This window comes from Gallinula chloropus (assembly GCF_964237585.1).
Source record: "Gallinula chloropus genome assembly, chromosome: 7".
NCBI lineage: Eukaryota > Metazoa > Chordata > Aves > Gruiformes > Rallidae > Gallinula > Gallinula chloropus.
This window is the reverse complement of record NC_140092.1, coordinates 21,795,248-21,899,451: the sequence shown is the minus strand read 5'-3', so window position 1 is coordinate 21,899,451 and position 104,204 is coordinate 21,795,248. Positions and strand designations below refer to the sequence as shown.

The following is a 104,204-nucleotide window of genomic DNA, read 5'->3' as shown; positions in this document are numbered from 1 at the left end:
TCCAGCTCAGGAGTCCCCAGACAAGGAGGACACAGAGCTGTTGGGAGCAAGTCCTGAAGAGCCACGGGGATGATGTGAGGGCTGGAGCCCCTCTGCTCTGGAGCCAGGCTGGGAGAGCTGGGCTGGCTCAGCCTGGGGATGAGAAGGCTGCTGCTGGGGAGAGCTCCCAGCCCCTTCCTGTCCCTGAAAGGTGCCTGTAGGAAAGCTGGGGAAGATCTTGGTCCCTTGGTGCCAGGAGCTGCTCTGCCCTAGGAGGAGGTGGCAATGGCCAAGGTTGGCACCAGGGACGGATCCAGCTCAGGTTTTCAAGGAGGGCCAGGCTGCTGGGGGTGAGAAGCTGTGCCGGGATCTACAGTTCTCGAAGCGCCTTCCCTGCCTGTATGGGCAGTACCACAGCCATAGGGACAACTGGAGCCCCCTCAGCCCTGTGAATCACAGCATTGAAGGGTTGCAAGGGACCTCAGGAGGTCACAGAATGTTTGGGGTTGGAAGGGACCTCTGGAGATCATCCAGTCCCACCCCCTGCCAGAGCAGGATCACCCAGACTAAATCCCACAGGGACACATCCAGGAGGGTTTGAATGTCTCCAGAGAAGGAGACTCTGGGCAGCCTGGCCCAGGGCTCCCTCACCCTCACAGGGAAAAAGTTCCTCCTTATGTTCCCATGGAACCTCCTCTGCTCCAGCTGCACCCACTGCCCCTGGTCCTGTCGCTGCCACCCCTGAGCAGAGCCTGGCTCCAGCCTCCTGACTCTCACCCTTCACATACTGATAGACAGTGATGGGGTCACCTCTCAGGCTCCTCTTCTCCAGGCTAAAGAGGCCCAGCTCCCTCAGCATCTCCTCACAAGGAAGGGGTTCCACTCCCTTAATCAAGTCCAACCCCCAATCTAGTGTCAGTTCCCCAAAGGAGATGTGACACCACCCACCTCACCTCCGAAACTGCCATCTCAATTCTGCTGCTGCCCTGGAGCAGCATCTCTTCTCCCAGGGCTGGGAATGCACCTTCATACCCATCTCCAAGCCCATCTTGGTGCCCTCCTGCCTCACCAGCCACAAACATACCAGTTGGTGTACTGGTTCCTCCAGTCTGCTCCAGCTTGAGGTACTGCTCCTGCCTTCCATTGCTCCTAAACAGCAGGAGAAGCAGAAGCTGCAGGTTCCTTAATAAAGTTTATTTAATCATAACTATGCTTAGGAAAATACACTTGGGGTTAATATAATGCAATTTAGTTTTACTTTATACTACATTTTGGACAAAAAAAAAAAAAAAAGACTCCTTATACATGGTTTAGGTAAAAACAGCACACAAAGGACCTGGCTCCTTTTCCATCTATCACCAAGGTAGGAAAGACCATCATGCACTACCCTAGAGAGAGCATGAGAGAGAGGGAATTGCCTTTGGTTTAACTCTGAGAATACAAGTATTGCACTGGAAAAGCATCAAACATGGTGCAACTAAACATCATAAACATGTTTCCATGCCAGCTTAACAAAAGGTTCGTTAGCTAGTGTGATTTAATTTGGAGGACGGGGATATATGTACACATAAACAATTCCATTAGCTACCTGGATCCTGGGAATAGCGTCCCTGGAGCTACACAAGTGACGGTCAAGGAAACTCCTGGATTGGATTTGATACCTTTGAGCTACATGGAATCTGCTGAAATCAAGTAAATCTGCTGAAAAATCAAGTAAATCTGTTGAAATCCATGACGTTGCCCTTCACTGGCCTGTCAGTCATCCATGATTCTTCTCTGAACACCCACAATTCCAGCCTAGACCATGTGAATCCAGACACAGTAATTAATTATACAGTAATTAATGCCTAGCTGCCCGCCGCTGGATTGCTCCTCGGGGCAGCTCCTTCCCAGCGCCGCGTCGCTTGAGGAGGGCTGGGGGTAGTAGGGTTGTACTACTCCTTCCATCCACACACACAGGAGGGCTGGGGGTAGTAGGGTTGTACCACTCCTTCCATCCACCCGTGGGAGGGTTGGGCGCTCCAATAGGTGTTCTTGCTCAAGAGAGGTAAATCCACTGGTGTTGGCAGAGCCAGAGCAGAATAATTTAAGGCTACTGGGAGGGGGGATTAATAAAAAGAAAGGAAAGAGCCTAAAAAAGGTGGTGTTGAAAAGGAGACCAACACATAGGGTGGGTTAAGGGCCCCACAACCCCTCTGGACACTCAGTATTAGCAACGCTGAATGTTTTAGGGACAGGTAATTCATTGCATCCTCGCTGCTTCACCCTGAGGAACTCCCAAACCTTGGTCTGAACTGAGCAGAGAGATCCCCCCCCCCCCCATGGTTCTGCACCAACAGTAGGTGTTTTGGGCCAGGGTGGGTGGCTCTCAGGTGGAACAAAGCAGCTTTTCTTCCTCTTCTTTGTAAGAATTGATTTTACTAATCCTGGGGTAAGAAAGACTGAACAGGAGCCGATCGGCGTCTTCAAAGAGTCCTTGTCCGATCGAGCCCTGAAACCCTGACCCCCTCCCCACAGCTGAGTATCTCAGGGAACCCCACCGTTGGCTTCAGCTCCCAGAGAGATGTCCAGTCAGCCAACACCCTTATTGTCATTTGAAAAACAAAGCAGGAAAATAAAGCCCCTCATCAGGCCAGCCCAGAGGTTATCTGAAGCAGCCCCAGGCCTTGGAGTCTCTCCCAAGAAAGGCTCTTGGATACGGTTTGAGTAGCTACAAACCTGCTACTCAGCGCTGGGAGCTCCCAGCACCCCTCACACCTTTGATGTAAAGGAAACACCGTTAGGAAAGGACCAAAAAAACCCCTTAAAAAATAAATCTAAGCCTATTCCGAGCGGTTGTTGAGGGAAACAACCCCAGCAGGGTTCTTCTCTTACTGTTCCATATATAAATAGAGTTGCAACTTGATCTTCAGTTGCCAATGATTGTCGCAGCCAAGGTATGGATTGAACACTATCTAAGCAAACAGAAACTTGCCCTACATCACACCAGGGATGGATCTGCCTTCCCTCTTGCATCTTTGGCCTCCTGTGGCAAACCTTTCCCAGAGCAACGTAGCATCGCTGCTCTCTATTCATTCCGGGGTTAGCTGGAGGGGAAGGATGGGGTTTATCCCAGAGCTTAAAGTGCTCTGACCAAAAATACTGCCTGGAGTCCTCAGCTCCACCCTCTGAATGATGTCTGACTCCAAATTTGCTCCTTTAGAGCTGGGAGCCAGAGACACCACTGCCCACAGCTGCTCCCACTGGCACGGAAGCTAACGGCAGGCGGGACTGGGGGGCTTTGCTTACTCCATGTGGGTTTGCACCCTGGTTACGTCTTGGGGGCAAGCATTCCTCATCTGTATGTGCCAGAAACCAAATCCATGAGGAATTCACTCCTCCTGGGAACCCTCTACCCTCCCAGACCTGAGAGAAGCACCTGATGGCTCCCCAGTCTCTCTCTCCCTGCGTGGATGATGATGTGAGATGCAGCCTGAATGAATCCAGAGCAGGGATTGCTACGGGGTTTAAGCCAGGATTGTTGCTTACCAGTTGATTTATCTTTAGGTGGAGTTTTGGTGTGTGAGACATTAGGATTTGGAAGAACCAGCCATGTTTTGCTCTGTTTGAGCTCAGTGTGTCTGACTGCTGTCTGCCACAGAAGTGGGAAGAGGAGGAAAGGTGGTGGTGGTGGGGGGAGACCAAATTGAAATCAGCACCTGGACTCTGCTTCTGTTTCCATTCAGAGGGAATATTTTCCTGCCTGGTGATCCCAAGTTACAAATGACAGTTGATTATTGCTCTGTTTTCAATACATCAGCAGTAGCTCCTTCCATGATCATATAAACCCTGCAAAACCCAGTTCTGAAACCGCCCCAACATCCTTGTGCTCAACAACTCCCTGATTCTAAAGCCAGGTAAAAACCCACAGCCAAGAGCTTCAAAATCTCAGCAGCTTCACACCCAGGAAACACATCCTGACTGAAAACCCTCAGGGAGAACCTGCCCCTGGTAAGCAACGAATCTGAATGCTTCCAAATAATAATAATTAAAAAAAAAACCAACAAAACAAAGCCCAAAACAAAGCCCAGCCTTACACAAAAGAAACCCAACATGCATATATAAAGTGTACAGGTACTGCACAAGCGCTATTCCTAGAGGATTAAACTGCATAGGTAACAAAATCAAAGACAATGTGCAATATTTCAAGCCCTTAAAGCACAATTAAAAAAAACCCAAGGGAAAAAACCCAAGGAAGAAAAAGAGAATCAGGGGAAGGAAAAAAAAAAAACAGGAGGAAAAAAAAGGGGGAAAGAAAAAGGGGGGGGGGGGGAAAGGAGGAAAGAAGGGGGAATAAAGGGGGGGAAAAGGAGGAAAGAAGGGGGAATAAAGGAGGGGGAAAGGAGGAAAGAAGGGGGAATAAAGGAGGGGGAAAGGAGGAAAGAAGGGGGTATAAAGGAGGGGGAAAGGAGGAAAGAAGGGGGAATAAAGGGGGGGGAAAGGAGGAAAGAAGGGGGAATAAAGGGGGGGGAAAGGAGGAAAGAAGGGGGAATAAAGGAGGGGGAAAGAAGGGGGAATAAAGGGGGGGGGGGAAAGGAGAAAGAAGGAGGAATAAAGGGGAGAAGGGAAAAGAAGGGGGGGGGAAAGAAAAAAGGACAAAACCAAAAGGGACACACCACCCCCCCAGAAGCTCAAAATACCAACCTTGCTCCCCCACAACAAAGCCAATTACGTATCACAGTCATTAAGATTATTAATCAAGACACAGAGGCTCTCCATCAGGAGCTGGAAGGGCTGCTCCCAGCTCTGGCTCCCCGGTGGCGCTCAGGGGTGTGAAGTGTCTGTTCCCCAGCAGAATGACCCTGCACACTTGTGTCCATCACTAGCCAACGGTGATTTCTTTTGCAAAGTGCTCTTGCCTGCAATCAAGCTACCTTCCTGGTAGGAAAACCATCAAGTAGTTTAACACTTTGAACATCAAGACACACTGAGAAGAAGTTAAAATAAAATAAAATAAAATATAAAATAAAAAAAAAGGGGGGGGGAAGGGAAGAGAGGGGAGAGAGGAGTTGGCTGCTGAAATGAAAAGCAACTCATGCCAGTGGCTCTGCGAGCACCCAGCTCGTGTGGTGTTGGCTACAAGTCTTGTTCTTAAAACTCCATCTGTAGAAGAACCACAGGAGCTGAGAGACTAGAAGCTTGATGGGACATCACCTCGTGCACCCTGCCTGCCCTCTCTAAGGGAAGAGAATCATTAACGAGTTCAGTGGGACAGGAAAACTTGTCCAAAAAAGAAAAAGTATTTTCAACTTCAAAAAAGGAAAAAAAACCACCCCAAAAAAAAACCAAAAAAAGGCCAAGGCTGACACAAACCAACCCTCTGCAGACACTGAAGCAAACCGTGCTCAGAAACAGCAAGGAAGAGAGGGAACTCTACAATATCTGTACAGAAGCTGTGTAAGCTCTTACAAAAGGTGTCCCCACGAGTAACCGCGTCTCCTACTCGCCCCCTACTCCTGCTCCTGGCCTTGCGCTGCCTTCTCAAGGTAGTAGACGTTGACGAGGTGGCGGTTGAGGTGCTTGCTGTACTCGCCCTCCTGCGCGAAGCAGCGGTCGCAGAAGATGCAGACGTAGGTGTGGGCAGGGCCGGGGGCTGCCCGCGGGGCCTTGGGGCCCGGCTCCTCCCGCAGCGAGCGGGCGCCGTTGAGCCCCGAGTCGTCGCTGCCCTCCGACAGGTTGTCGCTGATGTCACTGCCTTCGTGGCTGTGGATGCCCTCGTCCTCCTCCACCTCCTGGGCTTCGCTCGCTGGAGGCGGGAAGGTCAGGGGGGTGGGGAGGCTCGGCGGGCACCCTTCGGAGGGGGTAGGGGCTGGGGTGGTATCTCCCGTTGGCTCTGGTAAGCGTGCTTTACTCAGGTCCATGGGGTCTGAGCTACTCACAGTTTCCACCGCGGCGGGTTCCTCCTGCTCCTTCTCGGGTGCTGGAGCTGGAGGCGCATCCACGGGCACGGCTGAGCTTCCCTCTGTGCAGGGAGACTCCTCACAGCACGTGTCCTGCTCCTGGTCTGCCTTCCCCTCCTCTCTTTCCCCACTGCCCTCAGCTGCTGCCAGAGGCATTCCTTGGTCCTTTACCTTGGCTTCTGTGTTCTCAGCTGGCTGGTGAACCTGCCCCAGGTCTTGTACCGAGCTCCCTTTGGGATCTGTGCTCTCCCCATCATCATCATCATCGTCATCATCATTGGACGCCGCTGCCTCAGCGGGATCCTGCTCGCTCCGCTCGCTGCCCTCCATATCGGGCTTCACACAGTCATCCTCCTCAGTGGCAGGACACTCATCTGGCATCTCCTCATCCTCAGCCTTCTCCTGATCGAGCTTCCCACTCTTCTTCCCATGTTTATTTCTCAGAGCTTTCTTTTTCCTGTTCTTCTTGAGGCAGGAATGTGGCTTTTTAGGCTCCTCCTCCGGCGCAGCGCTGCTCTTCTGAGCTTCCTGGCACTCTGTGGCTTTAGCTTCCACTTTCTTTTTCTTCTTAGTCCCTGCCACGGAGGTATCACTCTCAGGCTCTTGCTTTGAGGAAGCTCCTTCAGACTCCACCTTCCTTTTGTTCTTCTTTGGTTTTGGAGTCTTCTCATCCATTTTCTCAACTTTAATATCCATCTCCTTGTTTTCAGTGGCTGTTTTACGACTCCTGGTCGTCACCTGGCCCACAGAGACGTTGTTCACTGGCTTCTTTTCCTTTGCTACAGGGTCTTTTTTCTCCACTTTCACCACCTTCTCGTTTTTCTTGGCAGCTGAGTCCCCTTTCCCTTGCTCCTTCTCTGCTTTGTCAGCCACCCCCTCAGCAAAGTCGGTTTCGCTCTTTTTAGTCCGTAGCTTGACCTTGGAAACATCCATGGTGATGTCAGAGCAGTCTGGGTGCCTGGATTTGATGTGATACTGCAGGTTGCACTTCTTGGAGGCAGCGTAATCGCAGACAGGGCAGAGGAACTGCCTGGGGTTGACGTGGAGCTCCACGTGCTTCTTGAAGTTGCTGCGGTCGGCCGTCTTGTAGTCGCAGTGGGGGCAGGTCAGGGGCTTGGGGCCGTTGTGGACCTGCCGCGCGTGGCGGGTGACTTCGTGCTGGTTCGAGGCCACGTAGCTGCACTGGTCACATTTGAAAGGCTTCTCACCTAGGGAAGGGTGGGAGGGAAGGGGGGGTGATTATTGAGCACGGTGGAGAAGGGGATGATGGTGATTATTCAGGTGGGCTGAGGGGTGGAGAGGGTGGGGGAGGGGGAGTCACTTCCCACTAATAGGACACTCAAAAAGGAGATGAAACAACTAAATAAGGAGGTTTGCCCATGCGCCTTTAAAACCAAGCAAAGTCAACAGAAGGGATCCACGAGCCACAGACACGTTCACAAGACACTGAGAACACAACACAGAAAGAAAAGGAGCAGGAGAGAAGGGGGGAGGGCTGGGAGGAGGGGGATCCAAACCAAAACGAGCAGTCACGACGTCACACGTTCTGGGCTACGCATACATACCGGCAGAGAGAGCTCTACAGTACTATTAGCAAAGGGAATCCATACCCAACTGGTCCATTGAATGCATTGTAGAGAAACGGAAACGGGACATTTCATCAATAGCAGTTCCACAGAAACCAGTCAAACAAGCCCCTTCTACACAGGTTTAGGTACTTCACAGACTCACAGGGGTGGGAAGGACCCTCCAGAGCCCATGGGCTCCAAGCCCCTACCAAAGCAGGGTCCCTAGGACAGGTCAGGGCTGGAATCTCTCCAGACAAGGAGACTCCACACCCCCTGGGCAGCCTGTCCCAGGGCTCCCTCACCCTCACCAGGAAGAAGTTCTTCCCCACATTGGGGCAGAACTTCCTGGGCTCCAACTTGAGGCCATCGGCCCTTGTCCTGTCCCCACAGACCCTGAGAAGAGGCTGCCCATGTCCCCCTGGGTGCCACCCTTCAGCTATTGATCCCCACTGATCAGATCCCCTCTCAGGCTGCTTCTCTCCAGGCTGAACAGCCCCAGCTCACTCAGCCTTTCCTCGCAGGGGAGATGCTCCAGGCCCTTCATCCCCTTCGCAGCCTCCGCTGGACTCTCTCCAGGAGACCCCTGGCTGTTTTGTCCCAGGGAGCCCAGCACTGGACACAACACTCCAGGTGGGGCCTGGCCAGGGCAGAGCAGAGTGGGAGGATCCCCTCCTTTGACCTGCTGGCCACGCTCCTCCTGATGTCCCCCAGGATCCCATTTGCCTTCCTACCCACCAGGGCACACCGCTGGCTCATGGCCAACCTGTCACCCACCAGGACCCCCAGGTCCTTCTCTGCAGAGCTCCTCTCCAGCAGCTCAGCCCAGCCTGTACTGATACAAGCAGTTATTCCTTCCCAGGTGCAAGACTCTACACTTGCTTTTATCAAACCCCATCTGGTTTCTCCCTGCCCAGCTCTCCAGCCTGTCCAGGCCTCACTGAATGGCAGCGCAGTGTTCCTGCACAACAGCCACTCCTCCCAGCTTTGGATCATCAGGTACTTGCTGAAGGTGGACACTGAGAAGCCACTGGGAAAACCCAAAGCTCACATGGGGGACACACTGCCCAGGCAGATCTTGACTTTGGGTAACTCAGCTCCCTGTTCCAGTGGCTCAAAACACATGATGTGACTCTTGGCAAACAGGAAAAGCATTTCCAGAGCAACAACTCCAGCCCTGAGATGCTGTGAGAACATCAGTGAGTGTGCAAATCCACCTGAGGAATTTGGGATGCTCCTGCATGTCTCCAAACTGACCTAGGGAGCAGGCCAGCTCCTAAGGACACTGGAGATCCAGGCCAGTACAGCAGCCCTTCTCCCGCCCGCTGCCTGGACACTGCTCCGAGGGAATCGGCTTCCCTTCCCTTCCCTTCACTTCCCTTCCCTCCCCTCGGCTCCCCTTCCCTCCCCTCCCCTCCCCTCGGCTCCCCTTCCCTCCCCTCCCCTCCCCTCGGCTCCCCTTCCCTCCCCTCCCCTCGGCTCCCCTTCCCTCCCCTCCCCTCGGCTCCCCTTCCCTCCCCTCCCCTCGGCTCCCCTTTCCTCCCTTCCCTTGACTCCCCAATGATGCTTTCCACAGGTTCAAGCTGTGCCCTGCTCCCCCTCCTCCCAAGCACAGAGCTCTGTTGCCCTCACCTGAAGGAACAGCTCTGTGTTACACAGCGCGCAGACCAGAGCAGCCTCTCCTACACACGTGCCAACAAGCTGTTGTAAACACACCTCAGTGCTCAGAGGCAGCTGCAACAGGGTAACTCCAGGGTTGTGTGTGAAGAGCTTGTGCCCAGCACCTCTGCTAAAGCCTTCCTGCCCACGTGCCAGGGTCAGAGCTGTGCAGCTGGCTCTCCAGCACTGCCCCACCATCCCAAGAAAGCTCTGGCACTGGTTTGCCCTGGAAGGCCAGTCTGTGAACAGCAGGAGCCTGGGAACTGCCTGGGAGTTGCCCTAGAAAAGGTCCAGCTGGCTGGGCAATGCAGCAAGATGTGTGGTGGGAGCTATCAGTAAAGCACCCTGATAGCAGGAGGCTGTTAGCACAGCTCCTGCCCTGCCCCCAGACTGCCAAGTCCAGGGCCAGGGCAGATCCCACCCCTCAGACACTCTGGATTTCAGACTCCCCCGCACAGAGCAGGATGCCCATGGAACAGCTTCCAGGCTCAGTACTGACTAAAACACCTGCAGATTCAGTTGGCAGGATGTTCAGCCAGAAGCTTTTTGGGTTTTTCCCCTGGAAGCAGACACCTCAGTCACAAAACCCTCAGACCAAAGACTATTTGAATATGGTGCTTTAACAGGGCTGATTTAAATGGGCCAGTTTAAAGCTGTTCTTTTTAATGGGCACAAACCCCCTCCCTGTCCACAGCCTAAAAGTGCCTGCCTTCTGATCTCAATTAACAGTCTCATCTATTGAAACTCAATTAGCACTCAGGAGCCCTTTGCTACCCTCTGCTAGCACTAGGGGCTCACCCGGGTCTGGTCAAAGGGGTGTTAGCAAGCCTAAGTGCACAGGCTGAGATAGATGTGCCCCAGCTCCTTAAAGGGCCCCAAAGGCCACAGGTACCTGTGCTGCTCCTCACAAAAATGCCATCATTTCCTTCAAAAGAAATTTGCAGGAGAAAGAGAGCAGATGTTTCTACCAGCCCTGTTCACACCAGTGGTGGGAAGGGGCCAAAGGCTAAGTTAACGTTGTTAATTTGGCTTTTAGTGCCACAAGACACTTGTGAACACCCTCTGAGTTGGCTCTTTCCTCCTGGCTTTCTCCTTGCTGTAAGCATCTTCCTGTGGAAGCTAAGGGTTCCCTTCCCAAACCAGGGGTGAGATGGGATCGTGGCCATCACAGGGGATGCTCTCAGCCCCCCCAAAACATCCCCAGCTTCCTTGATTTGAGTTGTGGCTGCAAACACAAGACAAGAATCTGCTCCTACATCATCCCACTGCTATGAGACTACTAGAGGACTACCAGGGCAAGCCTGCAGATATACACCCTGGAGTAAAAGGGAAGGAAAAGGAGATACTCTCCCAGTGGGTGCTGGTTTTGTTAATGCCACTTAGCGTGTCCTCAGCAGGTAACAACAACTATCCCTGTTAAAACAGAGTGAAAGGGAGCATCTCACACTGACCCAGGCACCCTGCTGGAGTAGGGGGGTGCTGAGCTGGGTGACCTCCACACATCCCTCCCAAATTGAAGCCACCCCTCTCGCTGAGCCACGCTGCCACCCCTTACCAACCTGAGTGGGTGCGCATGTGCCTGGTGAGGTGGGTCTTCTGCGAGCTGGAGTAAGGACACATAGCACATTGATAGGGTCGTTCTCCTGCAAGGACAAACAGGGGGTTAGCCACCAAAACACAGCCCCTTCCCAAACTCCAGCAGGGAGCCCAGACACCATCACAGATCCCCAGCTGAGGGCACATTCCCTCTCAGCAAAGGGCCAGAGCGGCCAGTGCCTGGCCAGTGAAGCCTTATGAAGGAGGGCAGGGAAGGGGCAGAGCTGGAGGCACATGCTCATGCCCACCCCAGGCAAAAGGTGGTGAGGATGGCCATCTTTAGGGTGCCCAAAACCATCTTCCCTACAGTGTTTTCTCCCAGCACTCAGAGGATGCTCAGAAGACACACACAGAGGTGCCCTGCAAGGAGCTGGGTACGTTCCTGCTCCATGTTCACATCTTACCTGAAACCTCCTTGTTTCAATTTGGATGGGGATGGGGAGCAGCCCCCCTTTCAGCACAGACCTGCCTTTGCCAGAACACAAGCCCAGAGAGAAACTGGGTCTCTACTTCCAAAGCAAGTGGGATGGGTGAAACGGGCTGGGACCCCACTCAGCCCAACCAAAAGCTCAAGTGCAGCAGCAAATCACCGAGTCCCCAGGTTGGAAAAGCCCTTTAAGCCCATGGAGTCCAACTGTCCTGTGCTGACCCAGATCTCTCAGTACCTGATCCTAAGCACCTCACTGCAGCCTTCCCATCCCTGAAGGGAGCAGAGAAACAGGAGGGGAATCAGCTTGTTCAAGGGCAGAGACTGGCAGGACAAGGGGGATGGAGTGAAGCTGGAGGAGGGAAGGGTTAGAGGAGATCTTAGGGGGAAGCTCTTTGCAGAGAGAGTGGTGAGGGGCTGGAAGGGGCTGCCCAGAGAGGGGGTGGGTGCCCTGAGTCTGGGGGTGTTCAAGGCCAGGTTGGCTGGGCCCTGGGCAGCCTTGTGTAGCTCCAGGCCTGGAGGTTGGTGTCCCTGGCTGTGGCAGGGGGTTGGAGCTCTGTGCTCCTTGGGGTCCCTCCCAACCCAGACCAGTCTGGGATTCTATGATCCCTTTTTTAAACACAGCAAGGCTGGTTCTGAAGACTCCAGCCCCTCTGCCCACAGAGCTACTGCTTCTGGAGGGCTCATGGAATCTAACCTGGCATCCACTGAGTCTCCAGGAGGGACAGCTGGTACAAAGGACACCTGGAAAGCCTTTTCAAATGAAGCCAAGCCCCGAATAAAGGCAGGTTTAGAATTAACATGCATTAGGCAGGCCCAAATAAGTACCTGGGCTGTGTTCCCTGAACTGCCTCACAAGTCACAAACCCCCTTTTTTAGTGCTTTCAGCCCAAGAGAAGATGAGAAGGGAAAAGCAAGTTACTCAGCTGTAACATTTGTTCAAGTCAGGGTCAGAATGACACCACAGCATTTTGCTACATCAGTTGGAGCACAGAACCAGCTCCCTCCCCAAACCAGTGAGAGCTGGGCAGTCAGCACAGCTATTCCTTCACTGCCAGAGGCACTAGAGATCTTCATCTGCCAGGGGAGGCTCAGACCTTGGCCAACAGAGCAGCAGAAGTGGTCTTTGTGATGCAGACTAACCCCACATTTCTTCCTCCTATCAAATACCGTCATTCTCGATTAGATCAGCAGTTTGAAGGTAAATTCCCCCTAACAACCAGCCCACTCCTCCCCCCTTTTCCCAGGAAAACAAGGTGGGAGATTGGTGCAATGCACAGGTTGAGACAGGGACAAGGGAGGGGTGAGGCCTTTTGTTATGTGGAAAGGATTTGGGTTTTTAAGGATTCCTTACAAACCAAGTATGTGCCAAAGGTCCTGGAATATTCAGTCTTCTTTCCATTACCTGAGATTTCATGTTTTTAAAGTTACCTGGACTGGCAGGAGAGGGAAAAGGCTTCCTTCCAGGTATCTTCTGTAAGGCACAGCAACAAAGCATGCCACATTCCAAGCATGAAGAATGCCAACTGATTTAAAACCTGTTGCTGTCACTTGAGAAGCAAACTCCAGACTACACTTTAAGGGTTTATAAAAAGCTACTTCCCAAAGGAGTTTTATTGCCATTTGACATGCAAATGAGCCACCAAAACCAACCCAAACCCCAACAACCCTCTCGAGGAGACAAAGAATAAGCCCTGACCTAGCAAAAGCTTAAGCAGGCACTTAACTCCATGCAAACATGGAGTTTAAGATGACCTCTTCCTAAAGCTTTTCTTCTTCTGGCTGCTCCAAGCTCAAACAGCTTCAATCAAACTTCCAGCAAGACAGAAGGGTGCTCTCTGAAACCCAAAATAATTATGGAATCATCGAATCATAGAATGGCATGGGTTGGAAGGGACCCAAGGAACACAGAGCTCCAACCCCCTGCCACAGGCAGGGACACCAACCTCCAGGCCTGGAGCTACACAAGGTTGCCCAGGGCCCCAGCCAACCTGGCCTTGAACACCCCCAGACACGGGGCACCCACCCCCCTTCTGGGCAGCCCCTTCCAGCCCCTCACCACTCTCTCATAAAGCAAACAATAAAGGAGGCAGCCCAAAGCCAGGCTCTGAACACCAGGACTGCCTGAAGGAGAGCTCTTATTTTTATAGCCCCACAGAGGATTTTTAATTGAGCTTTCTAGAAATTGCTTCTAACAAGTAGAGCTGGAGAGAAAAAAAAAAAACCCTGAGAACAATGCTGCGCTGTCTTGCACGTAGCACAGCTCCAGGATCAGCACTGTGGATCCCTCATGGCATAAATCAAGTCATGACTTGGCCTGACATGAATCATGAGCACGAACGGGCGCAGGTAGATCTGTGCCAGACACAAAGGGTCCGTCCTGCCCCATGAGGTGAGGAAGGGACAGCCCTGACCGTGTCCAGCCACCCCATCCTGACCAGCCAGGCTCCTCCAGGCCCAGCTTTCCCTGCTGACACACTCATGAGCATCTGCAGGGGGCTGAAACCAGCCCTCTGCCTTGTTTTTGTCAGCAACAAGGTGCCACACAAGCCCCATGGCCAGCTGCAAGGTATCTTCCAGCGCAGGAAGGGTTCATGGCCACCCACTTTCAGAGAATCACAAACTCACAGGGGTGGGAAGGGCCCTCCATAGCCCATGGGGTCCAACCCCCTGCCAAAGCAGGGTCCCTAGGACAGGTCAGGGCTGGAATCTCTCCAGACAAGGAGACTCCACATCCCCTGGGCAGCCTGGCCCAGGGCTCCCTCACCCTCACCGGGAAGAAGTTCTTCCCCACATTGGGGCGGAACTTCCTGGGCTCCAACTTGAGGCCATCGGCCCTTGTCCTGTCCCCACAGACCCTGAGAAGAGGCTGCCCATGTCCCCCTGTGTGCCACCCTTCAGCTATTGATCCCCATTGATCAGATCCCCTCTCAGGCTGCTTCTCTCCAGGCTGAACAGCCCCAGCTCACTCAGCCTTTCCTCGCAGGGCAGATGCTCCAGGCCCTTCATCCCCTTCGCAGCCTCCGCTGGACTCTCTCCAGGAGACCCCTGGCTGTTTTGTCCCAGGGAGCTCAGGACTTTGTACAATATTCCAGGTGGATACAATATCCCACAAGGATGGGAGCAGAGGACTTCTGCTCACTGTCCTGCGGTCCCCAGCCAGGCAGGTCTCTCACCCTGAGAGGCATAGGCACGAAACCCCCAGCCCCACTCCTGGCACTTCTAACATCCTTAGGAAGTCGATTGGGTTCACTAGGCAGCAGAAAACTGCTTAGGGCTGGAGCAGCTCCCCTACGGAGAGAGGCTGAGGGAGCTGGGCTGGTTCAGCCTGGAGAAGAGAAGGCTGTGGGGGGACCTCATTGCAGCCTTCCTATCCCTGAAGGGAGCAGAGGAACAGGAGGGGAATCAGCTTGTTCAAGGGCAGAGACTGGCAGGACAAGGGGGATGGAGTGAAGCTGGAGGAGGGAAGGGTTAGAGGAGATCTTAGGGGGAAGTTCTGTGCAGAGAGAGTGGTGAGGGGCTGGAAGGGGCTGCCCAGAGAGGGGGTGGGTGCCCCGTGTCTGGGGGTGTTGAAGGCCAGGTTGGCTGGGGCCCTGGGCAGCCTTGTGTAGCTCCAGGCCTGGAGGTTGGTGTCCCTGCCTGTGGCAGGGGGTTGGAGCTCTGTGCTCCTTGGGGTCCCTTCCAACCCAGACCAGTCTGGGATTCTATGAAAACCAACCTGGGGAAGAGGAAAGGGCTATTTTACTACTGGTTTTAGTGAGCTGAAGCAACCAGGCCAGGGATAAAGGGAGAACTGACACTGTGTTTCTCCAGCTGCACGTTTGACCCTGGGAACCTGGCTGTGTACAGCCGGTGCTCCACAAGACCCAGCCAAAGCCAGTTATTTGCAGACCAGCCTTCTTCCCACACAGAAAGGCAGGTGAAGAATGCCAAAACAGAGACAACAGCATCATTCCAGAGTTACTTAACCCATCCACAATCAGGAATCAGAAGGAATAAACAATCCCAACTCTCCTCATAATATTCTGAACCCCAGTAAAATAGGAAGAAAACAAAGTCTGTATGTATCCCTCACCCTTATTTTTCCCCCAACAAACGTTTTTCTCACTATAAACCAGAGGTTTGGTACATTCAGGTATATTCAGGCAGTTTCTGTTAAATTCAGTACCATTAACACAGTCTGGTGGCTGTAAGGTGCCTCTCTGTGTGTTTTCTATGATTTGAGGAGGTGAGGGGATTTGTCTGGGTTTTTTTGTGGTTCTGCTGGTGTTTTTTTTTAAACCAATTGATTACTCATTAATACCAGCAGAGACTTTTTGCCTGGTGTGTAAATCTACCTGCCAGTGTCACATACTCATGCTTCTAATACCCTTCCAGTACATCTTCATGCTTCTAATGCCCTTCCTTCAGCTTCAAGCTCTTCCTCCCCACCAAAAATCAGTGTTACTGGGAACAGGGCACATTCCTAAGGAAGCCCACTGACATTTGAAGGATTTTTATCAAGTGAGAGCTGGCTGGAAGCTCTCACACGTTTTTTTTAGGAACAACTACCAGGGTGGACCAGAAGAAACTCTGAAATCACACTCAGAATCCCTCATTTCAGCTAAATTAAAGTAATTAAAAGACGTGGCAAAGTGAAGAGCCAGGAACCCCGATTGCCCTGCTGCTTCTGAAGGAGGAAAGAGGAACCAGAGAGTGTCCTGCACAGTCTGACACGCTTGGGGTTGGCTTATTTCATACAGCTTGCTGGTGAATTGGTCAAAGGCAGAGCTGGCAGAGCTAGCAGAGCGCTTCCTCAGCATTCTTTCACCCTCTGCTCCTGTAAAACCCAACAAGGGCTTTCAGAGATCAGAGGGGGAACCTCATGTCATGTACAAACAGAAGTGGGGATGAATTTAAAGTTGAGGTGATGGGCACAGCACAGGCTCACATTTGGCCCCATGTCCCTGGGTGACTTATTTCTGTTTACTCTCAGAGTTCTCTCATTTTTACCTGGCAGCTTTCCTGTTACACACACAAAAAGAAAGCAAATAGGAGGATAAACCTCACCATCTCCCCCAAAATAATCTGATTACTTGTTTTGGGGGTGAAGAGAAACTAGACAGGACTGATTTTTAAACTGAAGGTATCCACTAAACAACATCCCACAGAGAAGAAAATGCCTTAACAGACCAGAAGTTCCAGCAGACCCTCCCAACGCTGTCAGAGCAGATGCCAAAGTGCACAGATGCTCGAGCCCCAGCCCAGCCCTCCCTGACAGCTGCAGACAGCTGAGCTGAAGCCCCTGATGTGGAGCATTCAGGGCAACCAGGCTGGGGAAGGGGCTGGAGGGCAAATCCTCTGAGGAGCAGCTGAGGGAGCTGGGGGAATTGAGCCTGGAGAAGAGGAGGCTGAGGGGAGACCTTCTCCCCACCTCCACTGCCCTGCCAGGAGGGTGCAGAGAGGTGGGCGATGGTCTCTTCAGCCAGGGGACAGGAGATGGGACGAGGGGGAATGGGCTCAAGCTGCCCCAGGGCAGGGTCAGCTCAGCTGGGAGGGAAAAGTTCTTCCCTGGCAGAGTTGTGGGGCTGTGGCACAGGCTGCCCAGGGAGGGGGCTGAGTCCCCAGCCCTGGGTGTGTTTAACAGCCGGGGAGATGAGGTACTGAGAGATCTGGGTCAGCACAGGACAGGGACGGTTGGACTCCATGGGCTTAAAGGGCTTTTCCAACCTGGTGGGTCTGGGATTCTGTCACCACTGTGGCAAAACACAACGTGCAAAGGAGAAGCTCCCCAGTGCTCTGCAGCCCTCCAGCAAAGGGGAGCCGAGTCACATCCACCTTCACTGGGAGACAGTGAGCAAGCCAGCCCGCTCTTCAGAAAGCCACGACAAGGTGGGAATAAAAGCTGCTGAGAAGCTTGCAAGGTCTCTGAGCTGCCCTCCTGCTGTCCACCAAAGCGGTCAGGAGGCAAAGCAGTGGGTAACAGAAGGTGGCTGCAAGGTCCCCTTGCTGGGTTTTTTTAGGCTGGAAAGGAACCTCAAGTTTGGACACAGGATTGCCCATGTGTAAGGCTCTTCCTAAGCCCCAACTCATGGGACAGCAGCAGCACTGAAGGTCATCTGATCCCACCGGGTATAAACCAGACTAGAAAGGGGCCTCACTCACGCTTTTCCTCCAGGTTACAAACAGGGAAAGACAGGGAATCAGGCCAAAGACTCTCTCGAGGGCTTCCTACAAGCCCACAGATGTTTGTGCCTACCCCTGGCTACTACAGTGAGCACACCTTCCAAAAAACATGAGCCCCCTGTCTGTTGAGAGGAACACAACTCTTGCTCTGGCTTTGCAGGTGCGGGAGGGCTCCTCCATGTGCGGGCTGGGGCTCTTTCTTTGCTGCAACCACCTGAGTTTCAGGCTGAAGATGCCATTTTCAAACCTACCAATGTGGCTGAGGCAGCTTTCATCAGTCATAGAATCCCAGACTGGTCTGGGTGGGAAGGGACCCCAAGGAGCACAGAGCTCCAACCCCCTGCCACAGGCAGGGACACCAACCTCCAGGCCTGGAGCTACACAAGGCTGCCCAGGGCCCCAGCCAACCTGGCCTTGGACACCCCCAGGGACTGGGGTGTCATCAACTGATGCCTCAAATCAAAACTCAATAGCCCTAGTGACTATATAGCAGGTACTCCTAATTGAATCAACCACTTCCCACTACTCCTACCACACTTAAACCAAGAGAGATGAAAGACTTACCCGTGTGAGTGCGGATGTGTTGGATGTAGTTGTTCTTCCTGTCCGAGAAGTAGGAGCACTGGGAGCAGGTGTACACTTTCCTGGGGAAATGGTTCCTCAGGTGTTTCTTCCAGTGGTACTCGCTGACGGTGGTGTAGGTGCAGATGGTGCACTTGTAGACTCTCTCGTTCTCCCCAGCTTTGTTGTGGTGCTTCAGATGAGCCAGGTAGTGATCGTATCTGTTAGTGTTATAGCCACAGCGATCGCAGCGGATCGGGCCCTTAGAGAAATCCACCTCTTCAGCAGTGCAGGACTCGGACTCCTTCACCTGGGCCTGCTTCTCAGCGTTTTCTTCCACAAAGAACTTCTTAGCACTGTGAACCCTGATGTGATGCACGAACTCCTCTTCGGACTCTGCCTCGTACTGGCAAGGCTTGCAACGAAACGGTTTGCTCTTCAAGCTCTTGCACTTGTCCTCTGTGCTTTCTGGAGTGGATGGTGCTTCTAACGAGGCGTCTTTGTCCGCATTGGGAGTCTTAGGAGGGGGGCCAGCAGCTGCGCGTTGGGTTTCCACACTGGGAACTTCAAGAGAGCCTAATTCCACGTTTTCAGGTGCCTCATGGTCACTCTCTGCAGCCTGAGTGTCTTCTATACCCTCCCCATCGCTGTCTGAGAAGTTGCTGTCCCCCACGGTTGTCAGTTCTGCCATCTGCCTCTCTTCCCCCACCAGGTAGTCGCAACAGTTGCCATTGACTTCTCCCGTCAAGGCCACGTTCGCCAACATGATGAGCTGAGGAGCCGCCAGCTCGGCTTTGGAAAGGTCGTGTAAGTCATACATGTCGTTGGACAGGGCCATGCCGATGTTGGCAGTGCCGGGGAAGAGGCTGCTCCCACCAGACTGTCCCAGCACTTGTGTTGCCATGGCTGTGGTTCTGCTGGGAGAGGAAAGGAAGAAGACCTGTAAGCACCCGGGGTGGGGGAAAGCTGTCCCTGCTCCAGACAGAGCCCCAGCAGCCAAGGCCCGGAGATCAAACCCCTTCTCCAGGGGGGAAGCGAGGCCTGCCCGGCGCCCACAGAGGGCAGGCGGGGGGTCTGTTTCCTCTCCTCAAGGGGCTGTTTGGGCCCTGCGTGGGGTGCGGGACCCCACCTCGGGCAGGGGATGACCCACAGCCGGGTCCTCGGTTGCCGGCTGGGCTACGGCCCGGCGTGTGGCGCCGCTGCCCCGGGCCCGCCATGTCACACACACCGGGGGAGGCGCAGGCGCCCGCGGGTGGGACAGCCGAGGCCGCCGGGCCCCACCGAGGGCCCCCGCCCGGCCTCCGGGGGACCCCGCCGGGACTAAGGCCGCCAACAAAAGGGGGCGGCCCGGCCGCCGGTGTCGTGTCTGTCCCCGTGTCGTGTGTGTCGTGTCCCCCCCCTTCTCCTTCTCCTCCCCCGCGGCCCGGCGCACATCCGCCGCGGGAGGCGGACGGGGGAGCCGGGCCGGGCCGTGCCCCCGCCGCCGTCCGCCCTCCCTCCCTGCCAGGCATGCGGCCATTTTCTGCCTGCCCACACAAAGCGGCCCTCCCCTCCCCGCGCCGCCCGCCGCCGCCCCCCGCCGCCACGGGGAAGAGGAGGGAGGGGGGGGGGGGGGGGGCCCTGGCCGGGCACGGCCGCCCCGCCGCTCCCCCTGCCGCCGGCCCGCGGGGACGGGAGGGGAGGCGAGGGCTCGGCTTCCTCCTCCTCCTCCTCCTCCTCCTCCCCCCCGCGGCGGGCAGGGCAAGGCAGGGCAGCGGCCCCGGTGCGGGGGCGCGGGGAAAGCGGCTCGCTACCGGCAAGGTCACGGCGGCCGCGCCCACCACTCAGTGCCCGCAGGCTGGACGGAGAGCGGCAGCGCCCCGGGGCCTCCACCCGGGCCCGCGGCCTGGGGTTGCGCCTGGCTCGGCCCGGCCCGGCTCGGCCAGCGGCGACATCGCCTTCCGGCGGCGAGGCCCGGCGAGCGCCCCCGCGGCCGGCTGGGCTGGGCTGGGCTGAGCGGGGAGCGGAGCGGAGCGGCGGCCGCGGCTCCTTAGCCGTGGTGCTGATCTCCCCCCCCCAACCCCCCCCGCGCCATCCTCCGCGGCCCGGCCCGCCCCGCCGCGCCCGGCCGCCCCCGCCCGCGGATCAGCCCTGGACAGCGCCTCTCGCTCGGGCCCAGCCCCGGCGCCGCTGCTCCTTCACCCCCACCCCCCTCCCGTCCCGCCGCCGCCTCCCTCCCTCCCTCCCGTCCCGCCGCGCTCACCGGCGGCGCAGGGCCGCGCGCGTGCGGCGGGGCGGCGCGGTGCGGGCGGGCGCTGCTGCGGCGGGAGGCTCCGCGCATTCCAGCACACGGCGCAGCGGCGGCGCCGCCCCGCGCCCCGCCCGCCCCCACCGGCGCCGCGCGAACCTGCCCCGCCCCCGGCGCCGTGCGGGGAAGGGGAAGGGGAAGGGGCCGGGCCGGGCCGGGCCGGGGAGGGGGGAAGGCTTCGGGCTCGGGGGCAGAACCGGGAGAGCGCCGCTGATGGGACCCCCCCTCCCAGTCGGGCTCGCCGGGGAGGTACCGGGCCGGGAAGAGCCCCGGGGCCAGAGCCCGCGGCGGTTCTGCCCCCCGCCCCCTTCCCCCCGGGAGCCCGGATCCGGCCGGCATCACCCCCCCCCCCCCCGAGCCCCGCCGTGGGACCGGGTGCTCGCCAGGCTCTGATGTCACCGATCTCTGATGTCACAGCTCTGACATCACTCGCTGGGGTGACAGCCTGGGCTCTGACATCGCCAAGCTGTGATGCCCCGGGGCTGATGTCACTCATTCAGATGTGATGTCACTGAGCTCTGATGCTACTAAGCACTCACAGCCCTGAGCTGACGTCATGTTCTGTTGCCACTGAACCAGCTCACATCACTGAGCTGATGTCACTTACTGAGCTGACATCACTTACTGAGCTCTGACATCACTGACTTCTGATATCACTTTCTGTGCTGATGTCAATCAGCAGATGTCATGGAGCTGACCACTTACTGAGCTGACATCACTCACTAAGCTGGCATCATTGAGCTGACACCACTTAGCTATGACATCACTAAGCTGACATCACTCACTGAGCTCTTACATCACTGAGCTGATGTCACTGAGCCGGTATCACTCACTGAGCTCTGATGTCACTGAGCTGATATCACTCACTGAGCTCTGATGTCACTGAGCCGATATCACTCACTGAGCTCTGATGTCACTGAGCCGATATCACTCACTGAGCTCTGATGTCACTGAGCTCTGACGTCACTGACCAAGGCCGCCAGGATGCTCCTGAGCACTGGAACGGTGATGGTTCTGCAGTGAACACGCACCCAAGGGAACCCGTCACGTCACCGAATTAAACCTCCCCCCAAACAAGGGACGCAGTGGGAGGGCCGGGAGGGCCGGTTCCCACCCAGGATGGGCCGGGGAGCTGGGCCGGGGCCGTGGCCCTGCACACCTCCGCGCCGGTGCCCAGCTGGCCCCGCGGCTGGAGCCAGCGGATCCCCGCAGAGGCTCCGGGGGGAGGCAGGTTCTGTCCCTCCTGCACAGCTCCCACTTGGATTTGACTCAAGGTTCATTCCCTGACAGCATTTCCTCGGGCTGGTTTTTCACTGTCTCATCTATTTTTTGGGCTTTGTGGGTGGTTCTGGTGGGGTTTTGGTGTTATTTTTGCAGAGGCTCCTCTGAAAGTGCCGCTTTACTGTGACCTCAGTGGCACTGCAGCGCTCAGCCCTTCGCAGGGACCTCTTCCCTCTCTGAACCAGTCTGACCAGATTGCTCTGCTCTCCTGCTGCTGCAGGCACCCCTCAGCAGCACCCAGCTGCAGGAGCGCTGTGGAAATCTGCTCAGGGCTCCAGTCCACCTCAGGATTTAAATACTAAAGCAAGGCAGCCCCTGTGAGGACATGGTTTAAAGGTGCTTTAGAGACACAACGTGAGCTCCTGCCAATGAACCTGGAAAAAGCTTTTTGGAGCATCACAGGGTATAGACCCCATGCAGCACTGTGCTCTGAGAGGACCTGGGGGGGACTCGTGGGGGAGAAGCTGGACATGAGCCACCAGTGTGGCCCAGAAGGCCAACCCCATCCTGGCTGCATCCCCAGGAGTGTGGCCAGCAGATCGGGAGAGGGAGCACAAGCTCCAGGCCAAGGACAGGCACAGGCCTTGCAGAATTTCAGGAAAATGTCCCAGGAAAACACACTTTTCAGCTAGCTTTGCCTTTCTGAGCCAGGAGCAGCCTAACAATGGGAAGATAAAGACACGAGGACCATCGTGCCACCTCAGAGAAGAGCTCTGTCCACCCCAGTACCCCAACTCCCAAAAGAACCCATTCACTCCTTCTGCTTATGGAATTCAAGGGCAGGGGATTTCCCAGCTCAATGACTCACTCAGCCCCTTGTCCATGTCGTCTTTGGCTTTTGCCTTTGAGGTGAGCTGCCTAAGGAGCTCTGGAAGCCGGAGGGTCTGTAGCTCGGGGTGAGCATGTCTCAGAGCTGGGGAGGCTGGGAGGATGTATGGTCAGGCCACCTGTTGGGAGGAGAGGGAGAGAACAGCCTGACTCCACAGTTCAGTGTGTATAGCATCCTCAAAAGCCACGTGCAGATGGGGGATGCAGCTCCTTCAGCATGCTGCAGCCACATCAGGCACCCTCCAGCGTGCCCCTTGGCTTCCCCAGAGCATCCTACACGGGTTTTTTCCAAGGATCTCCATCTCTGACCGCTCCTGGCCCTTGCTTCATTCATCATTCCAGGGCATGAAGCATTCCTGCAGCTCAGCTGTCTCTCCCAACACGCCGTCTAAAGGTCAGCAAACACAAGGCTCTCCTGCCCGCAGCCTCCTGGCTTGGATGTCGGCCAAGCTGAGCCTAAGTGGCAGCACTCGTGGCTTCACGAGGCCTCTCAGGTGCTTGAGCAAACAAAGACTGGAGAGGAGCAGATGCCTTGGTAGCACATTCAGGCTGGAAACGCTCTCCAGCTCCTGTCTGGGACTCCTCACTCCTCGGATGCTGATGGAGACGGCTCGTGCTGCGTTTCTCTCTCCACTGCTGCAGAACGTCCTGCTCTGGGCTATGCACAGCGGGGTGACAGTCAGGACCTGTCCAAACCCTGGGTTCTTTCTCTCCAGCTTGGCATCAGCTGAGCACCAGGGAACGTGTTGGTACCTGGATCACCTGATTGAGCTGTGGCCATCCCCTCATGGCTTTGTTTGCACCGCTCCAGCTCCTTACGCATCCGCTTCCTTGCAGCCTCCTCTCCAGCTCCCGTGAGAGAGGAGAGATCTTCCCACCTGCTGTGAGGAGCACATGGAATTAACCAGCTAATCTGGCCAGGAGAGAAGTGCACTGTGCTGTGCCCGGGGGGGCTGGTGGGGTGGGATTTGCCTACGCAGTGGCAAACAGCCTGTCACTACTGACAGTAGGTGTCAGCAGCAGATGACAATTCATCCGTGCTGAGCAGGATCACCCACACTCAAAGCAAAGACTGGAAAACCCTTCTGGAGCTGTTTGAAGCCTGTTTTGGAGCTCAACGTTGCTCTTGATGCCAGAAATGCACAGATCCATCTTGCAACCACACAGGTTTCTGCCCTGATCCAGCTTAGAACCATAGAACTGTTTTGGTTGGGAAAGACCTTCAAGATCATTGAGTCCACCCATCGGTCCAGCCCTACCAGGCCCAACACCAGAGCACATCCCCAAGTACAACATCTGCTCTTCTTTTAACCCCCACAGGGATGGAGCCTCACCCCCCTCCCTGGGCAGCCTGGGCCAGGATCTGACAGCCCTTTCATACAGACATTTCTCCTGATGTCCAACCCAACCTTCCCCTGACGCAGCTTTGGGCCGTTTCCCCTTGTCCTGTCACTGACTGCCAGGGAGAGGAGACCAACCCCACCTCACTGCACCCCCCTTTTAGGGAGCTGTAGAGAGTGAAGGGAGCTGTAAGAGAGACATAGAGTGACTTTGCTGAGTGCTGCTCCCAGTTTGATGCAAACTGCATCGAACCACAAAGAGCCCCAAGCAGCTCAGGTGTCTCCAGGCCCAGACCCATTGACTGGGAGATTAATAACTCATCAGCAGCCAAAGGTAGTTTGGATTGCTGTAGTTCCAGAGGATGGTCTGTGTTTAACAGCCGGGGAGATGAGGTACTGAGAGATCTGGGTCAGCACAGGTTGGACTCCATGGGCTTAAAGGGCTTTTCCACCCTGAGGAGTCTGATCCTGTCTCTTCCCGTGATTTTGTTCCTTTAGTTGGAGGCAGCCGGGTGACTCCTGTCCCAGGATCGGTGGATCTCAGGTGCTCTGGAAAGCACAAGCTGTTAGCACCGCTTTGCTTCACAAAGGAGGGAGGAATCCAGCACTCAGGACAGGGGCTGTTGTCCACTCAGCACCAATCCTGCACCTCCAGCTCTCCGGGGCTGCGCAGGCCGGCGCTGCTGCTACTCTGCGCACACCAACTCCTAGAGCTGCAAATCGTGTTCACCCTCATCATAGGGAGACTTTTCTGTGTGTTATTAAAATAAAACATCCAACATACCCTCTCACCAGCAGCTCCAACACCCACCTCACACCCCGACTCGCAGGCCAGCCCGCAGAGCCAGCCAAGCTCTGACCCAGGACCCGAGTCACAAGACGCTGTGGCACACACAAAGCTGATCTCCCTGCTTTTCTCCCCCTCCTTTCATCACATGCTTCAGAGGAAGTCAGCTGTGAAACCGGTTTTGTTCCCCTAACGAGCTTTAGCTTTGCAGGGGGATGGACAGAGGGTCTGACCAGGTGCCAAGCAGCACAGGGTCTAACAGCTCAGGAGCTCGCACATGCCCTGAGACTGTGAAGCTGCCGTGGAGATGCTGCCAAAACCCCTGTCCAGGAGGAGAGGGCAGAACCTCCCCATCAGATGTTTAGGAAGCTCGAGGGCTCTTACAAGTCTGAGCAATAAGCCCCTGTGCAGGAGCCTCTCCAACATCCTTGATCATGTGAAGCTCAGTATCAGAACTTCCAGGCATCAGTTTAACTCCACTTTACCACTGCCAAGCTGCTGAACCACCTCTCTCCACAGGCCTTGCCTTTGCTCAGCAGCAACATGATCCCAGTATAAGTGGCACATCCAGCTTGCACTATCCCAGAGTTCTGCAGCACTCACCACCAGGCACAGCAGCAGGGATCCCAGCTGAAAGGTTCAGCTCAGCACCCTGTAAAACCAAACCAGAGCTTTCCTGCAGATTGGGGTGTGAAAGCCTGATCTGTGAGCAGCCCTTTGGGTCCTTCCATGGTTCAGTAATACCAGGAACAGAGTGATTTTATTTCCTTGGAACAAAATCCAGCTGAGCTGTTCCACATCTGGGGGTAAAGGATGTGGTTACATCACCCAGGAAGCTGAGGATGGAAGAGCCAGGCCTGAAAAGCAGCTGGTGCTGTCCCTACAGACTCCAGCCAGAGCTTTAAAGACAACAGTGCTCCTTCTTCCCCTGTTTCTGTACTTTAAGGGGGACAGAACCACCTACAGAGATTCAGAAAAGATGGATACTCATCAGCTCTGTGCCCCATGTCTGGGGGTGTCCAAGGCCAGGTTGGCTGGGGCCCTGGGCAGCCTTGTGTAGCTCCAGGCCTGGAGGTTGGTGTCCCTGCCTGTGGCAGGGGGTTGGAGCTCTGTGCTCCTTGGGGTCCCTCCCAACCCAGACCAGTCTGGGATTCTGTGATCAAATCAGAAGCTATAAATAGAAATGTAAACACCATCTAAGCCACACCCTAACACTTCAGGACTTGGGAGCGAACTTCAGCCCCCAGCTACCCCACTTGTTAGTAAAACAAGGTTCATTGTCACATAACGAGCTGGCAAAGAGAATGTTGCCCAAACAAATGCTGCTGATGGCACCAAGCTGGGTGTGAGCTTGATGTGTCAGAGGAACAGGATGCCATCCAGAGGGACCTGGGCAGGCTGGAGAAGTGGGCCCAGCAGAACCTCTTGAGGTTCAACAAAGCCAAGGGCAGGGTCCTGCCCCTGGGTTGGGACAATCCCTGTTATGCATACAGGTCAGGAGATGATGGGCTGGAGAGCAGCCCTAAGGAAAAAGACCTGGGGGGACTCGTGGGTGAGAAGCTGTGTCACACAATGAACAGTAACACACTCCTCAGAGCCCCAAAACATCATTAGACAACAAGCAAGGTCTCTCTGCTCCCACTCTCTGGCAGCAGTTCCTTTGTAAGAAGCACATTTGGGAAGCTTACATCCCGTTCCACATCCAATTTCCTTCCTTTGCTCAGTCTGGATGCCACCAGCTTTGCATTAAGGATGCTCCCTTCCTTTCTGCATGAGCACCCGTGCTTTATGGTGTCCTGGACAGGTCATCCAGCAGGACAGATGGACAGGCTGAAACAGAAGCCAGTTGACACCAGGAATTTTCAGAGCATTGCTAATATCTGCTGTGAAAAAGGACAGTGTGGAGCCTTGATGTTGGCAAACCACCTGTAGTGACCCACATTTAGGTGACCTCAGCCTTCCAGAAGAAAGGACCAGATCAGAGAAGGACCATCTCACCCCATTCCAGGTCATTTATTACTTTTTCATCATTTACACACAAAAGCCCCTAGGTTTGCAGTCACCAGGAGAAGCCCCAAAACACAGAGAGTCCTTGAATCTGCAGAGGTTGGCTCCAGTAGTCACACAGCACAGACACAAACATCACAGTGGTGTTAGTTTTTCTCTCTACTCCTTCAGTTTTCCACTAAGGATACACCAACACTCATCCAGCAGCTGACAGCACTTACAGCAGCGTTCACATAGACTCAACTACACCAAAAGCAGCTTCAAGAGACAGCACACCCCTTTGAGAGCAGGTGGGTCACACACCTTGGAGATGTTGGATCACTAAAAAAATCCTCAGAAACTCTGGATTAACTAGAATTAAGTCCAGAATATGAACAAGCTACTTGATTTGGAAATGCAGAAAGGCTACTGCTGCCACACCCTAAACATACAGGCACTATAACATCTTCCTAATCTGGGTGAGTTTATTTTATACCTTAGGAGAAGCTGCTGCTGTTGTTCCAGCACCTGTAATGCCCTAAGAAGAGAGTCTGCATTCTCACATCCACTTCCAGTTAAAACGTGCAGGGGAAAGACTGAGTTCAGTCACTCAGATGCAGGAAAGTTGATGATTTCATCGTCGTTTTGTGCCCCCAAAGCCTGCAAAGGGGAAGATAAAAGAAAAGAGGCGTCAGCTGCACCACAGCCCATCCACTGGGCTCTCCACAGGTATGGGAAGGGCAAAGGTAGGAACTGAGAGGAGTTAAATGTAGTCACATCAAGCAGAACAGCAACCAACTGCTGACTGGACTGGCCTAGGAAACACTCTACTTGCAGAGTCACATCCTGTTTTGAAGAGAAATCAGGTCTGTAGAGGGAGTGTTGTGTCCAGTGCTGGGCTCCCTGGGACAAAACAGCCAGGGGTCTCCTGGAGAGAGTCCAGCGGAGGCTACAAAGGGGATGAAGGGCCTGGAGCATCTCCCCTGCCAGGAAAGGCTGAGTGAGCTGGGGCTGTTCAGCCTGGAGAGAAGCAGCCTGAGAGAGGATCTGATCAATGGGGATCAATAGCTGAAGGGTGGCACACAGGGGGACATGGGCAGCCTCTTCTCAGGGTCTGTGGGGACAGGACAAGGGCCGATGGCCTCAAGTTGGAGCCCGGGAAGTTCCACCCCAATCTGGGGAAGAACTTCTTCCCGGTGAGGGAGCCCTGGGACAGGCTGCCCAGGGAGGTGTAGAGTCTCCTTGTCTGGAGAGATTCCAGCCCTGACCTGTCCTAGGGACCCTGCTTTGGCAGGGGCTTGGAGCCCATGGGCTCTGGAGGGCCCTTCCCACCCCTACAGCTCTGTGATTCTGTTTGCTAGAGAAGGGCACACATAGCACACAACAAAGCTGAACGCCTTGAAGGACTGCACCCAGCAGATGAAGACAAACCCCATACTGGGGGTACCATGCCCACTGCAGGGCTATGGGGAGCTTCCAACCCCACAATGCTGCCCTACTTCCATGAGAAACAGGAATAAAGGACCTTGTTACACAACCACCTGGAGCAAGCGGGAAAAGAAAGCCAAGGATGCTTGCTGAACCTCAGCTAGCATGGATTTTTTGGGATAAGTCACCATCATTGGAGCACAAGGAGGTTAAAAGGTGCTTTGCCTTACCTGAAGCAGTTCTTGTTCCTGAGCCCTGGGTGGAATTGCTGGACTGGCCGCTCACTGGAGCTGTGGCTGCGGGGTCTGTCCACATACCGTGATACGGGGAACGTGGCTGTGCTCTGAGGAGAAAGAGGGGAAGGGCAAGGCTTCATCAGCACCCTTAAGAAAAATTAAGGAATCACCACCCCAAACAACAAGAGGATTCCATCTCTGAGGGAAACTGTAAGCAGGCAGCTCTTTTGAAGGTGGAAGTCTCCTTATTTATTGCAATTAACATTGAGAGCAGTGTTGTCAGAGAAATAACTGGGGGCTTCCAAAAGGAATCACAGAGTTGTAGGGGTTGGAAGGACCCTCCAGAGCCCATGGGGTCCAACCCCCTGCCAAAGCAGGGTCCCTAGGACAGGGCAGGGCTGGAATCTCTCCAGACAAGGAGACTCCACACCCCCTGGGCAGCCTGTCCCAGGGCTCCCTCACCCTCACCGGGAAGAAGTTCTTCCCCAGATTGGGGCGGAACTTCCCGGGCTCCAACTTGAGGCCATCGGCCCTTGTCCTGTCCCCACAGACCCTGAGAAGAGGCTGCCCATGTCCCCCTGGGTGCCACCCTTCAGCTATTGATGCCCATTGATCAGATCCCCTCTCAGGCTGCTTCTCTCCAGGCTGAACAGCCCCAGCTCACTCAGCCTTTCCTCGCAGGGGAGATGCTCCAGGCCCTTCATCCCCTTCGTAGCCTCCGCTGGACTCTCTCCAGGAGACCCCTGGCTGTTTTGTCCCAGGGAGCCCAGACCTGGACACAACATTCCAGGTGGGGCCTGGCCAGGGCAGAGCAGAGGGGGAAAACTAAACCTCCTTCTTCAGGATAAGCCACTCAGTTGCCAAGGAGGAAGGAGTTTTTCCTCTCTGAAAGTCTGACCTTTGATTCTGCTAAGCAACAAAGTAGCTTTGACACCTGAGGCTTAAATGCATTTGGCAACACCCAAGTCCCACCATAGGAGACAGAAGAAAACATCCCTCTGTTGCATTAACTCTTCTGAAAGGGTTGTACCAGCAGGAGTAACTTACCAGGAGCTCTGACTCCTGAATTTAAGTTACTTGTTTCTATGGATATGGCTTCCTGCCCTTCAAGTTTACAGACAGTGCTCTCACTTGCTGCCACCAGTGGCTGCAGGCACAGCATTTCAAATCACTAATAAGAAACAGCAGACCAAAGGCTGTTTTAAAAGAAAAGAAGCCCCAGGTGGGACACTTGTGCATGTATTCAGACTTAAGCACTCAGTCAGGCCTCTAACCTTGAGCAGTAGGAGGGGGCTACTGAATCAGGAGGGGTGTGGAAATCATGGCACCAGCCTATGCATCGCTTATACCATGCTTGAACACGTGGGTCATGGGTCTAGGGCTTGGAAAATAGCAACTCAGCAAAACCTTTAACACAAGATACCATTCAGGACCCCTTAGCAGGGTTAATATAATAAAACAAGAGTGCAGAAGCACTTTGGAGAAGACCTTTAAGATTTATCAAGCCCAAGATAGGACTGAGGTTGGACTCGATCTCTTAATGTCCCTTCCAACCCTCCCCCCCAAATTCTGTGACTTTTCAACATCTGAAGCTCTACTCAAAGTGAATTTACAAAAATCACCATCCCAGTCTCATCCTACTTGGCTCTGGGGGATCAAAACTGCACGTTGGATGCTTCAGGAATCCTCTCACACCCCAAGCTTTTCCTTCCTTAACAAACAGGCAGACCTGACAGAGCTGCTGTCAGGAAAACAGCCCCAACAAACAGCTCTACGATGGAGGAAGGTGCTTTTACACACTTCTGGCCACATGACCTTGCTCCCAAACTTTAAATACAGCAGATTATATTCAATATAACAGACTCTGTGTGGTTATGTTTCATTTGTTTTATATCAGACTCACCAGGGTGGAAAAGCCCTTTAAGCCCCTGGAGTCCAACCGTCCCTGTCCTGACCCAGATCTCTCAGGACCTCATCTCCCCGGCTGTTAAACACACCCAGGGCTGGAGACTCAGCCCCCTCCCTGGGCAGCCTGTGCCATGTAACTGTGTTTCTACAGGATCAGGTTCCATACACATGTTGTTTAAGAAATAAACTGCTGGGGCTCTAACAATTCCCTGCAGGAGCCTCATATTTTCTCTACTGAGGCCCAAGACAGCAGCAATTTCTCCCTTTCAACTGTTTATCTGAAAATGATGCGTTTTAAATGCTAAGAAGTGTTTATTAGATCTGACCAGCAGATGTTTACTCCAGCTTCTGAATGTTGTTTGTGTTGTTTCACCAAAACACAACGCAAAGACAACAAGTCCCCTGGGAAGCCCCCTCTCCTGGGTTTCCTTCCACGGGCTGTTTGGAGACTGCAGATGAAAACTCTGCTGTCTGAGCAGGCTGAGTAACAGAGAGGAGCAGCTGCCATCCAGAGCCTGACCTCAGGAGACACGACACCAATGGGAGAGCCCTGTCTTCCTGGGCTTTAGTCTGCAGGTGGATTGGTTAAATGCTCAGTTTAAATTTGGAGGCTGTTGTGCCAGGTCTGAGTAGCCAGCTAGAGCAGAATGAAGCACCTCAGTCCTCCCAGTTCTTCTTCCCCAAACATGTGTGAATCATCTCTGCTGCTGGAGCTAGAGATTGCTCCTCAAAATGGTTCTAAAAGGTAAGATTTTATAGCGTAAACAATACAGGCCTGGAAGCTGAGGAACAGTGTAGAGGGTATACGGCCTTCCCACTGCAAGTCTGAAGTCTGAGCACACACACACCTACCTGTGACTGCCAGCCAAGTAGCCCAGCAAGCCTCCTGCTCCCAATCCTGTCCAAAATCCTGGTCCTGAGCTGGCTCCATGATCAGAGTGAGTCCCAAAGCTGTTGCCTTCTTAAAAGGAAACAGAACACAGTGAGTTAGTGGCACCTAATCCTCGAGCAGCTGTTGCAACAAGACTCCCCTGGTGAAGGCAAGAGGAAATTAGAAGGTGTTTCTTTTCTAATCTCAGGAGATCCTTGATCAAGCTCAGCATGCAGGGCCTCACAGTTCCAGAAACAAGGAAAACCAAAGAAAGGAACAGCAGTATAAAGAGTTTTACTTTAAAAATGAGTTTCCCCTCATTCTCACACCCCTGGTGTTTGTAAAACACTTCAGAGAGTCTCTGCCTGGGGAGCTATAAACAGATGAGTTTGACTAAAGATAGAAAAGGGAGCAAAGAAAGAACAGTCTGCTCAAGGTCAGACACAGGGACAGACAGCAAGACCCAGGAGGGAAGTAAGCAGAGGGACAGGGTGCTTCTAGCCCCTCCCAGAGCAGCTGCACGCCGGGGTGACCGTGGCTCATCCCAATGGGTGACACTGCTTCCAACTGGTTCTGGTAACTCCAGTCCTGTAGCTGTTCCCAAAAACCCCACTGCCATTCACAACCACACTGGGCACTCAAAAACACTGTAAAGTTCTTACTACATGTGAGTCACCAACCCTGACAAGTATCTCCATGGAACTGGGAGAGCACCAAGTGGGCTGTGGAGGGAGGGGAGTCAGATTTGGGTTTTTTTGAGGCTCTGGCTCAGAACCAAACATCTTCAGTTCAGAAATCAAATGAGAAGATGCCAAACCAGAACCACTTTCTAGTCTGGAGGAAAACAGGGGTGAAAGAATAAGCTCAAGCCAACCCCATCCTGGGCTGCATCCCCAGGAGTCTGGGCAGCAGATGCAGAGAGGGGATTCTGCCCCTCTGCTCTGCTCTGGGGAGACCTCACCTGCAGTGCTGGGTCCAGCTCTGGAGCCCTCAGCACAAGGACAGGGACCTCTTGGAGTGGGACCAGAGGAGGCCATGGAGATGATCCAAGGGCTGGAGCAGCTCTGCTGTGAAGCCAGGCTGGGAGAGCTGGGCTGGTTCAGCCTGGAGAAGAGAAGGCTCCAGGGGAACCTTATAGCCCTTTCCAGTTCCTGAGGGCATGGAGTGATGGGACGAGGGGGGATGGTTTGAACTGGAAAAGGGGAGATTTAGGTTGGGCATTAGGAAGAAGTTCTTCCCTCTGAGGGTGCTGAGACACTGGCCCAGGGTGCCCAGAGAGGTGGTGGAGGCCCCATCCCTGGAGACATTCAGGGTCAGGCTGGATGTGGCTCTGAGCACCCTGCTCTAGTGAAGATGTCCCTGCTCACTGCAGGGTGGGACTGGGTGGCCTCACAAGGTCCCTTCCCACCTAACATGATCCTATGACCCAAGGTTTAACAGTGTAAAAGGCAAGGACTGAAGAGACATTGACAGTCTCACCGAAATACTCCAACCCCACAAGCAGAGCAGAGCTTTTCCATGCAGAACTTATACTGGTTTCTCTTCAAACTCAGTGTGGGTTGTCAGGAGTCACAGAAGCAAAAAACCCCCAACAATTTCAGTAATCACTTTACCGCTACATCAGATTTGAGGTCAAATTTCATTTCAAATGTGTTGGGAAAGATAAACCCTGGTTGGGACAATAAACCCATTAAACTACACTGATCTGGAACAAAAAAAAAAGTACTTAATTTCCTGTAAAACCTGATGTTAACTGGGGAGGTGAACCAACTCCTTTGTTCAAACACACCGTGGCTGAGCACAGACCCAAAGCTGAGGCATGTTTGGGTGCCATATCTAAAGTAAACATTGAGGATGTCAAGCCACCAACAGAGAAAAAGTGGGATTTAATTAAGACAAACTAGCTAAGCAGGGCTCAGGGAACGCATGCTGAGGGGATTTAAAATGAGGTAATTCAAATATTAACAGCAATGAGTAAAAGGCAATGACAATCTCAGTGGTAACAAAGACTAACACATCCCTGAGACATGGACATCACTCATGGGTGCACTTCTGCTCCACTGACAGAATTTCAGGCTGTTACTGAATGCACAGAGCAGCAGAACAATATTCTTGCATCTGCAAAGCCACCAGTGACACAAAGAAGAACCCCTATGCACGGCTGCTGCAGGTGCCAGAGCTCTACTGGGCAAGGATCTTGCCCAAACCTGGAAGAAAACATTACCAGGCAGACAAAAGCTTGTATTTTAGTAATAAACTTAATCCTTGCTAGTTAATTGACTTGATTGAGCCCCTTCTCTAGCTCAGAAATTTAAAAACAAGAGACAAGTGGAGACTATGAGCTCGTCAGAGTATAATCAGAGTTCACGTGCTGTGAGCATCACGTGTTCCCAGGGTGAAATGGGTTGGTTGGTCACCAGGTGAGTGTTTGTTCCCCTCAGACACCATGGCCACCTCAGGCAGTGCTCTGATTAAGTGAGAAGCAACCCTTTTTCTGGGGGAAGGAAAACTGCATCTTTTCCTAGCAGCTCCCCTATCACTGCTTACACAATTCCCACATGAGATTCGGGTGCTGGACCTGTAACCATCGCTCACAGACACTGTTCTGGGCTCCAGGATCCAAAGCCTTCAGCCCCTGGGACTACACTGAAGCACCAGTGAGACAGAACTGTTCCACAACACAACCCCAGCTGTGGTGTGAATGAAATCAGGGGTGAGGCAGCCCAACAGCCACAACGCCCTTCTGTGAGGTTCCAAAAGGCGCCTCTGGCATGAATTTGTTTCTGCCTCCACGAGGCTGTTCTCCCTTCCAGATCACATCAGAAAAATCAACCCTTCCCCACCATAACCCTCACGTTTCAGGACCACATGCAGAGCAGGGGGAGATGGATTTTCAGAGGTTCCAAGGGCAGCTTACTGCCCTGCCTATGAGAAACCAAGGGCTTAGTTTGAAAGTGAAACAAAGAACAGGACGTGGCGGTGGCCACGGGCTCTGCAGCCCATTTGGATTCCAATAGGGGTGGGAAGGGCCCTCCAGAGCCCATGGGGTCCAAGTCCCTGCCAAAGCAGGGTCACTAGGACAGGTCAGGGCTGGAATCTCTCCAGACAAGGAGACTCCACACCCCCTGGGCAGCCTGGCCCAGGGCTCCCTCACTCTCACCAGGAAGAAGTTCTTCCCCACATTGGGGTGGAACTTCCCGGGCTCCAACTTGAGGCCATCGGCCCTTGTCCTGTCCCCACAGACCCTGAGAAGAGGCTGCCCATGTCCCCCTGTGTGCCACCCTTCAGCTATTGATCCCCATTGATCAGATCCCCTCTCAGGCTGCTTCTCTCCAGGCTGAACAGCCCCAGCTCCCTCAGCCTTTCCTGGCAGGGGAGATAAGCCTATCCCACCTGCACCCCCTGCTCACTCTTTCGGGTGCTAGAGGAGGCTCAGTGCCCTTACCTGTGAAGCTGGACTTAAAACCAGGAGGAGGAGGAGGCGCTTGATGACTCCACCAGGAAGGTCTTTGAAACCCACCACCATCACCAGAACTCTGCTGAGGCTGCTGGTTACCCACGAAGAGCTTGTACACCCCAAAAGCAAGAGCCAGGAGAACAATTACAACAATTGCTCCAGAACCAGCATCAGAAGAATCCTTCTGTGACCGGTAATAGCCAGAGCCAAAGCTTCCAGAGCTCTTCACTTTCCTTTCACCTTCCTCAGTCAGCTCCAGCCTGAACAGCAAGCTACAGGAGCCTCTTAGGATGTAAGGATCATCTGGATAATCGTAGCCTTCGCAGCTGACTTCCATCTGTCCAAACCTGTAGGCACTGTCCAGGTCTGCTTTACACTGCCACTGAGGAGACAAACACAAACCACGTCACACCCGCTGCTCCAGTGAGGAAACTGCCTCCCACCTTCCCCAGCCACGCTCTGAAATCCAGCTGAAACTCCCAACTCCTCACCCAAACCCACCACAGGGTTAAGATATTTCTGAGTGCTCTTCTTGTGAGGAGGAGGAGTAGGGACTCAAAACTGAGGATGAATTATAAATCCTAAAGCTTAAAAACATCCCTGGTCTCTCAGCACACAGAAGAGCTGCAGCTGGTCCTCTTGGACCCTGCTTTGGCAGGGGGGTTGATCTCTTGAGCTCCCTTCCAACCCCTACGACTCTGTGATGTTGAATTTCTTCACCCAACCGGTTTTTCAGACATCCTTTCTTTAGGTACTGGGATGCTTCTAAAAACAACCTGTCCCCTGTGCTACAGTTGCCTATTAAATACCTGTTCCATGTGACCTGGATCTCAGCTACATAAAAACACTGTGGGGGTCTCAAATCCAGTGCCCCCAATTCCATTTGCCTCCACAGAGAGATCAAAGGAAACTGGGGGAGACACCATTAGCCATCCAGATCCTAATTTAACAGCATTTAACATCCAGATTATGATTCTGCAGCTGAATATACGCTGACTCCTCAGTCCCAAGGTTCCCTGAAGCATCTGAAGCTAGATATCAGCTCTGAGCACGACACATACTTTGAATAATAAAGAAATAAAGCCATTTCTGAATTAATAATTCAGGTACTAATGGCCAATCTAGGTCCAGCTGGGCTTTTACAGCACCACAGTGGTTTTAGCAGTTGTTCCCAGTTAATCTACCAGCAGAAGCCTAGGGGACAGCTGACACAACAGAACTACGTGACTGTTTACTGCCCAGCACTGACAGGCTAACATGCAAGAGGAAGCCATGTAAGCCTGGAATGGTTTTTAAACAGCAGATGCAAACATTTCCAGCCCCTTCTGGGGTATTTAGGTTAAGCTTCAGCTGTCAAAGATCCTGAAACTGAACAGAAGCCCTGGCTCCTTCAAAAGTTCCCAAGTGAGGAGGAAGAGAATTGCACTGGAAGCCTGGTGAGCTGCAAGGAGTTACCTGTACGTCAGAGCCATCCCAGCCTTTGTTGTAACACTGAACAACCTCCGGGACACGGGCGCATCCTGCAGAGCCTCCTGTGCACTGCAACTGTGGCACGGCGGCTGTCCGCCGGGCTGCCGTGTACCGACCTCTGTGGAGGGTGAGCGCCTGGATGTCCCTCAGCAGCACCCTGCCTGGAAGAGGGAGCGCGGAGCTCAGCGCTGGCCAGACACGTTCCCCTTCCCCCGAGTACCTGCTGTGGGGAACAGGCCAACGAGGCCACACGCAGACGCAATGGCCTGTTTGGCCCGGGCAGGCGGGGAGCGAGGGGCCTCGGGGGGGGGTTTGCGGGGCGGGGGGGAATGGGGGGGGGGGGGGCCTTTCGGGGCCTTGAAGCGGGGAGGGGGTGGGATATTAGCGGGGCCTCTGAGAGGAAATTGTCAGGGCTCAGGGGCGCTGCTACCGGGACCCCCCGAGGGACGCTGCTACCGGGGGCCCCGAGGGACGCTGCTACCGGGGGCCCCGAGGGACGCTGCTACCGGGGGCCCCGAGGGACGCTGCTACCGGGGGCCCCGAGGGACGCTGCTACCGGGGCCGCTGGGGCGGGGGGAAGCTCCCGGGGCCCACACCAAGCCCGCCCCACAGCGCAGGCCCGGCGCCCCTCTCCCCTTGACTAGGCCGCGCTAACGCCGCAGGGAGTTCGGGCGGGCAGGGGCCGCCCCCGCCCAGCACAGAGCGCCGAGGAGCAGACGCGGGCTCACCCGGCTGGTCCCAGCCCCGCGCGGGGCCCGCGGCAGCAGCCAGGAGGAGCAGGACAAGCGCCGGCGGGGCCGCGGCGGCCGCCATGACAGCCCTACGCTGACTCCGGCCTCTTTCCTCAACGCGGCGCCTCCCATTGGCTGACACCGCCGGAACGGGCGGGACCCACCAATGAGCACGGGCATCGCACCAAGCCCCGCCCCCGAAGCCGGTGGGGCCAATGGGCGGCGGGGAAAGCGCGGCGAGAGGGCGGGGCTGAGCGGCGGCGGGGCGGCTTCCCGCGCTTGACGTGGGGGCGGGGCTAAGCCCGGCGTCACGTACGCGGAGCGGGGGGCGGGCGGCGCTTCCGCCTTTGCCTCGCGGAAGTGGCGTGCGGCTGCGCCATTTCCGCCTCCCGGCGGGCGCGCCTCCGCCGTGCGGGACGGGCGGCGCCATGGCCGGCATCAAAGGTGCGGGGCGAGGGGGCGGTGGCGGGGCCTGCGCCTGGTCTCGGCCTCTTCCCGCTCCTCTGGAGCCTCGGGCCCGGCCCCTTCGCTCTTCCCGGGGGCCCGGCCGCGGCGGGGCGGCCCTGCGGCCTCCGCGGTGGGGCCGCGGCCGGTTGGAGGCGGCGGTGGGAGGGGAGAGGCCTGGCGTGAGGCGGCGGAGGGGGGGAGAGGCCTGGCGTGAGGCAGCGGAGGGGGGGAGAGGCCTGGCGTGAGGCGGCGGCGGCGGGGAGAGGCCTGGCGTGAGGCGGCGGCGGCGGGGAGAGGCCTGGCGTGAGGCGGCGGCGGCGGGGAGAGGCCTGGCGTGAGGCGGCGGCGGCGGGGAGAGGCCTGGCGTGAGGCGGCAGCGGGGGGGAGAGGCCTGGCGTGAGGCGGCAGCGGGGGGGAGAGGCCTGGCGTGAGGCGGCAGCGGGGGGGAGAGGCCTGGCGTGAGGCGGCGGTGGGAGGGGGAGAGGGGCAGCCGGAGGGCGGCGCGGGGAGCGGCGGGAGCGGAGAGGCCCCGCCGTGCCGGGCGCCTGGCTGCGGCCCTGCCCGCCACCCGCAGCGTCGGGCCTCGGTCCCTGGGCGGCGCGGAGTCCCTCACCGCTGCGTGTTGTCGTTGTAGCGCTGATCAGCCTGTCCTTCGGGGGAGCCGTCGGACTCATGTTCCTGATGCTTGGATGCGCCTTGCCCCAGTACAAGTAACGTGCTCCCTTCTTCTCTCTCTCTCTCCTCCCGCGGGTCTGTGGTTCTGTGCTAGCTCGGCCTCGGTGGTGGTGGGCTGGGGGCGTGTGTGGAGGCACTTTGGGGCTTTTTGGGCTGCTTGTGTTCCAAAAGGTTGGGGTGGAGGAAAAAAATGCTCCTCTGGGAACTAATTCTTGGTAGCAGGGATACTAACTGCCCAGGCAGGCTGCCTGCTGCCACACAGCTTGTACTGGTCTGAAGGATGGGGCATCAGGGCAGCGGTTGCATCTTTGGTGACTCCGTGGTTGCTGGGCTGTCGGTGCTGGTCAGTGGCCCCTTGGCTGCAGACGCAGAATCGTGGAATCACAGAGTGCTTTGGGGTGGAAGGGACCTTAAAGCCTATCTAGTTCCAACCCCCTGCCATGGGCAGGGACACCCCCCCACCCCCCCACCCCCCCAGCCCAGGGTGCCCAAAGCCCCATCCAACCTGGCCTTGAGCCCTGCCAGGGATCCAGGGACAGCCACAGCCTCTCTGGGCACCCTGTGCCAGGGCCTCCCCACCCTCAGAGTGAAGAATTCCTTCCTAACATCTAACCTACCCCTGCCCTGGTTCAGCTTGCAGCCATCACCCTGTGTCATGTCCCTGCGCTCCCTGGTGACCAGCCCCTCTCTCACATTCCTCTGGGAATTGAAGGCTTGGAATAACTCCAGCTGCTGCCTGTGCTTTTGGCCTGTTGGTTCCTGTCTGTTTCTTTCTAGGACAGAGGAAGCAGCAGAGCAAAAGGGCAGAAGATGAGGCCTGTGGCTTTGCTCTCTATAAGTGAATGCTGACTTGACAGAAAAGCTTTAAATCAGCTTATTTAATGCCAGATAAATTTCACATATCGCTGAGGACACAACCCTGGGAGGGGGGTGGTCTCCACACCAATGGGCTGTACTGCCATTCAACAAGGCTTGGACAGGCTGGAGAACCAGGCAAGGAGAAGTGTAACGAGATTTAATGAGGTCAAGTGGAGGGTCTGGCATCTAGGGAAGAACCCAGGTACCAATATAGGTTGGGGACTGGGCTGTTGGGGAGCAGCGTATGGGAGAGGGACCTGGGGGTCCTCGGGGTGAGGGGGGGGCGGGGCAACAGGATGACTGTGACCAGCAATGTGGCCTAGTGGCTAAGTGTGTTAGAAGGGGGGTGGTGAGGAGGCCAAGAGAGGTCCTTCTGCCCCTCTGCTCTGCACTGGTGAGACCCCACCTGGAATACTGGGTCCAGTTCTGGGCCCCTCAGCCCCAGAAGGACACAGAACTCCTTGAAAGAGCCCAGCACAGGGACACCAAGGTGATGGAGGGCGTGGAACCCCTTCCTTGTGAGGAGAGGCTGAGGGGACTGGGCCTCTTTAGCCTGGAGGAGCCTGAGGGGTGACCCCATCACTGTCTATCAGTATGTGGAGGGTGAGAGTCAGGAGGCTGGAGCCAGGCTCTGCTCAGGGGTGGCAGCGACAGGACCAGGGGCAGCGGGTGCAGCTGGAGCAGAGGAGGTTCCATGGGAACATAAGGAGGAACTTTTTCCTTGTGAGGGTGAGGGAGCCCTGGGACAGGCTGCCCAGAGAGGTTGGGGAGTCTCCTTCTCTGGAGACATTCAAACCCTCCTGGCTGTGTCCCTGTGGGATTTAGTCTGGGTGATCCTGCTCTGGCAGGGGGTGGGACTTGGATGATCTTTTGAGGTCCCTTCCAGCTCCTGATGCTCTGTGATCCTGTGACTCTGCTGTTAGTCCTGCTGTGGTTGCAGTTTGCTATATAAATCACTGGCTTTTGTGTGCCAGCCCCATTTTTTTAGTTGTAAAACCAGGGCTGGTGCCACAGACCCTTCAGAAGGAGCTCCTTAGGCTGTCACCCCTCAAGGAACACCATCAAGTTTTTGGGAAACACTGTACAGCTGCATCACTGTGTCTGAGAAATCTACTCTAGTGGGCTGCAGGTGATGCAAGAAAACATTGCTGGGCAGAATGGTGCCATTTCTGTGGGGTTTTGTTGCCTTCAGGTTGGGGGGGGGGGGGTCTGTGTGGAAGGTCTTGGTGCTCCATGGGGGCTGAGAACAGTGTGCAGATGGCGCGAGGGCTCTACAGGGAGCAGATGTAAAGCACCCAGGTTAAAGAGTTAAGCTCATCTGGTGAGGTGGAGTTGGACTTGGGCTTGCTTAGTGAAACCTTCATCCTGCTGATGAGCTCACTGCTGCTGGTGAGGTCAGCTGAAGCCACTGGGATTAATGTCAGCTTGTTCCTAAGCAAAGGATCTGCCTGCTCTGGGCTCGTGTCTGTCTGTCCTGGGTAGGGAATACACCTCACATTGATCTTGGGAGGAGAAGGAGGTAAATCCAGTTAACTTTTCCCTTTTCTCCTCTCCTTTCCAGCCAGTACTGGCCACTGTTTGTGCTGTTCTTCTACATCCTCTCCCCCATCCCCTACTACATTGCCCGGCGCCTGGTGGATGACACGGACGCTACGAGTAACGCCTGCAAGGAGCTGGCCATCTTCCTCACCACAGGCATCGTGGTCTCAGCCTTCGGGCTGCCCATCGTCTTTGCAAGAGCAGAACTGGTCAGTGAGATTTGCAACCTGTGGTTTGGCTGGAAAGCTCTGTTCTTTAGGTTTTCTTTCTACTCTCATGTGCTGAGCAACCCTTCCCTCCGTGAAGGGATCAAGTGCTTCCTCAGTGGGTTTGCAGGTGACACTGAGCTGGGAGGAAGCGTGGATCTGCCTGAGGGCAGGGAGGCTCTTCAGAGGGATCTGAACAGACTGGAAGGATGGGCTGAGAGCAATGGGATGAGGTTCAGCAAGGCCAAGGGCAGAGTGCTGCACATGGGACGCAACAACCCCAAGCAGGGCTACAGGCTGGGGCAGAGCGGCTGGAGAGCTGCTGGGGAGAAGGACCTGGGGGTGCTGGGTGACTGAACAGGAGCCAGCAGTGTGCCTGGGTGGCCAAGAAGGCCAAGGGCATCCTGGCTTGTATCAGAGCCAGCGTGGCCAGCAGGTGTGGGGAGGGGATTGTGCCCCTGGGCTGGGCACTGGGGAGGCTGCACCTCGAGTGCTGGGTCCAGTTCTGGGCCCCTGACTCCAAGAAGGACCTGGAGGTGCTGGAGCGTGTCCAGAGAAGGGCAACCAGGCTGGGGAAGGGGCTGGAGGGCAAATCCTCTGAGGAGCAGCTGAGGGAGCTGGGGGTGTTGAGCCTGGAGAAGAGGAGGCTGAGGGGAGACCTTCTCCCCACCTCCACTGCCCTGCCAGGAGGGTGCAGAGAGGTGGGCGATGGTCTCTTCAGCCAGGGGACAGGAGATGGGACGAGGGGGAATGGGCTCAAGCTGCCCCAGGGCAGGGGCAGGGTAGAAATGAGGAGTGGCCGGGCATTGGAACCGGCTGCCCAGGGAGGGGGCTGAGTCACTGTCCCTCAGGGGGCTGGGTGAGGTGGTGGGTTAATGAGTGATAGAGGTGGTGGTGGGGGGGATGGTTGGACTGGATGATCTTGGAGGTGTTTTCCAACCTTAATGTTTCCGTAGCCAGGCTGCACATGTGTGCTGCAGGTACTGAGCCTTGCTTTACTATTTTGGGATGTTACAGCAAGACAGCTGTGCCTGTCTGCCAGCCAGCGCTTGGAACATGGCTGGAAGGAACTGGGCGGACTGGGAATCAGTTGAGTTATTTAGGCTGACCCCGGCCTTGGCCATGGATAGTGAGATCCCACCTTGTGTGTCACAGACCTGTTGCTGATCTGTGTCTGTCACAAACGAACACCTTTTGTCCTGCTGGTGTTTTGTTTGAACCCTGGGCCAGGCTGCCCAGGGGGTGTGGAGTCTCCTTGTCTGGAGAGATTCCAGCCCTGACCTGTCCTAGGGACCCTGCTTTGGCAGGGGCTTGGACCCCATGGGCTCTGGAGGGCCCTTCCCACCCCTACAGCTCTGTGCTGCTGTCTAACTGATCTCCCCTTGTTCACAGATCTACTGGGGCGCGTGTGCACTGGTCCTTACTGGGAACACCGTCATCTTTGCCACCATCCTAGGATTTTTCTTGGTCTTTGGCAGCAACGACGACTTCAGCTGGCAGCAGTGGTGAGAGGGAGGTCAGAGAACTCTCCACAGGCACCTTGTCATGCAGTGGCCACCCTCCCCAGCCAGAGAATGGGCAATAACGAGAAGCAGCCTCGCGAGCTTCTCGGGCGTTCTAGATGCTCCTTTTCACCTTGTTCCTCCTGAGTGTGCTGCTGTTGCTGGCAGGGTCTCTCCATCTGTATCAAGTGGTGAGATGATTGGTTTCATTGTTACCCACAGTATGTTTTTAGGTGCACTCTGGGTTTCAGATTATCATCCTGCTGTCCGGTGTCGATGTGAAGCTTTAAATCTGGGATGAGAACATTTAAACTTGGTTTCAAAGGAGGTGTAAAATTGGGGGGTTTATTTTAGTTTTGGGTTTTTCTTAAGTGTTTAATACTGTGCTCCAAAACAGCTTCTTTCCTTTTAACCACCTAACCTGGTGGTTAAAGGACATGGAGGGAAGAGGTTGGGTGCCACCACTGGCAACGATCAGCTCAATAGATTGTATTTCACCAGAGGTGAGGCAGGGAGGTACCAGCTGCAGGTTTTTCCTCTGTCCATACCTCAGACTGGGTGATGAATGTCTATAGCCTTCGTTTCAGGAGAAGGCTGAGGGGCAGCTAGAATTATTTGGGAGAACTCCAACACTTTACCCCCACTAGCACGTTCCCCTGTTTCGTTACCCTGTGTGGATGTGACCTTTGAGTACCCTGCATCGATCCTATGATGTACAAAACTAAATTGTCTTGCAGGGGAAGGGAAAATGATGTTCAAATTCCATTCTTTTTTTAAAAAAAAACCCTACCTTTTGACCTCTTTATGTAAGTATTTTATGGCTTTGAGCCTGTGTTGGTTTTTTACCATGCTCATTAATGGAACTACTGGTCTGTTTTAGTTTAAAGCTATTTCCTCCTTCCCCTTTCTTAATTTATTTTATACATAGTATATATATATATAAAATATAACAGCTTTTAAAATGTAGATTACAACTTTGTGTTACACTTGCCTAAGGATATTCCCCTCCCCTTCACACGGTGCAGGGCTTTTTTTTTTTCAGAAGTCACTGGCTGAAACTGGTTTCACTGGGGTTTTTGTAAGTTCTTCCATGCTATTGTTTCATTAAGATTTAATGTTGGTCTGTATCTCTGCCTTGTGTTCTGTAATCAACTATTTAAGAGGAGTTTTCTGCACGTGTCTCAACTGTCACCTGGATTTTTGTCACCTGCAGCAGTCTGCCACTGGACATTCCATCCTGAGATGGCTGGTGAGGGCTGGTTGCTGGGGTTGATAGTGCCATGTACAGTGAAAAGCTCAACCAAATGTAGTTGTAAATGATGTTTTTTCTTCAGCTCTTTAAAAAACAAAACCCCAAAGTCTAGGAAAGCTACTGTGTGGGATTCAAAGCTGATGGTTACAGAGGTTCTTGGGGTGTGAAGGCAGAGAAGTGCTGGTCTTGGCTGTCGTGTGGCAGACTGGAAGTCGGGTGGTAATGGTGGTGTGACCTGCTCCAGGAGCGTGGGGTGTAGCAGCAGGGTGTAGTTACCTACGTGTGCTGCTTCCTTAGCGTCCTCCTGGGTGTAAAGCATGAGCTCAGCTTGATCTGTGCTGGTAGAGGAACAAATAGGAGCCCAGACCGGGGCGCAGAAGCAGGGGCTCCTTCAGCCATGAGTCCCTTTGCTGGTGACGCAGGGGGGTGTGGGGGCTGTGAGAATCACTGCTTACCACCTCTTCCAAGTGACTTCCACGTCCCTGCCCCTGCTTTGAGAGGTGCTTCAGACAACTCTTCCAAACCAGTGGCTAAACTTGAGAGCCTTGCACAGGAGGAACACTTGGGACTCGTGCAAACCTTCAGAATCTCATACCAACACCTCTTCTTTGTCTTTTTTTCTTACTTATTTTGGTCAGGAGCTGTGTTTTCTTTTCCCTTCCTGTGCTGCTAAGCCTACTTTTCAATGTGATGCTCCTCTGGATCTCTGGGCTGCCCAGTGTGGTTTTGGGCTGTTAATTGTGTCACAGCATCAGCCTTCTTGTGCTTGCACACCGAGTACATGCAGTACCACTCCGATGTCAGAGCTAGCCACTTGAGAGGTAGGACCCTTCCCTGCACTGAGGTAGCATTACTGTCCTTCTAGAGGGAGAGATTTTGAACAATAAAGGTTTTAAATAGCAATCTGAGTTCTGTATGTTGAATCAAAAATACTCTAATAAAGGAGTATTTTGTTTAAAGTACTGCTTTGTTTTCTTTTCTTTCCTTAGTGTGGTTGTCACAGAGTGGTGGAGGTTGGAGGGACCTCTGGAGATCCCCCAGTCCCACCCCTGCTAGAGCAGGGTCCCCTCCAGCTGGCTGCACAGGACAGTGCCCAGGATCATGGGGTTGGGATGTCTCCAGAGATGGAGACTACCCAACCTCTCTGGGCAGCCTGGCCCAATGCTCTGCCACCCTCCAGCAAAGAAGTTCCTCCTCTGGGTTGGGTGGGACTTCCTCTGCTCCAGTTTGTGCCCATGTCATCCCGTTGAGGAGTGCTGCTTGTGCTGAGCTGACTTTGCTGGTGGCATCTTGAATCTGTGGTTGATCTTGTGTTTCCTGTCTGAACTCTGGCAACGTGTTGGGAAGGTTTGGGCTGGTGATGGAGGACAATGCTGTCACTGTAAGGGTTATGGGACACTAGAACAGGGAGGGGGCTGAGTCCCCAGCCCTGGGTGTGTTTAACAGCCGGGGAGATGAGGTGCTGAGAGATCTGGGTCAGCACAGGACAGGGACGGTTGGACTCCATGGGCTTAAAGGGCTTTTCCAACATGGTGAGGACGTGATTCTGTGAATTTCTCTTCTGTCTACAGAGTCTCCTCCTCACACCTCTGTGTATCTACAGAGTTTCCTCCTCAAGGCCTTTTTTCTGCTGAACCAAAGAGCCATATCCATGGTGTTCTCAGTGTCTGAGCTGTCTGTCAAGGCTGCGTGGTTTGCTCAGGGCTCTTGTTGCATTCTGGTTTTACAAGGGGCTTGTTCCTCCCCTCTGCATCCTGCCAGAGAGTGCCCAGAGGAGGCAGTGAGGATGGGGAAGGTCTGGAGGGGAAGGCTCCCCAGGAGAGGCTGAAGGCCCTGGGGTTGCCCAGGCTGGAGAAGAGGAGGCTGAGGGGAGACCTCACCCCGGTCTGTGGCTTCCTGCCGAGGGCAGCGAAGGGGCAGCGCCGATCTCTCTCCTCTCTCTGGGGCCCAGGGCTGGAACCCGAGGGGACGGCGTGAAGCTGCCAGGGGAGGGTCAGGCTGGGTGTCAGGAAGAGGTTCTGTGCTGAGAGGGGGGTCGGGCGCTGGCACAGGCTCCCCAGGGAAGGGGCTGCAGCGCCGCCGCTCTGACGTCACCACCCCTCGCCGCGCAGCCCGCTGACCTCACCGGCCACGCCCACCCCCCACCCCCCCGTCACGGTTGGGTGACGTGGCCGGCCGGAGCGCGCGGCGCTTCCGCTTCCGGCGGCGGCGCCGCTGCCCCCGACGCGCTTCTCTCCCCGGTTCCAAGATGGCGGCGGCGGGCGGCGCGGGGGCGGCGGCGGCGCTGTGGAGCGAGGTGAACCGCTGCGGCCAGAACGGGGACTTCGCCCGCGCCCTCAAGTCCGTTAACAAGAGTGAGTGAGCCAGCGCCCCCCCCCCCCCCCCCGCCGCGCCGGGGGCCCGGTACCGCCCCCCCCCGCCCCCTCCCCTCCGCCCCGGCTCGGCCTTGTGCGGGGGAGAGGCCGCGCTCAGGCCCCGCTCCCACGGTGGGGCCGCCGGTCGCCTCCGGCAGCTGTCGGGGCCGGGCCGAGGCCGCGGAGCCGCTCCCGGGCTCGTCGTCGTGCCGAGGCCGCGGTGTCGGGAGGCGGCGGCAGCGCTGTCGCCGCGCACTGCCGGGCCTGGTCGGGCCGTGCGTTCCGGGGGGGCTGCGCATCCCGCCCGTGTCGGCTGGGCGGCTCCCGCAGCCCCGGCGGGCCGGGAGCTGAGCCGCAGGACCGCGGGGGTCGGAGGGGAGCCCCTAGAGCACCCAGCCCCACCGCAGCCCACCCTGCCCGGCACACCGCTAGTTGTGTCCCCAGGTGCTCTCACCACTCGCCCCTGAAATCCCCCCCAGGGATGGTGACTCCACCACCTCCCTGGGCAGCACTTCCAATGCCTGACAGCCCTTTCAGTACAGAAATGCTTCCTGAGCTCTGACCTAAATCTCCCCTGGGGCAGTTGTAAGCCATTGCCTCTTGTCCTGTCGCTTGTCACCAGAGAAGAGACCAACCCCGACATCTCTGCGGCCACCTTGCAGGTAGTTGTAGAGGATGATGAGGTCTCCCCTCAGCCTCCTCCAGGCTGAACACCCCCAGCTCCCTCAGCTGCTCCTCACAGGATTTGCCCTCCAGCCCCTTCCCCAGCCTGGTTGCCCTTCTCTGGACACACTCCAGCACCTCCAGGTCCTTCTTGGAGTCAGGGGCCCAGAACTGGACCCAGCACTCGAGGTGCAGCCTCCCCATTGCCCAGCCCAGGGGCACAATCCCCTCCCCAGACCTGCTGGCCACGCTGGCTCTGACACAAGCCAGGATGCCCTTGGCCTTCTTGGCCACCCAGGCACACTGCTGGCTCCTGTTCAGTCACCCAGCACCCCCAGGTCCTTCTCCCCAGCAGCTCTCCAGCCGCTCTGCCCCAGCCTGTAGCCCTGCTTGGGGTTGTTGTGTCCCATGTGCAGCACTCTGCCCTTGGCCTTGCTGAACCCCATAAAGTGAAGGCACCAAACCTACTTCCTCTTGCCCCTCTCCCCCACTCTGTTCTGCCAGCAGGAAGCACTGGCCATGGAGTCCTGTCTGGGCTGTGCTGCCCGGCTGCCCCAGGCTTGGTGGCTCTGGACACCCCTTACTCTCCACTCTGGGCACCACGTGGAGTGCTGAAAGCTCTGGCCTGCTGTGTGCACTCCCTTGGGCCGGCCCTGTGCCAGGCAGGCTGGCGCAGCAGCGCTCGCTCCGGGTGAGTGCAGTGTTTATACTGGATTCTTTGGCACTGGCAGGGGTTTGTTTCAGGACCTGAGCCAAAGCAAGCCGTGCCAGGACCCTTCTAAACTGACATCACCACTCTCTGGCATGGGTTTTTGCAGCCATACCAACACACAGCTCTCAGCTCTCTCACCCTTTCTCCTCCAGTACTGCAGATCAGCAAAGACGATGTGACTGCACTCCAGTGTAAAGTCGTGTGTCTTATCCAGAATGGGAACTTCAAGGAGGCCCTCAGTGTCATCAACACCCACACTAAAGTGTTAACCAGGTGAGTTCTGTCTTGCTGTGCTCTATAAAACGACACCCCACGTCCTCCTGAAGCTGCTGAGGTGAAAGGAGGAGGAGGAGGTGCTCAGAGCCCTTGGGATTGGGCTTCTTGGTGAAACACGGGTTTATTCCTGGTGTGAGGGGTGGTCTGGCTGAGTTTGGGACTAACAGCTTGTGAATACTGTTGAGGACAATAGTTTTGGGCTGCCTTCATGAGCTGATTCTGCTTGTTGGCATGGCTGGTGCAAGGGAAGAGGACAGGTCCCACAGGGGAGTAAGGGAGAAGCCCTTCCCAGCAGGCTCTTAGCTTTGCTTGGCTGTCTCCTCACGCTGCTCCTTGGGGGCCCATTCCCTGCCAGCCTGAGGTGCTACTTCAAGCTTTTGGGGTGGCACAAGCCCTTCGTGTGCATTCTCAAAGCCAGGACCTCGGAGACAACTTGTGCTTGAGGACAAGTCCAGCTTCCCATTTGTGTCATTAAGCAGAGTCCAATTTTCCTCCTGCAAAGATGCTCCTTGCAGCGACCAGGAAGAGAACTGCTCCCCTGGCAGCAAAAGTTCTATGTGTCTGCTTTTGTCACAGAGCTTCCCAGAAACGTATGTTGTGGTGTCCATGTGCTGTAACATACAGCATCACAGACTCACAGGGGTGGGAAGGAACCTCCAGAGCCCATAGGGTCCCAGCCCCTGCCAAAGCAGGGTCCCTAGGACAGGTCAGGGCTGGAATCTCTCCAGACAAGGAGACTCCACACCCCCTGGGCAGCCTGTCCCAGGGCTCCCTCACCCTCACCAGGAAGAAGTTCTTCCCCAGATTGGGGCAGAACTTCCCGGGCTCCAACTTGAGGCCATCGGCCCTTGTCCTGTCCCCACAGACCCTGAGAAGAGGCTGCCCATGTCCCCCTGTGTGCCACCCTTCAGCTGTTGATCCCCATTGATCAGATCCCCTCTCAGGCTGCTTCTCTCCAGGCTGAACAGCCCCAGCTCACTCAGCCTTTCCTCACAGGGGAGATGCTCCAGGCCCTTCATCCCCTTCGCAGCCTCCGCTGGACTCTCTCCAGGAGACCCCTGGCTGTTTTGTCCCAGGGAGCCCAGACCTGGACACAACACTCCAGGTGGGGCCTGGCCAGGGCAGAGTAGCTTAATTACTTTACTCACAAATCCCTTCTTTCCTGGGACAGAAGGAGTTTAAGAGGTTTTTTAGCTATTTTTTTGAGTGTATGGTGTGGAGTGCCGCGACGAGAGGGAAGAATGCTGCCAATCAATGTGATTGATAAAGCACTTCAACTTTATTGCAGGCACACACTTCCTTTTATATTATTCCTACCATGTGTTATACTTACTGTATTTTAATTGGCTCTTAACTAAAGGTTACATTTACATACTCCACCCACCTGGTAGCCTGGGAATCATGTCTCGTTCCCAGCCCCAGGAGCTCTGAATCCTTATCACACCTCCTACTCCCACATCTTGTGGCCTTGCTGCATGATAGGCAAGAATACACTGACCCATTGTTGGCCCTTCTGTTCTCACCAAGACAGCGTGGAGCCCAGTCTTACTGAACTACACAGGCGACTGCTTGGGCAGCTGCTCCATAGGCTCATGGCCTTGCTTCTCAAGCCATTCTGCAACAGTGGAGTGATTTCTCTCAATTACCTGCCTTCCAAGTTCTCCCTGTAGTTTCTTTAGCTTGGCTTTGCTGTGTGTCTGTGCCCCATGGAGCAGGCAGGGTGGTGGCTCTCTCCCTACCTTGAGATTGTCCTGTCCCGTGGCTGGCCCAGCACTTCGCTTCCATTCCTAATGCTGTTTGTTTGTCTCCAGACTCCCCCAGTCCTCAGCCAGACACAACCCCAAGCAGGGCTACAGGCTGGGGCAGAGCGGCTGGAGAGCTGCTGGGGAGAAGGACCTGGGGGTGCTGGGTGACTGAACAGGAGCCAGCAGTGTGCCTGGGTGGCCAAGAAGGCCAAGGACATCCTGGCTTGTGTCAGAGCCAGCGTGGCCAGCAGGTCTGGGGAGGGGATTGTGCCCCTGGGCTGGGCACTGGGGAGGCTGCACCTCGAGTGCTGGGTCCAGTTCTGGGCCCCTGACTCCAAGAAGGACCTGGAGGTGCTGGAGCGTGTCCAGAGAAGGGCAACCAGGCTGGGGAAGGAGCTGGAGGGCAAATCCTCTGAGGAGCAGCTGAGGGAGCTGGGGGTGTTGAGCCTGGAGAAGAGGAGGCTGAGGGGAGACCTTCTCTGCACCTCCACTGCCCTGCCAGGAGGGTGCAGAGAGGTGGGCAATGGTCTCTTCAGCCAGGGGACAGGAGATGGGAGGAGGGGGAATGGGCTCAAGCTGCCCCAGGGCAGGGTCAGCTCAGCTGGGAGGGAAAAGTAGGTTTAAGATATTTTGAGGGCTAAACAGATAGAAAATTCAGGACTCTGGGATCACGTGCTCACCTCTGGCTCTTTGGGGACGTAGCAATCTGTGACTAATTAGGGCTGCTTCAACAGGAGTGTTCAAGTGGGTGAATGCTGTTGAATGAAGACTGTGTCTTGTCCTTGCAGTGACACCATTGCCTTTGAGAAGGCCTACTGTGAGTACAGGTTGAACCGCATTGAAAACGCTCTCAAGACCATCCAGAGTGCCAGCCAGCAGACAGACAAACTGAAGGAGCTTTATGGACAAGTGGTAATTACAACCTTTTTTTCCTGGGGGCATTTTTCACCTGCTTGGGTGCCTTGTCCCTCCTCTCACATGGGGGAAGTGTGGGGACAGAATTTCCTTCTCTGTCTTGAAGGTGAGTAGAGGTTCCAGCTTCTGTGGAGCCTCAGTGGCCTGTTGCAGTGGGGTAGAGTCATCACCTCGTGCCTTTGGTTCAGTGGCAGCATGTTCACGACTCCCTCTCCCTTCTGGGTCTTGCCTGGCACCACCTACATGGTGGTTTCTGGTGTGGTTTCTGTGTGGTTGAGCCACCTGTTTGTGTTAGATGCCTGTCCAGGAGGGAACCTGGCATCTCAGGTCTCAGAAACAAAGCAGAAAAAAGGTTGTGTTTCTTCTCTGGTTCCTCCCAGGGGGATCAGAGCAGTTTTGTGAAGGAACAGCGTTCTTCTCTCAACCATATGAAAGCCCCTCAGTTTCATCTCTCATTCAGAGAAGGGATTTAACCCAGGAAAAGGCTGTTTGGGGACAAAACTGAGTAAACTGCTGCTTTCAAAGAAGCTGGTTTAGGTGTAAGAACTCTGCTGTGAGCATGCAGGTATCTGGTGTCATTGCTCAAGCCCTTGCACACATAATCTCTGGTTTGTCCTTAGAGGCAGATGCAAATGTTGGTGACATCCAGCTTAAAACATGTGATGTTCTGCTCCTGCCAGCCCACAGCAGGGGAGGAAGGAGCCTGTAGTTACTACTATTCTGAGGAAATACTGGGAGGAAGGACCCTGTAGTTGCTACTATTCTGAGAGAATACGGGGAGGAAGGAGTCTGTAGTTACTACCATGCACAAGGCAGTGTGTTAGTAAGGAGCCTGTAGTTACTGCCCCTACTCAGAGCTCATCCCTTCCCCTTCTCAGCTGTACAGGTTGGAGCGGTACGACGACTGCCTGGCTGCGTACAGAGACCTGATCCGCAACTCCCAGGATGAGTATGAGGAAGAGAGGAAAACCAACCTCTCTGCTGTGGTGGCAGCACAAAGCACCTGGGAGAAGGTGATGCCAGTAAGTGTGTGTGCCTAAGGGTGAGCCACAGGGGAGAGGGTCAAGCTAAGTGCCTGCACCACCCAGCATGCTGGGAAATGTTTCTGTGAATCATAGAATCACAGAATCCCAGACTGGTCTGGGTTGGGAGGGACCCCAAGGAGCACAGAGCTCCAACCCCCTGCCACAGCCAGGGACAACAACCTCCAGGCCTGGAGCTACACAAGGCTGCCCAGGGCCCCAGCCAACCTGACCTTGAACACCCCCAGGGACTGGGCACCCACCCCCTCTCTGGGCAGCCCCTTCCAGCCCCTCACCACTCTCTGCAAAGAGCTTCCCCCTAAGATCTCCTCTAACCCTTCCCTCCTCCAGCTTCACCCCATCCCCCTTGTCCTGCCAGTCTCTGCCCTTGAACAAGCTGATTCCCCTCCTGTTCCTCTGCTCCCTTCAGGGATGGGAAGGCTGCAATGAGGTCTCCCCACAGCCTTCTCTTCTCCAGGCTGAACCAGCCCAGCTCCCTCAGCCTCTCTTCATAGGCAGCTGCTTCAGACCTCTGATCATCTCTGTGGCTTCTCTGACCCCTCTCCAACGGGCAGTGCAACCTGTAATGTTTGCATTCTTCCCAGGAAAGTTTGTGCTTGGAGGCCTGTGCAGCTCTGCTTTCTGTCTGGGGCTGCGTGCCCACTTCCCAGGTCTCCAGAGCAGTGATCTGGAGCTGCCTGTTGTGTGTTTGCCCCAGCTGGGAGCTGAGCACCACACAGCCACTCTCTTGAAAAGGATGTGAGGGGAATTAGGGGGGAAAGAGGAGGGAAAAGGAAACCAAAAAAGACCCAAACCTTGCAAGTTGGGATAAGGATAGTTCCTGGGTCAGTTGAGAGAGAGAGGCCCCACCTGGAGTGTTGTGTCCAGTGCTGGGCTCCCTGGGACAAAACAGCCAGGGGTCTCCTGGAGAGAGTCCAGAGGGGCTACGAAGGGGATGAAGGGCCTGGAGCATCTCCCCTGCGAGGAAAGGCTGAGTGAGCTGGGGCTGTTCAGCCTGGAGAGAAGCAGCCTGAGGGGATCAATGGGTTGGTGGTCATGAGGTCATGTCAGCTTTGCTCTCCACCCTAGGAGGATTTGGGCCTTCGAGAAGCCACCTATGAGCTGTGTTATAACAGTGCCTGTGCATTGATTGGGCAAGGAAAGCTGAGTGAAGCCATGAAGAAACTACAGAAGGCAGAAGGTAAGAATGTGGTGAGGGGAGAGGGGAGCTTTGTGTGACAAAGCTTTAGGGCTGCAAGGCTGGTGAAGGGTCTGGGAGACAGATCTTAAGAGGAGCAGCTGAGGGAGATGAGGTTGTTTAGGTGCAACAACCCCAAGCAGGGCTACAGGCTGGGGCAGAGTGGCTGGAGAGCTGCTGGGGAGAAGGACCTGGGGGTGCTGGGTGACTGAGCAGGAGCCAGCAGTGTGCCTGGGTGGTCAAGAAGGCCAAGGGCATCCTGGCTTGTGTCAGAGCCAGCGTGGCCAGCAGGTCCTCTCTAGAGACACACCAGATTCAGGGGAAAGAGGTTTTGAAAGTGGAAGGATTTATTGCATGATTTATTGTAAGATTCTAGAAGGTTCCTGGCAGAATTGGTGTTCTGTTGAAGTGTTCCTCTGCAGCTCTTCTCCAGAGCATGTACCATCTCCTGGCTCTCCTACAGCCCCCTGATTGGCATTCAGTGCCTTTCAGCAGAGTTTTGAAGTAGGAAGTAGACATGGGTGTAATCTCTTCTCCTAAGCATGACGTTTTTCATCTAACTCCCTGTTTATTAGTATATAGAAACATATTAAAAACCATGGTCTGATTGATTCAGGTAGGAAATTAGTGTAAGCCAATAAATCAGGTCTTTTGCAAAGATGCTTTTTTTCCTATGGGGTGGAAGAGGAGTTTTGGGTGTCTTTATTAAAAAGAAAGTCAAGTCTGGAGGGGGAGAATTGGAAACAATTAGTTTCCTTCTGATCTAATTGGTTTTGCTGATAAATAGGTAAATTCTGTCCTGGTTTTGGTGATCAAACAGCAGCTCTCCCATAGAACTGATTTATCCAGCATGTGGAATTTGGGCTTTATGTGCTGTGAGTGTGGTTCTTTGGAGAGCAGAACGAGAGATGCTCTGGTGAGGGACAGAAGGTTAAGGAGAGGCTGGTATGTGCCCTGTGAGCTGAGGGGATCGCTGCCCAGCGAAGGGTGCTGTAAGCTGAGTACTTACAGCAGCTCCTGAGATGGTGAGCACTTGTATCCAAGTGATCCCTGTGGAAAAGGTCAGGAGCTAGGTTTAAGGAAGTTTGCTTGGGAGAGACAATGAGTGTGTGACTGTGCTCTCAGAGGGCAGCTCTGGGATGGATGGTATCTCTGTGGTATTTGATATTTCTTTTGCATCATCCAGCCTTCTCCCTCATGCTCAGGCCCTTTCATCACCATCCTGTCTGATGTGCCCTTGCAGTGCTGGAGAAGCTTCAGGGATACACTCAGAAAGTCATGTTCCCTGGTGCTTCTAAGCTTTTATTCCCCCCACCCCTCCCTAAACCCTTCTAAATCATGGTCTTTGGTTTGTTTTCCCTTGCAGAGCTGTGTCGCCAGTCGCTCTCAGAAGACTCTGTAAGTTCCCAGTGCTCTGGAAGGTGTTTGCTTTGCACCAGGGAGCAGAGAAACAGGAGGGGATTCAACTTTTTACAAGGGCAGAGACTGGCAGGACAAGGGGGGGGGAGTGAAGCTGGAGGAGGGAAGGGTTAGAGGAGATCTTAGGGGGAAGTTCTTTGCAGAGAGAGTGGTGAGGGGCTGGAAGGGGCTGCCCAGAGAGGGGGTGGGTGCCCCGTGTCTGGGGGTGTTCAAGGCCAGGTTGGCTGGGGCCCTGGGCAACCTTGTGTAGCTCCAGGCCTGGAGGTTGGTGTCCCTGCCTGTGGCAGGGGGTTGAAGCTCTGTGCTCCTTGGGGTACCTTCCAACCCAGACCAGTCTGGGATTCTGTGATTCTATGATTCAGGGTGCTGTTCCTGTGGATATCCAGCCAACAGCCAAAGCTGCTGTGCCCTGTTACCCAGCAAGTGTAGCTGATGTTCCAGACTCTTCACTGCTGAGCTCCTGGCTCTTCTGCTTTGGGGCAAACAGGATGGGGGCAGGTTGTCTGCAACCACCCTCTGACCAGCTTGTGCTGTGGGTGAACATGCTGAGTGGGTGGTGTGGAGCACAGGAGGTTAAACACTGTTAGAAGGGCAGATTCAGTGCACAAGCACGTGAGTGAAGCTTGCTTTGCTGCTTTAAGCCAGGTACACTTGTATTTCTGCCGTGGCTACGGCCTGTAGTGTCTGGGGAACTTCACTACTAATACTGTCCAAGAGAGCTCACAGATGTTTGCCTGCAGAATGCTAAGGAGAGGTGAGGTAGCAGCTATTTTCCTTGATTTCTCTTTTTTTCCCCTTCAGGATGTAACAGAGGAAGACATTGAGGCTGAACTGGCCATTATTCATGGTCAGATGGCTTATATCATGCAACTGCAGGGTCGTACAGAGGATGCTCTACAGCTCTACAATCAAATAATCAAGCTGAAGTAAGAGTGTCCCTAAAACAAACGTTCAGTCTTCCACCTATAGAGATGCCACTCTTCAGTAACAACATGCTTTCTGCTGTTCTTCTCTGTAGGCCAACAGATGTAGGGCTGCTTGCTGTCATTGCAAACAACATCATCACAATTAATAAGGTACAGAGCTGCCTCACTCCTCTCAGGGTGGCCCTTCCTGGTGGGTTACTCTGCCCACTTCTCTGTGTCTGTGGAGAGAGTATGCTGACTGAACAGGAGCCAGCAGTGTGCCCGGGTGGCCAAGAAGGCTAAGGGCATCCTGGCTTGTGTCAGAGCCAACGTGGCCAGCAGGTCTGGGGAGGGGATTGTGCCCCTGGGCTGGGCACTGGGGAGGCTGCACCTCGAGTGCTGGGTCCAGTTCTGGGCCCCTCACTCCAAGAAGGACCTGGAGGTGCTGGAGCGTGTCCAGAGAAGGGCAACCAGGCTGGGGAAGGGGCTGGAGGGCAAATCCTCTGAGGAGCTGCTGAGGGAGCTGGGGGTGTTGAGCCTGGAGAAGAGGAGGCTGAGGGGAGACCTTCTCCCCACCTCCACTGCCCTGCCAGGAGGGTGCAGAGAGGTGGGCGATGGTCTCTTCAGCCAGGGGACAGGAGATGGGAGGAGGGGGAATGGGCTCAAGCTGCCCCAGGGCAGGGTCAGCTCAGCTGGGAGGGAAAAGTTCTCCCCTGGCAGAGTTGTGGGGCTGTGGCACAGGCTGCCCAGGGAGGGGGCTGAGTCCCCAGCCCTGGGTGTGTTTAACAGCCGGGGAGATGAGGTACTGAGAGACCTGGGTCAGCACAGGACAGGGACGGTTGGACTCCATGGGCTTAAAGGGCTTTTCCAACCTGGGGATTCTGTGAGAAGGGGATAATCAGGAAAGACTTTTCCCTCAGCAACAGTTAAGTCACAAACCCAGAGACCTTTTCCTCTTCAAGGAACATAATGGAATTTTCTGATTGTGTGTGATTTTCTCCAGGACCAAAATGTCTTTGACTCAAAGAAGAAGGTGAAGCTGACCAATGCTGAAGGTGTTGAGCATAAACTCTCCAAGAAACAGCTCCAGGCCATTGAATTCAACAAAGCTCTGCTGGCAATGTACACTAACCAGGTAGGGAAAACTCCTCTGCACTGAGTAGTTAGTAGTAGTAGTTAGATTTAACACTCTGCACTGGAGTTTGGCTCAGCAGAAATGAATACAAGGCAGTTTGGTGTCAGAAGGTAAGGACACTTGGTTTAGGCACCTAAGTGAGGATTAAAAAAACCCCATCCCTAAAAATACAGCCAGCCAATTGTGTAGAGATTTGAGAGGGGAAGGGAGGATGATGTGGAAATGGCTGGGAGACGGGAGTGTGTGGGGTTCCTACATGCATCTGAGGGGGATTTGTTCTTGGCTCTGTATAACCCATGTCAGGGAAGTCATCACTGTCCTCTCAGGTACAAGTGGTGCGTGAGCTCTGCCTTAGGAGCTTGCACACCTTCTGAAGGGTGTGTTCTCTCCCCTCCCCTCAGGCCGACCAGTGCCGCAAGCTGTCAGCCAGCCTGCAGTCGCAGAGCCCTGAGCATCTCCTGCCCGTGCTGATCCAGGCAGCCCAGCTGTGTCGCGAGAAGCAGCACGCGAAGGCCATTGGGCTTCTGCAGGTGGGTTAAGACAAGGTCCTCCTTCAGCCAAGCTCTGCCTGTCCTGGTGCTCTGTGTTCTTGGGGGCTCTTTGCCTCGGCTCGTTCTGTCTGGCTTAGATCACAGAACCATAGAATGTCTGGAGTTGGAAGGATCCCATGAGGATCATCAAGTGCGACTTAGGGCAACAAAGATGATCAAAGAACTGGAGCATCTCCCCTGTGAGGAAAGGCTGAGTGAGCTGGGGCTGTTCAGCCTGGAGAGAAGCAGCCTGAGAGGGGATCTGATCAATGGGGATCAATAGCTGAAGGGTGGCACACAGGGGGACATGGGCAGCCTCTTCTCAGGGTCTGTGGGGACAGGACAAGGGCCGATGGCCTCAAGTTGGAGCCCGGGAAGTTCCACCCCAATCTGGGGAAGAACTTCTTGCCGGTGAGGGTGAGGGAGCCCTGGGACAGGCTGCCCAGGGGGTGTGGAGTCTCCTTCTCTGGAGAGATTCCAGCCCTGACCTGTCCTTTGGCAGGGGCTTGGACCCCATGGGCTCTGGAGGTTCCTTCCCACCCCTGTGAGTCTGTGGTTCTGTGACTTCTGGATTTCCAGGGGTACCTGGCTGTGCTTATTTTGCTTTGGTTGAATGCTGCTGGAAAGCGTTTACACACAACCCAGCAATGCTGCTTGTAAAGGGAAGTAATTCCCTGCACCTCTGACTGTTGTGCTTGGGAAGCTGAGGCAGACTGCGGGGGTGAGTAGTGGGCACTGCTGCTCTGCTTGCAAGCAGTTCACAGCAGCTCCTTCTGGGAGGGAGGGAGTGGCCTGGGAGGGAAATTTGGAAGGACAATGGGCCGGTGGCACAGTTTGGGGCCACTTCTGCTGCATGCTGAAGCCTTCTGGGAAGCTTCCTTGGATCTTAGCAGCTTACTGTGACCAAGTGTGAGAGATGATTCACCCATGTGAGATTGTTCTTCCCTCTGACTCTCAGGACTTTGCAGACCAGCACCCTGCCAATGCTGCTGAGATCAAGCTGACGATGGCCCAGCTAAAAATTGCTCAAGGTATCCAGTGTCCTCCTTTGCTGGGAAGTGTCTGCACGTGGTCATGGTACAAGGGGTGAGGGAAACAGGCTTTAGGGCAGTCCTTGCTGCAGTCCCTGTTGTGACAGGGGTGCAGAGCAGAGCCGCTTTCCCTTGAGTATTTTATCTGTGGCTGTGGCAGCGCAGAGCTCTGCAGATCCCCAGCAGAGATGCCCACAGTCTTGGTGCATAGAAGGGCTGCATCTCTTCTGGGACAGGAGGGTTTTGGGAGCAGTGTAGGGCTCCCTGATGGGGCTGTTCCTGCAGACATTTGAGCTGCGCAGAGTTGTTCCTGGAAGAGAAGAACCTGCTTCCAAAAGGGGTCCCTTGCAGGATGTGGCAAGGGCAGAAGGGGACCTTTGTGTGGAGACCTACTCTTTATTCCTGGGAATGAGGGAGTTACTCTGAGAAGGGGATCATTATGTCCCCAGTGTTGGACTTTTGGAAGCTCCCAGGTGAGGTGAAGCCTTACTGTGCCACTCAGAGCATGTCTCTCTCCTAGGCAGCGTCACCAAAGCCTGCATGATCCTGAGGAGCATAGAAGAACTGCAGCACAAGCCTGGTATGGTAAGCAAAACTCAGCCTGCGCCCTGTGAGGTTTTTCCCTTGTAGCACAGCTTTGTACTGCCTGCTCTTTGTTTCTTCTTCCTGGGGTTTTCACTTGACCTGAATGTCTGCAGGGAATTTGAGCCCATGTTCCTTGGCTTGGACAAAGGTGGGATTATAACTTGCATCAGGCAGCCTGAATTCAGCCACACAAGCACTCTGCCTGTCAGTAGAGATGCTCTCTGCCCAGGTTCCCACTCTTGTAATCCCTCAGTCCTGTGAATTGCCCGTGGATCTGTCCCTCAGACCTGTGTGTGTCCAGTGCTGGGCTCCCTGGGACAGGAAAGCCAGGGATCTCCTGGAGAGAGTCCAGCGGAGGCTGCGAAGGGGATGAAGGGCCTGGAGCATCTCCCCTGCGAGGAAAGGCTGAGTGAGCTGGGGCTGTTCAGCCTGGAGAGAAGCAGCCTGAGAGGCGATCTGATCAATGGGGATCAATAGCTGAAGGGTGGCACACAGGGGGACATGGGCAGCCTCTTCTCAGGGTGTGTGGGGACAGGACAAGGGCCGATGGCCTCAAGTTGGAGCCTGGGAAGTTCCGCCCCAATGTGGGGAAGAACTTCTTCCCGGTGAGGGTGAGGGAGCCCTGGGCCAGGCTGCCCAGGGGGTGTGGAGTCTCCTTGTCTGGAGAGATTCCAGCCCTGACCTGTCCTAGGGACCCTGCTTTGGGAGGGGGTTGGACCCCATGGGCTCTGGGGGTCCTTCACAACCCCTGCGATTCAATGATTCAGTTACTTCCATAGCGTGGCTGGTGCAGCCGCTTCCCTGGTGTGTGTGGTTGGGAAGGTTTTGAAGCAGCTTTAGGACAGGTTTTAGTGTGACGGTGCCCTGTGCTCCATCCCTAGTGTCACCCTGGTCTGCATCAGGTCCATGTGTGGTTGTTTGACCTTAGAAATGCTTGAATGTACACCCTGAGCAGTGGCTGATGGCGGTGTCTCTGTTCTGACTGTAAGCATGGATGATCAAAGTCATTTTCAGGGGCAGTCAGCGATACCAGCTCCTTGCCCTGGGTCACTTCTTGTTGTGGCTGGAGTGCAGCCAAGCTGGTGGTGTCTCTTCAGGGCCACCTTTTATTTTATGGCTCTTGGTATAGTGAACAGGGGAGGAAAAGGGGTTTATAATGAAACTGTCTTCAGTGGCAGGCAAAGCAAGCACCAAGACAAGAGGTTCTTCCTGTGAATGCAGCCTTAAGCTTGTCACTGCAGGAGAAGGGTTGGTGGTGGGTGATTTCTTTGGGAAGGAGGCAGGTAGGAAGGTTGTCCTGCCTCTTACCACAGCTGTTTTTTAGGGACAGCTCAGGAGGTTCTCACTGAGTCTGCTTCCCTTTGTTTATCTGCTGACTCTGGCAACCTGCAGCTTCTGTGGGGATGGATACAAGCTGCTTTTCCATGTTTGCAGGTGTCTGCGTTGGTGACAATGTACAGCCATGAAGAGGACATCGACAGTGCCATCGAGGTCTTCACACAGGCTATCCAGTGGTACCAGCAGTTCCAGGCAAGTCAGGAGACACTGCTAAAGGCCTGTCCCAGTCTTTCCTAGCTAGTCCAACTTGGCTTTTCCACTTGGTGCTCAAGCCTGGCAGCTCATCCTCATCCAGTTGGGGATTTGGAGACCTCTGAGCTCCTGTTTCCTGAGCATTCATTATATCACTGCATCATTACTTTAGACGTCTTGCAAAGGGGGAGGAGCAGCAGCTCCTGTCAGGTGAGGTGAATGGGGTTAGTAAGTCCCCACATGCAGCCATCAGGCCTTCCCCCCGATCAGAAAGTACTTTGGAACCATGAGCTGCAGCTCTGTCTCGTGTGCTGGGGTGCAAAGGTGGGCTGTTCTCTGCCTGACAGGGTGCCAGGTCCCAGAATCCCAGGTCTCAGAACCTCACAATCCCAGGTCCCACAGTCCCAGAATCCCAGGTCCCACAATCCCAGGTTCCACCATCTCAGAATCCCAGAATCCCATGTCCCAGGGCATTAAAGCCAGCTAGAACTGGGCTCCTCTCTGTGCCAGTGAGGAGCTAATGAAGGGTTGCTGTGTCTTTCAGCCAAAGTCTCCTGTCCACCTGTCGCTGATAAGGGAAGCTGCCAACTTCAAGCTGAAGCACGGCAGGAAGAAGGAAGCGATCAGCGACCTGGAGGAGCTCTGGAAGTGAGTTGGGTGGTTGTTAACAGGAGGAGGTCTCCACCCAGACACCTCACCAGGAGCCTTGGCTGGCTGGTGGCCATCCTTTGGAGCTGCTCATGCACAGCAGCCCCAGTGCAGAGTTGTATTTTGGCTTGCTTTGATCTGTGGGGATGTCAAAAACCTGGCAGACGTGTCCCAGGGCCTCCATGTCTGCCATGAAGGTTGCTTTGGGGACAGGGTGGCCCTGCCTGTGGCAGGGGGTTGGAGCTCTGTGCTCTTTGGGGTTCCTTCCAACCTAGACCAGTCTGGGATTCTATGATTCTGCACTTGATGGGATTTGGCAGGGGAGGGGGGGCTGTTCACCTGCCTTTGCTTCTGTGACCTGAGGGATCTTCATCTCTCACTGCTGCTTCATTGCCCACACCAGTAACGTTTGGTGATGTGCACTGGAGGTAGCTGCAGGCTGAGATGACAGCAGCTGTGCTGCCACAGCAGGCACTGTGTGGTGATTCCAGCCCTTGGGATGAGCATGTACCTCAGTAACTGGGTCCTTTCCTTGTTTTTTCCCTCTGTGAAGGCAAAACCCAAAAGATGTGCACACACTGGCACAGCTCATCTCTGCCTACTCCCTCGTGGACCCTGAAAAAGCGAAAGTGTATCCTTTTGGTGGTGGTGGTGGAACACAGGAAGAGGCTTTTGGGCATTGCTTCCTTGGATTTCATCTCTCTGAGCAATCTGAGCCCACTCTCACCTGAAGAAAGGCAAGGAGTATCTCCAGAGCAGCTACGTATCTGGGGCAAGTTGTCTGGAGCTACAGGATTTCACTAGCTGGTTGCATACGGTGGGATCCTGGGACCTGTTTGTCTTTGGCTGCCTTTGCTCTGAGGATTTGGTAGCTTAAGACTAGGTGGAACCAAAAATAGGAGACCCTCCAGCTTTTCTGATGGAGTCTTGATGTTATATCCCTGCACATGGGACACAACAACCCCAAGCAGGGCTACAGGCTGGAGAGCTGCTGGGGAGAAGGACCTGGGGGTGCTGGGTGACTGAACAGGAGCCAGCAGTGTGCCCGGGTGGCCAAGAAGGCCAAGGGCATCCTGGCTTGTGTCAGAGCCAGCGTGGCCAGCAGGTCTGGGGAGGGGATTGTGCCCCTGGGCACTGATGAGGCTGCACCTTGAGTGCTGAGTCCAGTTCAGGGTCAGCTCAGCTGGGAGGGAAAAGTTCTTCCCTGGCAGAGTTGTGGGGCTGTGGCACAGGCTGCCCAGGGAGGGGGCTGAGTCCCCACCCCTGGGTGTGTTTAACAGCCGGGGAGATGAGGTACTGAGAGATCTGGGTCAGCACAGGACAGGGACGGTTGGACTCCATGGGCTTAAAGGGCTTTTCCACCCTGGTGATTCTGTAATGCTGTGGCAGTAATGCAGGACTGTGCCTGATAAAACACAGCTGAGCTTTTCCTGACCCAGAATTTCGGGTTCTCTTTTCCCCTGACATGCTGTGATAGCTGCTTTTGCCACCCTGAGCAGTTTTCAGGGGAACCTGAAAGCTCCTGTGCTTCTGTCCCTGTATTAAGGAAGTGGAAGATGAGGGAGGTGGTGGTTGAGCATTGCCAACAAGCTCACGTTGGGCAAGCTGAAGTTACCCCTTGCTGTTAGGACAAACCTGGGTGGTTTATCCTTTTGCTTGCTGGTTTGCATCCCTGAACTCTTCCCTTGCAGTCTTAGCAAACACTTGCCTTCCTCAGACACCATGTCGCTCAAAGTTGATGTTGATGCTCTGGAGAACTCCCATGGAGCCACCTACGTTCGGAAGAAAGCTGGGAAGCTCACTGGAGACAACCAGCAGAAGGAGCAAGGGTAAATTGGGAAAGGGAGCCTGTTGTTTAACTGCAAGGAGCATCAGGTAGCACCAGACCAAGTTCTGAGGGAGCAGGGAATGGTTTATGCTCTTCCAGAGCTGGGTTTTACTTGACGTGGCTGCTGTGTCGGTGCTGTGTCTCAGCAGATGTTTTCCTTCTTGCTTTTCAGACAGGGGGATGTGAAGAAGAAGAAGAAGAAAAAGAAGGGTAAGTTGTGTTTCCTCACTGCCCACATGTCCCAGCTCCAGAGAGCTCAGCAGTGATACAATCAGACATAGGGGTCAGCACAGGACAGGAACTGGACTCGATGATCTTAAGGGGCTTTTCCAGCCTGGTGATCCTGTGATTGCTTCTTGGAGTAGCCAGCCCTCCCCAGGAGCTGGAGGCCTGTGCTGGGACTGGGTCCCTGTGAGCCCAGATCTCTGTGACAGCTTGTTTGGGTGGGTGCTTTTCCCAGGGAAGTGAGAGCAACACCCTTGGTGGGATGATGTGGGTTGCTGGGGCTCTTATAGCTGCTGACACCCCACGTGTTTTCCTTGGTGATGCCTCTCTAGCTTGCTGACCCTGATCTCATTTCCTGGTCCTGGGTGTTCTGCAGGGAAGCTCCCTAAGAACTACGACCCCAAGGTGACTCCCGACCCTGAGCGGTGGCTTCCGATGCGCGAGCGCTCCTACTACCGTGGCCGTAAGAAGGGCAAGAAGAAGGACCAGGTTGGCAAGGGGACTCAGGGTTCCACCACAGCTGGCTCCTCCGAACTGTGAGTACCTGTTTCACAGGGCTTGGTGTGGGAATGGCTCCTGTGTTGCCTTTTCTGGGGCTCTGCCCCCATACCAGTGTTTAACAGCTGGGGAGATGAGGTCCTGAGAGATCTGGGTCAGCACAGGACAGGGACGGTTGGACTCCATGGGCTTAAAGGGCTTTTCCAACCTGGTGGCTCTGTGAAATCCTTTGCCTGAGCTGCTTTCTGTTGGGAGGTCAGCCTGGCTTTTCCAGTTGGAGATGGATGGTACTGGAAAGGGCAGTAATAGACCGACTTTGGTGGGCACCTGCCCTCCAGCTAAACCACCACAGCTGCCTAGCAAACCCCAGCTTGCAGGCTATCCCCTGCCCATTGAGACGTGCTCCCATAATTCACCAGCCCTTCTTTAAGCCCTGTTTTAAAAGCTCCTTGCATGAGTTAGGGCTGGAGCAGCTCCCCTACGGAGAGAGGCTGAGGGAGCTGGGCTGGTTCAGCCTGGAGAAGAGAAGGCTGTGGGGGGACCTCATTGCAGCCTTCCCATCCCTGAAGGGAGCAGAGGAACAGGAGGGGAATCAGCTTGTTCAAGGGCAGAGACTGGCAGGACAAGGGGGCTGGAGTGAAGCTGGAGGAGGGAAGGGTTAGAGGAGATATTAGGGGGAAGTTCTTTGCAGAGAGAGTGGTGAGGGGCTGGAAGGGGCTGCCCAGAGAGGGGGTGGGTGCCCCATGTCTGGGGGTGTTGAAGGCCAGGTTGGCTGGGGCCCTGGGCAGCCTTGTGTAGCTCCAGGCCTGGAGGTTGGTGTCCCTGGCTGTGGCAGGGGGTTGGAGCTCTGTGCTCCTTGGGGTCCCTCCCAACCCAGACCAGTCTGGGACTCTGTGATTCTATGAGTTCAATAACGCTATCCAATGCCCTGCTTTTCACTGTCAGCTTCCTGCAGCTCTGCCACCTCTCACAGGTTGTGATCCCACCTGGTTTCTCTTCTCTCTTCTCCCCCAGAGATGCCAGCAGGACGGCCAGCAGCCCACCTACCTCCCCTCGGCCCGGCAGCGCTGCAGCCGTGGCGGTCACAAGTAACGTCCTCCCTCCCCGGCACCAGAAACCCGCTGGGGCTCCGGCCACCAAGAAGAAACAACAGCAGAAGAAGAAGAAAGGGGCTAAAGGAGGGTGGTAAAAAGCAGGACGTGTAACCTCTCTCCTGCCACAGGGAGGCGGTTGCAGAGTAGGGGCTGGTTGCTGAATAAAGGTCAGAAGCAAGTGCTGTGGCACTCTGGGTGTGTGGATGTCTGTCCTGGCTGTCGGGGGTGTATGCCCCCCCAGCTGCCTTCATCCCCTTTGCACAGGGCGGGGGGAAGTGGGGCACTCAGGCTGGGGGGAGGTGGGAGTGTGTCCCAGCATGGCAGGAGATGTGTGCCCAGGGTGATGGGAGGGGGAAACACATCCCACCATGGCAGGAGGTGGGTGTCCAGGCTGGTGGGAAGGGGGAACACATCCCACCATGGCAGGGGATGGGTGCCCAGGGTGATGGGAGGGGGAAAACACATCCCACCATGGCAGGGGATGGGTGCCCAGGGTGATGGGAGAGGGGAACACATCCCACCATGGCAGGGAATGGGTGCCCAGGGTGGGGAGAGGTGGGTGTCCAGGGTGATGGGAGGGGGGAAACATCCCACCATGGCAGGGGATGGGTGTCCAGGGTGATGGGAGGGGGGAAACACATCCCACCATGGCAGGGGATGGGTGTCCAGGGTGATGGGAGGGGGGAAACACATCCCACCATGGCAGGAGATGGGTGCCGAGGCTGGTGGGTGGGGGGAACACATCCCCCACAATGGCAGGAGGTGGGTGCCCAGGCTGGTGGGAGGAGGGAACACATCCCAGCATGGCAGGAGGTGGGTGCCCAGGGTGGGGAGAGGCGGGTGCCGGGGCTGGCGGGAGGGGGCGGGGCTGCCCCAGCCTCCCGCAGCTCCCCGGGTGGGCCGGACGCGCCCGGCGCGTGGCTGTAGGGGGCGCGCGCGCCGCTCCGTGGCGCGAGGCGCGCTGCGCGAGCCGTGTCGGCCATGGGCTCCCACCCGCGGCCCCGCGCGCTGGGGCTGGGCCTGGGCCTGGGCCTGGGCCTGGCGGGCGGCGCGGCCCTGGCGGCCTGGGCCTGGGCCCGCCTCGGGAGCCGCGCTGCGCCGCCCGCCCGCCCCGCCGCTGCCCCGCAGGTACCGGGGGAGAGAGGGAGGGAGGGAGAGGGGGGTGGCGGGACCGGGGCCGCGCTCCCTGCTTCCCTCCCCGCTTCCCTCCTTCCCTCCCCGCTTCCCTCCCCCCGCCTGCCCCGCCGCGGCCCGGCGCTGGCCCCCGCCTGCCGCTGAGCTGCCGCCCCTCGCCTGGCAGGAGGAAGGGCGCCGCCGCCTGATCCTGGTGCTGGGCCTGGACGGCGCCGGGAAGACCAGCGTGCTCCGCTCCCTGGCAGAGAACCGCGGCCGGCGGAGCGCGGAGCCCACCCAGGGCTCCAGCGCCATCTGCGCCAGCACCGAGGAGGCTCGGATGGAGTTCCTGGAGGGTGAGTGGAGCTGCCCCGGCCCTGAGTCCTCCCCGCGCCCCGCCTGAGGTACCCGGCGCCGGTGAGGCCGCGCCGCGGGTGCTGTGCCCGGCTTCGGGCCCCTCGCTGCAGGAAGGACGCTGAGGTGCAGGAGCGAGTCCAGAGGAGGGTGATGGGGCTGGGGAAGGAGCTGGAGGGCAAATCCTCTGAGGAGCGGCTGAGGGAGCTGGGGGTGTTCAGCCTGGAGAAGAGGAGGCTGAGGGGAGACCTCAGCGCCTCCACTGCCCTGCCAGGAGGGTGCAGAGTTGTCGGGGTCGGTCTCTTCTCTGGTGACAAGCGATAGGACAAGGGGCAGTGGCTTATATTTGCCCCAGAGGAGATTTAGGTCACATATGAGGAAGAATTTCTGTACTGAAAGGGCTGTCATGCATTGGAACAGGCTGCCCAGGGGGGTGGTGGAGTCACCATCCCTGGAGGTGTTTAAAAGGGGTGTGGATGAAGCACTTGAGGACAGTATACAGAGGTTGGCCGGGCAGGGGTGAGGCTTGGACTCAATGATCTTAAAGGTCTCTTCCAACCCAAGTGATTCTCTGGTTCTTTGGTTCAGAGCCTCCTCGGGTTCTGCTTTGGTGGGTGAGACAGCAACACCAGTGTTGGATGGGGTTTGTGTTCGCTCAGCCCTGTCCTCCCAGGAGTTCCGCTCCCAGGGGAACTTGCCTGATGGATTGTGTGAAGCCAGCCCAGAGCAGCCGTGTCCCCAGTAAGGCTGTGTGATCCAGAGCTGTTGTGTCACACGGCTTCTCCTCAGTGCTCCTGCCTAGCAAAGGGCAGGAGCAGCAGAAGAGTAAATAACTAGGTGGGGGAAGAGAGGAGAAAGGGAAAAAGCTTTGTGTGGTGTTTGGAAGCCTCCTAGGTGGTGTTTTCTAGTCTTCAGGGGCTTTTGCATGGCTGTAGGGCTTCACTTTCCTTTCAGTTTACCCATAGTATTGTTTTTTGGGCATTGTTGGTGCTTGCAGAGAGCATCTCCCGTGCTGCTGTTGGGCTGAGGCAGCTAGGTGATGGGAAGGTAGAGACCCCAGGAGTCAGGCCAGTCCCAGACATCCCATCCTCAGCAGTGCCTGCCTTCTGTGGAGGCACAAGCTGCCCTTTGCTCCCTGCTGTTTCTGCACTGGGCCAGCCCGTAGGTGCCTTTGTCAGCAGGCCTAAAGGAGTTGTGCCCTTCCCAGGTAAGTCTTCTGGGGTGTGAGGATGAGGCTGCTAAGGGGGAGTTTTATTTCCAGTCCCACTACCATAGGAGTCTCCCCAGAGATGCTCACAGGCCGTGCCTGTGCCCTGGTAGGTACGAGACCCCTGGCTCTCCTTCCAGGAGGTTGCTGGGCATAGCTGAGCCCAGAGAATCCCACAGTCCCTCTGCTCCTGCCTGGGCCCAGTGCTGCGCTCCCCACACCTAGAACCTGTTGTTTCTGAGTCGTCCTTCCCTTTCTGGTCCAGGTTGGTAGTGACTGGGATGTGATGGCTGCCACCTGACCCGTGGGGAGTGTCTCAGGCCAGGCTCAGCCAGGTAAATCCGTGCATGGCTCTTAATCCGGTTGCTCACCCGGTCTGTGTTGTTGCCTAGGCCAGGGGTTAGCAGCCTCTGCTGTCCTCACAGGGCTCCAGGTGATGGACAGAGGTCTTTATTTTGCCACTTTAGGCAGAACACTGCTCAGGGTTTTAATTTGTCCCATGTTTTGGGTGTCAGTGGGTGGTATCTCCCCTCTGCAAGGTGCAGGATCAGGCTTCTGCTGTGTCCCTGCTGGTTTTGATTCAGTGAAATTTAATAATGCTGAATAGATTGATGTAGATGTAGCTTAAGAGACAATTAATATAACTTCAATATAATAATTTTAATGGTTTTAAGAATAGATTTGTTTGGGATTTTAGTAGAATATGGCTGTAACTGTGTGAGCAGCTACAAAACTGAGCCACAACAGTGCAACAGCCTTGGAGGTAAAGAAAGTGAAGATGGGGAGTCATCAATAATGAGACCCAACAACCAATTAATTTCAGCTAAAGGGGTTCCTAACTAGTTTGTGCAGGAATGTGTTTTTGAGCTCAGGTAACTGTGGAGAAAACTGTAAAGATCATGCACTGAGAGGGAGACGTCCAGCCTTCATCCCTGAAGCCCACCAGAAGAGCCCTGAGTGTCCCTGAGCATGCTCTATCTGGGAGGAATCAATGTAAATGACTCCCTGGAAAAAATTTACATAACCCTGCCTTTTCTTAGAAATGATAATGAATATGTAGAGTTAATCTGTATAAACATGAGAGATTTGGCTTTAATTGGGGCATGCACTGGGAGGAGCGATCCCCTGTGTGCCCAGCGCTGTGATAAAGGATACCTGCTTCAGAGTCACCAAGGCTGGGGAGTTTTGAGCCCAGCTTTGCAAGGCTTCAGTTTGGGAACCAAGCCCCACGTTCTCTGGGAGGTTGCTGACCCCTGGGTTAGGCTGTGCATGGATGTGCTTGCCAAAGGCAGCAGCAGTGAGCCCCCCACCCCACGGTGTCGTGGGGTCGCTCACGGCGCTCAGGCTCCTTTCCCCAGCCTGTGGATAGGTGCAGCTCATGGAGACAATGCAGGCATGTCCCAGCACCAAGTGCTGCTTCCCTTTCTCTGTTCTGGAATCTCCTGAATCACTTTAAGTGAAAGGGAAATTGCTTTGAAACAGGATGCAGGTGCTGAGGGCAGTGAAAGGGGGCTGGCTGGGGAGTCAGCTCTGAAGAGACCACCTGTACAGGGCAGCAGGTGGTTCAGTGATGGAGCTTAAGAGACACTTAAGCCTATTGAGTTTTGATTATGGCTTTTTGGGGATTCAGGGGACCCCTGAGTTCCTGCTCTGAAACCTGGGGATAGTTGGGACAATCACTCAATGCCTCAGTGCTCTTGAGTTCTGCAGAGCACCCAGGAGAAGACCTGGAGATTTGGCATCACACCTGGAGAGCTGACCTGAAGTACTTGATGTACTGTTAGCTACTCCTGTTAAACCCTGAAAACTGCCAAACTCCTCCTGCCCCCCAGATGGGAATAACAGCCCTGGGCAGGTTGCTGCCTGTGGTTTCACCACAGAACTCTGACAGGACACAGTTTTGAAGGTGGACAGCTCTCCTCCATCCCCCAGAGGAGGGGAAAGGTCTCCAAGGGCACCACTCTTACCTACCTTCCCATGGGCAGGGGTCAGGGATATCTCCCCTCACCTAAGCCATCAGGATCTGCGGGGACTTGGCTTTTCCCTCTTCCTAACCCCCCCTGGCTGTTGGCAGGGTGAAAGCTGAGGGAGTTCTGGAGGAGATAGGTGCTATGGGGTGGCTGGGGACACTCAACCTCTTTCTACTCCCTCTGTGACCTTGAGAGCAAGCACTGACAAAGCAAAAAGCAACCATAAAGAACCTGAACCCAGAATTCTCTCAAAGCAGGAGCCCCCCCATCCTGCATGGGACTGGACTGGGGGAAATAAAGCCACTTCCAGTCTCTCATGCAGCACCCCGAGTGCTCTGAGGTTTTGGTAGCCCAAATACTTTGGGGTTTCATCCCAGGGCCAGCTGTTGGCACCTCTGGGAGCCATCCTGCTTGGATCCTTGGTGAGTCCTGTGCTGCTGTTGTCTTTTCCAGTTGGAGGCAGCGAGTCTCTGCGTTCCTACTGGAAGATGTACTTGCCCAAGGTGCTGCTGCTGATCTATGTGGTGGACTCTGCTGATCACACCCGGCTGCCTGTGGCAAAGCAGCTGCTTCATCAGCTGCTCCACAACAACTCCACCCTGCCTGTGGTGGTTCTGGCCAACAAGCAGGTAAGAGGTCCCTGTGCTGGCTGAGCTGGGGCTGGCAGCAGCCTGGAAAACAGCAACAGAGCCTCTCAGAGGAGGCTTCTTGCCTTTGAGGAGGCTGCACACCTGGGACTGGTTCTGGAAATACTCTGAGGGGGGAGTTTTGGGTCTGCAAAGTGCAGGTCCTGTGCTCCCAAGCGGTGTGGTCAGAGCTGTGGGTGGGAATGATGGTGAGAACTGCTGAGGAGTTGGGAGGGAGACCACAGGAGTGAGGTTCCTGCTCTGGATGCCTCTCTGGATGTTTCTCTAGCAGCAGCCGCAAAGCAAAGCACCACTGTGTGCTTTCAGAGCATCCAACTGGCTGCTCCTCTTCCTCCTGAGATCTCTGTGAAGGCCCCAGGGACTGGTGCTGAGGCTGGAACCCAGTTGTGCCTGTGCTGTGGCCAGGGCACGAACAGCCCAGGGTTTATAAGCCAGGATTGTATTTTATGCTCTCTGTTGTTACTCCATAAACTTCCAGTCACTTCAGACACATTACTGGTCGTCATAGAATCATCGAATCCCAGACTGGTCTGGGTTGGAAGGGACCCCAAGGAGCACAGAGCTCCAACCCCCTGCCACAGGCAGGGACACCAACCTCCAGGCCTGGAGCTACACAAGGTTGCCCAGGGCCCCAGCCAACCTGGCCTTGGACACCCCCAGACACGGGGCACCCACCCCCTCTCTGGGCAGCCCCTTCCAGCCCCTCACTACTCTCTCTGCACAGAACTTCCCCCTAAGATCTCCTCTAACCCTAGTCCTTTGTGTAACTCTTGAACATGAGCATCTTTAGTTCTTTAGGAAGAAGTCAGAGTAAGGATAAACATTTTTTCCCCCCCCCAAAAAAAGCATTTTAGGGTGTGGGAACTTGATCTTGTGGGAGGTAGGTAAGTGTGGTGACCCCAGAGCCTTGGAGACCCTTCCCCTCCCCTGGTGACTCAAGGCAGGAATGCTGCCACCACCTCTTGCAACAACCAGCCTTGTTTTGCTTCCCTTTGCCTCTCAGGACCTCCAAGGTGCTTATTGCATCACCGACATCCACGATGCTCTGGCCCTGTCTGACCTTGGGGATGAGAGGAAGGTGTTCCTGATCGGTACCCACGTGGCAGAGGATGGCTCTGAGATCTCCTCCAGCATGAAGGATGCCAAGGAGCTGATTGCTCAGCTGGTTTTGGACACACAGTGACAGCTCTTTCCCTCTGATGAGATACTTGCTGCTGGGGGTGATGGGGTGTTAGTGGGCAGCCAGTTGGCTGTGTGGTGACTGGGATGTACAGATACCTTTCCCTTGTGGGGGGGGAATTCCTCCCAAAAACGGTGTCTAGTTGGTAAGCAAATCTAATTTATAGTTGTTTGAGAACACATTTGAGAAGTAGTCTGCTTTGTAGCATATCTCTAGGGGAAAATGAGCCTCTTGGATAGCAGAGTTGAAGGAGTACGTAGCTGAGATGGGCCAAGGTGGCTTCTTGCCAGATGGGAATCAAGCACTGACTCCAGAGCAGTGAGTTTCTGGTGTCTTGGGCTTTAATTGGACCACGTTTACCTCACAGGTTGTGCAGGACACTGTTAGTAGCCTTGTTCAAAGTGAGACCTGGATTTTGAGGGTGTCAGGAGTTTAAGGTTCGGTGAGTCTTTACGGTGACGACGTGTTTCGGCGCTGCGTCCGAGCTGGCTTCTGAGGGAGCAGCAGGTCGGTGGTCTCTGGAAGTGAGGACAGGAACACAGTAGGGCATTGTTTCTTTGCTTTCAGGGAAGAAAAAAACACACTGTTGTAATTAAGAGATGGTGACTGAAAGCTTAAATTGATCCCCAAGGTGGGAGACCCCTCGGTTCAGCCCAGGTTGTCCCTGAGTGAACGCTCTGAGGTGTGGAAAACCTCGTGGTCTCTTTGGAAGGGGTTTCTGCCGTGCAGAGGGTGAGGGACAGGAGCCACTGACCAGTGTCACGCTCCCTGGACATGAGCTGGTGCCCTGGCTGTCCTGTGCAAGACCTGCTCTGCAGCCCCAGCTCCCGAGGGAGGGGAAGGAGGGCTTTTCAGTGTCATCGTGCTTTGGAAGGTGTTCATAAAGCAGGAGCTTTTACCCCAAAATGTGGTCTGGGCTTCATTTCCTCATGGGGACTGGGGTGGGCGCTCCAGAAACCCTTGGGGCCTTTGGTTGGTCTTTTCCCCCTGAGTCTGGGCCTCTGCTGACGTCTCCCTGCCAGGGCACCCAATGTCACCTCAGCCAAGGGACCAGTGTGGCCGGTGGGTGGGGATGGGGTGCACGGGGGCAGCAGGGCCGTTGGCAGCAGCAACTCCTCTCCACCCAGGGTCCCCTGTGGGGCTTGGGGGCTCAGGGTGCCACTGGTGGGAGGGCTCTGGGTATGTCCAGGCCCAGTTTGGTATAGCCCAGGCCGGTTGCTGGGCTCAGCAGGCCCCTGACACCGCAGCAGAGAGCCTCAGCCGGGCGTTGCCATGGTGCAGCCGTTAACACTCCCTGAGATGGGGCTGTGGTTTCTCCTCGCACCAGTACCCCCACATCCCTGGGTCTCCCCTCCCCTTCCCTCCCCTTTACAACACTGCTGGGTCCGTGCAGCGCCGGGAGGTATCCCGAGGGATGCGCAAGCTTCACCGGTCTCATGATGCTGCACGTGGAAGAACAGGCAGCCTGGGCCAGGGGGGTTGCCAGGCTGTGAAATCCACCTCTTCTAGTCATCGTGGGTCCTTGTCCCTGCGTTCCCATGGCAGGTAAGAAGCCTGGAGCCCTGGCTGGGTGTCCAGGTTGTGCTCTGTGCCCCTTGGCAGGGCTCGGGTGGGGATTTCTGCCCAGCAACCAGCGGATCTGTGGGATGGTGCTGTGATAGATGCCTGGGTTTGCTTTTCCCACTGCTTCTCCCCACTGAAGGGGTCTGACTGTCCTACTTCCACCCACGAGCTGCCATCCTTTGCTGTACAAGGGATGGGGGGCAAAGGGGGTCGAGTCTAGCCCTGTGTCAGGGTTTGGCCTCAGCTGAGAGCCAGGCACCATGCAGCCCCTTTAATTGAATTGAGGGAGGGGGAAAGGGAGGGAGAAGAAACCCCAAGGAACCAAAACGTGGCAGGTTGGGATAAGGAGAGTTACTGGGACAGCAGGGAGAGAGAGAGAATGGTAACAGGATTTTATAGCAAGATACATGAGGCTGGTGATGGACAAAGTGGTTTCTCACTGAACTGCACAGCTCAGAGCTGTCCCAGCACCAGACTGTCCCCAAACCCACTCATCCTGGAGCTGCCCCTCCTCCCCGCACCAGCCCCCTTTATGCTGAACATCATGTAATTGGCATGGGATACCCTCAGTTCGGGTCACCTCTCAGGGCTGTGTCCTCTCCCAGCTCCCTGGGTGCCCCCCCCTTCTCGTTAGCAGGGCAATATGAACAACTGAACAGTCCCTGACTGCTGGGCAGCAACTGAACCATCCCTGTGTTATCAGCACTGCTCCCATCCCAGCTCCCCAACACGGCACTGCTAGGAAGGAATTAACTCCATCCTGGCCAAACCCAGGACACCCCATTAAGCAACAAGTCCATGTGAGCTCCAGCTCACACTGTGGGGTTTCTGCCTGCCTGCTGGGAACTGTAAGCAGGACCAAAGGGCACAGGGTGTCCCCTGGCCAGCAGGGCGACTTAGTGCCTTCATGCTGCAGAGCTGCTGCAGGTGGGGATGCCTGTCCGTCCATCCATCGCTTTTGGTAGGATGAAAGAGTCAAAACTCATCTTTGCTTGTAATTTGGGGGGGAAGAAAAAAAAGCAAAGCCAAAAACTTAATGGTTGTCAAGCAAGGGGCATGATAGGGATGGACTTGTGGTGGGGCCACGTGCCCTTTGTGCTGGGTCTGTGCCAGTGGGGCAGGAGAAGGGAGGAGCTCACCAGCAGAGCTAGTGCCAGGGCTGAGGCTGGGGGGAGCTCTGCTTGTTCCTCTGCAAGGAAAAGCCCCAGGGGAGCTGCTTGGGAATGAGCAGCTGAAAGGGGTTTTGGCTCCCAAAATGCCATCTGCCTTCCCAAGCGTGTCTTGACAGGGAGCCAGAGTCCTACGGGCCATTCCCTCTGCAGGACTGCGGTGGGACCTGTGTTGCTGGCGCTGTGACCAGGGATTAGATGAGGTGCAATACACAGGGAGTGTGTGGTGAGGATGCTGTCACAGCTGCCTGGCATTGTGAGGGATGTCCTTTAAGAAGGAAATTTTGGTTCTGGAGCGTGTCCAGAGAAGGGCAACCAGGCTGGGGAAGGGGCTGGAGGGCAAATCCTCTGAGGAGCAGCTGAGGGAGCTGGGGGTGTTGAGCCTGGAGAAGAGGAGGCTGAGGGGGGACCTTCTCCCCACCTCCAGTGCCCTGCCAGGAGGGTGCAGAGAGGTGGACGATGGTCTCTTCAGCCAGGGGACAGGAGATGGGAGGAGGGGGAATGGGCTCAAGCTGCCCCAGGGCAGGGTCAGCTCAGCTGGGAGGGAAAAGTTCTTCCCTGGCAGAGTTGTGGGGCTGTGGCACAGGCTGGCCAGGGAGGGGGCTGAGTCCCCAGCCCTGGCTGTGTTTAACAGCTGGGGAGATGAGGTCCTGAGAGATCTGGGTCAGCACAGGACAGGGACGGTTGGACTCCATGGGCTTAAAGGGCTTTTCCAACCTGGTGAGTCTGGGTGTTGGTGGGTGCTGAGCCCTCTGGCAGGCGTTTGGCTGGGGAGCAGCATCTCCCCTGTGGCAGCGTCCCCATTGCCGAAGCACAGGCTGTTTTCTATCTGCAGGCTGTTGGTGTCTCCACATCCCCCCCAAGCTTGTCCTGCCTCATTGCCAGGTGACACGAGCAGGGACACAACACCCCAGGCATTCCCCTTCTGCGCTTCTTCTGTGGTGGGGCACTTCATGACATCATCACATCGCATCATCATGCCGCGTGGTTGCTCCCCAGCTGGCTGGGGGCAGGTCAGGCACCGACAGCCGCACCGGGTGGGCGTTTGGGCTTGGCCCATGGTGCCAGGGATCTCCTGGCATCGCCTCCTCCTCCCAAAGCTCAGCTTCCCACCCCTGGGGTTTCAGGATGCTGGATCAGCAGGAGGGGGCAGTGATATCTGATCTCCAGGGAAGGTTTTGCTCTCAGCGCCACTGCTGGTGTGCACACTGTGTGTCTCTGTAGCATCCAACACTGAGCTGACTGACATAGAACTATAGAGCACATTCCCTGTGCTCCTAATGCCACGTGGGAGCCATGCTGTCACCATGGTGCCTTTTAGGACACCCCAGGAGTGTTGGGAACAGGTATCATCATTCACCCAGGCTCCCATAGGCCGGGACATCATCCATCTCTGACCTGCTGGCATTGTGTGGCATGTTGGTAGCCAGGAAAAAACCTTTCCCCCTCTCCCTGCTGCATCCCAAAGGGCAGAACTGTGAATTCCTGTCTCTGGAATCCAAGCAGGAGCCCAAAAATCCACGGAGTGGTGACTGATCCCATCCACATGCTGTCACAAGGGATGGAGGCAGAGGAACAGGGGTTCAGGAGTGCCCTTTGGCTTGGGGTACAGCAGTAGCTTCTCTGCGCTTTGTTGGTTTAACTGTGAGGGTAACGGCACGTTTCTCCTCTGCCTCTTGGACAGGGTGCAAGGACCTGCAGAACCCAAGGAAACAGCTTGTGCCAGTGATCCCAGGTGAGGAGGCATGCAGGCAGCCCTGGCCTGAGAGCTGGGGACTGCCTTGTCTTGCTGCTGCTTCCCTCTCCAGCAGAATCACAGATTCACAGACTCACAGGGGTTGGAAGGGATCTCCAGAGCCCATGGGGTCCAAGCCCCTGGTCCCTAGGACAGGTCAGGGCTGGAATCTCTCCAGAGAAGGAGACTCCACACCCCCTGGGCAGCCTGGCCCAGGGCTCCCTCACCCTCACTGGGAAGAAGTTCTTCCCCACATTGGGGTGGAACTTCCCGGGCTCCAACTTGAGGCCATCGGCCCTTGTCCTGTCCCCACAGACCCTGAGAAGAGGCTGCCCATGTCCCCCTGTGTGCCACCCTTCAGCTATTGATCCCCATTGATCAGATCCCCTCTCAGGCTGCTTCTCTCCAGGCTGAACAGCCCCAGCTCACTCAGCCTTTCCTCGCAGGGGAGATGCTCCAGGCCCTTCATCCCCTTCGCAGCCTCCGCTGGACTCTCTCCAGGAGACCCCTGGCTGTTTTGTCCCAGGGAGCCCAGCACTGGACACAACACTCCAGGTGGGGCCTGGCCAGAACCAGGCTGGGATGTTGAGCCTGTGAGATTAGTGATATGAGCCTGTGACTTCTCCTCTATTTGCTCCTCCTTGTTTTCAATCCAAAAACCAGTCTTGGGCCACATCTTCCCTTTGCTGCCCTGGCTGAGCTGCCCCACCAAGGTGCTGCAGGGTGGGGGGGTGCTGAGATTCAAGGGGCCTGGAGCTCGCTGGAGCCAAAGGCTGCTGATTCCCGGAGGACACAGATGGGCTTTGGGAACAGCCATCCTGCCTGTGTTACAGAGTCAAGCTGTGGCTTGTCACAGTCTCTTGACTGTGTCTCTCACCTGCTGTCTGGGTGGCTGTCACTCAGCTCCCCAAACCCATCACCCTGCCGTTCCCTGCCCTGATTCCCTTGGTACCCTCTCCCTCCCATGGCCTCTCCCACTGGAGAATGAGCAACTCCAAATTTGCCCTGGGCACAGGACAGTAACCACTAAGGTGCAGCAAAACCTCACCCACTTTCCATGGCACACCCTGGCCCTAACCTTGTTATTATTAATTACTTTCACTGTCATGCCTGTGGTATGGTTAGGTGAGAATAGGGAGGTGAGGGGAACGCAGCCCTGAAACTCCCCTGGGGATTTTGGAGAGGGAATGAAACGACCCTTGGTCCCCCAGGAACTGTAAGAGCCGCCTCATGGCTTCTTCCTGAGGTGGCAACAGCCACCAGCACAGCGTGGGGAAATTCAGCACCAGGGTGGCTGGTGTGTGTCCCATCCTAGGCAGGGACCTACAGCCTGGTTTGGGTTGGAAGGGACCCATCTAGTCCACCCCTGCCATGGGCAGGAACACCCCTCACCAGCCCAGGGTGCCCAAAGCCCCATCCGACCCGGCCTTGAGCCCTGCCAGGGATCCAGGGGCAGCCCCAGCAGCACCTTTCACGCTTGTGCATGTTCCTAAAAATTCACACCCTTGTTTGTACCCCCAGGCTCGAGAGGGGAAACCAGGAGACCACCCAGTCCATCTCACAGGATGCTGTGACAGCTCACCCATCCCCAAGGACATCAGCACCCAAGCACAGTTCTGGCAAGCACCAGTGCAGGTCAGAGACGTGGCAGCACATCCAGGGGAAGGGGCCAGCTCTCTGATCCGGGGATGTGCCAGCTCTCAGGGGGAGAGGGGATGGCACGTCCTCTCCTGCCACCTCTGTCCCCAGGGAGCTCCGTGCCTGAGAGCCCCCAGGCTGTGCTGGTGCTTGGGATGGAGCCAGTTGTAGCAAGGAAAAGGAAGCTATGGAAGCATCATCACCACGAGTGCTTGACTTCCAAAATGAGGAGATACTGGGGGTGCTAGGTTGGGGTGCCCTTTTGTGCCCTCATGCCTGCTTCCTGCCTTTGGGAAGGGCTTTTGCAGCACGTGGATGCTGGTCTGATAGAGCTCTGGGTGGGATCGATTGGCTGCCATGGGACCCAGCCTGGAGCTCGCTGTGGGGGCTCGTGGGGGCTTGTTCCTCTGCCCTAACAAAGCAATACCCCAAGAAGGCCAAGGACCTTCCAAGCGGCCCTGGCAGCTGCCCTGAGGGGGTTTGAACAGGGACTCAGGGAATCCCAAGTGTAAATCCCCACTTGCTCATGGCTTTTCCACGTGTGTTGCTGCAAAATCTGGTGCCCACAGCAGGCACCAGGATGTTAAACCAGGCTTGGGATGGCATCTCCCAGGGTCACGTTCTCTGTCAGCTGCCTCTTCTGAACTCTTCCATGCTGTTCCTCTTCTTTCCCAGCTCTGGGCAGGATTCAAGAGCCTCGGGGCGTCCCCCTCTAGTGAATTCTGGCTTCATTTCTGAGCGGCTGCTGAAGTTGTCCCAACCTAAAGGATACCAGGCTGAGTACCTGCAGCAAAGGTGAGAGGCTCGTGGGGTGTGAGAGGTTTTGCAGCGTCAAAACAATGAACACAGGGACAGAGGATGGGGACAATGGAGTGCAGGGCACAGAGCAGGGGCTCTGCTGGGATTGGGACCTTGGGTGTGGAAACAGCCCCAGAACAAGCTGCCTTCTGCTGCAGCAGACATGAGGCTTAAGCATCCCAGCTGCAGCCTGGTTGTAGCAGTGATGGGGAATCCCTGTGAGTGGTGGTGCTGTGACTCTCTGCTTCCAGACCTCGGGAGTCCCCGGAGTGGCCCGTGTCACGAGCTGCCCTGAGCTATAAGGCTTCCCCACGGATCCTGGAGCTGGCCCGCCCAAAGACTCTGCACCCAGACTTCCAGCATGCCAGAGAGGTGAGGGGGTGCTGGTGGGAGGTTTGGAGGGGATGGGGATGGGGCAAAATGTCCCGAGCTTTTATGATGCGTCCTGCATGTGCCCAAGTGTGTGGTCTGGAGGTGAGAAGCTCTCTGGGTCTGCTGGGGTTTGAGATACTGAGAGAAGCTGCTTTTTTGGGGTGACACCCTGTCTTTGAAATGATCTCCCTGCTGAGAGGCAGAAAGCACCGTAAAATAGCAGGAGAGCTGATGGAGAAACCCCGTCTGCATCCCCTGATGGAGCAGCCTAGGAGAGTGGAGAGACCTGATGGGAGCATGGGAACCTGATGGCTGGAGAGCTGCTGGCAGAGAAGGACCTGGGGATCCTGGGTGAGCCAGCAGTGTGCCTGGGTGGCCAGGAAGGCCAAGGGCATCCTGGCTCGATCCAGAGCCAGCGTGGCCAGCAGTTTCTGGGGAGGGGATTGTGCCCCTGGACTGGATACTGGGGAGGCTGCACCTCGAGTGCTGGGTCCAGTTCTGGGCCCCTGACTCCAAGAAGGACCTGGAGGTGCTGGAGCGTGTCCAGAGAAGGGCAACCAGGCTGGGGAAGGGGCTGGAGGGCAAATCCTCTGAGGAGCAGCTGAGGGATCTGGGGGTGTTGAGCCTGGAGAAGAGGAGGCTGAGGGGAGACCTTCTCCCCACCTCCAGTGCCCTGCCAGGAGGGTGCAGAGAGGTGGGTGATGGTCTCTTCAGCCAGGGGACAGGAGATGGGACGAGGGGGAATGGGCTCAAGCTGCCCCAGGGCAGGGTCAGCTCAGCTGGGAGAGAAAAGTTCTTCCCTGGCAGAGTTGTGGGGCTGTGGCACAGGTTGCCCAGGGAGGGGGCTGAGTCCCCAGCCCTGGGTGTGTTTAACAGCCGGGGAGATGAGGTACTGAGAGTTCTGGGTCAGCACAGGACAGGGACAGTTGGACTCCATGGGCTCAAAGGGCTTTTCCAACCTGGTGATGATGTGAATGGCCTGTTTAGCCCCTGAGGAGCACAGTCACACTGGGCAGTTCTGCTCCTGTCTGTGTATGCAGGGTGATGAGCCTGCAAACACCATGTGTGTTCTAACAGTGCTTTACCAGAAGCCTTATTTAGAGATTCATTTCTGAACTTGCCCCTTTTAGGCGGGTCCTGGCTCTGGCAGGGGTGAAAGGGCTCGGGGCAATCTCAGTTGCAGTCATTTCCATGGCAAAGGCACAATTTCCTGGCTGCAGTCTCTGGACTGGGAAGTGAGGGAGGCAGTGCTGAAGCCTTGGCATCAGTAACCCCTGGAGAAAAAGGGGGAGAGGTTTGGAGCTGGAGCGGCAGTCGCTTGGCTGTGGGAAACTACTGACCTTGTAGTTTGTGTGAAAGAAAAGTGATGTGTGCTGGGAAAGTGAGAGTGCTCCTTCTTGGGTGCTCGTCCCTTTGGAGAGGGAGTGTGTCCCCAGGGCTGCTGGGGATGAGCTCTGTGTCACAGAATCACTGGGGTGGGAAGGGACCTCCAGAACCCATGGGGTCCAAGCCCCTGCCAAAGCAGGGTCCCTAGGACAGGTCAGGGCTGGAATCTCTCCAGACAAGGAGGCTCCACACCCCCTGGGCAGCCTGGCCCAGGGCTCCCTCAACCTCACCGGGAAGAAGTTCTTCCCCACATTGGGGTGGAACTTCCCGGGCTCCAACTTGAGGCCATCGGCCCTTGTCCTGTCCCCACAGACCCTGAGAAGAGGCTGCCCATGTCCCCCTGTGTGCCACCCTTCAGCTATTGATCCCCATTGATCAGATCCCCTCTCAGGCTGCTTCTCTCCAGGCTGAACAGCCCCAGCTCACTCCCACTCTGTGTCCCACTGCTTCTGATCCTGTGCAGCTGCCAACACGGGTTACAAACGCTGCTGCCTTGGCCACAGCATCCTCACGGACCCAGCGTCTCGCAGAGCCCCGGATCAAGAGGGAGAACTGCTGCTACGAGCTGGGCTTTCCTGAGGCTGTCATCCGCCCGGTAAGGCACGTCCCAGCCCCCAGCTGTGGGGATGGAATGAGACAGACAAGTGTCTCACCAGGACCCCCAGTGCTGGGTTGGACAAGGAAGGTTTAAATGAGATCTTAGGGGGAAATTCTTTGCAGAGAGAGTGGAGAGGGGCTGGAAGGGGCTGCCCAGAGAGGGGGTGGGTGCCCCGTGTCTGGGGGTGTTCAAGGCCAGGTTGGCTGGGGCCCTGGGCAGCCTTGTGTAGCTCCAGGCCTGGAGGTTGGTGTCCCTGCCTGTGGCAGGGGGTTGGAGCTCTGTGCTCCTTGGGGTCCCTCCCAACCCAGACCAGTCTGGGATTCTATGACAAAAGGCTGTGTATATGAGGAGGCTGAGGTACAGGTTGTGGGGCTGGCAGGTTCCTCCTTCCATGGCTGGTCTGGGGACAGGATCACGTCCCACGTCTGTGTGGCCAGTGTCTGTGAAAGAGGTACAGGCTGGTCAGCCTGGACGTTAGGATTAGATGTGAGGGAAAAGTTCTTCCCTGGCAGAGTTGTGGGGCTGTGGCACAGGCTGCCCAGGGAGGGGGCTGAGTCCCCAGCCCTGGGTGTGTTTAACAGCTGGGGAGATGAGGTACTGAGAGATCTGGGTCAGCACAGGACAGGGACGGTTGGACTCCATGGGCTTAAAGGGCTTTTCCAACCCGGGGATTCTGTGATTCCACGATCCTGTGAATGCCAGGCCCTGTGAGAACCTCCCTCCTTGTTCCTCCCCAGGTTTCCAAGTTCGCTCTGGAGGCGGTTGCCAGCCCCCGGACCGTGGAGCTGGCCAAGGCTAAGAGCTTGCACCCCGACTACATGTTCCCGCGGGATCCGGAGTGGCCGGTGACGAGGGCTGCGATGCACGCAGAGCTCACACCAAGGCTGGCAGAGCTGGCCCAGCCTCGCACCAGGTAGGTGCTGCTTCCCTGCCCTGGGCAGAAGATCCACTCCCAGCTTTTAGTACCTTGTTGGTTTGGACTGATGCTGCAGGGACTGTGGTTTGACCAGCACTTTTGGGGTGGGAGGATAATTGGAAGAGAAGTAGTAAGGAACTTTGTTATTCCAGTAGGAGTTACTGCTTGGGACCTCTTATTTATTAATTGCCATTTATTAATTGCAATGTATTAATTGCAAGAAGCAGCCAGCTGACACACAGCATGGTGTAGCACACCCGTGTTGCCCAGCACGATGCAGCTGAGCAGGACGTTTCACAGAACAGGAGGGGATGCCTTGAATGCGAGATGGGGTGTCCCCTCTCCCCAGTGTCCCCTGAAGCCCCTCTGGACAGGGAATGCCAGCTCAGAGAACTGTCCCTGCTGCAGGTCTCTGATGGCCTCTGTCCTTGCCCCCCAGGGCTCCGATGGCCTGGGTTCAGTGCGACTCAGAGGCGTTCACAGTGAAGGAATCTGCTAAGAAGGCAACTTGCTCCGCTCGCATCCAAGAGCTGGCTTGTCCTGTGAAGCGCTGAGCTGTCCCAGCAGTGCCACCTGTCCCCATCACCCCCTGGACACGACACAGGGGCGGCACCCAGCAGCAACACTCTCTGTGTTAAATAAAACAGCCCCTCCTTAGGAAGAGGAGAGGCTCCAGGGGAGGTGAGCACAATCCATTTCACATCGTCATCAGTCACATTGAGGGGGAGGTTGAGAGCACCCTCAGCAAGCTTGCTGATGGCACCAAGCTGGGTGTGAGGTTAATGTACCAGAGGGATGGGTTGTTAGCCAGAGGGACCTGGGCAGGCTGGAGAAGTGGGCCCAGGGGAACCTCATGAGGTTCAACAAAGCCAAGTGCAGGGACCTTCCCCTGGGCTGGGACAATCCCTGTTATCCATACAGGTCAGGAGATGATGGGCTGGAGAGCAGCCCTGAGGAAAAGGGCTTGGGGGACTCGTGGGTGAGAAGCTGGACAGGAGACACCAATGTGCCTCTGCAGCCCAGAAGCCCAACCCCATCCTGGGCTGCATCCCCAGGAGTGTGGGCAGCAGATGGAGAGTGGGGATTCTGCCCCTCTGCTCTGCTCTGCTCTGCTCTGCTCTGCTCTGCTCTGGGGAGACCTCACCTGCAGTGCTGGGTCCAGCTCTGGAGCCCTCAGCACAAGGACAGGGACTTTTGGAGCAGGTTCAGAGGATGCCACAGAAATGACCCAAGGGCTGGAGCAGCTCTGCTGTGAAGCCAGGCTGGGAGAGCTGGGCTGGTTCAGCCTGGGGAAGAGAAGGCTCCAGGGGGACCTTATAGCCCCTTCCAGTCCCTGATGGTGCCTGTAGGAAGCTGGGGAGGGACTTTTTAGAAGGGCCTGGAGTGACAGGACGAGGGGGAATGGGTTTAAATTGGAGGGGGGAAGATTTAGATTGGATATTAGGAGGAAATTCTTCCCTATGAGGGCGGTGAGGCCCTGGCACAGGGTGCCCAGGGAGGTGGTGGCTGCCCCCTCCCTGGAGGTGTCTAAGGCCGGGTTGGATGGGGCCTTGAGCAGCCTGGGCTGGTGAGAGGTGTCCCTGCCATGGCAGGGGGTGGGACTGGATGGGCTTTGAGGTCCCTTCCAGCCCTGACCAGTCTGTGGTTCTGTGATCTGGGAATGTGACCTGATGTGGGAAGCCTCTCACCCCAGGATGGGTTATCTGGGGTTTATCTCTCTTCCTACTGTGATAGTTAAAGAAGCAGCTAAACAGCTGCTGGGGGAAACCAGCACAGGAGCTGCTCTGTCACAGGCTCATAGGGGTGGGAAGGTCCCTCCAGAGCCCACGGGGTCCAACCCCCTGCCAAAGCAGGGTCCCTAGGACAGGTCAGGGCTGGAATCTCTCCCAGAGAAGGAGACTCCACACCCCCTGGGCAGCCTGTCCCAGGGCTCCCTCACCCTTACTCTTTCTCCACAGCCTGGCAACCAAAGCTGACTGTTTGTGGGGGACTGATGCAACACCACTCCTGACCTTGGGTTTCAAAATCTGTTGCTAAAGTTTAGAGCCTTTTGTGACACTCAAAGTCTTGTGCTCCTGGCAGAAGGGGAAACACAAAAGGCTGCAAAATTCAGGGCTGGATTTGATAAGGAGCAAAGCTTTGGTACAGGCTTTGGAAATGCTGGGATGGATCAGAGATCAGATCCCCTCTCAAGCTTCTCTTCTCCAGGCTGAGCAGCCCCAGCTCACTCAGCCTTTCCTTGCAGGGGAGATGCTCTCCAGCAAGGGACAAACACTGCAAAGGGAAGTGCTGATAAAGGGGAACAACAACTGAAAAGGATTCCCCAAGCTTGTGGCTGTTTCAGTGCTGATGTGTCTTAATCTTTCCTGTGTTAAGCTGATTGTCCATCTGAAGGAGCAGAGGCAGGTTACCACAAACCTGAAGAAGATTAATCAGAGGAACCACTAATTGATTTGGTAATCCACTAAGCAGAAGGTTTGGGACCCTTTTCACAGCATCACAGAAGGTTAGGACTTGGAAGGGACCTGAAAAGCTCATCCAGTCCCACCCCCTGCCACAGCAGGATCACCCAGACTAAATCCCACAGGAACACATTCAGGTGGGTGTGAATGTCTCCAGGGAAGGAGACTCCCCAGCCTCTCTGGGCAGCCTGGCCCAGGGCTCCCTCACCCTCACAGGGAAAAAGTTCCTCCTTATGTTCCCATGGAACCTCCTCTGCTCCAGCTGCACCCGCTGCCCCTGGTCCTGTCGCTGCCACCCCTGAGCAGAGCCTGGCTCCAGCCTCCTGACTCTCACCCTTCACATACTGATAGACAGTGATGGGGTCACCCCTCAGGCTCCTCCAGGCTAAAGAGGCCCAGCTCCCTCAGCCTCTCCTCACAAGGAAAGGGTTCCTCTCCCTCCATCACCTTGGTGTCCCTGTGCTGGGCTCTTCCAAGGAGTTCTATGTCCTTCTGGAGCTGAGGGGCCCAGAACTGGACACAACATTCCAGGTGGGGTCTCACCAGGGCAGAGCAGAGGGGCAGAAGGACCTCTCTTGGCCTCCTCACCACCCCCCTTCTCATACCCACCAGGATGCCATTGGCTTTTGTGGCCATGAGGGCACATTGCTGGCTTCTGTTCATCCTGCTGATCCCCAGGACCTCCAGGTCCCTCTCCCATGCGCTGCTCCCCAGCAGGCCAGCCCCCATCCCATACTGGTACCTCCTGAGCAAGGGAAGGTCCCTGTGTGATGATGCTGGCTATATTTTAGCCCATGCCCTGTCCTCTACCAGGGTGGGGGGAGTTTGAGCTTTGTGCAAGAGCCCTGGTGCAGCTGCATCCCTCCTGCTTGGGAAGGGCCAGGATACAGCTGGGATCTGCCCCCCACCACTGCAGCACCACCAGCCTCCATCACCTCGGGGCTTGGGGTGAGTGTGGGGCTCTGGGCTGCCAGGGGTGGACCTCTGGGTGCCCTGGGTGCCCATGTCTGCAAGGGGCAAGAGGGAAAAGCCACAGTGCCTTGGAGACGTGTTGCCCTCCCAGAGGAACCTGGGAAGGGGCAAGGAAGCACAAGCAAGGACACCACACAGCTCCCCTCACCAAAAACCTGGCGTTTTATTAAAGCATCTTGGGGGGGACACACCCAACAAACCAGTTTTTTCCCTTTAGTGGCCTTTAACAGAAGTGGGGGACCCACATTTGAGGGTGCTTATCCACCATTTCCAGAGCTGGCCCGGGCATCTCCACCTAACTGGGACCACCCAACCACCACATTTGGCTTGTCCCCTCTCTGCTGGGACAGGTAATTTGTCTCTGGGTAGGGAGGGGACACACACAGGAGGGAAAGGAATCTGTTCCCCAGCTTCTATCTTTGAACTTTCAGGGCAGTTTTTTGGGCAAGCCTGAGACAAGGGCACAAGGTTGCCCTGCCCAGTGCTGGCACTGGTGCTGGGTGGGGACCGCTAGGCTGGTTCCACAGCCCTCCCAAGCTGCATGCACACACATAGATATCTCTGTATAATCTTTTCTCCCTGGTTATGTACACTTTAAATAGAACATATTAAATAGCAGGGTACAGCTTTGCATCTCAGAAGGCATCACAAGAGAAGAACCCCAAAGGAACCCGCTCTGAAGAGCTTCCCCATCACTTCCAGTGGGCACAGGGATGGGGGCAGCGTCCACCCTCTAATCCCTGACGGAGCCGCTCTCGGAGGGCAGCCCCTCTGCCTTCCTCCATTCTGCCAGGCGCTGCTTGAACCATTTCTGGAAGGGAAAGAACAGGAAAGGGCGGGGGGGGGAAAGAGAGACACTGAGTGTGATGGGCTGAGCAGACCCTTGGCTGCAGGACGGATCCGGACAGCACGTGGGACCAGCGAGGTGCTGCCGGGTTCCTGGGGCTGTGGGCAGCAGGACAGCCCTTCCCGCTCGGAAAGGCGTTGCTCCTGCTCACGTCAGAGCCTGACAGCGTGGGTGAGTCACTGCTCCCTTGCTGCCAGCACAGGTTTTTCTTGCAAACAGAGCTAGGAGCTTGGCTATGGAGCAGGGAAACCATCCCCACCATCCCCACAGGTCCCAAAATAAGGGGAGCCAGAAGCTGACCAGAGGGTGACCAGAGCAGAGAAACAGGAGGGGAATCAGCTTGTTAAGAGGGTAGACACAAAGGGTGGACAAGGGGGATGGATTAAAGCTAAAGGAAGGAAGGTTTAAATTAGATCTTAGGGGGAAGTTCTTTGCAGAGAGAGTGGTGAGGGGCTGGCAGGGGCTGCCCAGAGAGGGGGTGGGTGCCCCGTGTCTGGGGTTGTTGAAGGCCAGGTTGGCTGGGGCCCTGGGCAGCCTTGTGTAGCTCCAGGCCTGGAGGTTGTTGTCCCTGCCTGTGGCAGGGGGTTGGAGCTCTGTGCTCCTTGGGGTCCCTCCCAACCCAGACCACTCTGGGGTTCTGTGATTCTAGGATTCAGAGAGGGTGAGAGGGGTGGCCAGGCCGTGGTCTTGAGGACAAATAGTTTTATAAAAGCAGGTTAAAAACTCCCTCAGCCCATGGAGTGATAGGCAGCTCTGCAGCGATTCAGCATCCCTGAGCTGCCCCAGCTGCTGGTGCCCCTTCAAGGCAGCTGTGGATTCGGGATGGGGCCGGACAGCGTAAGGGGAGAGATGGAACTCGCGTGCTGGAAGCGCAGCTCAGGCTTTTGTTTGGGAAGGAGCCTTTGATTCGCCCTGTCCCTGCTCACTCTGTTGCTATATTTGTTCAGGGCTATTTTTGAAGCTATTGTGGTCTGTAAGGAGACACCCCAGTGCTCTCACTCTCGTTCAGCGCTGCCTCGGATCACGTCCTTGGACAGCCTCTTCACCCCCCACAAATTTGACTTCCTATCATAGAATCCCAGACTGGTCTGGGTTGGGAGGGACCCCAAGGAGCACAGAGCTCCAACCCCCTGCCACAGGCAGGGACACCAACCTCCAGGTCCCATCCAACCTGGCCTTCAACACCCCCCCCTCTCTGGGCAGCCCCTTCCAGCCCCTCACCACTCTCTCTGTATCCCCATCTCAGCCCACCACCTCCTGCTGACCCCTCACATCTCTCAGCTCCTGAATTATTCATGACCAGCCGGTAGCACGTTCCGGAAGGCGGCTGCGATGCCTCCCCGCATCCTACGCAATGCAGGCTCCTTTGCAGCTCACCACCCCCAGCTCCGTCCTGTCCCTAATGTGACCTTCAGCTCCAGATCTCTAGGAGCACCCTGGATTTGTGGGGCTGTCAGGGGAGACTGTAAGACATCTCCAGAGGTGTCCTGGGTGCATACAGCCTGTGCTCACAGCTGATTTAGGAAAGCCAATGGGAGCAATGCTGTTTCTAAGGAGGAGGAGGTGTTTCAGGGGTGCTGAAATCATAGAATCACAGAATCCCAGCCTGGTCTGGGTTGGGAGGGACCCCAAGGAGCACAGAGCTCCAACCCCCTGCCACAGGCAGGGACACCAACCTCCAGGCCTGGAGCTACACAAGGTTACCTATGGGGTACCTGCTGCACTCCAAGGCACAGCAGAGCAGGGGTCTCCTTGTCCCCTCCAGCCCAAGGATGTTCCACCAGCTCTCTGCCCTGGGACCGGCTTCCCACTCAGCTCCCAGCTCCCTTTGGCTTTTCCCAGAGGGAACCAGGCTTGGCAGCTTCCCAGGAGTGGGGTGTCTTCCGGTGCCCATCAGCACAGTGCCAGGGCTGGTAGCTCATAAAGCTGCAAAACTGGGAAGAACTGGGATTTTTGGAGCCCAACTCCAAGCTTCCAAAGCCTAGGGTAGCCTGATGGGTCAGAGGTCTTGGTGGAAGCACCAGGCAGAGTCAGTGTGTCCCTATGAGGGGTATTTGGAGGGGTGGGGGTGGGGGGCTTTAAGTCTGACAGGCTGGCTGGACACCTGGGTTCGGGGATGCTGATTGTGGTGAGGGGGACAGTGCTCAGCCTCACAGTGCATCTGTGGGGTCACATCTACCCCACACCTGTTTCAGGAGGATCTCAGCCCCTTTGGGGCACCGGAGCCTGTGGGAAGTGGGTGGGGAGGAGCGGGCAGTGCACATCAGGGTGTGTGCAGGATGCACGGGGTGCACACAGGGGTGTGTTCAGGATGCACGGGGTGTCTGTGTGTTTGGGGCTCCCCAGGCAGCTGGGACCCTCAGCATGTGTGTCCCCTCCCCGGGTGGGGATGGGGCTGGCAGGGAGGGGGTGAATGAGGGTCGCAGTGGGACACTGTGCAGAGGGACACAGCTGGGGGGTACAGGGGCATGGAAGGAGCTTGGGCACATGGGGCAGGAGTATCTGGGGTGTAGGGTGCAGGGAGGGCTGTAGGGCTCTGTGGGTGCAGCATGGGGTTGGGGGTGCAGAGAACATTTGGGGGGAGTGTGGTAAGGAGTATGCAGGGTACAGAGAGAGTGTGGGGCATGGGGGTGCAGGAAGAAGCAAGGGGGGGACACAGAAGGGTGCAGGGGTACGACAGAGACAGGAAAGGCAGGAGGTGCTGGGGGGGTATGGAGGCATGTGGGGGGAGCAGGGCTGACGGGGGGCCGAGGGGCTCAGCTCACCAGGGTCTGCTCCTCGGAGAGCCCGGTCTCCGCCGCGATGAGGCACAGCGTGGTGGGGTCGGGGTGCTTGTTCACCTTGCAGAAGTTGTACTCCAGGATCTCCAGCTGCTCCTCGGTGGGAGTCACCGGCTTCTCCATGGCCATCTCCTCCGGGGACAGGGCTACGATGGGGCCAGGCACTGTGGAGAGCCACTGGCTGTCACCGTCCAAGCCGTTCGCTTTGATTTGCCATCCCCATCCTTGCCACCCCCCACGGCAGAACACACCTCCTTTCCCAAAGGGAGCTCAGCCGGGAGCCCCTCCCCTGAAACTCCTGCCTCAGTTTCCCCGCCGCAGCGCCCTGCTGAGCTGCCTCACCATCCTCAGCCAGCAGGAAACTGCAGCTTGTCCCTGCTCAGCACGCCCCAGGGCTGTATTTATAGCCCTCTGACTCCCAGGGGGACGAGTCCTGTTTACAGCTGTGTTTTGGCACAGGCATCACTTGGGAGTGATGTCACAGCAGCGGGCATGTTGGGGGGGGGGGAGTTAATTTAAAGCCATTAATTAAAGAACATTATTTATCCTCTGGGTGAGGGGGCAGCTACTTGGCATCCAGCTGAGTGCTTGGGGGTTTTATTCCCTTCTCTCCAGTCACCAGGGAAGCTTGTGCAGGGGAATCACAGTCCAGAGGGTGTGGATCTTTGGGACCAGGGACCACCCATTCTTCCTCCTGCTCCCTGCTCTGGTCCTCATGCTCGTAGCAGCATGGGCAGACACCACAGAGCTGGGGATGAGGGGGTTGAGGTAGATGAGGTACTGAGAGATCTGGGTCAGCACAGGACAGGGACGGTTGGACTCCATGGGCTTAAAGGGCTTTTCCACCCTGGGGATCCTGGGATTGTGTGAGTCTCTTGGTCCTTACTGGTGTTTAATGCCATCAATCACAGCCACGCTGCTCCTCAGTCAGTCCTTGGAGAGTGGTACCCACCTGCATCCGATGCTCAGTGCCCCTGATTAGCCCACCTTCCCCCTCACCCCCCAGAGTAACCTTCATCCCTCTTGTGCCCTGCGCCACTCGGCACAAAACCCCACATGAAACCAAGTGAGAAAACCTTGTGTAAGTCCCACACCCCTCTCCCACAGGGCTGCGAGGTCTCTCCCACGTGGCAGAGGGTGAAACCTGCCAGTTTGGTCAACTGAAACACAAGGTGTTACCCCCCCACCCAAAGCCCACAGAGGTCCCTGGGTGCTGAATCATCTCTGTGTGTCTGCAGCCTGGGGTGCTGGTGTGGGAGGGAGGAGCTGGGTGCAAATATGTGGCTGTTCTTGATCCGCTCTCCTCCTGTCCAAGATGCCTGGCACACCTCTGTTGGGAGGCCTGGTTGGTGTTGCTGGTTCTCTGGTGCTGCCAGGAGCCCTTGGTTGGCCGTGGGGCTCTTTGGGGTGCCCTGCTCCCCTCCCCAGCCCAGCCTCTGACTCACAATCTGGCTTCCCCTTGACTCTGGGATGCAACCCAGGCAGCATCCTGACTAGCTGTAATCCCAGCTGCTTCCCTGGTTGATGGATAAATCATCCCACTGGGTACTGTGGGTTGTACTGATGGCCCTGGGGCTCTCTCTTGCTGACAGCACTGCTGGCATGGGGCTGGGCTCCAAAAGCTGCCTTGCAGCTTGCAGAGCCAGCTCCCCGGCTGACAGGACTCTCCAGAGGTCCTCTCCTTGGAGCAAAGGTCCCGTGGCCGCAGGAGGTTGCACCACCCCACCATCCTGTGGTGTTTGAGCAAGGGCTTAAAATAGAGCGGGGCTGGTTGTGAAAGGGCCCCTCTGCTCGAGTCACCCAGTGAGGACTGAGAGTAACTCAGAGCTTGCGTAAGGCTGGGGCACCTCTGAGTGGGCTGCAGGCATCCCCCACCGCCCCGGGTGGGCTGGGAGGAGACCACCCCTAGCCCCAAATGGGCCTTGTCCATGCAGCACTGCAGGTACAGCTCTCCCTGGGCCTTCCCAGCATCAGCTCTGCTCCAGGGTATCCACATGGGAAGGGAGCGAAGTTCAACCCCTTGGGTGTGTGAGCTGGTGGGGGGGGCAGGTGAAGGCTGTTTAGCTGGCTGGAGGCCCTTGGGGGCTGCCTTGGGTATTTGGAGACCCATGGAAACAAGGCAGGGGGAGAAGGAGATCCCTGGGACTTGGGGGGCAGCACAGTGGCTGCTGGGGTCTCCAGGAGGTCTGAGTGTGGGTGAAGCCAGGCTCTGGCCACAGAGTCCTTCCTCCCACCTCGGTCAGCATCCCACATCAACTCAAAGAGCCACCAGATCTTTAAGGTTGGAAAAGACCCCCAGGATCATCAAGTCCAACTGTCTGTCCAACAACACCACGTCAGCTCACCCGTTGTCCCGCAGTGCCACGTGGTGTAGAACCCCTCCAGGGATGGTGGCTCCACCACCTCCCTGGGCAGCCCAGTCCTGGCCAATCTTTTGGTGGAGAAATCTTTCCCAACCTCCAATCTGCACCCCGAGCCACCCGCCCTTCTCACCAGGGAGCTCCTCACCCATCACCTCTGCATCAGGCACCAGCAGCAACAGGCCCTGTGGTTTATACCTCCTGGTTGGCAGCCTGCTTCATTAACATATGCTAATGAGTGTGCGCTGATTTGCATAGCGAGCGCGTGCCTCAGCTTCCTCCTCTCACCTGCACAGCAGTGTCTGTGCCTGATAACCCTCCAGCTTCCCGAGGTGTTTTCCCCTGGGATACGGTATTCCCAAACTGCTGGCAGCTCCAGGAGCCCCAGCACGCAGGATGTGGTGCCTGCTGGTTCCTCCCTGCCTCCTCTCCGCCCCAGCTCTGGAAGGAGAACAGTTCTACCTCTCAAGGCTGTGGGATGGCTTTTTGGGAAGAGGTCCAAGCCCTGAGGGTCCTGGAGGTGTGTGTCATCCATCCCCCCCACCCTGAGCTCCCTGAGCCCTGGGTGCTTTGCAGCATGTGGCACCCAGCTCTTGGGTGCTGGAAACAGTGGAGGGGGGAGTGATGGGGTTTGGGGGGTGGGGGAGGGGGGAGCTGGGGGCTGCAGCCATTGAGCCCCAGGGAGCTCACACTCCTGGCTCTGACTGGCTGTCTTGGTTTTAGGTGGTGTGATGTGGGAGCAGCCACTGGATGAAGCTTCCAAGAGGTTTGGGGGTCACCTGGGCTGCTGGCAGCTCCAGCCAGCATGGCTGTGTGGGGACAGCACCCAGCCCGCTCTCTGTGGCTGGCAGGGCAGTTCATGCAGCTCCAGGGCTGTTCTGGAGGGAGGAGACCCAGGGAATGGCTGGTGGACACGAGTTGCAGCAAGAGAAAGTCTTATCAGATGTTTTGGGGTGTCCAACATGGGGACAGGGACCGGAGAGGTGGGGGCACCTCTGTCCTTGGTGATCACAGAATCACTGAATCCCAGGCTGGGTTAGGTAGGAAGGGACCTTCAGAGCCCACCCAGTCCCACCCTGCAGTGAGCAGGGACATCTTCACTAGAGCAGGGTGCTCAGAGCCCCCATCCAGCCTGACCTTGAATGTCTCCAGGGATGGGGCCTCCACCACCTCTCTGGGCACCCTGAGCCAGGGTCTCACCACCCTCAGAGGGAAGAACTTCTTCCTTAAGTCCTAAAAAAACCATGTCCTGGGCATTCTATGGGGAAATGATGTCAGGTGCTGTGGAAAACAGCCTGAGCTGACTCAGCTCACCTGGGCTGGCTGCTTGGGGAGGTGACCTCTGGCCTGGCCAGAGCCAGGACACCTGCCCTGCTTTAGTTAAAAGCCATCACCCCTCCTCTTATCGCTCCATGCCCTTACAAACTGTCCTGCCCAGCTTTCCTGGAGGTCCCTTCAGGAATGGGAAGCAGCTTGGAGCACTCCCCAGAAGCAGCCTTCTCTTCACCAGGCTGAACCAGCCCAGCTCTCCCAGCCTGGCTCCAGAGCATCCAACCCTGGCTCCAACCCTCACATCATCTCCTTGGGACCCACTCCAAGAGGTCCCTGTCCTCGTGCTGAGGGCTCCAGAGCTGGACCCAGCACTGCAGGTGAGGCCTCCCCAGAGCAGAGCAGAGGGGCAGAATCCCCTCTCTGCATCTGCTGCCCACACTCCTGGGGATGCAGCCAGGATGGGGTTGGGCTCCTGGGCTTTGAGGGCACATTGGTGGCTCAGGATGCCTGAGAATCAATTGGACCTGACCTGTCTGTGAGCTGGGAGCTATGGGGTGGAGACATCTCCCTCCCATGTCCTGAGGTTGCATCCTGCTCCCCAGAGACGCCCTGGGGTTACTATCAGGGCTCCCAGCTCTGTCCTGCAGCAGGAACAGACACCCTTCTGTCCCTGCCCAGTCAGCCTTCACTCCCCTGGCAAAACCCATCTGCTTTTCCAGAAAGGACCCAGGCTCTGCTTGCTCAGCATCGCTGTTCTGAGTGATGGACGCACAAATAGCTGTCTGACAGCTTCCTAACCATTCCCTGCCCCCAACCCCCCCTGGGAAAACTCTCAGCACCGTTGGGCTTCACCCCTTTCCCAGTGCTCCCCCAGTGCCAGGACTGGGATGAGACCAGAGGCAGCTGGGTCTGGTTGTAGCTCTTATTTCCTACAGCCACAGAGACTCAACCAGCAGTTCCCAAGGGTGAGGAGCCCTCCTGCCCTCCCTCTCCCTGCTCCAGAGCCCTGTCCCTTCCCCGGCTCCCAGCTGCGGGGTGGCTGCAGATAACATCGGGATGGGAAGCACAGGATGAGGTGGGACTTGGGCTTTCAAAACAAACCCAGCCCCGCTGTAAACAAGGAAAAACCACCTGCCAAGCATCCTGTACCCTGCCTGCTCTGCCTCATCCCCTGTGATCTGATGGGAATGAAGCCAATGTGAGCGCGGTGGTACCGTAGGACCCCCATGGTGGGGGCTCTGCCTGCCCAGTGCCCTTCTCCCCATCCCAGGAGTGAGGGTTTTTCCCACCCATCCTGATCCGGGTGCTGCTCCAACCTCTCCAGCACCGAGTCAGCTCCTGGGTCCACATCCACCTATCCCCAAGCACAACCCTTCCCCACCACCTCTCACCACTCCATCACCCCCACCACCCCGACCACCCCTCATTACCCTCATCACCATCACCACTCCTCATCACCTCCCACCATCCCCCCATCACCCTCACCAACCCCCATCACCTTCTCCACCCTCTCCATTCCTCCCCACCACCTCCATCACCCCCACTACTCCTCATCACCTCCCACCAAGCCCCATCAATCTCACCACCCCCCCATCCTCCTCATCGCCCCTCACCACCCCCCACCCCCACCCCCACCTCCATCACCCTCATCACCCCCCGCTTACCTGGAGCTGGCGGGGAGCTGCGTAGAAGCCGGAGCCCGTCCAGTTCCCCCTCCCTCTCCGGTGACTGCTTAAATATCTGCTGCGTGTGACAGGCGGGGACCTGAAAAACCTGCCGGGAACCGCGGGAGCTCCCGGGAGCCGCTCTCGGGGCCGGTAATTCAGGTTTCGCCCCGCTCGGAGCCTTGGCAGGGCTCCCCGCACGGCTCCGCGGGCGGCTGCACCGGGAGCCGCCGGGGCTCGTCCCGCCGCGCTGCGGGATGCGGGCCCCGGGCAGAGGAGAGGGGCGGGGGGCGGGGGGATGCTCGCTGCGGGATGCGGGCCCCGGGGAGAGGAGAGGGGCGGGGGGATGCTCGCCGCGGGGGATGGGGGGGTGTGAAGGTAGGGGAGGTGGAAACCAAGCTCAGCCCTCCATCTGTGCGGCCCCCACGGGGGTCCCGGGGTGTCCGTCTGTCCCTATTCATCCCTTCCCCCCGCTCCCTTCTCCTCCCCCCCTCCCCTCCCAGCCCCACTGCTGGCGTTGCTGATGGAGTGTCCTGCAAATCCAGTGTCCAGGCTGAAGGTTCCCGACTCTGCTGTGGGGTTTAGTCATCCCTGAATCGCTGCGGGGTGGGTATAGGGCAGGATGGCTCCTGGGGCTTGCCTGGGGTGCAGCCCCTCCACCCCCTGGAGAAACAGGGCAGGAGCAGGGCTGGGGCTGGGGCAGAGCATCCTCTGCCAGAGACCTGTGATCCCCTTGCTCAAAGGGCCTGTGGGTCCCAATGGGGTGGGATGAAAGCATTTTTAGGCAAAAAAAATTTTAAAAGCCTCCCAAATTTTAAAAAAAGCCCCCAAAAACCCAAGGAAGAGGCACCTTGCAGAGTGGGGTGCGGTGGGGAGGAGGAGATCTCCCCTCAGCTCGCAGCTTGGAAGGGGATGCTGGAAAATCAGAGAGATTTCTGGAGAAAGGGCTTGTGAGGAGCCGGGTTTGGGTCACAGTGTCCTGCCAGAGCAGAAGGAAAACTGGCACTGGATCCAAGACGCCTGGAGAAGCAGCTGGATGAATCCAGGTAAGAACTCTGCCAGATGTTCAGCACTGAGCCAGAACCATCCAGGAGCTTGGCAGGACAAGGGGGATGGAGTGAAGCTGGAGGAGGGAAGGGTTAGAGGAGATCTTAGGGGGAAGCTCTTTGCAGAGAGAGTGGTGAGGGGCTGGAAGGGGCTGCCCAGAGAGGGGGTGGGTGCCCCGTCCCTGGGGGTGTTGAAGGCCAGTTTGACTGGGGCCCTGGGCAGCCTTGTGTAGCTCCAGGCCTGGAGGTTGGTGTCCCTGCCTGTGGCAGGGGGTTGGAGCTCCGTGCTCCTTGGGGTCCCTCCCAACCCAGCCCAGTCTGGGATTCTATGACTGAGTGGTTTTGCAGCATGGGGAGAGACGTGGGCCAAGGTGAGGGGATTGGGAATAGCTCTGTGCTGGAGGACAGGCAGACCCGGGCCAGGGCTCCCAGTGGGATGCCATGGATCAGGGAAGAGGTGCTTTCTGCTACAGGGATGGCTTCACTGCCTCGATAAACCAAGAGAGGCTGTTTGGCGGCTGCTGAAGGAGGTTTTTGGGAGACGACTTGATCCTGCATGCCTTGGGCAGGCACCCGGCCAAGGGGCTATGGCCTGTTTATCGCTGGTGCTAAGCGACGGCAGCACGGGTAGTGATGGGTGGGGGCAAGAAGGTTGGGAGACATGTCCAGTGCTCCATCAGCCATGGCTGGGGTGTCAGGGTGCATTTAAAGGGGGCTGGAGCAGACCCCTGCTGCAGGACACAGCTCAGGAGGCCCCAGCTGGAGTCCTGTGTCCAGAGCTGGGGCCCCCAGTGCAAGAGAGATGTGGGGCTGTTGGAGAGGGGGCAGAGGAGCCACGGAGATGCTCAGATGGCTGGAGCAGCTCCCCTATGGAGAGAGGCTGAGGGAGCTGGGCTGGCTCAGCCTGGAGAAGAGAAGGCTGTGGGGGGACCTCATTGCAGCCTTCCCATCCCTGAAGGGAGCAGAGGAACAGGAGGGGAATCAGCTTGTTCAAGGGCAGAGACTGGCAGGACAAGGGGCATGGAGTGAAGCTGGAGGAGGGAAGGGTTAGAGGAGATCTTAGGGGGAAGTTCTTTGCAGAGAGAGTGGTGAGGGGCTGGAAGGGGCTGCCCAGAGGGGGTGGGTGCCCCGTGTCTGGGGGTGTTCCAGGCCAGGTTGTCTGGGGCCCTGGGCAGCCTTGTGTAGCTCCAGGCCTGGAGGTTGGTGTCCCTGCCTGTGGCAGGGGGTTGGAGCTCTGTGCTCCTTGGGGTCCCTCCCAACCCAGACCAGTTGGGGATTCAATGCTTCTATGATCTGCACTAGACACTTTGCTGTGACACTGCAGCATCACAGAGTGGGGTGGCAGCGGGTGTTCAGCACCCTCCGAGCCCCCAGCATCCCCAGTGCCGGCCGTACAGCTGCACACACGTGGGTGGCTTGGCACACTCAGCTCACAGTTGTGTTTCCAGAGGTGCTCCTCCCACCCCAACTGTCAGAGAAGGAGCAAAACCTTCCCTCCTCGCCCTGAGCCCTCCAAGTCAGAGGGAAACTGCAAAAGCCATCTCCTGGTTTGTTTTCCAGTGGCTTTTGTTTTATTTTCTCCCTGCTGTGCTGGTGTTTTCTGGCTGCTGACCCAAAAAGTGGGGCTGGAAATGTGGCTTTATGGAATTTTTTTGCTTCCATTTAGTTAGAGAAGAGTTTCCTGGCCCACCAGCACCAGCTCACAGGATAACTCTGGCAGCCAACCGGGTGAGATATCCACCAGCAAACCCTGCCTGCCCCAGCATAGCGTAGGGATGGGTGGCTGTGGGGTGCAGCTCACCATCGCTTTCATGGGACACCCTGAAACACATGAACCTGCCTGAATCATTGATCTCCTGATCGATTTTCCCCTGGCAGAGCAGCAACATGAGCTGCAGCCCCAAGATCTGGCAGCACACAGGTGGGAGGAAGGGGAGGAGGTGGGCAGAGCTCCTTGCAGCCCTTTTTTGGGAATGGGCTGCCCACTCAGGCTCAGCACCTGCCCTCCATCCCTCCCCCACACCCCCAGTGCTTTCATGGGCAGGGTTCAGCTGTCACCCCTCAGCATTCAGGCTGGACTGACCGGGATCCGATGTGACTTCCAAGACCATCCCTGGTTTCCCTTTGTCTGTGGATGGAAACCACAGGGTTTTATTGCTCCTCCAGTTGTTCCAATCCCTTTCAGAGAACTGCCTCATCCCATCGGCATTTCCCTGCGCAATCCCTGCCCGGGGTACAGCCTTCCTCCCTCCTCTCCCTCTTGCTACCAGGATTGTTTGGGAGTGACTAAACCAGGCGGGGACACGTGCTGTTCCTTGCCAGGAGCCTCCTCAGCAGCTCCTCGGCAGAGCGTGCCCTGGCTTGTGGGGAGAGCCAGCAGAGCATCACACCTGTGAGCCCCGGAAAACATGGGCTGTGGTGCTGGAGGGAGGCAGGGAAGAGGTTAAAGGAGACACCCAAATCCTCCTGCTGCTCCCCAGAGCACCAGTGGGATGTGAAGGGGGTTGGTCCCAGCACCTTTCCAGAGATTGGCTTGGTGTCAGGATTTGGTCCCAGCACCATGCAGCCTCTTGTTCTTTAATTGAATTGAGGGAGGGGGAAAGGAAGGGAGAGGAACACCCAAGGAAACAAAACCTGGCAGGTTGGGATAAGGAGAGTTACTGGGACAGCAGAGAGAGAGAGATAATGATAATAACAGGACTTTATGGCAATATGAAACTGGTGATGCACCATGCAGGGTCTCACTCACCCAGCCGTACAGCTCAGAGCCATCCCAAAACCAGACTGTCTCCAAACCTGCACAGCCTGGGGCTGCCCCTCCTCCCCCCACCAGCCCCCTTTATGCTGAACATCATGTAATTGGCATGGGATACCCTCAGTTCGGGTCACCTGTCAGGGCTGTGTCCTCTCCCAGCTCCCTGGGTGCCCCCCCCTTCTCATTAGCAGGGCAATATGAACAACTGAACAGTCCCTGACTGCTGGGCAGCAACTGAACCATCCCTGTGTTACTAAGCACAGCATCCCACTGGCTGCTAGGAAGGAATTAACTCTATCCTGGCCTGATGATCTTAAATTGGACTTAATGATCTTAAAGGTCTTTTCCAACCTTGTAATTCTGTAATTCCAGCTGAACCCAGGACAGATGGATGCAGATTTTCTAGGCAGCCTGCCAGGGAGGTGGAAGGATTGGAAACCCCTGCTGAAACCCATCCTGGTCTGAAGCTCCAGGCTGAAGCTGCCTGGTTTTGGAAGCCCTGACTCCCAAAGGATGTTATCCGTCCTTGAAGAGAGGATCAGCTCTGCCAGACCACGGGCCCATGACTGATGTGCCCCTTCTGGCTGCACTGTGCTGTCCTGAGGGTGTCCTGTGGTGGGCAGGGGCATCTCCACTAGACAAGGTCACTCTGAGCCCCATCAAACCTGACCCTGAATCTGCCTAAAAGGTAAAACACACATAACAGAATCTTAGGTGACTTAACAAAGGTTAATTGGGCAGGAGGACTTGGGCACAGAGGAAAGTGACTTTTTCCCCTGAGGCTATCTAGTTATAAACACTCTGCCCAGAAACCTGTGGTGCTCCTGGAGATCTTCAGGGTTTATGGGATGAGGCAACTGCTCTGTGACCAGCCAGAAAGCCTCAACAGGACCTGCTGCAATCCCCCCCATGGCAACAAACACCACAGGACCCCCCAGGAGGCATCTGCCCACAGCATAAAGCTTTTACAAGGGGGTTACTGAGCATTTACACGTCCAAAAGGGTTCCTGTATGTCTGACTCACAGCCAACGCTTGGATTCAGCGGTCCTGAGAAGGAAGAGTAGCTCCGTGGAGTGAATGAGACCACTGGTGTATCAATGGTGCTGATAACACGGATGGAGAGGGACAGCTCCTGATGAACAAGTGATGGTTACCCATGAAGAGTCTGTCCCACACCCCTACTGAGAGGGCAAACTGAAGTGAAGGGTTAAAAGAAAACCGATGGTGCCACCTAGTGAGCGCGGTGGAAACCCCCCAGCTCGGGGTCTTTCTGAATCGCTCCCCAGACCACGGGGCCTTCTCCCTTCCGAGGTAACGTGCCCCTCTGGGACCGGCAGAGCGGCTGTACGGGGATACAGACACGCCCCAGCGCCCCCGGGAAGGGAGGGGTCTCTCCTGGGTGACTGGCTCCAGTCCCTTTGGATGGGTGTTCTCCAATAGACAAGGGGTTTCAACAGCTGGCTCTGGGTTTTGAGCCTTAAACAGAGGCAGAGGGAGGTTCTCCTGCCCCTCTGCTCTGCCCTAGGGAAGCCTCGTTGGGAATAGTGTGTGTGGGGCTGGGCTCCCCGGGTCAGAGAGGACAGGGAGCTCCTGGAGAGGGGACAGCAAAGGGCCATGCAGATGCTGAGGGGACCAGAACATCTCTCTGACACAGAGAGGCTGAGGGACTTGGGACTGTTCAGCCACGAGAAGAGAAGACTGAGAAGACCTCATTACAGCCTTCCCATCCCTGAAGGGATCCTTGGGGTCCCTTCCAACCCAGACCAGTCTGGGATTCTGGGATTCTGTGATTCTTGCCCTACGATCTGTCTTACATGAGGTAATAAATTGGGGTTCAGGTTCTAAGCATTATAAACACCAGCTTTAATACAGAAACAGTACTTTCACAGGCAGCTTATTAAGACAGGCTCCACAGAAGGTCCAGTTAAGGCATTGCTTCCATTGGGATGGTCTGCATCCCCTCTGCCTCATCAGCATATTCCTATCCTGGCAATCTGGACATCCTTTTTGTTTTCCCTGCAAGCAGAAGAAAAACCATTTTAGATGAGAAGCACTACCCCTGGATCCCCATGGAGACATTTCATGAAGCAGACTGTCCTGTGTCTTTCACAGAATCACAGACTCACAGGGGTGGGAAGGGACCTCCAGAGTCCATGGGGTCCAACCCCCTGCCAAAGCAAGTCAAACGTTGTGGTCCCTGACGTGGGAACTGGTTCTAATGCTCATAGAGTTTTCCCCTTCCACATGGGGGTTCAGAGGGAAGGGTGCACGTCTTGATGCACCCCAGGCTTCACTTTAATTTTGGATGAAGTTCTCTGAATGCTGGAATGTTCTTCAAGGGCAACCAGGCTGGGGAAGGGGCTGGAGGGCAAATCCTCTGAGGAGCAGCTGAGGGAGCTGGGGGTGTTGAGCCTGGAGAAGAGGAGGCTGAGGGGAGACCTTCTCCCCACCTCCACTGCCCTGCCAGGAGGGTGTATTATCAATCAGGTGATCGGGATGTGAGGGGAAGGGGGGTTACCTGTTGGAAAGGCAGAGCACACACTCATTGGAGTAGGTCTCTCCGTCGGTCCCACAAACGGGATTGTAGTCCCTGGGGCAGCCGGGCAGGCCGTACAGGTGGCAGGCAGGCTGGGGAAGGAGGAACACCAGAAGAAGGTGAAACATGTGAAACAGGGCTCTGGAACCCCTTTGGGTCAGTGGCTTCTGATCTGATGGCTCCTGAAGGATCCCGGCACGCTCACGCGCAAGAGCCAAGCGCTCAGCAGGAGCTGGGGCGGCATCACTGAGCTCCGTGGTGTCTTTTGGGGGGGCTTTATTGCATGAGGCTTGGCTTCTAACAGCCTGGTGTGGCCTGAGCCGAGGTGGCAGGACACCGGCATGCTGCAAAACACAGCTCCTCCCAGCGCCTTGACATCAGTGGGACACACGGGCAGCGAGTTCCATCCCCCCCCTCCCCCCCCGCCCCGTGCTGGGCAACAACGGATTGAGCGGGGAGATGGGAATGGGATAGGGGATGCTCGCTGCAGCCCTTGGCAGGAGGGTGCTGGGCTCCCGGGACCCCTCAGCCCTGGGGAGAGACCACCTCGGGGGGCTGCGGGACCCCTCCGGTAGCCCTGCTCAGCCCCGAGGGGCTCTGGGGAAGGGGCTGCCCTGGTGGGATCGTCCATCCCGGGGGACAGGTCGCACTCACCAGGGTGCTGCTGGACACGGCGTCGGGACGCGACAGGAGCCCTGCGGGGAGCAATCCGCGTTAACGGCCTCCGGTTCCGCCCGGATTATCCCCCCGTCCCGCCCCAGCTCTCCCCCGGGGCCAGCCAGTCCCTCTCACTGCTCCCGTCCCGGTTCTCCGCCCAGCCCCGGGGCTGCTGGTGCCCGCTACCGGCTTAGATACCGCGGCCGCGGCCCCTGCGGCAGCCGGTACCCGGGACCGGTTCGCGTTTCCCTCTTCCCTGGGACGGGACCGGTCGGTACGAGCCCACTCCCCCCCTCCCCAGGCCGGCTCCCCCCTCCCTAGGCCGGTACCGATGAGGAGGGTGGGCAGCAGCATCAGCACCAGCATCGCCATGTCCGCGAACGGGGGCAACGGCCGCGGCGCAGGGCGGGCTGGGGGGGCACGGGGAGACCAACGGTCACCGGGAGGGTGTGTGTGTGGGGGGAGCACGTGGTTACGGCGGAGGGACCCGTGCGGCAGCCGCGGGAGCAGGGATGGGGGGATGGGAGGATGGGGGGGTGGGGAGGGATGTGCTGCCCTGTGGCTTGGGGGAGGGGGCAGGCGGTTCGAGGGGGGGAGAAGGGATGGGGAGCCCCATGGGAGAGGGCGTGGGTGCCCCGTGTCTGGGGGTGTTCCAGGCCAGGTTGGATGGGGCCCTGGGCAGCCTTGTGTAGCTCCAGGCCTGGAGGTTGGTGTCTCTGCCTGTGGCAGGGGGTTGGAGCTCTGTGCTCCTTGGGGTCCCTCCCAACCCAGACCAGTCTGGGACTCTGTGATCCCTACAGAGAAGGTCTGTTCCTGCCTCGTGCTCTGTGGAATAACCCCCTGTGCTCAGAGAGTCGAGTCAACCCCCACATTGCTTCATGGGATGGGACAAGCAGAGAGCATCCTGTACAAGGGGAGATGCCCTTTGGTGATTTGCCCTGGTATCAGAACTGCTGTGGAAGGAGGTGGCCGGTCCCAGGGACATTTCTTATGTCAAAGTCTTCCCAAGGAGCAGAAACTTTGAAGCTGGGCTGTGAAAGCTGCTTCTGACTGCTGAAGCTGTTAAAGGGGAGGGGTGAAGCAAACCTCCCAGGAAGCTGCTTGCCTCTTTCTGGGTGCTAAGCTGAACCCCCCATAGATGACTGCAGCTGTAGAGCATCACCCCACCTGCTGGGTCAGCAGAAACCGTTTGCAGCTGTGAAAGGGCAGAGGTTGTCCCATGGGGGTGGGATCAAGCTGCTACCGAATCAGAACAGTGCTTGGGGGTTAATTGATCCAGCAACACGTGTTTTGCTTCTACATGGGAAGATGCTTTGGAAAGTGATAGGCTGCTCCTTTAACAGTCACCTATTTCTCCCAAAGGCCTTGTGTAGCTGTGTTGGGACAGATCTATCAGCCTTTGCTGTCTCTTCAGCCCCAGGAACAGGCTCTGTGACTGTGGTTGGTCCCTAATCCAAGTGAAGGTGGGGTGTATTCTCCACCCCTGGCATCAGCTTCACTGCCTGTGGGCTGAGGGCACCATGTCTGGCCACTGCTGGGGGAAAGGCTTGCTGGTGGCCACCACTGTGGCAGAGGGACTGCAGAAGGAAGACAGACAGATGGACAGACAGATGCCATTCTGGGTCAGCATCTCCATTCTCCCTGTGTATGCAGTGCTGTGTCCTGAGCGTGTTTCACAGCGACATGTGCAGCAACTCCCTCTGACCCCACAAACAGAGGTATCCTTATCCCAGAAAAACCCACCCAATGACTTTATGGTCTTTGGGATTGAGGAGGGACTGTGGATAAGGATGTCAGAGCCAGCTGGTCTATTGTGATCAGGTGTTGATGGCTGTTTGCCTGATGGATTGCTCATCCATGGAGGATAAAAAGACCTTTATTCACCAAGGAAGAGAGGTGATGGCTTGGAGGTGACTTTGCTGCAGAGGAACCAGCCTCATGAAGTGCTGCTGAAGGGTGTCCCTGTGAAGACCAGCACCAAGGTACTATGTCACAATGGGAGTGTGTGTGTGTATGTCTGTATCACCACAGCCATGAATGTAGGGTTTGTGTTTTCATTAGAAACCCACCATTGGTCAAGGGAGGAGAGCAGCACATAGCTCTGTGGTTCCTCCAGCTCTCTGTGCTTCTACATTTGGGGCAGTGTTGGCATCTGGGGAGGTGTACTGATTGGGCTGCATTTTGGAGACTTGTTTCTTTTATATAGTGCTGGAAGTATGTTTTTTTAATTATTATTATTTTTTATTTTTTTTAACCTCCATGGTCTCTTTCTGCCCAGCAATAAGGGTCACTTTTGTCTGAATGGAAAAATAAATCTCAGTTTTCCTCTAGATCTTCAACTCTTCTTCCTCCCCTCCCCCCTTTTTATTTTTGGCAGTGGGGGTGTATTTTGAGAGGGCTGAAGGGAGGAAGAAAAAAGTATTTAGAGTTATTTTCAGGTGTCTCTGCTGTTGTAGAACAGAACTGTGGTTACCTGTAGCTCAACAAGAGAGGGAAGCCTCCCTAGGCATCACCAGCAGTATGCTGCTTTTGGGTTTGCTCCGTGCCCTCTAGTGATGTGAGTTGAGGGGCTGCTTGGTCTGCTTTTGTCTGTTGGTGCTCTCAGGTTCTGCTGATCCCCAGACTTTCCTGATCCGTGGGGCACTTTTGAGCTGGGTCCCTAGATTCAGTTATTCCCTGTGAGAACAGCCAGACCTTGTCCATGTCTCCAGCATCCCTCCTTTGCTGCGTTCTGGTAGATTTAATGCCTTGGAGGGGAGGGAAGGGCTCAAAGGTGGCACAAATTCATTGCTCCAGGGGAAACATCTGGATTCGGCCACGAGGCTGAGACTGGTTGGAAGCCTGGAGGATGGTTTTCCCCTCGGAAAGGCTGAGGGAATCTGCAGGCTTGTCCTTGTACCATGTGGTGTCAGCCTTGCTCACCGTTCCCGCTCTGCGCTGCCCGCCGGCTTTTGTTCGGCTCCCTGGACCTTCTGTACCGTCGTTCCGCGAGGGAGCGTGTTCCCCACAGCAGCATCAGTGATGCCCAACCGCTCCCCCCCCTTCCCGTGCTGGGGGCATCCCCGACTCGGTGTGAAGCAGCCCCATCGCGCAGGGCTGGGTGCTGCGTCATCTGTTAACCGGGCTGCGTGGGAATGAGGACATGGGATGTTCGGGGTGAGTGAGACCTCATCCAGCCTTCTAAACCCCTGCCCAGCAATCCCAGAGGTTTCTGGGAGCTGGTAACAGGGAGCAAGGGCCGTTCCCAGCTGCCTCCCTGCCCCTTTCCCTTACTAATTCATGTGGGATCTGTCTGATCCGTCCTGTGTCTCGCTCTGTACCCCGTTTTGGAGGGCTGGGGTCTCTCTTGAGGTAATGGCTGAGCAGGTCGTGGATGTGCTTGGGAGGGGGTCACCAAATAGTGAGGACAGTAGGAAGAGAAGACAAATGAATTGTGGAATGATCTGGGTTGGAGGGACCTCTGGAGATCCCCCCAGTCCCACCCCTGCCAGAGCAGGGTCCCCTCCAGCTGGCTGCACAGGGCAGTGCCCAGGATCACAGGGTTGGGATGTCTCCAGAGATGGAGACTCCCCAACCTCTCTGGGCAGCCTGGCCCAGGGCTCTGCCACACTCCAGCAAAGAAGTTCCTCCTCAGGGTTGGGTGGGATTTCCTCTGCTCCAGTTTGTGCCCACAGCCCCTTGTCCTGTCCCTGGGCACCCCTGAACACAGCCTGACCTGTCCTCCTGAGCCCACCCCTCAAGGGTTTCTCAGCACTGAGAAGATCCCCCTCAGGCTTCTCTTCTCCAGGCTGAACAGCCCTGAGTCCCTCAGCCTCTCTGTGTCAGAGAGATGTTCTGGTCCCCTCAGCATCTCCACAGCCCTTTGCTGTCCACTTTCCAGGAGCTCCCTGTCCCTCTTGACCTGGGGAGCCCAGCCCTGCACATGATATTCCAGCCAGCTCCTGGCCCACCCACTGGAATTGCTCCTGGCATCAGGCAGAACCCGGCAATCCTTGGAATTCCCATCCCAAGCTGAGGTTAGAAAGGGCCATCCTGGTGTAGCAGGATGCTCAGCATCTTCTCAGCTGCAGACCTGCCCACCCTGGTGAGCACAAAGAGAGGCAGGGTCTGTGCCAAAGCACCTTCTCTTTGGGGATGGAGGGATGTGAGTCAGGTTAAGGTGATTCTTATGGTCTCCTCTTGGAAAGATGAGTGGGCAAAGCAGGTACCTTTGCAGCAGTGCAGGAGAGGGATTCTGCATGGAGTGGGGAAGGAGGTGAACTGGAAGACCCAGCAGCAGATAATTTCCCTCAGGGACAAAGGGAAGGAAGCAGTTTACTCAGTTTGGGTTTTTTTTTTTTGGTGTGGGTTTTGTTACTGGGTTTTTTAACACTTGCCACAGGCTAATTAAGGAATGGATGTAACGCTGGAAACCTCTGAAAGCTTAATGGAATAGCAGCTAATTAATTAACATTACAAATCATAATCATTAAGGAATTAATCTTTCATGAACTTAATGAGGAATGATGAGTGAATGGGTCCATGGGAGGATGGCTTTTGGAGTATGAGTGATGGTTATTGCTTTCTGAATCGCCGCTGGTTAATGAAGACACAGTGATATTAGTGAGAAGCTGTGTGGAAGGGAACAGGGCTGCCTAATGATCCCAGCTAGGAGTGTTAATTGATTCGCCCATTGGGAGGGCTCCTGAGTTGGAGATGGTACTTGGTGTGGTGGTTCCATTGCTGGAGATGACCATTTGCTTATAATAAAGGGATAAATTGTCCTTGACCATCTGCCTGGGTGGGAAAACTCCTGGCTGAAGCCTTGTCTCCAGCTCCTAGTGTTGGCTGTGGGACCAGGGACCTCAGGAGTCTTCTCGGGTCAGCACATCCACTGCCCCACCTGGAGTGTTGTGTCCAGTGCTGGGCTCCCT

General features: G+C 56.2%; 7 protein-coding genes across 11 annotated transcripts; 4 read left to right on the top strand and 3 right to left on the bottom strand.

Annotated features, from left to right (window-relative positions):
- Positions 1 to 5,468: 5,468 nt before the first annotated feature.
- On the bottom strand, positions 5,469 to 18,795 carry REST (RE1 silencing transcription factor; the record flags this gene model as incomplete). Its single annotated transcript, XM_084267028.1, has 4 exons — positions 5,469 to 5,944; positions 6,050 to 7,126; positions 10,702 to 10,785; positions 17,895 to 18,795. 4 exons carry the CDS (start codon positions 18,793 to 18,795, stop codon positions 5,469 to 5,471), a joined length of 2,538 nt encoding a protein of 845 aa, XP_084123154.1.
- A 7,613-nt stretch (positions 18,796 to 26,408) lies between these two features.
- Positions 26,409 to 36,595, bottom strand: SARAF (store-operated calcium entry associated regulatory factor). 2 transcript variants are annotated; one of them, XM_084266593.1, is made up of 6 exons: positions 36,499 to 36,595; positions 35,756 to 35,931; positions 34,289 to 34,682; positions 30,825 to 30,933; positions 28,059 to 28,171; positions 26,409 to 27,060 (listed from the first exon to the last, which is right to left on the bottom strand). In XM_084266593.1, exons 1-6 carry the CDS (start codon positions 36,581 to 36,583, stop codon positions 27,035 to 27,037), a joined length of 903 nt encoding a protein of 300 aa, XP_084122719.1. In that variant the 5' UTR covers positions 36,584 to 36,595; the 3' UTR covers positions 26,409 to 27,034. The 2 variants fall into 2 exon arrangements, with proteins under 2 accessions (XP_084122719.1, XP_084122720.1); XM_084266594.1 differs by having other exon boundaries at positions 30,825 to 30,930.
- Positions 36,596 to 37,586: 991 nt separating this feature from the next.
- On the top strand, positions 37,587 to 42,238 carry LEPROTL1 (leptin receptor overlapping transcript like 1). Of its 2 annotated transcripts, none has more exons than XM_084266595.1 (3): positions 37,587 to 37,658; positions 40,043 to 40,229; positions 41,619 to 42,238. In XM_084266595.1, the coding sequence occupies exons 1-3, from the start codon at positions 37,621 to 37,623 to the stop codon at positions 41,733 to 41,735; spliced, it is 342 nt and encodes a 113-aa protein (XP_084122721.1). In that variant the 5' UTR covers positions 37,587 to 37,620; the 3' UTR covers positions 41,736 to 42,238. The 2 variants fall into 2 exon arrangements, with proteins under 2 accessions (XP_084122721.1, XP_084122722.1); XM_084266596.1 differs by having other exon boundaries at positions 37,590 to 37,658; positions 40,047 to 40,229.
- A 2,984-nt stretch (positions 42,239 to 45,222) lies between these two features.
- On the top strand, positions 45,223 to 63,476 carry SRP72 (signal recognition particle 72). Its single transcript, XM_084266590.1, has 19 exons — positions 45,223 to 45,334; positions 46,862 to 46,982; positions 49,519 to 49,642; positions 50,524 to 50,667; positions 51,757 to 51,868; positions 53,232 to 53,263; positions 54,086 to 54,210; positions 54,303 to 54,360; positions 55,193 to 55,324; positions 55,726 to 55,854; positions 56,813 to 56,885; positions 57,406 to 57,470; positions 58,905 to 59,000; positions 59,545 to 59,648; positions 60,202 to 60,279; positions 61,340 to 61,477; positions 61,649 to 61,686; positions 62,078 to 62,237; positions 63,214 to 63,476. Exons 1-19 carry the CDS (start codon positions 45,229 to 45,231, stop codon positions 63,386 to 63,388), a joined length of 2,010 nt encoding a protein of 669 aa, XP_084122716.1. The 5' UTR covers positions 45,223 to 45,228; the 3' UTR covers positions 63,389 to 63,476.
- Positions 63,477 to 64,617: 1,141 nt separating this feature from the next.
- On the top strand, positions 64,618 to 70,778 carry ARL9 (ARF like GTPase 9). 2 transcript variants are annotated; one of them, XM_084266712.1, is made up of 4 exons: positions 64,660 to 64,762; positions 66,233 to 66,302; positions 68,391 to 68,566; positions 69,588 to 70,778. In XM_084266712.1, the coding sequence occupies exons 3-4, from the start codon at positions 68,426 to 68,428 to the stop codon at positions 69,765 to 69,767; spliced, it is 321 nt and encodes a 106-aa protein (XP_084122838.1). In that variant the 5' UTR covers positions 64,660 to 64,762; positions 66,233 to 66,302; positions 68,391 to 68,425; the 3' UTR covers positions 69,768 to 70,778. The 2 variants fall into 2 exon arrangements, with proteins under 2 accessions (XP_084122837.1, XP_084122838.1); XM_084266711.1 differs by lacking the exon at positions 66,233 to 66,302 and having other exon boundaries at positions 64,618 to 64,762.
- Positions 70,779 to 71,178: 400 nt separating this feature from the next.
- On the top strand, positions 71,179 to 80,550 carry SPMAP2L (sperm microtubule associated protein 2 like; the record flags this gene model as incomplete). The annotated part of the gene is made up of 6 exons (XM_084267027.1): positions 71,179 to 71,309; positions 76,545 to 76,664; positions 76,919 to 77,039; positions 78,889 to 79,020; positions 79,761 to 79,936; positions 80,379 to 80,550. The coding sequence occupies 6 exons, from the start codon at positions 71,179 to 71,181 to the stop codon at positions 80,491 to 80,493; spliced, it is 795 nt and encodes a 264-aa protein (XP_084123153.1). The 3' UTR covers positions 80,494 to 80,550.
- A 3,172-nt stretch (positions 80,551 to 83,722) lies between these two features.
- HOPX (HOP homeobox) lies at positions 83,723 to 87,344 on the bottom strand. 2 transcript variants are annotated; one of them, XM_084266950.1, is made up of 3 exons: positions 87,252 to 87,344; positions 86,986 to 87,164; positions 83,723 to 84,184 (listed from the first exon to the last, which is right to left on the bottom strand). In XM_084266950.1, the coding sequence occupies exons 2-3, from the start codon at positions 87,127 to 87,129 to the stop codon at positions 84,107 to 84,109; spliced, it is 222 nt and encodes a 73-aa protein (XP_084123076.1). In that variant the 5' UTR covers positions 87,130 to 87,164; positions 87,252 to 87,344; the 3' UTR covers positions 83,723 to 84,106. The 2 variants fall into 2 exon arrangements, with proteins under 2 accessions (XP_084123076.1, XP_084123075.1); XM_084266949.1 differs by having other exon boundaries at positions 86,986 to 87,252.
- Positions 87,345 to 104,204: the final 16,860 nt, after the last annotated feature.

Bases quoted from the DNA above. Each gene is read 5' to 3' on its own strand.
- SARAF (XM_084266593.1), bottom strand. From the start codon at position 36,583: ATGGCGGCCGCCGCGGCCCCGCCGGCGCTTGTCCTGCTCCTCCTGGCT. The intron at 35,932-36,498 runs GTGAGCCCGCGT...TCCCTCTTCCAG, and splicing joins GCGGGGCTGGGACCAGCCGG to GCAGGGTGCTGCTGAGGGAC. The intron at 28,172-30,824 runs GTAGGTGTGTGT...CTTTCTCCTCAG, and splicing joins TACTTGGCTGGCAGTCACAG to AGCACAGCCACGTTCCCCGT.
- LEPROTL1 (XM_084266595.1), top strand. From the start codon at position 37,621: ATGTTCCTGATGCTTGGATGCGCCTTGCCCCAGTACAA. The intron at 37,659-40,042 runs GTAACGTGCTCC...TCTCCTTTCCAG, and splicing joins TGCGCCTTGCCCCAGTACAA to CCAGTACTGGCCACTGTTTG. The intron at 40,230-41,618 runs GTCAGTGAGATT...CCTTGTTCACAG, and splicing joins TCTTTGCAAGAGCAGAACTG to ATCTACTGGGGCGCGTGTGC.
- SRP72 (XM_084266590.1), top strand. From the start codon at position 45,229: ATGGCGGCGGCGGGCGGCGCGGGGGCGGCGGCGGCGCTGTGGAGCGAG. The intron at 45,335-46,861 runs GTGAGTGAGCCA...TTTCTCCTCCAG, and splicing joins CCTCAAGTCCGTTAACAAGA to TACTGCAGATCAGCAAAGAC. The intron at 50,668-51,756 runs GTAAGTGTGTGT...TCTCCACCCTAG, and splicing joins CCTGGGAGAAGGTGATGCCA to GAGGATTTGGGCCTTCGAGA.
- ARL9 (XM_084266711.1), top strand. The intron at 68,567-69,587 runs GTAAGAGGTCCC...TTTGCCTCTCAG, and splicing joins TGGTTCTGGCCAACAAGCAG to GACCTCCAAGGTGCTTATTG.
- HOPX (XM_084266950.1), bottom strand. From the start codon at position 87,129: ATGGCCATGGAGAAGCCGGTGACTCCCACCGAGGAGCAGCTGGAGATC. The intron at 84,185-86,985 runs GTGAGCTGAGCC...TTTCCCTTCCAG, and splicing joins TCTCCGAGGAGCAGACCCTG to AAATGGTTCAAGCAGCGCCT.